The sequence below is a fragment of the Salmo salar genome, chromosome ssa09 (assembly GCF_905237065.1).
Source record: "Salmo salar chromosome ssa09, Ssal_v3.1, whole genome shotgun sequence".
NCBI lineage: Eukaryota > Metazoa > Chordata > Actinopteri > Salmoniformes > Salmonidae > Salmo > Salmo salar.
In genome coordinates, this window is record NC_059450.1 from 7874626 (window position 1) to 8018804 (window position 144179).

Below are 144179 nucleotides of genomic sequence, written 5' to 3' on the forward strand. Positions count from 1 at the left end.
TGGTAACTCCTCTGCAGCAGTGGCGACTCGGACTTCATTTCCTGTGGCGGTTCTCATGAGAGCCAGTCATCATAGTGCTTGGATTTTGCGACTGCACTTGAAGAAACTGTCTTGAAATTTTCCAGATTGACTGACCTTCATGACTGTCGTTTCTCTTGGCTTATTTGAGCGGTTCTTGCCATAATAGGGCTGTCTTCTGTAATACCACCCCTACCTTGTCACAACATAACGGATTGTCTCAAACGCATTAAGGAAAGAAATTGCAAAGTAACTTAAGGCACACCTATTAATTTAAATGAATTCCAGGTGTCTACCTCAGGATGCTGTCAAGGAAAAGGGTGGCTACTTTGGAGAACATAAAATATTGATTTGTTTTAACACTTTTTTGGTTACTACATGATTCCATGTGTTATTTCGTAGTTGATGTCTTCACCATTATTCTACAACGTAGAAATTAGTATAAAAACCCTGGCATGAGTAGCTGTGTCCAAACTTGACGGGTGCTGTGTAGACAGTGTATACATATCTCCATCGCCGATGTAGGGTGATCATTTACAGACCACATGGGTAGTGAATCAGATGAGCTACTCCTCGACAAGGCATAGCACTGTATAATGAGCTGCCTATTAGGTTTGAGTTGTACCTTTGTGTTGGACTAGTGTTTCACCTGCAGCCCTACCCTTCCAGTTACACCTACAAAAAGCAGCTCCCTGGTTCCCCAAGACTAAGCGAAACCACAACAAGAGTCGCGATAAACAGAAAGGACGGACGAGACATAGCAGCAGTGTTGGAATTGTGCGCATGAAGAGTATAGCAGGTGCACAGGCTCCAGTTAGACAGTGTTTTTGTATGAGTATTCTCCTTGTGTATGTGCGTGCAAATATGAATGCTGCTGTGTACAAATGCGCATGTGTGAATGTGTTGTGGCCAGACACCAGTTTTAATTGTGTTAGTCCGTGAACCAGACCAAGGTAGTACATTCATAAAACTGGTTAAAAACACAAGACAAAAAAATATCAGCAAGTTAGTAAAATTCTTACTAAGAATGTTTTATTAAAATAAATGCCAAGGGGTTAATAAGAAAAATAACAGCATACACCATCAAAACTAAATGCAAGCATGTAAAAATACTTATGACAAGAAAAACTAATAAAGTCACTAATGAGTTAAACAAGCTAGGATTTGGCAAGAAAACCAAATTTAACTCTAGTAAAGTCAACACTCCCCACTAGAGACAGATTTCAAGATTTTTTTTGGGGGGGGGGTTAAAAAACAAGTTGCAGTGGGCACCAAAAAAAAAGAGTCAAAAAAAAGATTGTATAATATACATATAAAATGAGATTAGAAAAATACATTATAAACCTGTAACAATGGCTGTAAATTACATTATCATACATGTAGTAGGCAGGCCAGAGTGAATACGGTACAGTTCACCATACACATGGACTAAACCAACCTTACACGATGACATAGCGTAACATTGCAGAGGGAATATTTCTTAATACTGTCAAAATGCTGAATTGTCATCTCTTGCTCCACTTTAATATTGCATTTTTTTAATAGAAGAATTCATAAACACTGAAAAATGCATTACCATGTTCTGTGTGACAGCATGTATGAGAAAAATAAAGTGTCAGACTGCCAGGGAAGGTGAACTATTTAATAATCCATAATGTCTCAATTGATTTTATATACTTTATTTGTAATTAGATATAGTCCTTTTTGTTTCAGTAACGGAAAACTGCTTAGTTGTGAAGTCAAATGTGTTAGCCATAAAGAGGTAAGGCCCCTTTTCTAGTCGGTATACTGCATGTTGATCACTTCCAGAATTGGCACTGACGCACATTGTGGCAGGAACATTTGCCTAAGACATAGTAATCAATAAACTTCATCCAGCTCAAGCATCATCATGTGCCTCCCCTTCCAATATAAAACAGCTCTGGACTACTATCTGGAAAATTCATCTTGGGGCTTGAAGTCATTACCAAACTGTAGTGGGAAAGCATTGACATTTTTTTTTTAAACAAATTGGTATACACGCAAATGTCTCTTCTCCTGTTACTCATTTATTTTATATGTCATTCATTTATTCGCATGAATAAGATGTCCTGGCAGACTGCGTCGCTATTGGCAGTTTGTTCTTGGTAGAATAATCACAGTAACCAGAAATCAATACAACAATAGCGATAATCTAATTCAAAACGCAGAGAAATAAGAAATACAACTTGTTCAGAGGGTAAAAAAGAATCGTAAAACAAAAACCTTAACTTATACTTGGGAAGACAAACCATGGCACATATTTTAGCTGGTCATACGACTGCTATTCTTTTTGCATAGAATAACTTCAGTAGCTCAGCAATAACGACGGAGCTCCCCTGCTCAACTCCTAAGAGCTTATCACAGAAGCCGTTCCTCTCTGCGCATTTCTCGTTGGTGCTGGATATTATCGAACAGAATGTTAACACACGGAAAAAGAAACGACCGTCGATAAGGCACTTTTTCTATCTTCTCTGAAAGTCTCTCCCTCGCTTCGTAACCCTTACATCCTTGCAACGTTTGTAGGTATGACTATTTTGGTCTTTATTTTCCTAGCCAATAATATCCAAAGTAACAGCATCTTCATCACCACCTTTTTTCCTCTACACAATTTTTTTGTTGCATTTTTTCTTTATATTTTGTAACTGCAAGTGAAGTATAAAAAGCTAAAATCGCCAAAAATATATTTCTCTTCTCCAGCACCCTGTAAAAGTATCCAATTGTGTTCTCTTTTTAATATGCAATGACGGGTATCTACATATATAACAGGTATGTAAATAAAGCAATCTGAACAGGCAGGCATGGCTTTCACATCCTATTTTTTTCTTTTTTTCTTGAGAAAGATTTAGAAACTGTCATGGGCTAAGGATCTGGACTATAACTTTATGGAGACACATTGTGGATGTGCTAATTGGGGGACTTCAAAATGGTATGGCGAGAGCTACAAATAAACCCCCCCCCCCCAAAAAAAAATCAAATAGATTCTTATTTGCATGAGAGCAAGTATCATGACCCCATAATGACTTGATTGGTATCAAATTTGAAAGAGATTAAAGAAAACTACAAAATATTCTAGCAAAGAGAATTGGCCAAATGCTGATACACAATATGAAAATTGATTTTAGGCAGGGGTGTAAAATACAACCAAAAATAAGAGGCAAAATCAAACAAAAGAAAAAATGAATAATGTATATTTACAAAACTTCACTATAAGGATCCCCCCCACCAGAAGCCCTCTTTAGTGTCAATCAGCTTTGTTTCTTCATGGGAAACTAGAGCTTTGTGTGATAAACAACCTTCATCTTTTTGATTGGCTGTCAACTCACACTTAAACATGCACGAAATCACATCCTTTCAAGCTCTAAAATTACAGCACGCCCTCTGCAGTTAGATAGATATTGATATAATTCAACTGGAAACCCTTTGGCTAATTCCACACACACTTAATACTTTTTTTGTCTTAGATCACAGCTCGTATAATTCGTTGGGATTCTCCAAATCATCAGGCACTGTACATACACTTGGAAGTGTAGAGGAGCATAGTTAAGGTCAGTAGCTAGTTAACTAGATATCCATTGCTCCACTGTGCCCTAACCCTCAACACATCCTACTTTCATTATAGTAATAAAAAGACCTCATCACAATTCTTCCCCAGCACCCCTCCTAGCTTCCGCTAACTGCCCATGATAGGCCTGCCACCGCAAAAGCTGCATTTTGAGTTCTTACAACCTACTTCACCTGGCTAGTTCTTCAGAGCTAATAAGTGTATTAACGAGAAAACAAAATCAAGTAAAAACCAAAGAAACAAGTCAAATGATAATAAGCTCAATTTGCAATCAATTTAGCCATGCTTTTAACAGACAGCTGTTCAGGGCACACCCAGAATGTGTCAGCATATCATTAAGTCTCAGAGTTTCAAAATACAGGACTACATTAACAAGTTGGAGTGTAGCTTCTCTTCTCTTTCCTTTCATTTCTTTCATTGCCAGCAAGTAGGTGTGGATTGGGTGGGTGGGGTTAAGGGAATGAGGGACTTGGCATTGCATGTTGGATGGAGAATGAGGCCATGTTTGGGAGAGACAGTATGGGTTCAGTTCCCATTTAGCGTTGTTTAGTGAATACTAGTGAGGTCACCGAATCAGAGCAGGTCTGGGTGGGGTTGTGGACAGGGAGGGTGGGATCTTTATTGCTATATAAATTCAGTGCAGATTCATTAGTAACAATACATACACATCCACCCAGTTTGTGATTCATGAAGAAAAAGAATGGGAATTCAACTCAATGAACAGAAAGAAATAAAAAGCAACTGTTGGGTTTGTATGATAGATTGTTAAAAACCAAATTGTTTTATCAAAAACATGTTAGGGTAACTGTACGGACAGGCGCCCCTCTCACTGCATCCGAGAAGCTAGCAAAAGGCAATTACCAGTTAACTGATCAGCAGGCAGGCTTGGGGCGGCTCGTCATTGGGTGAAGAGTTCAGAGGTCAGAAGGTCATGTGTTAGTTGCCGGTGGCGGCTAGGTGGTTAGAAACAAAAAAACAAACAAAGGAAAAAAAGATAGAAAGGATATTAGTGTCAGCAAGAAGAGACAGACATCATTTTAACAATAAAATGAATGCAATCTTTTATTCCTCCTAATTTCCCGCCAAGAAACAAACCCAGCTAATCTTGTTAGTCATGACGTTGTTACATCATGATCACAACTACCAAGCCCCCAACCTAAATCAAAACGCAACATTGCTCCCAGTACCCACAAACAGAAGCAAAGAAAACATACACGTACAAAGTAAACAAATAAAATAAGTGTTTTAGTTTTTCGTGGTTGGAATGCAAGTTAAAGTGTGATTAGTGGTAAGAAGACTTAAACTAGTGTTATGCAAGGAATAACAGTAACTAGTGTTATGTAATGAATCGATGAATCACTTTTTTTCCCCCGATTCCTTCTCTTTATTTATCAGTATACTTATATACAGTAGCCATAAATACATTTGTTATAAAAAACAGGAATATAAAAATTACAGTACCTCGTGTACAACTGAAATGGTATTTTTTTTAATTGTATTTCCAATACTTAAAATACACCGGAGAAAGAATGTAACCTAGCTTAGATTAAGTATGTCAGTTTTACATAAACAAAACAAATCGAGACAATCGAAGACAAAAAAACAAAAAGGTGCATGGTAGCAACGAGGCTACTGTAGTGTTGTCTACTTTTTCCAGTTAGCGTTTAGTCGCTTTCCACTGTTCCTCACAAGTAGAACATTTATTATGTATGGAACAAGTCTGACCTATTTTAGGATTTAATCTCAGAGGAATGTTAAGAAAATGTAGCTTGAACACTGCGTGTACTACCTGTTCTGTCACCAAGGGTCACAGTTCATGTAAACCAAAGCAATCAAGATCGCTTTTGCCTGAGCATTGAAATAGTTATATGGAGTACTGTGAGAACTATGTAAACAATGTGCATACCACAGTCAACCATTTAGGTGGTGTGTGTACGTGTGTAGAAAGGAAGGTGGTGAATAAAATAACTCAAATATAAGGCAATGCAATCAAGTCAAAGTTAAGCATCTTAGAGACTAAACTAACCTCTGTCTGCGGTCACAATCCTTTGGTAAGGACGGACCCGCGAGTCATGCCGTCTCACTTTAGTAGCCATTGCACCTAGATTGCAACAGGTCCACAAGGTTAGAAACCATTCACTTCAGGAAGGGAAAACAAGTCTTACAGTAATACACATATACATTATATATAAAACATTCAGACATGTATAGAAAATGCATAGGAAAAAAACACATTTGCTTTAACTTGATATCTATAAAAGTATAACTTAGGTAATAAAATTCCATAGTACACAGTGTTAGAGGATTTTTTGAAACCGGCAGGCAGGGGGACAGGGGACTAAGGCTGTCTAGAAGAAAAACATGTTCCAGGAGATGGATTGAGAACAATGAGTGATTTTGTAGGGTGTGAAAATCCAAAGCAGCTCAGATCCTAACTGGATAGTGCGAGACACTACCTGGCTCTCTCACATCTCTGTCAATCTACTCACTGGCAGTCAGTCCACTGAATATTTGTCACAAATGAAGACAGATATTTCAATTATCCTAGTGCATGGTTGGTCTGGATAGCACACGGAAATATAGTAAAATACTGTGTCTCAGTAAGGTTGTTGTATGGTTGCATAGGAACTGTGACCGTGCATAGAGATAAGGATTTACCTTTCACACACACAAAATGAAGTTGGTCTAAAAGCCTAGCTAGAGCGAGGTGCAGTCAGCAAAACAATTTCAGGACTCAGGGGTCGTATCGCTTGGGCTTTTTTATCCGACTGTCAATATTTCTGATTTAGTTGGAGCCGGGGAAGGATGGCCTCCCAGATTTCGGGGCGAGAGAGAAACAGTGTGATGCTGGGGTGGCCATATTTCTCTGCTCTTCATTACCCAGAGAGCGTTTAAAGAGATTTGTGACAGAGGCCTTCATTGGCTAAATGGTGGCCGTCCCCACAGAATGGGTCACCATGACAACCATCTGGGCATCCAGTCAAATCGCATACTGCTCTTAGCTGCAGTCATCAAGTGAACACTTTAAAGGAGACTTAACTCAGAATGTTATCTCTAGGATCAGAAGGCTTGGGGAGGTTTCTATGATGGAATGGGCCAGCGATGGTTACATCACATTTGAAAACAGCCAAACAGCCCTGGCAGGTAGGAAAACTGCAATGGTTCACAGGGATGCTTGATGGCTACGCCAGCCCGCCCACATTCCAATCTGTAGCACCAGGTGTTCTGAGGTTTCCTAACGCTAAGGCCTGAGCAGCGCTAGTAGAGCCAATTGGTGGTGTTCCAATGGGTCTCCTTTGAAGGCACCGATCAATACGGCAAGTAAATAAAACACACTAAGCTGCTGTGCCCTCCAAGTTAAAGAGAGAAAAGCCAGTAGGCTCTGTACTACACAACAGCTCCCAGAGCCATCCCTCACACACGCACCGACACAGGTCAGCTAACATGTCAGGATCAACACCTCATTTACCTCCTAAAGTCGAATTTAAGGTGCATTAAAAATTCCCCGCCAAAAAGTCAGTTGAAGCTAAATTGATTTTGTTCAGCATTAAATATGTCGCACTTCCGCATCAGCCAGTGTCACACTTCTGCATCTGTGGTGAAAGGTGGCAGAGCTGGAAAAGGTGCGTGTCAGACCATGAGACATCCCGAAAATAAGTCTTCTTACAAACGTCTGTAGCTTCCGAATGGTTTGACTATTATGATCACTATGGAAAGGGGAGATTCTCCATTTTGCTTTACGACCTCCACAATTGTCACAGGACTCGTCTGAAGGTAACCAGTACCAGTTTTTTTATTTATGGAAGTATGAAGCTAGTTTCGTTATTTTCTTTTAACACATCTTGTAGATTTAGGGCAGACACTTTATTACACATTTTTGAACTGTCCTTTCTGCCATTTTTGAATGTGTTATTCAATGCATTTCTATGGACTTTAGTAGTTAAGGCCAAAATCAATATTTTATCAAATAATTCAATTTGATACCTAAAGGGGGTCCTGAAATCAAAAAGCTAAATAATCCATGTCCATCTTAAAATAATTCCATATGTCAGTTTAGCACCTCCCACCGACGTCAGATTAATGAAGGCAGTGGCACAAACAGGGAAGTCATCTGTCGAAACTCAATGAAGTATGCTGTGGCACACTCATTATTTGGTCGAATTAAGAGTGCAACAGCCTCCATAAAATATGACTTCAGGAAACTAGGCGTATGTCGCACGTCACTACTTCACAGGAGAGGCATTTTAACGTCAACTAGAATACATTTTTGGGGCAGAAATGCATTCTGGAGCATGTGAACTTTCATGGGCCTTAATAAAAAAACTAATACAAATTAAAATTGTTAAAATTACAAGCCCAGTTGGTTTAGCCACGGAAAAAGGCAAGAACCTTCCCGCTAGAGATGGGCTGGACATGCCGGGAGATGAGTTTGGATTGGTCTGCCATGTAGCATGCTTGTTTAACATGAGCAGCTCAGTATGTGTTGATAGTACTTTCTGCCACGCCACTTGAAATATATAACGTTAGCCACCGATAACTACAAAAGTTGCAACTTATCAACATTGATGCCCTGAATTTAGCAGGCACTATCAACAGATTAGTTGGAAAAGTGATTAGCTACTTCCTGCACACGCCACGGTCAGTGTGAACCGGAGTGACTGGACAACGCTGGCCAAACAGCAGCTAGAAACAAAACTGAGTTAAATGGTTCGTCTGCCGTGAAGCATTCATCCACGTACACGGGTAAGAGTCTAGCTAGATTTTCTGATAAGTTTAATTTTGTCTGAAAGTCATTTATTGAAAAATGTACTGTTAGCTAGCGTTGTGTGCATGATCTGTGTAGTAATATTATTCTAATCAGAAATCCATGTGCATTCTTAGTTATAGCCTAATGTTAGCTAGCTAACATCAAACCTGGTTAGATACCTGTAGATTCATACTACAGCTATGATAATGTTTGTATTGGTTGGTAGTATGAGTTGGGATTATAGCGGTTCATTGTTTAGCTAGCTAGATATACATATAAACTCCACACGTCGCCAGATGATTACATGACCATCAAGTTAGCCAGGTGTGTCTGGGGGTGATTACGGCCACACAAGGTGTCTCATTAGAAAAGTAGTCTTGTTGGCACGTGAATGAGGTGCACGCTCTTCATTAGTTATCGTCCCTATTGAACATACTATTCTCCGTCTTAAATATTGTTTATTTAGATAGAGTACCTGAGGATTAATTCGAAACATCGTTTGGATGAACTTTACCGGTAACTTTTTGTATTCGTGTTGTATGCATGTTGAACGAGTGGATTACTGAGATCATTGGCGCCAACTAAACTGACCTTTTTGGATATAAAGGACTTTATCGAACAAAACAACCATTCATTGTGTAGCTGGGACCCTTGGGATTGCAAACAGAGGAAGATCTTCAAAAGGTAAGTGATTTATTTATTCGCCATTTGTGATTGTGACACCTGTGCTGGTTGAAAAAGTATTTTGATGTGGGGAGCTGTCCTCAGATAATCGCACGGTATGCTTTCGCCGTAAAGCCTTTTTGAAATCTGACAACGCGGTTGGATTAACAAGTTAAGCTTTTAAATTATGTATGACACTTGTATTTTCATGAATGTATAATATTACGATTTTTGTATTTTGAATTTCGCACTCTGCAATTTCACCGGATGTTGTCGTAGGTGTCCCGCTAACAGGTTAATCAACTTTCAAAGCAGAATTACTTTCTCATTGGATAAAAGTAGACTCAGAGCTAGAAAATTGTATATAAGTTGAAGAACAATGTAAAAAAATAAAAATGTTTAAAACAATTGCTGCGTAAGACCGAATCAAGGTGGTCGGTTACAAATGTTAGTCATTATCGTCTATTTTGTTGAAAATGTTTCTTTGGCAGCATATTGCATACACTGGCACCTACAGAATGTAATTCCCACAACTGATGTAATGACTGGGGAATGTCTGTGGCTTGTACTAAGTTGAAGTTCAAGAAGGTGAAAACTGAGACAAATGGAAAAATGAGGACAGTAAATTTAATGAACTTCCCTGCCGGGACAAAAGGGACTTTCTCCTGGCATCAAGGCCAGAGCTGCAGAGCTAGCTGGGGAAAAACTGAATTATTTCAAAAGCTGCTGAAATCCAGGGGGAGCCACCGCCAGACTGAATCTGCCTCTTACGAGTGCATAAAAAGGTGAGAGCGCGGGTGTGTGCAATCATGCATGTCCGTGTCAGAGTGTGTGTGTGTATTCTCAGACAAGGCAACAAAACTTGAGCCAGGAGAAGGATTTGGTGGGGAGATACACAAAAATGTCTAACTGGAAGAAAATAAATCCCTGTCCCCCTTGCCCTTTATTAGCCATTAGGTCATAAGGTCAACACCAATAACAACCCTATTTTCTTTCAGCTGGATACGACATATTTACCTTTTAAGTCCTGACTGTGGCTCATCGAAGCCGCGTCCAAAAACCCCGGGTAAAACAAGCTGCCCTCCTGTCCAGGGCTAAAGGGGCCGCCGCCCAGGCCCCAGGGTCGCTTACCTAGAACCCCACTGTGGTCGATAGGGTACTCCAGCAGGGAGGTGGGTGCCAGGGCGTACGGGTAGTCGTACGGGGAGGCGTAGATGATGCCGCCTTCCGGTGAGGGAGGCACCAGGGTTGGGGTGCCGTTGTGCAACATGCCCTGCATTTGGGGTTGTCGGATGATGTTCATGATGGGGGTGCCTCCCGGTGTGGGGGGCCTCATTTGCTGATGGGGGGCCATCATATGCCCCTGGGGGGCCTGTATTAGGCGGGGGCCCTGAGCAGCGGCTGCCGCCGCTGCAAGAGAGAACGCAAGGGGGTCTGCCATAAGCAAAAAGAGTGAAAGACAGAAAGATGGAGAGAGATACAAGACAAGGGGGTAAAGATGTGGTGTGGGTGACCAAAATCACAGGTTGAGAAGCAGGTGGGAAAATACAAAAAGCAGGAAAAGGGGGTAGGGGGAAAGGGAGGGGGAGGCAAAAAAGGAAAATTAGTCCATGCAATGATCAAGGTGAACCAGCAAACCAAAAATAGATAAGTGGCTAAAAATGATGCCATTACCCCAATGCACAGAGCATATTAAGCATACCAATCACCATGACAACCCCAAATTAATGTACTGCGGACGGCACAAGTGATCAAAACAAATACACAAGGCAACAGAAATTAAGCCACTGGCCACAGAGGAGACTAGGAGTGCCAGTTTCTGATATGGACCAATAGGATTAGGTCAATCCCCAGAAAAGACAATTGAGTCTATTGGACGACTCTGGGCCTATGAGGCCTTGAGTCGGACCGACTAGTTGATATTGGCCAATACTGGATATATAAGTACAGTTCAGATTCACACCAGTCCTCTACATGACACTGATACCATTTTGGTTGGCTGACAAAAGCAATAAAAGATTGTCCAAATGGCTTTGCATATGTTCCAACGTCGTACCACACAACAGTTACATTCACTGACGGCCGGGACGACTGAATCAATGTTTTACATGTAGCTTTTTGGCCCATGATTCAATGGCTGTCTAGGCTAATTCACACTAAGTATCACTAGTCTGGCAACACAATGGAGATAACACCAATGTCTGGACCAGTGGCTGGTTACAAACCAACGTCAAATAAATAAAACATTTCTAAAAACTTCAAGCCTTTTGGACTGACCAAATGTGCAAAACAAATAAATGTATCGCCATTACTAATATCATTCAGTAAGAAATGATAATGTAAACAGTAAATGGTCAATCGAAAGCAGTCGCCCCAAAAAATTAAAATAAAATACATTGCAATGAATTTATTTAAAATCACAGGCATGAAAGTGCAGAAACTGCAAGAGCACTGGGTGAGATGAACTCTACAGAAAGTAACACCGGTGATTGGAAATCAAAACTGTAACAGATGCGTGAACTACATCATGCAGAGATGACAGTGATTTCTGCGATGCGCTGAAGGCATATAGAAACCACCCCGAGATTGCAACAAATTGTGATTGCATCCATATGGGAGGGAGGGAAAGGGGCACAGAGGGGGGAGCGGCGAGAGGGAGGGATGGAGGGGAAACTGCTCTACTTTGATGCAGGTGGTTTGTGAGGTAGGTAGACACTGGTTGGACAACACTTCAGCGAAAAGTGCAGTCTACAAAAGAAATTGGTCAAGACACATATGAACCTAGTAGTGGCACACAGTATATCATGAGCATGTTACATTTCTTCTTCACTGTGGTCATTAAGAGATTCTTACCCGTCAATATAATAAGATGGATTATGATAAGCTTTGAATGTCACGTTAGTCAATGTGGATCGAAACAGGACCTTCGTGTATGTGGTTGTAAAGCTTACGTGTCTTGATGTTGGTGTCACGGTATGTCCCATTGAGAATGGCCAGCTCCATTAGCTGCATCTTCTTCAGATTATCCTCTCCTTCCGCCTGGAACAAACAATCGAGTCATTTCAACTGACAAGTCATTTCACTGTGCCACTATTGCAAGAGGGACATGGGGACAGAAAAACCAGAGGTGTAATCATTAGTGCACACTGTAGCAATATGTAAACGGAACACCCTTTGCAACGAGAGTTATTGGACAAACTCAGGCAGGTCCCTTCCTGTTTCGTTTGCTTACTAGTGAATACACCCCAGTTCGCTCTCCATAAGCACAAGTTGCATGGGGGTGGAAGGCACTGAGATGAGCTACAACACCATTGTCATGTTGCTGCATCTCACGTTTTGCTAAAATCGCTGACAGACATTAGGCAGGGAAAACTTACGCATAAACCACCACCCTATCAGCAAGATACTGTATTTTTGGGGTTCTCATGCGCACTCAAATGCGCAATAACAGCCCAGTTAATGTCAGTCCTGTCAATTAATGTTTGGATAAATAAACACAAAAGCGCTGCCTCTCATTATCACCCAAATTAGTCAAGTGAAATTCTTCATGTAGAGCAATTAAGTTAGCGCCCCCTCCTTCCTGAGCCTGCCATTTCCCCCCTGAAGTGACTAAACCCTCCATAACCATGACAATGCAGTGATTTTCCAGGTAGTGGAGCGTAATAAAGTCAGACCAGTGTGATTTCAGCAGACAGAGAAGATATTTAAGGCTGCAGACAGACACAGGAAAGGACCCCCCCCCCCCAGACTTCACACCTGCACCTGTACCGGAATACTCGAGGCCCGATCTCAGACCCAAGCTGGTCCGGATCCAGAACTAAATGTCGCGGGTCTGGGTCGGATCTGATATGATTGTCATGGGTATGTGTAATTAACGGACTTGTCCGAAAGGAACATTTCAGATCGGAACGTGACTGCTGCAGTAGAAACATTTTATAAGTTATGCTGCTGCTCTTGCTTTCACAAGAGTGGGGTGTGTAGCTTGTTGGCCAATCATAAGTCAAAGTGGCAATAGGCTACAGTCAGAGCCTCCATGTGTGGCCAAAGTTAAGATATCAAATCAATGGAAGATGGAGTTAAAATGAAAAAGGAGGATAGGTTACAATGACCAAGAGACAACAGGTAGGCTGCTACTTACAATTTGAATGGAGTCGTTTGGCGGCAGGTAGCCTAGTGGTTAGAGCGTTGGCCTAGGAACAGTGGGTTACTGGCCCGTCATTGTAAATAAGAATTTGTTCTTAACCGACTTGACTAGTTAAATAAGGGGGGGGTAGGACGAGAAGGCACATGCCTTGAGTAGCTTAGCTAGCTTCTCCCAGTTTGACGCAGTCAAGACCGGTACTACGTAATCATATTGGATGATAAACTAGCTATTAACCTCTTGGCGTTCCCCTAGGATAGGGGGCGCAACAGCGATTTTAGAAAAACTCCGTGCCCATTTTAAAACGGCCTCCTACTCAAACTCAGAAGCTAGGATATGCATATAATTAATACTTGTGGATAGAAAACACCCTAAAGTTTCTAAAACTGTTTGAATGGTGTCTGTGAGTATAACAGAACTCATATGGCAGTCAAAACCCCGAGACCGATCGTAACAGGATGTGGAATTCTGAATTGCGGACTCAACTTCATCACTTTGCCTATTAATCACACCGTGAGCAATGGTTCATTGAGCACTTCCTATTGCTTCCACTGGATGTCCCCAGTCTTTACAAAGTGGTTTGAGTCTCCTACTGTGAAAACTGACTGAATGAGACGCTGTGGAAAGTGGTCACATGAGGAGGGCCATCACCATTATGACGCCGGCGCCCCTGGCTACCCTCCCCTTTCGAAACGTTTTGAAAGACAATGCAATCGTCCCCCTTGAATCTTATTGGAGCTCTGGTTGAAAAAGGCCCTAAAGATTTATGTTATACAACGTTTGACATGTTTGAACGAACCTAAATAAATACAAAAATGCATTTTATTGAAAGAGGAGTCCCGCGGCCGACGGAAGTTTTGGAGCAGCCTTCAGAACGCGCTAACAAGAACAAGCTATTGGGACGTAAAGGATTAACTTTTTCGAACGAAAATACATTTGTTGTGGACCTGGGATTCCTGGAAGTGCTTTCTGATGAAGATAATCAAAGGTAAGGGATTATTGACAATAGTATACAAGAGTAGATTTGATATGCGATTGTTCCAAGATGGCGCTGACCGGTAACGGTAGCCTATTTTTCTGAGTATCGCATCCCCTTTTATCGCAGTGTGATTACCCAGTAAAGTTTTTTAAATCTGGCATCGCAGGTGCTTTCAAGAGATGCTAATCTATAAATCTTAGAATGACAATATTACATTTTAAAAATGTTTTCGAATAGTAATTTAGTAAATTGTAGCGCTGTTTCACCGGACGCATTTGAGGGAAAATAGTTAGTCAACGTCACGCGCCGATGTAAAATGCTGTTTTTATATATAAATATGAACTTTATCGAACAAAAGAATGCATGTATTGTGTAACATGATGTCCTCGGAGTGTCATCTGATGAAGATTGTCAAAGGTTAGTGCTGCATTTAGCTGTTTTTTGGTTATTTGTGATGCATGTGGTGTGTCGGAAAATGGCTGTGGCTACTTTTACGATATACTCTAACATAATCTAATGTTTTGCTTTTGCTGTAAAGCCTTTTTGAAATCGGACAACGTGGTTCGATTCAGGAGAGGTGTATCTATAAAACGATATAACAGACCTATATTTGAAAAAAAATATTACATTTTGTTATGCTAATGGCGATAAAATTTTTCGCTGGATGTCAGGGGTTAATCTACTATAGCGTGAGCCGGCTTGGTTGGTTGCGGTCTCTTCACCATGTCACTTGCTCACACTAGCCCACAGACAGCCCCTGTTAGAGCGTCACTTCTCTACCTCCCCTTCCACAAGATTCCTCGGCTCCGGTTAATAAAGTAGCTTAAAAATGTATTGCTGCTGCTTCCCCTCACTCGGATCGGGTCTGGATACAACCAGGTCTATACGGAACGGGTCTAGTTGTCCTCGGGTCCATTTGGAACGGGTCTATTTAAAAACAATTACATATATTTATGCATATTGGGTCCGGGTGGGATATCCCCGTGTCCCTTTTGGAACAGGTCCATCTTTGACCCATGAAGGCCTCTACTTCTCGAAAAGCAGACTCGAGAGCTCCATTGTCATGACAGGATTATGTTTTGGCCAGGTTGTTCAGACTCGATAAAAAGGAGGACAAGGCTGTTAACGGCGGAGCAATAAAGACGGGGGCCAGATTGACATGCAGGCGCACCATTTAATATCACACGCGTTTCTTTGGAGTAAACAGCTGGTTTAAAAAAAAAGTTTCCTGCTCTATTCAATCAGGCTAAGGTGGGGAGAGAAAAAAATGCAGCAGAGAGCAAAGCTCAAAGTAAAGACCTCCCCAGAGACACCTTTCAAGGGGAACAGGGAGAGACAGTGGCTGGTCTCAACTGAAGGCTGTGGTTTCAGACTACACACTAGGTTGTGCGCAATGGTCCGCAATAGTCATTGGCTGGAAAGCCATAGTGCTGATGTCAGATTTAACTGCTGTACATAAATAGAATTTGTATGATATCTGATTATACTATTACACGTCAGGAAGGGTACTGGAGTTCATAATTGAGAAAATGTGACTCAACAGCTTTTCGCCAACATTGAAAAGGCACATTTTCATGGAAGGTGGTCAAAATAACATGACGAGTACCATGTATAAGGGCGGCAGGTAGCCTAGTGGTTGGAGTGTTGGGCCAGTAACCGAAAGGTTGCTACAGCAAATCCCTGAGCTGACAAGGTAAAAATCTGTCGTTCTGCCCCTGAAGGCGGCAGCTAACCCACTGTTCCTAGGCCGTCATTGTAAATAAGAATGTTCTTAACCGACTTCCCCAATTAAATAAATAAAAATTGGTGAATAGGCATACAGTGCATTCGGAAAGTACTCAGACCTCTTCACTTTGCACGTTTTGTTACGTTACAGCCTTATTCTAAAATGGATTAAAAATATCCTCAATCTATACATAATGACAAAGTGAAAAACAGGTTAAGAATTTCATTACAAATACAAAACTGAAATGCCGTATTTACATAAGTATTCAGACACTGCTATGAAACTCGAAATTGAGCACCAGTGCATTCGGTTTCCAGAGATGTTTCTACAACTTGATTGGAGTCCAGCTGTGGTAAATTCAATTGCTTGGACATGATTTGGAAAGGCACACCTGACTATATAAGGTCCAACAGTTGACAGTGCATGTCAGAGCAAAAAGCAAGCCATGATTATGTCGAGGCACAGATTTGGGGAAGGGTACCAATAACGGTCTGCAGCATTCAAGGTCCCAAAGAACACAGTGACCTCCATTCTTAAATGGAAGAAATTTGGAAACACCAAGACTACTCCCATATCTGGCCGCACAGCCAAACTAGGCAGTCAGGGGAGAAGGGCCTGGTCAGGGAGGTGACCAAGAACCCGATGGTGACTGACAGAGCCCCAGAATCCCTCTGTGGAGATAGGAGAGCCTTCCAGAAGGACAACTCTCTCTGCAGCACACCACCAATCAGGCCTTTATGGTAGAGTGGCCAGACGGAAGCCACTCAGTAAGTCACGACAGCCCAATTGGAGGAGTTTGCCAGAAGTCACCTAAAGGACTCAAACCATAAGAAACAAGATTCTCTGGTCTGATGAAACCAAGATTCAACTCTTTGGCCTGAATGCCAAGCGTCACGTCTGGAGGAAACCTGGCACCATCATGCTGTGGGGATGTATTTCAGCAGCAGGGAGAGGGAGACTAGTCAGGATTGCAGGAAATACGAACGGAGCAAAGTACAGAGAGATCCTTGATGAAAACCTGCTCCAGAGCACTCAGGATGTTCACCTTCCTGAGGTGGGGCAAAGGTTCACCTTCCAACACGACAGCGACCCTAAGCACACTGTGCTTGAGTGGCCCAGCCAGAGTCCGGACTTGAGCCCGATCGAACATCTTTGGAGAAACCCGACAGCTTGAGAGGATCGGCAGAGGAGGATGGGGAAAAACTCCTAATACAGGTGTGCCAAGCTTGTAGCGTCATACCCAAGCCGACGAGAGGCTGTAGTCGCTGCCAAAATGTGCTTCAACAAAAGTACTGAGTAAAGGGTCAGAATACTTACGTAAAATGTGATAATTGTTTTATTTGCCCCCCCCCCAAAAAATCTAAAAACCTGTTTTTGCTTCACCATTATGGGGTAGTGGGTTTAGATTGATGAGGGGGTGAAAAAAAACGATTTAATCCATTTTAGAATAAGGCTGTAACAATGTTGAAAAGTGAAGGGGCTCCAAATACTTCCCGAACACACTGTATATCATTCCCACACATGCCCAGTCAGAGCGCCCAGTTAGCCCATTTTTAGTTGCCAATCAGAGGTGGTTGCGGTAGCGTGAACGTCTTCATCTACCCATTCTGTTAAGATTCTCCGTCGTCTGCCTTTCCCTTTTTACCGTCGCAAATTAAATCAAATTGTGACCCCGCTGACCTTCTACACTGCTTCTCCAGTCTGGAAGAATTTTCATAAATGAGTCCCAGGAACGAGACAGCTTGTTTTCTTTCTCTGCTCCTTTTTTGGCCCCAAACTGTCAGTCTGTTTGGATCTGAGCCAATGGTGATGTTAAGACAAAACTAATGAGCCCTCCCCAAAAAACTGAGAAGCAGTCACGGCGAGGTTGAGTGTGTTCGGTTGCACATGTGGTTTTCGGTTACAAAAACGTGGCACGAATCAAGATGGGCTCTTCTGATGCTCTTGAGAAAAAGTTCAAAAGCCTTTACACGGAGCCAGACTGGCGGAGTAGAATCTGACCCTGGTTAGAGAACTGAGTAAGTGTTGAGACCCACAAAAGTCTTCGCCTCAGGCGTCTGCAAGGTCACTCAGTCTTTACTCTACCCTCTGTCCCAAACAAAGGCCTACTGTGAGTTGCCGGTACCACATTTAGAACACGGCTACAATGTTCTGTTTAATGTGCAAACTGGAGAGCGGACAGATGTTGGAGCGTGAGATTGAATAACTATTGGGTGGTTTCCCCTCGCAGCACACCTGAATGCTCGTTGACGCGGTTAACCTTTTAAAATGCAGGGCGAATAATGAGCGTTAGAAAGTCGTTTTCCCTTTCAGAAGGGGCCTGGCTGGTTTTAGGCGTGTGTAGTTGGGAGGGGGGTGTGAGAGAGTTGCAGGCAGACAGGGACAGGAAAGAGCCAAAGGATGATTGATCTGAAGGTTGGGAGGGTTAAAAAGGCTCCCGGGACAGGGGTGTCACCATCCTCATCTATCCAGCTCTGCATAGCATTGCAGGTGGAGGCGCTGTTTTGAGGGACGCAAAGGAAAAATAGAGGGCAGCAGAGGCAAGGGTATACAGATCCTACTTGGGAGGGGGTGTGTGCATGTGTGGCAGAGAGGAAAACGAAGTATGCCTAGTGTGTGTGTGCGTGCCCCGAGAGCGGAGGCAAACAGAATGTAAAACTCTGGGCGGGCAGGCACACCTCAGGAATCCTGCTGGCGCAGCTTTCGTCATACCACTAAAAATGTTCTAATGGCCACAAGGAAGCAAATGCATGTACGCCACTGCATTAGTCAACATAACAAGGCTATTATAAATATGACTTACTACTATAACACTGATTGTACGGAGTGATTTGAGAGTTGGAACTTGGTCACACTAAAGCTACAGAAAGTGGGTGTCTACTGGCTTACTTCTATCTAGCAGTGGGTCAACTATGAAAGCACTCAGTCTCCTGAATTAAATGTTTCATGTGCCAGGCTGAAGGGACTACATGTTTGATGTCCTTGTGACCGTAGTGCCATCACAATACACGCTCGAGTGGGAACTCACACTCCCCGGTCTCCTCAAACATTCAGGACGGGAGATGCAGAGTGTGGGAGAAATCTCAAAGGCAATGGGCTGCCCAATTCCTGGGAGAAATGTGGCCTGGATGACAAGCGCCGATGGACAAGGAGTGAAGGTTTCCCCCTTTACCGTCACACACAGTCTATCAGCAAAAGCCACTCAATAAAACTGCTCTATCCACAGGAATCAGATTCAATCAATAAGACCTATTTGTGAAATCAGTGGAGCAATAAAAGCTATTAGAGGGGAAGGGTGGTGGTGGGGGAAGCAAAGAGGTTATCCCTCTGCCTACCTGACAGCCCTACGGATGAGGTCACACGAGGCATCAGGAATCAAACGCGTGCTCTCACACAGTCTGACACAAACCAAGAGAGTGACAGATGTATCATAATGTTTGGAGGGCCACACCCTTGCCCTCTCCCTCAGATAAACAGAGCAAGCTGTCCTGACTTTGGCGGGTGCGCTAGCTCAAGTCTGCCGTGCCGACGCAAAAATGTTTGCTCAAGTCTGGCAGGGGCCCCTGCTTTCGTGAGATAGAGAGGAGAGGGGGAGCGAGAGAGGGGGAAGAGAGACAGGGAATGTAGGGAGAACAATCCCCAGTGGCCTGACACGCTGTTACCTCTGTTTTTCTTCACTGGTCTAAGCTGCCAGTCATAACAAGGGGAGAGGATGGGCGCAGGTCAGGTTGCTTTCTAAACGACTATTACCACACAGAGTGGTGGGCACGGCCATGAGGCAGAGAACGTAAGGGGTGACGAATGAAAGGGAAAATAAAGTAGAGGAACAGTAAAGGGTGTGGTAAAAGACTGATGACTTCACGTTGAGCAACAAGGGGGTGGGGTGCCTGAATACAGGCAGCTGTTTTTTCTCATCATACTCTCCTCCCTTACTTTTCCTCCTAAACTAACATCTGGAGAAAAGTGATTACCCGCCACCGTGCCAAGACTGATCAAGAACTCACCAGGGAGAGGGTGAGGGAGGATGAGAAAATTAAACACCCAAAAAGTAACTACAGTGAATAAAAATAAACATGCAACAAATTTCAAAGATTTTACTGAGTTACAGTTCATAAGGAAATCAGTCAATTAACTTAAACTAGGCATTTCACATGACTGGGAACACAGACATGCATCTGTTAGTCACAGGGCCTGGATCAGAAAACCATTCAGTATCTGGTGTGCAGTACAACTAGGGCTGTGGCGGTCATTACATTGTCAGCCGGTGACCGGCAGTTAATTGAATGTGTCTCACGGTAATTGATCGTTAATTAACAAACACGTTTAGCATCTCTGTGGGCTACACTAGTTCAATTAGCAGGCAAGCTTTGCAAATAAATACCATGAAATGTGTATGTTATAGTAAGAACAATACAATTTAACAGCTGTTTTTGACAAATGTGAGTGGCCACATGTGGCTTAACAAAGAAACAGGTCCTCTATATGCTAATGTACAGTTACTTATGCAACTTTAGAATATTAGAAATCAAAATATATACACTAGAGGTCGACTTCAAGTTTTCATAACCAGAAATCGTTATTTTTGGTCAATGTTTTTTTTTTTTTTAACTACGCAACTCAGTTAAGAACACATTTTTATTTTCAATGACGGCCTAGGAACGGTGGGTTAACTGACTTGTTCAGGGGCAGAACGACACATTTTTACCTCGTCAGCTCGGGGATTCAATCTTGCAACCTTAGGGTTAACTAGTCCAACGCTCTAACCACCTGCTTTACATTGCACTCCACGAGGAGCCTGCCTGTTATGCGAATGCAGTAAGAAGCCAAGATAAGTTGCGAGCTAGCATTAAACTAATTATAAAAAACAATTAATCATAATCACTAGTTAAACTAGTAATATCAACCACCATGTGTAGTTATCTAGCCTGTCCTGCGTTGCATATAATCGCTTAGGTACGCGTTGCTCCAACCATAAACATCAATGCCTTTCTTAAAAACAATACACAAGTATATATTTTTAAACCTGCATATTTAGTTAACCTGTTAGGGCTAGGGGGCAGTATTGACACGGCTGGATAAAAAAAACATACCCGATTTAATCTGGTTACCACTCCTACCCAGTAACTAGAATATGCATATACTTATTACATATGGATAGAAAACACCCTAAATTTTCTAAAACTGTTTGGTGTCTGAGTATAACAGAACTCAAATGGCAGGTCAAAACCTGAGAGATTCCTTTACAGGAAGTGGCCTGTCTGACCATTTCTTGAACTTCTTTTCCATCTCTATCATTTACTAAGGATCTCTGCTCTAACGTGACACTTCCCACGTCGTCCATAGGCGCTCAGAGCCCGGGAAAAAACAGAATGTCGTCATTCCAGCCCCAGGCTGAAACACATTATCGCCTTTCTCAAGTGGCCCATCAAGGGACACTGGGCTTAGGCGCGTGACCCGACCGCCCCCGCCTTTGGGATTTTTTCCTCTGTTTGCCGAAAAGGAGATTCCCTGTCGGAATATTATCGCTTTTCTACGAGAAAAATGTCGTAAAAATTGATTTTAAACAGCGGTTGACATGCTTCGAAGTACTGTAATGGAATATTTAGAATTTTATTGTCACGAATTGCGCCATGCGCGCGACACTTCTTTACTATTTCGGATAGTGTCTGGAACGCACGAACAAAACGCCGCCGCTATTCAGATATAACGATGGATTATTTTGGACCAAACCAACATTTGTTATTGAAGTAGCAGTCCTGGGTGTGCATTCTGACGAAGACAACAAAAGGTAATCAAACTTTTATAATAGTAAATATGATTATGGTGAGTGCTAAACTTGCCGGGTGTCTAAATAGCGAGCCCGTGATGCCTGGGCTATGTACTTAGAATATTGCAAAATGTGCTTTCACCAAAAAGCTATTTTAAAATCGGACATATCGAGTGCATAGAGGAGGTCTGTATCTATAATTCTTAAAATAATTGTTATGCTTTTTGTGAGCGTTTATCGTGAGTAATTTAGTAAAATGTTAGCGAATTCCCCGGAAGTTTGCGGGGGGTATGCTAGTTTTGAACGTCACATGCTAATGTAAAAAGCTGGTTTTTGATATAAATATGAACTTGATTGAACAAAACATGCATGTATTGTATAACATAATGTCCTAGGGTTGTCATCTGATGAAGATCAAAGGTGAGTGCTGCATTTAGCTGTCTTATGGGTTTTGGTGACATTATATGCTGGCTTGAAAAATGGGTGTCTGATTATTTCTGGCTTGGTACTCTGCTGACATAATCTAATGTTTTGCTTTCGTTGTAAAGCCTTTTTGAAATCGGACAGTGTGGTTAGATTAACGAGAGTCTTGTCTTTAAATAGCTGTAAAATAGTCATATGTTTGAGAAATTGAAGTAATAGGATTTTTAAGGTTTTGAAAATCGCGCCACAGGCTGGCAGTGGCTGTTACGTAGGTGGGACGCAAGCGTCCCACCTAGCCCATAGAGGTTAATATTGCCTGCTAACATGAATTTCTTTTAACTAGGGAAAATGTGTCACTTCTCTTGCAACAGAGTCAGGGTATATGCAGCAGTTTGGGCCGCCTGGCTCGTTGAACTAATTTGCCAGAATTTTACGTAATTATGACATAACATTGAAGGTTGTGCAAAGTAACAGGAATATTTAGACTTATGGATGCCACCCGTTAGATAAAATACGTAACGGTTCCATATTTCACTGAAAGAAAAAACGTTTTGTTTGAGATGATAGTTTCCGGATTCGACCATATTAATGACCCAAGGCTCGTATTTCTGTGTGTTAATATGTTATAATTAAGTCTATGATTTGATAGAGCAGTCTGACTGAGCAGCGGTAGGCAGCAGCAGGCTCGTAAGCATTCATTCAAACAGCACTTTCTTTTTGCCAGCAGCTCTCCTCGCTGTGCTTCAAGCATTGCGCTGTTTATGACTTCAAGCCTATCAACTCCCAAGATTAGGCATGGTGTAACCGATGTGAAATGGCTAGCTAGTTAGCCGGGTGCGCGCTAATAGCGTTTCAAACGTCACTCGCTCTGAGACTTGGAGTAGTTGTTCCCCTTGCTCTGCATGGGGAACGCTGCTTCGAGGGTGGCTGTTGTCAATGTGTTCCTGGTTCGAGCCCAGGTAGGAGCGAGGAGAGGGACGGAAGCTATACTGTTACACTGGCAATACTAAAGTGCCTATAAGAACATCCAATAGTCAAAGGTATATGAAATACAAATCGTAGAGAGAGAAATAGTCCTATAATTCCTATAATAACTACAACCTAAAACTTCTTACCTGGGAATATTGAAGACTCATGTTAAAAAGGAACCACCAGCTTTCATATGTTCTCATGTTCTGAGCAAGGAACTTAAACTTTAGCTTTCTTACATGGCACATATTGCACTTTTACTTCTCCAACACTTTGTTTTTGCATTATTTAAACCAAATTGAACATGTTTCATTATTTATTTGAGGCTAAATTGATTTTATTGATGTATTATATTAAGTTAAAATAAGTGTTTATTCAGTATTGTTGTGATTGTCATTATTACAATTATTATATATATTTTTTAAAGACTGATTAATGGGTATCAGCTTTTTTGGTCCTCCAATAATCGGTATCAGCGTTGAAAAATCATAATCAGTCGACCTCTAATATATAGCCCAAGGCTGATGCAACGAATAATGACTTGGAAAAAAGTTGCGTGAAAAGGGAAGCGCTCTGCTCAGTTTCTTGCACAGGCTGCACACACTTCAGTCTCATTCACAATTTGACAAGCACTTGATAATAACGCAGCATTCCCAATTTAATCTGGTCTTTACATATACCCTGCTAACATGTTAATTTTTTAAAATTTAGAATGGCCCACAATTTTTGGTTTATATAATCCCATAGCCTGCACTGGAATAGCGAATGGAGGTTCAGTGCAGTTACTTTTTTTTATTTTTATGCCAGGTAGGCTACACAATTTGTAAAGCGGATGTGCTTCATTTTTAAGAATTGAACAATAAATATAGCAGCATGAGAAAGCTGGGATCCTCTTTTAAATAGTGGCAAGTAAAACACTTTTCTCACACGCGATTGTGCAATGACTGGGCTTATAAGAACACGTTTCACCAGGCTTTGTAGGCCAATTGAGTTATTTGGCCACTTTAAGTTGTGATGCAAAACATATCAGCATATCATTTGAAAAAGTTGCAAAGAAAAATGCATCATTCACAAGTGATAATGTTCTCACCATTCAGACATTTTTCTATTTAATCTAGTCTTTACCAGTGCTTAATTTGAGCCAGATCCTGCCGGAACAGGACCTGGCACCGCTCCAGTTTCAGACCCTATTTGGCCGGATCCGGTACCTCATGGCATGAAAAATATTCACTTTTTACAATATAGAATTCAGAATAAAAGCGATTACATTTCCTTTGACTTGCCTCTTTGTTAACTTCCTACTAGGGCACACCGCCTCAGTGCTAACAATATAACACTGGTTCATAAGCACACGATTACTGCATACAATAGCTGTATGATCAACAGAGGCATTCAGGGAAGTTAGGGGGACATAAATTAAGTTACTTACATTGTGCCTGCCAACGCCCTGGGATAATGTACATTTGCTGCAGCATTATGACAACTCAGCAACACAATGGTAAGGATTAACTGAGCAGGTCTTGGTGATTAAATATTTAGCAAACTCCATGACCGTAGCTAAAGAAAGAGGCTATATTAGCCTACAAATGCACGCTGGGCCGGGCATGCCGAGCTTGTGAAGTGAGCGCTACTGGAGCAGTACTGGAGCGGGCGAGAAGGCTAACGCTCCAGCCTTTGGGAAACTCGCTAGGCGCCCCAGTCAAATTGGACTCACTCCGCTCACATACTCTGGTTTGAAAAAAAACTCACGAGACCCAAATCTGTCACAACCATGAAGTTCATCCCCCTTTAAAACTTCCAATCAACCAACTACTTACAAACATGAATTTCTTTGAAAGAATAATAGAGAGCAAGTGCAGTAGTCATTTCAAGTCTCGCCGCACTTTTCGAAGGCAACCTTCTTTTGTTTTCACCGTCTGGAGTATCAGCAGCAGCCTCCACCAAGCACTGTTCATCTCCCAGTAGACTTAAAAACGCAATCTCCTGCAACACTACACAAGCCTGTCTAAACTAAACCCTCCCTTCACTCCCAGAAAGCCCCCTCACTTAAGACATGTCAGTTAACTAGCCTAGCGCTATCCTCATTAGCCATGCTAAACCCCCTCACAGACATTAGCGTCGACCCAAACCAGCCACAGTCAGATTAGGAACTCAAACCAGAGGTGTTCCGCCCCTCCGCTGACAATGCAGACTCCAGAGTACAGTCACATATTTTTGTCATAGGTTACAGTGGCGAGTAACTTTGTAGGGAAAGTTGTGGTGGAGTCGCATTAGCGTAGCAGGCCCTGACACTGTGCTGGCTGGATGTATGGGGCTTATTAGGAGCTTTTATTGGGCCCGAGTGGGCAGCCTTGGTGCTCAGCAGTAGCCCTATCAATATTCTGCCGTGCTCAGGGCTGCCAGAAAGACAGCGGGTCATTACTGAGGAAGAATTTGAGGCGAGAAAATGTGTTTTTCCCTTTACTGTCCTTCCTAAACACACGAGACAGCATTTCTCACATGGTCTCTGCCACTAGCAACACTCCCAATGTGAGTACCATTAAAGTACACACTGGATAGGAAACTAGTTTGGCTACATCCGAGTATACAGCATGCGTTAACTAAAAGGGAACGTATAAACAAAACAAAAAATTAGGAAAACAGATTTAATAAGGGGCAATTGAATGTATACATTGTGTATTTGCCTGTGCTAGCCTTGAGAAACAAGATTACTGTCTAACAGCAGGATGTATTGAAAAAACAAGAACAGAGCGAACATTAAAGCGATCTACAGTTTTCACTGGCAAAACATGCTGTAAACCCCCTTGAGACAGCTGGCCGAGTATGATTCTCTCGCTCTTCCCATTAACAGACGTTGTATTGTTCTGTCCCTGTGATCCTTTAATGCTGTCCAATCGAGCCCGGACTATCTTGAAGGGATTTGGCCAAGGCTGATTTGGGGAGGTTTAAATAATGTCGGATTTGCATCAGATTCCGAGATTGAGTCAAAGCCGATCAGAGCCCTCAACAGGCTTCTGCCCTCTGGACTGGGGGAAGATGCGATGCTTCAGTGGGGGAGCAGTTTGATGGTGGATCAGGGTGAACAGTGGTCACATGACAAGGGTGGAAAAGACATCAGCAACTGTTTGATCTGTTGAGCTGAGCCTCGACCATGAGCCGAAGGGGATCAGCTGGTAGCACACGGTTCAGCAGGGAGGCTGGTTGCCAGGCAAAATCCCCCCATCAAAGGAATGACCCAGGAACGAACCTCGAGGCAGGGATCCCTCAGCAGTCAAGGACAAGGGGGAAGGCTGCGAGTCAATGTATTGAACATTACCTCAGTCACTGTTTCAATGGCTGATGCTAATGTTTACACTGGATTCTCCTCCTGAAATGCTAAGATTCACTCAGACAAAAATAGATTGTGTAAAACAAGCTTATAAGACAACGGGAAGCGGAACACTTGGTTTATTACCCCCGAGGAGCGGCATTTGCAGAATTTATTACGCAGTCGCAATACCAAGCCAAAATTTCAAATGGGCAGCGCAACGGGATGCATTACCAGGCATCGCTGTGAAAGAGGGGGAGAGAGAGCGAGACTGAAGGGGAGGATGAGAGGGACTGAGCTGGGAAGCTACATGGGGTTGAAGTGGTTGTGAAGCGTCAGCTGGCAAAGTGAGGCGTCACGTATGGTGGCTGAATTTAAAAAAAGGTGGCTCGGGGGCCTCCAAACGCTGAGCTAGACACATTCCCATTTTCCCTACTTAAACACTGGGACAGAGATGAAAGAAGTTCGATCTCCCCCTTTCTCTGTTGAGCCAGGTCTGATGGCATCCCCCAGCTGCCTGAGCCTGGCCCTAGCAGTCCCCAGGCCGGGCCAGAGCCGTGTGAACGGATAATTACCACTCACACCCCAGTGTGTGTCTGTGTGAAGGGGGGGGGAGAGAAATACTGTAGCCGGCAGCAGCAGCACAAACAGCAGCTTCACACGCCATCCTCTCCTACTTCTCCAACTAAAAGGATTAGGGGGACCTTCAAACAGAGGGTGATTGGCCAGAAGACCGCAGGGGCCACATTCTGGAGAACCACGATGGATGAATGCCTCTAGGAGACGGGGGAACACGCCAAACTCTGCAACCTACCAAAAGACGTGGTATGCAATCAGATTGATTATGAAAGCCTTATTTTTTTAGGTCAATGCGGTTCGTGTGGGACCAAACTTCTCACTTGACCTAAATGCAAAGGCTACGGTTGGTGACCTGTAGACAAATTGGGCGGGTGCACGCTAACTTTTCAAAGTTGCAGTTTGATTTTTACACCGTTTCCATCAGACTAGGGAGTGAGCCTGACTGGGGACTGAGCCTTTCAGTCCCTTTCAAGCCTTTCCAGTTGGCTCGGCGGCAGCACCGCCTCACGCCTAATTGACTACCGAGCTGCCTTTTCACTGCACTCCCCATCCCTCAGTTTTAGCAGGTTGGTGGAACACTCACATGAAAGACACTGCAAAGCCACATTATTGCGATATGAATCTTTCCCCAACGTTGCATTCTTTTCCTCCCTCCCTTTCACTCTCGCAGAGTTCGTGACCAGAATCCCAACAATGCGGGAACAGCGGGGAGGGTGGAAATGAAGGCTGCTCTGTCTCTTCCATTGCATAAATGTCTCAGATTCCCGGCTCAATCATGTAAATACCAGCGGCTCCTCAAACACCTTCTGTCTGCAGTTTAGAAAATCTCCAGTAAGAGAAGGAACCATCCCAACACTGATACGGGTAGAAAAACGGGTTATGCTCAGAACTGACGCATCAGATCTATTTTCAAAAAATCAGAATTAATCTGGACTGCGTCAAACAATGCAGTGTACATTTCCAATTTAGCTATGATCGGAATAACTGAAGAAAAAAATTAAGACAACACTACTCTATCAAAAAAAAAATAGACTTAGCTGCTGACTAGAACAAGCCCTCTCCGGATACCTCGGGGAAAATGTGGCTGTCAGCCCCAGAACTGTCACCACATGCCTTCAGTGCCTGAGACACTGGGAACAGGGGGGTGCAGCCTGGGGAAGTGGGGAGCCTGGCCAAGGCAGAGCTGTTGCCCCACAGGAAGGCCTCTCATGGTCAAGGTCACCCGTTTGCCCCCTGTGAGAGCTAATCAGGACAGCTGCACTTATGGGACCAGTGCAGGCAGAGTCAGTAGGGTATGGAACTGAGGCGATGAACCCTATGACCTCACCATATGCAAATGTCTGGGTCAAGACACATGACCAAAAGTATGTAAAATCCTGCTTGTTGATCTCATTCCAAAATCATGGGCATTAATATGGAGTTGGTCCCACCTTTGCTGCTATAACAGCCTCTACTCATCTGGGAAGGCTTTCCATTAGATGTTGGAACATTGCTGCGAGGACTTGCTTACATTCAGCCACAAGAGAATTAGCGAGGTCGGGCAATGATGTTGGGCAATGATGTTGGGCGATTAGGCCTGGCCCACAGTCGGTGTTCCAATTCATCCCAAAGGTGTTCGATGGGGTTGAGGTCAGGGCTCTGTAGATGCCAGTCAAGTTCTTCCACACCGATCTCAAACCATTTCTGTATGGACCTCGCTTTGTGCACGAGGGCATTGTCATGCATAAACTGGTCTTCCCCAAACTGTTGCCAAAGTTGGAAGCACAGAATCTAGAATGTAATTTTATGCTGTGGCGTTAAGATTTCCCTTCACTGGTACTAAAGGGGACTAGAACGAACCATATATATCAGCCCCTGAACATTATTCCCTCCTCCAGCAAACTGTACAGGCTGGGGCAGGTAGTGTTCTGGCATCCTCCAAACCCAGATTAGTCTGTCGGACTGCCAGATGGTGAAGCGCAATTTATCACTCCAGAGAACGCATTTCCACTGCTCCAGTCCAATGGGGAGAGCTTTAAACACTCCAGCTGACGCTTGGCATAGCGCATGGTGATCTAAGGCTTTTGTGTGGCTGCTCAGCCATGGAATCCCACTTCATGAAGTTGCCGACAAACAGTTTTTGTGCTGACGTTGCTCTCAGAGGCAGTTTGAACTCGGTAGCAACCGAGGACAGACGATTTTTATGAGCTACGTGCTTCAATACTTGGCGATGACGTTCTGAGCTTCTGTGGCCTATCACGTCGCGGTTGAGCCGTTGTTGCTTCTAGAGATTTACGCTCCACAATAATAGCACTTACAGTTGACCGGGGCCGATCGAGCAGGGCAGAAATGTTACAAAAACTGACTTGGAAAGGTGGCCTCTTCTCACAGATTGAAAGTTGCAGCTCTTCACTCAGGCCATTCTGTCAATGTTTGTCTATGGAGATGGCATGGCTGTGTGAATCCAAATATGTTTCTTGCGATATGAAACAAGTTGCATAGCGTTAGTAATGTTATCCATGCTCCAATAAGGTTAGAGAAAGGTTAGGCTAAGTTCCATATGGAAATCAAATTTAACCCTAACCGATAAAAGGGCTCATACAAATCGTCTATGGCCTCGTGTGATAAAGGTGTGATGAACTGAAAGCTGAAGTGTCTGGGCCACAGAGACAAGGTACTTTAATGGGGGATACAGTGGTGAAAGGCAGGCTTTTTAAACCCAAGAGAGTGATGGAACATTGAGTGAACGAGCAGGCATGTTCGCCAGCCAAGATGAGTGCCATTAAAACCAAAGCACAGTAAACAAACAAAGAGAAGTCTGTCATTATAAATTATGCATCGACATTGTAAAAATGTTATCCTGGCACCCTAGCTAACGTGATAAAACGGAGCGGCACGGGAATATATATTTTCCTCTATGATCCACTTGGAGGCAATCCTAATTAAGGTTGTAAAATAAAAAAATACATGTGCAAATTTTAGAGAAAGGAGAGAAATGAGCGCACCATATGCTACTCCACTATTTTGGTTTAGACCAACTGTCTCGTGCTGTTGGTGCTAGGTGCACCAGATTCAGCTGCCCTGCGCGCCGGGTAGGCGAAGTGTTCCCATTTTGAACCATTTCATGTGTGTGAAGGTACAAACTGACTTCCCGGTGGGCCCGGAGAGCAAATCAAGTGCACTATAGGCCTACCACTGGCCAATCGGATGGCATAGATTACCGTATCTGCAGTAACATATCAGGGGTAAAAAGCAAGCTACAGCAAAATTGATACTGAGATATCAACTTTTAAAACAATGACTAGAGACTTAAAATACAGCAGAGAGCTGCTGTTTTTATGAGTTCATGTTTTATTCAACACTTAAGCCATAAAATGCACGTTCTTCCACTCACGCTACAACCAGCACTGCACCTGTAATAAATAAGAAAGAAAGTGTATTGATAGGCTGGTGTTAAGATTTAGCAGCTTGGGTCATTTTTAATAGAGGAATATTTCACTGAATTTGTGCACGAGGCAGAAATAATGGGGTGCGACTAGAGTTACGAAATCAGCTGGAAGACTGTCCCTTTTTGGTCAGTGTCAGCGGAGGAAAGGGAGAGCGGCGGGATGTTGAGGCAGATTCACAGTCTGCCACTCAATCCGCTGACCATTAGATGCAGGCACCATCAACCCAGTAAAATAAAATGATTTAAATGTTTGCTCACTTAACTGTGCCTCAAGTAATATAACTGATGTAATATCAGTGTGATCATATGGTCTAGTTTAAATCTAAAAACTTTGCTTGAAATTGGCAGGGCAATTCAAACAAAGCCAATATGCAGTAGTAATGTATTGGGACTATAGCCTACTGCACAAAACTCATTGCTACAGTTTTGTTTTTATCAGGTTAAAGTTGCATAGGCTGAGCAGTACTGATCTTGAATTTTTTTTAAAGGTTGGTGACCACTGATTTAGACCTACAGAAGGGAGGTTGTGTCTATTCTGTTGTGATAAATGATGCACATTCGTGCTAAGCAAAGAGATTATCAACACCGTTTGTCCCTCTTCCCTGCCATCTACCAATCCCAGTGCATGGAAGCAGAGGGCCAGGTAAAGTGCGAACAGAATCCCTGGCTAATCGGGGAATGCATTTTTCACTCTGCTCTCTCGCTCTCTGCTGGTGTGAAGAGACGCCAAACAGGGGCCTTGAGCCGGCGTCCATCATGCGTTTGAAGTCTCTGCCAGCAAGCAACGGATTAGCATCTAGTCCAGAGAAATAGGCCCTTTCAATTGTTATTTCCTTTTTAGTTTGCTTTAGGGCTGCAGTGCCAGAAATCTCTGTAATAAGGATGGGCACAGAGTGAGAGTTGAACAGCTGCTGGGGAGAAATGGCAGAGCCCACTGGGGAAATGAGAGATTTAAAGGGTAACAACTCTCACCTGATGTGATTGACCACTGTTTACCATTAATCCTGCACGTTACTCAAGAAACTATCAGATCCACAGTCATTGATATTGGCAGACTTGTCAAAAGGGGCCAGCGGTTTCCTCTGGTAAAATGGAAAACAATCCATTCCCATTACCCTGGCGGCTAGAGTTAATTAATGAGGATGTTTCATACTTCAAACAGCCACTTATTGGAATGAGCTTAATCTCAAGATGCCAAGTGTGGCACGGTGAGTCTCAAATTGCTAACTAGGACTAGTGAGCAGGGTGCAAGAAACTGCTGGAACCAGCAGGACAGTGGAAGAAAGGGCAGGCCCTTCCCCAGGGCAGCTCTGTCCAGTCACAGCCCGTTTGAAGCCGCCACATTCAAACTCACTTAAACACACTGCCAAGAGACAACCAAGAGCAGCGGAGCCTTTGCGTTCTAAAGCAGAGGTCAACGGGTGGAGCGGGTGGAAGGGAAGAGGGCGACTGGAATTGGAGGTCTAACCAACCAGGTTTTAACTGGTTTCTGAGTAACCTCCCAGGACTCAAGGTTCATTCTATCCAAACCAAACACGTAATTACCTTGATAATGATATTAAGAGCCAGGGTGGAAGGTATGAAAATCTACTCAGCGATAGAGCGTTAAGCCCCAATTGAGACAGCTACACTGTGTCCCTAGATACAAGATGTTGCCATGGGCAGACCTGGAGGAAACGCATTTTGCTGCTTCCTTCAGTCAGGCGAATATCGTGTCATCAACCACTGAGTGGAGGGTGGGGGGCTTACAGGCTAGGGAACTAGAACGCTCTCGTTTCCCATGATCCTCTTTCTCCAAGCCCTGAGGCAGTGGTTTGAGTCTGAGTTGGAGTGACACGCCGCTCTAAAACTGAGGTGGTTTTGACCTGTGCTCCAGCCAGTTACCAGGAGAGGCCAGGCAGGTACATTACTGGGCCTTCTCGAACCATTATAGTTCCAAACACACACAAATAAACACCACAAGACTGTGCGTACCGCATGAATGCCAGCCGCCATGTCCTTGAGGGCTACATCCCATACAAGGCAGGGAATTATTTTTATTTTACCCAAAAGACAGTCTTATATGCAAGTAAACATTAATAGGAGTGGTACCGTAGGTTGGAAACAGCCAGATGGCATTTGATACTCATTTGTCATACAATGGCTAATGGGGAGGTGCGAACAATTATGCACTAGTAGGAAGAAAAGGTGTTTATTCGAACACGGAGAACGGGGCTGGCCGTGAACAGGCTCCACTAGGCCCGACCTGTGCCGCGTGTTCCTGGCCGAGCTGCTGGAGGCGAGAACTTGGCGGACGTGGCACACGACAACCCGCTGACCACAACGCCTGGCGTACATTACGGACCATCTGTCACCCAAGCAACATGTCCCCGATTTTTTCCTCAGTGGAAAGACTGAAGGCAGACTAAGCGAGAGGGAGGTCTCAAATCTGGCACTGCAGTCTGGAGCTAGTGCGAGTGTGCAATTCTGAGTCTCCTACTGTGAGAGAAACGGCAGAAGCGTGCCATCATTCAAGACAACATGGTGTCTGAAGATAGCAGTTAACAATAAAATAAGAATCTGACAAATATATCTGTTACAAATCTCAGGCTGAAATAATGTACAAGGCCAAAAGACCAACAAAGAGGGGGACAGAGAGAAAAAGAAAAAAAAAACAGCGAAAAGACAGTCACTGCCATGAAGCAAATGTAGAATAAGGTTGGGGCTGCTCTGTTCAAGTTGCTAATACAGTCACTTTGTTCAGGGAGCGACGCCGCAAGCTTTGTGGGGGCGCAGTGCATTGTCTCCCTCTCCTCCACCCCTCCTTTCCTGGCGTTTCATGGTTTTCCAGAGGATCCAGGAGGACAGGGGAGAGAGTGCAGCCGGCTGACTCTTAAAACTTGTGCCTCCAAGCAGCGGCAGAATTGAAACAAAACAACGAGGCTCTAACAATGATGGCAGCTAACCGCGCCTACGCAATGGATTGAACTTCCCTGAGCTCCCAAGTCACAACTTCAATGAAAAAGCACGAGAGGGTTAGGAGTTCTCAAATGCCCGAGGACAAGGGTCCTCACAACAAACAGACAAATAAACTAAAATGCAAATGCAGATGCAAATGACTATCCCAGACGCTCCTTCAAGCTCAAAGACACTAAACAATGCAGTGCAATGTGCTAACAAGTGTAGCACATTTCTCTCTTAATACCATACAAGTAGGTAGGGCAGCGAGGGTTGCCTACAGTAGCACCGGCTTTGAGGTATATAATAAATGACATACTAGCAAATGCATTCCTTTCTGGGAAAATTATCTGTAGTGTGCTAAGCGCATCTAAGAGAAGCCCTTCAAATAGACGCCAGCGGTTCGGGGAGCCAATGAGGATTAATTAGACCCATAACAATGTCCAGCGGACAGCTCTGTCAATCACTCAACCAGCCGCCTGTGCCACAGTGTCACCTTGGCTTCCATCTGCCACCCCTTCCTTCCCAGTAAAAGAGGATCTACAATAGATCTAAATGAGCTGCCTGTCAACCAACACAGTAAACACCACCACTGCTATTTGCGAGTGGCTAAGGGGAAGGGGTGTTGGTTTGTACTGTATTATGGGGTTGATGGCACAGAGGACAGAAGACTCCTGCAAGGTATCAGGTTAACAGATATGAAAAGCTAATTACTGTGCTGGAACAAATCTGAGAAGCTACCTATTCTCTCCCTCCATCTTGGTCTCTGGAATATTCAAACCAACATGGGCTCCTGGATTCAATTAGCAAGAAGTCGTTTAGACTCGGCTCCCACAGCCATCGTTACTACCGGAGATTAACCAAGCGGGTTGTCAGTTGCACCAAAGTAATCGACACAGGGTTTTGGCCGTAGTCGCAGCTTAGACTCAAGCAATATTCAAAAAGCCCGGGGACCATCTTCAGGTGGGCGATCGCCACACTGACAGTCGTGGCCAATTCTGAACACACAAAAACAGGAAAATGACACTGCCGCCCCTACCTGGGCTGTATTAAACTACATGAAGGCCGTGCTTAAAGAAAGATCAGAAACTGTGGGGATAACTAAAATAGACCATTGTAGTCTAAAAATCGCCAGTCTAGAAATACACGCTCAGCTTTAGCCGAAAAATGTGTAAGCCTACGAATCCTTGCCGTCCCTGAGAGGTAAGAAAATAACCTCTGCCAATATCCATACTGTGGAGATGATTTTCCATGGGACATTATGTGCGTGGGTCTTACAGTGGGAGGCAGATGGCCAGAGTGATGGGGGGCCGGGAGAGACATTAATTGATCGTCACGGTCGGGCATCTGAGCAGACGATTTGAGGGCGAAGCCTCTCGTCTTTTACAGCGAGGGCACAGCGAGGAGAGGGTCGTTAGGGGGCTGAGCGCCATCCATCAATTAAGCAAACAAATATAACAGTCAAGTAAAGCAAACTGATAAAATTAGGCCATTACATGGCAGTAGCTTAATGTGAATGTTAACGCATGCATTCTCCTGTACTGCCCTCCAATTCAAACCACAGGTTTTCAAATGGGGTCCAAGTCCAGACACAGATTGCCATTGCAAAATGCTGATTTTGCAGTCAATTAACCATTTCTTTGTGGATTTTGATGGGCTCTCGGTTATTTTGTTGCTGGAAAATCCACATGCAGCCAACTGTCAGCCTCCTGGGCTGGCACAAGTCTAGCACATCCGCTCTATGAGTGTAGAGGCATCTGCAGTCCTGCCCTCGATCGCACTCTGAACCCTCAGCAGATACAACCTCAGACATCTTGCTATAAATCTTTAACCTGAACATGAGTTGGCAGCCAGCGGGCGACAATATTTAAAGACCACTCCGCGAGAAAACGCCACGGCCAATAAATTATGCACAATGCATTCGTTTAAAACCAAAACTTGTGTAAGTGCAACCCAATTAGAATGCATTGAATTGTGGGCCCTGTGTCAATCCGACATCTGCATTGGCCGTGCAGCATTACGGTAATACCTCTGCAGAAATCAGCTGTTGTCAAGGGAGGAAGTTTATACAGGACCTCCCACCCTCAACCATGGTTACAAAATTGGAGGCGCGCACGGCGAGGTGGAACAGAGCATGATTCGGCCTCTGCAATCACACCCTCCATACAAAGCCCCCGACCACATTTTCAGATCAAGCAAAAATTGGGTTTTGGTGTTCTCTCGGCAAATGGAGAATCTGTTTCTGATCTCTTTTGGGCAACACTGTTTTGATCATCCCCTGCCCGCTGTTAGGTACTGATGCCAACCTTCATCCAGAGTGCCAATTAATCTATTCCTCGGTCACTGGGGCAGGAGGATCACAGTGATTCTAACCAGGTAGCCTTCGACTAGGGCGGCAAACGGGACTAGTGCTGATGCTCTGCAGGGTTAGCAAGTGCAGCAGGGCTATGCTGGAGGCAGTGTTTAGGGCCTTACTACCCAGTAGTCATGACATGAGGGCAAGGCTCTGTGGCACTTCAGCATCAATATGGGGTGGAGGGGAGAGGGGGGGCTGGATCAGTGGTATAAATCCACACTTGAAAGAGCAGCTCAATGAAGCGCCACCTCCCATCGTTTGTAGTCTCATCTCAGAGTTTGCGGGACGTTGAAAAGTTTCCAGAACCAGGGAGCTGACGCAAGGCAGAATCACTGAACCTTTGCCACTTCCCATCAGCACCCTCTCCTTGCCATTAGGCAAGGTATCTGGCGCGTGGGGTGGTCTAGGGACAAGGGGCGGGACATGAGACATACACCCGTAACACCTTTTCAATATCAGCCAACAAAATCAACTAGAAGTGGGGTTTGGATACCATTTAAAATGTAAAACTGCCATAAAAAAAACCTAGCATACATTTCAGCACAATGGTGCCACTGTCACAAGACAAGGCTAAAATAGCTATTGGCTCAAGGTCAAACTGACAACTATGGTCTGCGTCTCATCCTTCTGTCAGGACAAGGACCCCAGCCCGGCCTGATGTGGAGCAAAAAAGCTTTTCCTTGAAAGAGGAAGTCGAAAAGATAGTGACCCCATTTGTCTCCCAAGCGATTTAATTACGACGATTTCACACTGTCAAATGTGGAGAGGTTGACGTTCATTAAAAAGTGAGTCGCAGGATTGAGATTGCCATAGCTTTAATCCAATTACGTTTAGCACGATAAAGGGCATTTACTGCCAGCCAAGGCTGCCCACCCACCCACAGTGACAATGACAACACTAGAGAGGAGAAAGCGAGCCCCTGGGGGACTTCGTGGGGAGATAAACCCCAATGAGCCTGGGAAACCCCAATGAGCCTGGGAAGCCAGAAAGGGCTATAAAACCTGCTACTAGAACTTTCCTCGCTTACGCATGAGCATAACGTAGGATACATTAATGTAAAAATCACATTTCTGGTGACACCCAGCTAGACTATAAGCGTAGCTCTTTGCGGCCGGTGACTTCAGAGGGGACGTGAGGGGTGAGCAGCGCATACAGGTGTTTAATCTGCCTCAAACTCTGGCTGACAGTGATTTATGCTGCATCACCCATATCAGTCAGTGCCGTCACACGCAGCAATGTCCTCTGGTGGCGTACGCCGGGGAGAGAGGTTTAAAAGCCCCTTCGAAACAGAAAGTGACAAATGGAGGATAAAGGATTAATCTCAAAACAAGGGAGAAAGTTATTGAGCCGAGGCTTTATTCGCCGTTGCCATTTTGGAATGAAGCGATTCAAGTGATGCCAGGGCTCTGTTAGAGAGTGCAATCAAACTGCACCAGAGGGCCCCTGCGTGGTGGCGTGTCCATCCTCTGAAATAAACCTGATTACGATTGAGCAGGCCAGGCCTGCTCAGTCTTGGCCCTGTTTCAGGGGGTCAGAGCCCCAGCCACCGCGCCTCCTGACCGGGGGAAATCGGGAGGTGCAGCTGTCCGGCCGGTCTGTTCACCACAGGCAACCAGGCACTGTGGCCACGCAGTCTCCACCCCCCTGATGGTCATCTCCGGACACATGGGAGGAAGTGAACAGGGAAATATGGTGCGCACACTCACAGGTCACTTACTGCTGTCTGTTTTTAACACTGGTTTGAGATTAAGTGACACGACTTGTTCTTGTCATATCCAGGCAAACCGGCTATAAAGACACTCAGTTTGTTCTAAGTTAATGTTTGCAGCTACCCCATTGTAATACAGACCATATATACACAATGAACACAAATATAAAAAAGCAACATGTGAAGGTTGTCCCATGAGTGAAAAATAAATCCAAAGCAGCTTATTTTGCACACAAAATTGTTTACATCCCCACTAGTGAGCATTTCTTTGCCAAGCTCATCCATCCACCTGACTCGTGTGGCATATCAAGAAGCTGATTAAAAAGCATGATCATTACAGGTGAACCTTGTGCTGGGGAAGATAAAAGGCCACTAAAATGTGCAATTGTGTCAACTATGCCACAGACGTCTCAAGTTGAGGGAGTGTGCAATTGTTAACCGCAAGAACATCCACCAGAGCTGTTGCCTTAGAATTTAATGTTAATCTCTCTACCATAAACCACTTTAGAGGATTTGGTAGTGTGTCCAAACGACTTCAACCGCAGAGCACGTATAACCACTGCAGCACAAGACCTCCACATCCAGCTTCTTCACCTGCAGAATCGTCCGAGACCAGCCAGGCGGATAGCGGATGAAACTGTGGGTTTGCACAATGGAAGAATTTCTGCACAAACTGTCAGAAACCGTTTCGAGGGAAGCGCATCTGCATGCTCACCAGAGTCTTAACCGGGCTGCAGTTCGACATTTGCTCTGCCAAATTGGTTGTTAATCATTGCTAGACAACCATTTTCAGGTCTTGCCATAGATAAGTCAAAAGTGTAACTCGGCCACTCAGGAACATTAACGGTCTTCTTGGTAAGCAACTCCAGTGTAGATTTGGCCTTGTGTTTTAGGTTATTGTCTTGCTGAAAAAGTGAATTCAACTCCTCCCAGTGTCTGGTGGAAAGCAGACAACTGTTTTCCTCCCAGATTTTGCCTGTGCTTAGCTTCATCCTATTTATTTTTTAGCCTGAAACTCCCTAGTCCTTAAAGATTACAAGCCACCACCACGTTTGAAATGGATAGCGGTGGTATTCAGTAATGTATTGCATTTTCTCCAAACATAACACTGTGTTGAGGACAAAAAGTGAATTCCTCTGCCACATTTTTTGCAGTATTACTTTAGTGCCTTGTTGCAAACAGGATGCATGTCTTCTAACTGTCAATTAGGTTACCGTTAGTTACAATGTAGTTACCATCCTCAGGTCCATCACAGCCAATAAATTCTATAACGTTTTAAAGTCATCATTGGCCTCATGGTGAAATCCCTGAGCGGTTTCCGCTCCGGCGACTGAGTTAGGAAGGATGCCTGTATCTTTGTAGTGACTGGGCATATTGATACACCATCCAAAGTGTAATTAATAACTTCACCATGCTCAAAGGGACACTCAATGTCTGCTTTCAAATTTCTATCTACCAACCAATAGGTACCCTTCTTTGAGGCAATTGGAAAATCTCCTTCGTCTTTGAATCAGTGTTTTAAATTCACTACGCGACCTTACTGATAAGTGTAGAGTACAGATATCAGGCAGTAATTCAAAAATCATGTTAAACACTGATTGCTCACCGAGTGAGTCCATGAAACTTAAGCACATTACTCCTGAACGTATTTATGCTTGCATTAACAAAGCGGTTGAACACTTGTCAAGACATTTCAGCTTTTAATTAAAAACTGTCAAAAAAAAAAAAATCCAGTTTGACATTATGGGGTATTGTTTGTAGGCCAGTGGAGATTTAAAAAAAAAAATGTAATCCATAAAGTCAGGCTGTAACAAAATGTAGAATAAGGGGTGCGAATACTTTCCAAAGGCACTGTATACACATATGAAAATATATTGCATCCTTTCCCCTTTTGGAGAAAGCGAGGCCTATTCAAATCATGTACACACTGACTGTGGGCGGAGGTCAGTCGACTGATTAACCCACGCGGCAGTACTACTCACCGCGGGCACCAGAAGCTTCTTGACCTCCTCCAAGGCTCTCTTCATCTTGATCTCGGAGCGCGTCTGTGTGTCCTCCACCGTGATCAGGACGTGAAGCTCCTCGTTTAGATGCTCCCAGTTGGGCTTGCCTCTGTTCTGCTCCTCCTGTGAAACAAAGAGAAGTGGGAGAGAAGAGACATGAGTGGATGTGACAAGCTCGGTTAGAGCGCTGCCGTTTTACATGACATAACAAATTTTGCATGCATTGAAGAAACAGACAAGGCGGGACACTAAAGGCAGCAGGGACATGCCCTTTTTTCCAGAAATGTAGCTTTAACTGTGAAAGGACAACGCCCTTTATTTAATGCCGACATCAAAAAAGGGTGACAGCAATCCCTGTAGAAATTAATAACCGATGATTATGTACAGTTGAAGTCAGAAGTTTACATACACCTTAGCCAAAAACATTTAAACTCATTTTCACAATTCCTGACATTTAATCCCAGTAAATATTCCCTGTCTTAGATCAATTAGGATCACCACTTTATTTTAAGGAACGTGAAATGTCAGAATAATAGTAGAGAACTATTTCAGCTTTTATTTTCCATCACATTCCCAGTGGGCCAGAAGCTTACATGTACTAAGTATTTGGTAGCATTGACTTTAAATTGTTTAGCTTGTTAAACATGTTGGGTAGCCTTCCACAAGCTTCCCACAATAAACTGGGTGAATTTTGGCCCAATCCTCCTGACAGAGCTGGTGTAACTAGGTCAGGTTTGTAGGCCTCCTTGCTCACACGCTTTTTCAGTTCTGCCCACAAATGTTCTATAGGATTGAGGACAGGGCTTTCATGGCCACTCCAATACCTTGACTTGGTTGTCCTTAAGCCATTTTGCCACAACTTTGGAAGCATGCTTGGGCTTGTCCATTTGGAAGACCCATTTGCTACCAAGCCTTTAACTTCCTGACTGATGTCTTGAGAAGTTGCTTCAATATATCCACAATTTTCATCCCTCATGATGCCATTTATTTTGTGATGTGCTTTGCTGCAGGAGGGACTGGTGCACCCCCACAACTTTGATGCTGCCAACCCCATGCTTCACAGTTGGGATGGTGTTCTTTGGCTTGCAAGCCTCCCTCTTCTTCCTCCAAACATAACGATGGTCATTATGGCAAAACAGTTTGGTCTGATTAAACAAGAGGACATTTCTCCAAAAAGTACAACATTTGTCCCCATGTGCAGTTGCAAACCGTAGTCTGGATTTATGGCGGTATTGGAGCAGTGGCTTCTTCCTTGCTGAGCGGCCTTTCAGGTTATGTCGATATAGGACTCGTTTTACTGTGGATATAGATACTTCTGTACCCGTTTCCTCCAGCATCTTCACAAGGTCCGTTGCTGTTGTTCTGGGATTGATTTGCATTTTTCGCACCAAAGTATGTTCATCTCTAGGAGACAGAACGCGTCTCCTTCCTGAGCGGTATGACGGCTGCGTGGTCCCATGGTGTTTATACTTGCATACTATTGATTGTACAGATGAATGTGGTACCGTCACGCATTTGGAAATTGCTCCCAAGGATGAACCAAACTTGTATACCAAGGTTTACCTTTTTTTTTTCTTCCTGAGGTCTTGCCTAATTTTTGATTTTCCCATGATGTCAAGCAAAGAGGCACCGAGTTTTGTTCGTGTGTTCAAGACACTATCGGAAGTGTAAATAAGGGTCACGCGCACGACGCATTTCGTGACAAAAAAATTCTAAATATTCCATTACCGTACTTCGAAGCATGTCAACCGCTGTTTAAAATCAATTTTTATGCCATTTCTCGTAAAAAAGCGATAATATTCAGACCGGGAAAGCGTGTTTACGTACAAAGAGAGAAAATAAAAGCATGGGATCCCCTCGTGCACGAGCCCGAGTCTCATAGTACTGTGACCGGCCACTATCCAAACGCGCTAATGTTTTTCAGCCAGGGGCTGCCTCGATATCATTCAGCTTTTTCCCGGGTTCTGAGAGCCTATGGGAGCCGTAGGAAGTGTCACGTTACAGCAAAGATCCTCAGTCTTCAATAAAAAGAGCCAAGATGAACAACAACTTCTCAGACAGGCCACTTCCTGCTTGAAATCTTCTCAGGTTTTGGCCTGCCATATGAGTTCTGTTATACTCAGACACCATTCAAACAGTTTTAGAAACTTTAGGGTGTTTTCTATCCAAAGCCAATAATTATATGCATATTCTAGTTACTGGGCAGGAGTAGTAACCAGATTAAATCGGGTACGTTTTTTATCCGGCCGTGTCAATACTGCCCCCTAGCCCTAACAGGTCAACTTTATCGAACAAATGTATTGTGTAACATTGAGTCCTAGGAGTGTCATTGATGAAGATCGTCAAAGGTTAGTTTTTAATTTTAGCTGTATTTCTGTGACGCCTCTCCTGCTTGGAAAATGGCTGTGGTTTTTCTTGTTTTGGCTCTGTCCTAACATAATCTAACTTTATGCTTTCGCTGTAAAGACTTTGAAAAATGGGACAATGTGGTTGGATTAAGGAGACGTGTATCTTTAAAATGGTGTAAAATAGTTGTATGTTTGAGAAATTTGAATTATGAGATTGTTTTGAATTTGCCGCCCTGATATTTCACTGGCTGTTGATGGTGTGTACCGCGGATGGGACGCTAGCGTCCCACGTAGCCCAGAGAAGTTAACCTCTAGGGGGTGTGGGACGCTACCGTCCCACCTGGCCAACATCCAGTGAAACTGCAGAGCGCCAAATTCAAAAACAGAAATAGTCATAAAAATTCATACAAGTGTTATACATCGGTTTAACTTCTTGTTAATCCAACCACGGTGTCAGATTTCAAAAAGGCTTTACGCCGAAAGCATACCATGCGATTGTCTGAGAACAGCGCCCAGCAGACAAAATCATTACAAACAGTTACCAGCCAAGTAGAAGAGTTACACAAGTCAGAAAGTGATAAAATTAATCAGTTACCTTTGATGATCTTCATATGGTTGCACTCACAAGACTCCCAGTTACTCATTAAATGTTAGTTTTGTTCGATAAAGTCCCCCTTTATATCCAAAAACCTCAGTTTCGTTTGCGCGTTTTGTTCAGTAATCCACAGGCTCAAAGGGAGTCACAACAAACAGACGAAAAATCCAAAAAGTATCAGTAAAGTTCGTAGAAACATGTCAAACAATGTTTATAGTCAATCCTCAGGTTGTTTTTAAGTCATAATAATCAATAACATTTCAACCGGACAATAGCTTCGTCAATATAAAAGGAAAACAAGGCGTGCTTTCGGTCACGCGCATGAAAAACCTCTGGGACATGGGACACTGCAGTGTCCACTCATTCAAAGTGGTCTTATTCCCTAATTTGTCAGAATACAAGCCTGAAACAATTTCTAAAGACTGTTGACATAGGAAGTGCAATTTGAGTCTTAAGTCAATGGATAGTGTAATGGCATTCAATAAAAAACTACAAACAAAAAAATCCCACTTCCTGGACGGATTTTTCTCAGGTTTGTCTGCCATATCAGTTCTGTTATACTCAGTTTTGGAAACTTTTGTGTTTTCTATCCAAATCTACCAATTATATGCATATCCTAGCTTCTGGGCCTGAGTAGCAGGCAGTTTACTTTGGGCACGCTTTTCATCCGGAGGTGAAAATAGCCATGACATCATTTTCTGGAATTTTCCAAGCTATTTAAAGGCACAGTCAACTTACAGTATGTAAACTTCTGACCGACTGGAATTGTGATACAGTGAATTATAAGTGAAATAATCTGTCTGTAAACAATTGTTGGAAAAATTACTTGTGTCAGGCACAAAGGAGATGTCCTAACAGACTTTCCAAAACTATAGTTTGTTAACCTGTTAGGGCTAGGGGGCAGCATTTGCACGTCTTGATAAAAAAATGTATCCGATTTAATCTGGTTACTAATCCTACCCAGTAACTAGAATATGCATATACTTATTATATATGGATAGAAAACACTAAAGTTTCTAAAACTGTTTGAATGGTGTCTGTGAGTATAACAGAACTCATTTGGCAGGCAAAACCCTGAGACATTTTCTGACAGGAAGTGGATACCTGATGTGTTGTATTACCTTTAAACCTATCCCATTGAAAAACACAGGGGTTTAGGAATATTTTGGCACTTCCTATTGCTTCCACTAGATGTCACCAGCCTTTACAAAGTGTTTTGAGTCTTCTGGAGGGAGATCTGACCGAACAAGAGCCATGGAACGATGATGTCCCATTAGACACCTGGCGCGCGAGTTCATGTTGGGTACCCTCGTTCCAATACGTTATAAAAGAGTATGCATTCGTCCACCTTGAATATTATTCATGTTCTGGTTAAAAAAGGCCCTAATGATTTATGCTATACAACGTTTGACATGTTTGAACGAACGTAAATATATTTTTTCCCCTCGTTCATGACGAGAAGTCCGGCTGGCTTAGATCATGTGCTAACAAGACGGAGATTTTTGGACATAAATGATGAGCTTTTTTTCTGAACAAAACTACATTCGTTATGGACCTGTGATACCTGGAAGTGACATCTGATGAAGAGAATCAAAGGTAATGGATTATTTACATAGTATTTTCGATTTTAGATCTCCCCAACATGACGTCTAGTCTGTATCGCAACGCGTATTTTTCTGGGCGCAGTGCTCAGATTATTTTAAAGTGTGATTTCCCAGTAAGGTTATTTTTAAATCTGGCAAGTTGATTGCGTTCAAGAGATGTAAATCTATAATTCTTTAAATGACAATATAATATTTTACCAATGTTTTCTAATTTTAATTATTTAATTTGTGACGCTGACTTGACTGCCGGTTATTGGAGGGAAACGATTTCCTCAACATCAATGCCATAGTAAAACGCTGTTTTTGGATATAAATATGAACTTGATAGAACTAAAAATGCATGCATTGTCTAACATAATGTCCTAGGAGTGTCATCTGATGGAGATTGTAAAAGGTTAGTGCATCATTTTAGCTGGTTTTATGGTTTTGGTGACCCTGTCTTTGAATTGACAAAACATTACACACAACTCTTGTAAATGTACTGTCCTAACATACTCTAAATTTATGCTTTCGCCGTAAAACCTTTTTGAAATCGTAAAACGTGGTTAGATTAAGGAGATGTTTATCTTTCAAAGGGTGTAAAATAGTTGTATGTTTGCAAAATTTGAATTTTGACATTTATTTGGATTCAAATTTGCCGCTCTTGAAATGCACCTGCTGTTGATGGAGTGCACCACGGGTGGCACGCTAGCGTCCCACCTAGCCCCAAGAGGTTAACAAGAAATTTGTGGAGTGGTTGAAGAGAGTTAATGACTCCAACCTAAGTGTATGTAAACTTCCGACTTCAACTGTCTGTACGTACGTTGCGGGCGTTAATCTGACCAACCTATCCAAAAGAAGACCTACAGTGCTGTCGAACAAAGAAAACATGTGGGTGTGTTAACAAAGGGTCCGAGAGAGCCATTTACCCCTCTCCGAAAGGGGGCCACCAAGCACTTTGAGGTGCTAAATTGAGACGCTGGTGCGCTTCGAAATATCAGAATGGGCTTTATTCAAAAACCGACGATCAAGTCGTGGAGAGGCCTTCAACACGGCTAAATAGAGGGCCATTTCAAAGTGCGCACAATTGGCCCCAGTATTAGACTGGCGAGGCTGAGTGGGGAAATGGAATAGGTCAATTCAAAATGTAAGTCTTCAGCCCTCGCACAAAACCCCCGCACGCCTACCTTTTTGAGAGAAGGGAGAGTGGAATATGTCAGAGTAAAATGCAAGGCTCTCCATTCTGACACGCTCTCCCCATTACCTGGCTTCTTTTGAGACGTTTTCCGACAGCACTGCGCAGCATGGAGGGCTCTTAAAAGCTTTGGGTCACACCACCATGGCAGCTTACTGTCGTGTGTGCTTACATGTAGACAGATCTGAGCTCACCATTTCCTCTGTGGCTATGAATTGAGGTTCACAATTCGATTCAAACAAAGACTAGGCTAACCTCAAACCTCACAAAGCAGACGCAATACAGCCTCAGTAGGAATATGAAACACTATAGCTTCAAATCATGTTATGACAAAAGCAGCAGCAGTCTTTAAGCTCTCAGAGAACCATCTCTCCGAGCTCTATCATGACAACACATTTCAGAATCAAAACACCACCGCCAAATCTCCAAGGCATTTAGGTCATGGTACAAGGAAGAGGGAAAAATCTAGCTTCCAGCTTTGCTTCCCTGACTAAAAAGCTTAAATTAGGCAGTGTGTGTTAATGCTGTGTCATCAGTTCCCCCCCAACACACGTGTTACGTGTTCCCTGGTGCTCCTCCGATCACTGCTCATTTGTGAACTAGGCATGGTAATTGAGGTGTCTAATTGCTACCCATGCATTGTGAGGCGCGGCGGGAGGTCCACCTGACACTTACTAATATGCGGCTCGGCGCGTGCCGTGCCAAGCCAGAGTCGAGTGGCATGCCGCCGCTTGCCCGCCTCCTCTGCCGAGAGAGACGTTGCCATGACTTTACCACACAATCATTTCTCTCTCAAACAAACACAGCGGGAAAATTAAGTTCAATATTCCTCTCGTGCTCTTCAATTCCACGAGAAGGAGGGCATACTTTAAACAGGCAGAAGATTGAGAAAATTATTTCACAATGGGCTGTTTTTACTTGTGGCCTATTTTGCAGGCAGCGTGGAGGTGAGGAGTTTGTGGAGAAAGACAGGAGCCGTCTGTTGAACCGCCACAACCTCCTCCGAACACCCTGTGGAACTGCACCTGCCACTTTCTGAGCACTGGTCATTTTGAGGAGCGTGTGTGTGACTGCGGCAAAGAGGAGATGGTGAGTAAGTGAAGACTACAGAGAGACAGCCAGAGAGAGCTCCAGTACCGTAGGGATTCACAGTCACACCCCAGGAAGGGCGGAAGCGAGGAAGGCTGGGAGCAGTGCGGAGTGCCACTCTCCCACTGTGGCTTGCTGTGAACAAGGTCACAGTGTCCTCAAGAGGAAAAAGTGACAGCATGACAAACGGGGGAAGAAGAGTGGTGGGACAGAGGGGGCAGGGCATGTTGGGAAGGCCATTAGAAGAGCGGCGAAATTCTGTTTACTGACATCTTAAACGGCTGAGAGGGAACTGCCAAGTAATCGAGTTGGCCAAAATATTAATGTTAACGGGGACGAAAAACAATTACTTGCTTGTGTGGCGCCCAGAACCTCAAGCTTAGCGGGGCTAAGCTTGAACTCAATAAATCCTCGACCAAGGTTATACTCCAACACTGAAAACGCCACATGGAAAAAAGGCAACAGAAATAGCTGACCATATGTCCAGTGTAATTTGACCTGCCCCTTCTTGTTTGTTGTATTGGAAGAGGAAAGTTCCACAGCCCTCGACAGGGGTAGCTCACGTGGTCAGCTGGTGCTAGATTTAATCTGGGCAAGTCTACAATTACTATTTATATCAACACGGTGCCAGAATGCACATTTCACAGCTAAGCGACTGTCTCAAACCAGCTGTCCCTCTCTCGCCCAGTCCCCAAGGGCTCCTCGATGGCACCTCTTAGCCATGGGGTGATGCACTTCAGTCGCAAATGCCACCGGGACAAAAGGGACTTGGAAACAGAGGGCAAGACAGAACAAAGTAAGGCTAGCTATGGCTGGAACAAAGGAGTTGGGTTGTTCCACGAAATGGGATATTACATTTTAAGTACAAATTGTGCACCAATATTGAATTTTAAAAGCCTGTTAAATAAAATGAAGTGACATTTAATATAGACCACATGGAGAATTCTATAAACCTGTTATTTTATATGAATAAAGGCTTAGTATGTTCCAATATTCTGCATTGATGTCCCTCTCACTTCTGGGAAGATTTTCCCCCATTTAATTCCAACATTTCTTCAAGTTTCACCATCATTTAGTGTTGTGCTGTATACTGAAACATCTTTACTTATTCCGATACTCGAGCATGAAAAACTGCTCGGTACTAGAATGTGTGTCTCAAGGATCAAGTCTCAGCCTAGCCGATGTCTCCCTTTATAGCACGAGTGCTCCGTGCTGGCTTCACTTAGCCTGCACAGGGAGCCTGGGTCTGGGCTGCATCATGTTGACTCCCCATTCATGCTGAACGTGTTAAAACACTAATAATGCGACATGGCATGTAGAATCTGCACGCCAAACAAAATATCCATACAGGCTAGAACACTTTACAATGCAAGAAGATACCAGTAGCTTCCAGATTTGTACGCCATCTTTCCTTGCTCGCTTACAGCTGAAGCTTGATTCAATTCACTACCCTAGAACTGTGTTAGAAACACAAAATTTGCCCATTTGTCAACAAAACAGTATTCGTTTAAAAATCAGTCTCACGTCTCTCCCAAATATCTCTTGCCTCAGCGAACTTTGCTCGTGAACTACATCCTTACTGGTTAAAGAGACAGCGCGCACTTATACAATACAAGCACGAACCTGTACTGATCAATGTTGATCAGTTCAATAAAATACGTCCCACATGGAAGGGGAAACCTAGCCCCATGAAATCTGCCAAAACAAGCTCAGTAACTCAATGCACTCGTATTGAATATGCATTCAACTGTATAGTGAATAGGCCTAGGCTGTCTTGATTTGCCCAGTTTATCAGAGATTTACCCTTCAAATTCACGATTACCATTATGTTATACAGTTCGATTGCTTACACCAAAGTCACATTATAAAATCAATCGATGCAGTCGTGCATGGCAGTCTCTGAAAAATGTTGACTTATTGAATTACATTGAACTCAAGACGCCCTACGATTCAACAGAGCAGTAGCGGAGTTGGTCTGGATCAAGTGTCATTGTGTTTTATACACGTCCTCACTATGATGTTGTAATAATACTGTGAAAATGATAATGCCCTTTTAGTGTAAGCTGTTTGAAAAGGCCACCTGAAATTTCTGCCTGTTTTGGTGCGATGGAGTTCCGGCCTGCCTGCAGACAAATTAGTTAGACGAATAAGAAAGCGGTCCAAATCTGCCAGTAACAGCTAGTTTTCCGCTCAGTCCACTCCCAGACAGTACAAGCAAAATTCTTGCTTGAGAAATTGCTCTTTGCTAAGAAGCCATTTTTGTTAAAATAAATAAATAAAAATATTAAGGTACTTAAATTGTTACCAAAAAACGATTTGATTAAGATAACAGCTGCATTGGACCTTTAACAATAAATAAATTGTGAAGCTCGCACACAAGCTTCAATTCCCTTGTCACAAGGGGATTTATGGCTGACTTAAGAAATCGTCAATCCTGTTAGTTACACGTGTTACTTTATTTGGCACCTTAACCTGTTAGGGCTAGGGGGCAGTATTGACACGGCCGGATAAAAAACGTACCCGATTTAATATGGTTACTACTCCTGCCCAGTAACTAGAATATGCATATAATTATTGGCTTTGGATAGAAAACACCCTAAAGTTTCTAAAACTGTTTGAATGGTGTCTGAGTATAACAGAACTCATATGGCAGGCCAAAACCTGAGAAGATTTCAAGCAGGAAGTGGCCTGTCTGACAAGTTGTTGTTCATCTTGGCTCTTTTTATTGAAGACTGAGGATCTTTGCTATAACGTGACACTTCCTACGGCTCCCATAGGCTCTCAGAGCCCGGGAAAAAGCTGAATGATATCGAGGCAGGCTCTGGCTGAAACACATTATCGCGTTTGGCAAGTGGCCGATCAGAGTACTATGGGCTTAGGCGCGTGCCCGAGTCGACCCCATGCTTTATTTTCTTTCGTCTGTTTACATAAACGCAGATTCCCGGTCGGAATATTATCGCTTTTTTATGAGAAAAATGGCATAAAAATTGATTTTAAACAGCGGTTGACATGCTTCGAAGTACGGTAATGGAATATTTCGAATTTTTTTGTCACGAATTGTCCCATGCTCGTCACCCTTATTTACCCTTTCGGATTGTGTCTTGAACGCACGAACAAAACGCCGCTATTTGGATATAACAATGGATTATTTGGGACCAAACCAACATTTGTTATTGAAGTAGAAGTCCTAGGAGTGCATTCTGACGAAGAACACCAAAGGTAATAACATTTTTCTTATAGTAAATCTGACTTAAGTGAGTGCTAAACTTGCTGGGTGTCTAAATAGCTAGCCCTGTGATGCCGGGCTATCTACTGAGAATATTGCAAAATGTGCTTTCACCGAAAAGCTATTTTAAAAATCGGACATAGAGTGCATAGAGGAGTTCTGTATCTATAATTCTTAAAATAATTGTTATGCTTTTTGTGAACGTTTATCGTGAGTAATTTAGTTAATTGTTAGCAAATTCCCCAGAAGTTTGCGGGGGGGTATGCTAGTTCTGAACGTCACATGCTAATGTAAAAAGCTGTTTTTTGATATAAATATGAACAAAACAAGCATGTATTGTATAACATAATGTCCTAGGTGTGTCATCTGATGAAGATCAAAGGTTAGTGCTGCATTTAGCTGTCTTCTAGGTTTTTGTGACATTATATGCTAGCTTGAAAAATGAGTGTCTGATTATTTCTGGCTGGGTACTCTGCTGACATAATCTAATGTTTTGCTTTCGCTGTAAAGCCTTTTTGAAATCGGACAGTGTGGTTAGATAAAGGAGAGTCTTGTCTTTAAAATGCTGTGAAATAGTCCTATGTTTGAAATATAAGTTTTGTATTTGAGGAATTTGTCATTCGCGCCACGCCCATCATTGGATATTGGAGCAAGTGTTCCGCTAGCGGAACGTCTAGATGTAAGAGGTTAAATGAATGCCTATCGAATATCCAGTGTCTATGGGGTCAGATTGCACTTCCTAAGGCTTCCACTACATGTCAACAGTCTTTAGAAGTTGTTTCAGGCTTCTATTGTGAAAGGGGAGCGAATAAGAGCACTCTAAGTAGATGGCCCAGGTGAAAGCCTTTGGTTTAGTCACGCGTGGCCGTGAGCACAAGCTCCGTTCCCTTTCCTTTCTAATGAAAACAGTATTGTCCGGTTGAAACATTGAATATGATAAAAACTTCCTAAGGATTGATTAGAAGCATTGTTTGACATGTTTCTACGAACCCAAATGGAACTTTGACTGTGCCCGCGCTTTGTGCATTTGGATTACTGGACTAAACACGATCAAAAAGGAGGTATTTGGACAAAGATGAACTTTATCGAACATTTGTCTAACATGGAGACCTGGGAGTGCCATCAGATGAAGATCAAAGGTAAGTGATTAATTTTAATGCTATTTCTGACTTTTGTGACACCTCTCCTTGGTTGGAAAATGGCTGTATGGTTTTTGTGGCTAGGCGCTGACCTAACGTAATCGCATGGTGTGCTTTCACCGTAAAGCCTTTTTGAAAATCAGACACAGCGGCTGGATTAACAAGAACTGTATCTTTAATCGTATGTATTACACTTGTATCTTATATCAATGTTTATGAGGAGTATTTCTGTAATTTGATGTGGCTCTGCATTGTCACCAGATGTTTAAGACAATGCATTTCTGAACATAACGCCAATTTCAAATGAGGTTTTTGGACATAAAGATTAACTTTATCGAACAAAACAAACATTTATTGTCTAACATGGAGTCCTGGGAGTGCCATCCGGTGAAGATCAAAGGTTAGTGATTAAATGTAATGCTATTTCTGCATTTGTGACACCTCTCCTTCTTTGGAAAATGGCTGTATGGTTTTTTTTGTGGCTAGGCGCTGACCTAACATAATCGCATGGTGTGCTTTCTCTGTAAAGCCTTTTTGAAATCGGACACTGTGGTTGGATTAACGAGAAGCATCTTTAAAATGGTGTATAATACTTGTATGTTTGAGGAATTTAAATTATGAGAATTCTGTTTGAATTTGGCGCCCTGCAATTTCACTGGCTGTAGGCCAGGTGTTCCACTAGCGGAACCCCCTTCGCAGAAAGGTTAAGGAGCCCTCTTAAATACCTGTCAAAAGGGGAACTAAGTTGAAGCGCTTATAAATTATATCACAGTCCCAACTGCTTTTGCCATGTCCAAGCGCTTCTGAATTCCACCTCCATCTTTTCCAAGACGACATTTCTCTACAGTTCCTAAAGCACTAGAAGGAACTGTAGTCTAAAAGCTCTCATACAAGCTTCATAAAGCATGAGCAAGCGTTGGTCAAGCTGTATCTGGGAAGAGTCACCTCAGTCTGAAAAATCCAAGTGTGCTTGCAGTGCCAAATCATATCAATTGCCAATCCAGGCGTTGAAATTCTGGGCATTGCACTGACGATTTTCCCAACTTGGAACCCAACTTGGAATTGCAACACCTCCTACAGAAAGACCATTGCAGTGAGCCGCATCTGAAGGCATGGTTAGAGGCAACTACAAACTAGGCCCTGATTTTTTTATTTTAAAAACGACAAAGTTTTCAGAACCACCTTCAAAAAAGGCACAGTACTTCAGGAGTTGGGTTGTGATCATAGTAGCGTAAACACATTGTCTCCAGTACGTAAGATCTTTTTCCCCTGTGTTTGCAGAGGTCCCCCGTGATTTAGGCCTTGTTTGATCAGAGGACAGAGCGTCACCTGAGGGACAAGTTATTATCCTCTGCCTCCCTTGTCTGCACTGCCACATCAAGGCTCAGAGACATGGTGAGGTGGGGGGGGCAGGGTGGTGACTTAAGACGGCTGACAGACGTGCGTCATTATTGTGAGTGGGCGATAAACGTTGCATTGCCTTTTTAAAAGATTTGGGCTGTCAAGTGCACAATTACCCAATCTGTACAATTTCTAACATCAGAGGCCTGTGGGGGTGGACAGAACAGAGCGGAAGTCAATATGCATGGAGCTCAGAATTTTGGCTAATTGGTGCACACGTCTAAGTGACTTCAGTGGTATTTATGTGGTCTTGTAGTAGTTGTCATTTGAACAACTTTAAATAGGATGTTGACCTACGTGCATATGCATCCACCAGAACCGGAGTTTCTTGAATAAGCCCCAGCGAAAACCTGCCACCTCAAATAGCCCAGCCCCAGTGGCATCCCTGGGGCTCTCGTCCCCTGCAGCCATGGCTCAATTTCTCTCACATTAACTCACACACCACCCCCCCGGCTCTGACACATACTGCCCCCCCCCCGGCTCTGACACATACTGCCCCCCCCCTGCCTCCTCCCCATTGCTCCAGCCACTGGCGGGCTGGGCCTGCCCCTGGAGGGAGCTGCAAACTGAATTATTGAGAGCTGAAAAACGGCAGAGGTAATGGCTCCTGAATAAACAGACTGCATTATCCCCTGCTGCCTCTGTTTCCAGGGAAGTTTGGGAGAACACAGGGCCGTTCAGGGAGTGGAAACTATAGCTGGCTGACAGAGGGAAGGCATCCTTGGTTATGAGGGAGGAATGCTCTCCCGTGTGGCACTGATAGTGGAAGTGCTAGGGGTGACAAGAGGTGGAGAGGGTTTAATTAATTAATGTGAACACTTATTTTCAGGTAAGCTGATTGAAAATACATTCTTATAGTTACACCCATGCCTCCCATACCTACTATCCCATTCTCACCCGTGTGAGCTCCAGTCAAATTTTTCCCTCAGAAATTGTCCATTTCTGGAACAGAAATAAAAATCAAACTTACGAGGCATAATCTATATTAATATTTTGTTACTCCTTCATTTTATATTACACTCTTAAAAGCATCACCCTTGTCTTTTCCAGAAACATATTTATTAGAGGCAGTTAAAACTGCTGGTCCGTTTATCGGCCTGTAATTGCAGCGAGCATCAGACAGGTCTCAGGGCCATAGAAAGACAAATGAAGGGAGATAAGCTACCATGGGTCATCAAACCTTTACTTTTATAATCTTATCAGATGTGCTGCGAGGAGCAGTCATCTAAATGAGGTGTGCGTTGGCATTTGTGTGTAAAACCTCTAATGCACAAATCGAATTCTGAAAAAAGATCAGAATTAGCACAGAAAAAAAACTAACCAGCGCTGTGATAATGAACAGACGCCAAGGGAGATTAAAATAAATGGAAAACAAGCCAAGAATGAGGGTGGTGTTAAAGAAAGATACAAGTTATCCACCCCTAGAGCTGTAAACTGGAGCTTCTAGGAGTGAGGCTCCGGTGGGAATCCTTGTGCATTCTCCCATTGTTGCTTTCTGCTGCTGCCCCTCTTCTAGCGAAGCAGCAGAGCCTCCAGGCAGGCGGGGGTCCATCGTGGAGGGGATAAAGTACACTTCTCCCGCCTTACTTATGCAAATGCATGTAATGTAGCACTGCTGCCTAACAAATTAACTACACTGAGGCGGCAGATGGAGAGGGGGGGGAAGGAACCGAACCAGCCAAAAGAACACATCTGGCTACAAAATACAAAAATCTAGCTACAAAAGAATTGTCAATGTTTTGAAAGGTGTCGTAGAAATGGTTGACATTTGCTTTCAAAATATCTCGGAAATGTCTCGGACTATATCTATAAGGAGTCAGCAAAGTCAAGAATTCCACATAAAACTAAGTAGTAACAGTGATAGATCAGTCTAACGTTGTGTTTGACCCTTCCTTTAGTTGGGTTGTCGCCATATATCCAGGATTTATGGCAGATCAACTATATTCAGCCAAGGGCCAAATTCTCAAGTGGATGATCAGGGGGCAGAAACAATTACAAATAATTTGTAGAATACAAATTGACAGCAAGAAACGCAAAACAGATTTGACAAAAATAATTTTAAACCTTGCTTACATTTGTTTACGATCACCTCTTATGCGCGGGAATACTTTGGAACAGACTTCCACAATGGAGCCGATTTGCTGGTGTTTTTACAGTCTTATGTCCAACAAATTAAAAAGTATGATTTTGTTTGTCAGAAAACTTGTGGCAGGTGGGTAAATAAAATCAGTTGGGTAACCCTGGTTTTTGAGAAGAGGACACGTGACGTTGGTGCCCTTTCAGAAATCCAAACAGCTCCGAACCACACCGTGGCCAAGCCCAGAATAGACCCAGCACTTTGCCCGGGCCTACCCATGTCACTTTAGAGGGCACTTTCCATTGAGAAGCCTTTCCATAACCTAGAGTCAAGTATCTTTCACGCTTTATGTAGGCTGTATCGTTAGCTTGTGGGCTATAGCCCAAAATTACTGGGGGGCGCATGGCTAACCACCTCATGCGTTGAGTAACTAATCAAAATGGCTGTTTTACAACAAGCCGGTTAGAAGTGAGTCTTAAATCCAAGTCTCTGTTTTTGCAAAAAGTTAAAGTTAAGTAGGGAAAAGGAGGGTGGGGGGAGCAAATAAACCAATGAGCTCACCTTCTTTCTGTCTCTCATGGAGCTCTTTCCTCGCACCATGATTTTGCATCCAGTTTCTGCTTCCAGCTGCTTGGCGGTGAGTCCGCGAGGCCCCAGGATTCTGCCCACAAAGTTATACTGCAGAGAGGGGGAAGAAAAACGTTACAGGTACAAAGAGTATTTCGCATTTAGACTGCAGTGTAGATAATCACTTGCGCACTATGAATCATTTGTCATGTGACAGCCTACTAATCTGAAGTCATGTGATTACTTAGGACTCACAGGCTGCAGATCAAAAATGTTTTACCCCCTCAGCCCTTGCTCTATCCCCTTTCCCTTGGTGGAATCCCTGTCGAAAACAGATGCAGTTTTATTGCCCTCTTAAGTGGAGGTCCAATTCACCAACGTTGCCCCCTCAGCCCTCAATTTAGCTCAAGGGAGCTAGTGAACAACTTGTCACTTGCGGGGCAGATATGACCCACAATTCAATGCAAACTGTAGTGACATGTCAAACTCGCAATCATGAAGTGTCAAATGTAATCAACAAGGCTGCATTTTCAGCATGTCAGAAAAGTATGAAGCTAGCTTCCTAAACAAACAAAATCTACAGATTTTAGCATCGGCAAATTGGCTTGGTCTCGTAGTGAGGAGCCTATACAACATTGCAATTCTGAAATGTATTGGAATAAATTACCAAACTATCTAGCTACCTGACAGGAGTTTTAGCTAGATATTTTAGCTTACTAGGTACATTAATAGCTTTTGGTTGGTTGTTTTTAAGCTCAGATTCAAGATTTCCACCAAGGACGTCGCCTCTCCGATCATCACTCTCCCTCACTTGGGCAAGGATATGACGATGTAAAATGTCATTCAAGGGCTGAGGGTTTAGGGCCAAGGGTTGTCTACTTTGAGTTTGAAATGCAGACATAGAATTGTTCAAACCCTCATTTAATAAGCTTCAGTCAACCTCTATTGCTCTGCTCTTCCATAGCGCTCAACATGTGATATCGGTTCATTGCTACCACGACAGCAGATTACAGACAACAAGTAACCAGTGTGACCTTTAAGGGCCTCTTCTTTTTCCTGGCCTAATATAAAAACAGAATAAATTCAAGAGCACAGGTACAAGTCGCACGTTCCCGACGGTGCACCCTGCTGCCTTGCAAATATTACGGAACCACACTGGGCTCACCAGAAAGCAGGCTGAAAATGAATTATTTGAGGGGAAAATAGAAATGAAACTACTTTCAGGGAATTATGGTGGGGGGGGGGTGTGAGGAGGTGAAGGCTCTGCTCGACAATTTTCTTATCGAGGCCCTTTCACTCGTGAGTGGCTTTGCGGCTTTGTACCAAAGGGAACGTATTTACAGACGTAATCCTCTCCACTTGAAACTGGTTTCCACTAGGATAAAGGAACAATGTCCAAAATAATCCACAACAATTTTTTGCCTAAATAAAAACAGAAGAATGGGTAGAGAAGGGAAGACAGTTGAAAAGGTAAACAAACTGGGCATGTTTACCACATGCAGTGCTAAGCTGAGAACGTGACGGGAATGAGATCCATAACTATTCAGAGAGGCATTTATGCACTCATACAAAATTCCTAGACCTGCTCAATGTTCATATGGCACAGCACTAAGTTATGGTTGGCACAATTTTATTAGGTATGAAATCCATGCTTACTGATTCCTCAACAAAATTGAAATGAAGTCTACAAGGCCAGCATTGTGTACATCTGAGACAACATATCATTCTAGGAGTTGCCTACTAACAAAGGCCTAACCTTTCCAGACCCTTTGCTTCCCTGTGGATTACGTTACTGTGGAGCTGGCGTAGACAAGCAGGCAGGCTAGGCCAACGTCTGTTTGGCAAACTCTAGTCACTAGACTGGTGTGGGGGTGGTGATGGCAGGGCGCACCTGTCCTCCTGCCCCCTCTAGTCACCCAGTAGAGAATATAGCGATAAACTCTGGCTGTGTTCCGATCACCCTGCCACCTTAGGCAGCGGAGGAGCGAACTGTCGGTCTGCATCACACGGGAAGCAGAAGGCGACAAGAGGACTGGCTCCCAGGCACAGCCTCTACCCACGGTCGGCCACCAATGGCCTTCCGCCATCAGTCTAGCATCAGAAGCACATGCTCATAGACTGAGGCGACAGGAGCAAGGTCCCTGGGTGAAGCATAACCTTTAAAGCTAGCTAGTGCGCCCAAGCTTACTCTGTCATAAGATAAGAAAATAGCTAGAGCTAATGTCTTTGACAGTGCACACTGCATGATAATTCACACCGTCTGTCAGCATGGCTATGGATATTTAAGGTCAGACAAGCTCAATGTTTCTCAAACCCCAGCCAGTGACAAATAATGCTTGCGTGGTATACTATAAATTACTGGCCAATTACTGTGCTCTGTTTATTTGAAGACATAGCCAGAGAAACCCACACTAGCAGCTCTAATCCCCATCTGAGGCGAGTCGGTTATGAAAGGAGTTCCTATACTGATAGAGAAATATCCTTTCACCATGGATCTCTCTGCAACTGCTCTCAAGATAGAAGTGAATTCTCCCTTGCTATGAATATGTTGATGCTGATTGTACATGACAGAGCAGGGGCTTGCTGGAAAGTTGGGGAATTGCTCACTTTGAATACTGGGACAAGACAGGAATTACCACCACAAGGGGCAGGGCAGGTCCCACTGTCCCTCCCAAAGTTGAGCCAGTTTTTCTAATGGCTTTAAAGACACCCCTTTGACATGCATGATATGGGTGGTGATAAATGGTTCAAGGACATAGGGTTGTGGAGGAGGTTGGGTGGGACAGATCTATTCTTAAGAGGGATGGGGGGGGGGGTGAGTCTTCAGTATCCCCCTGGTAATGGAGACTGACGCGTGGGCAGCAGCCATGTTTGGTGATGGCGACCGTTGTGACCGAGAAAAGAGGGAGCAGGCGTCTGGCCGAGCTGTTAACGCGCCCTCCACTCCAGGAAAATGCAGCGCTGCTCATAAATGTCAGCTAACGCAGGGCCACAAACGTCTAGGACAGAAATACGATACTCATCACATAATTCAACAGCATAGAGGAAGAAGCAATGCTTCAACAAACAGGGGACTTGATATCAGAAGTCCACATGTGCAAGAACTGTCCCCAACCCTCTTTTTAAAATCACCCCTTATTGCTCATCGTGGAACAGTCTATGCTGCAGCAAAGATTCTACATTTTTCCTCAGGTGGTAACATTTGCTAAATGACGACATTTTTAGACTTATCCAGAGCGACTTACAATAATGAATGCATACATCTTTATATTGGTCCCCCGTGGGAATCGAACCCACTACCCTGGCATTGCAAGTGCCATGCGCTACCAACTGAGGTAGCCACCCTCATAAGCCATTGGAATGTATAAAATACAAAAAGCTAAATGTCTGACCTATCAGAGAGGTGGTTGTAGTTCCAAGAACTGCCAGGAAGTCAATACCCTCCCGTCCTTTCTAAAATAAAGCGGTTGTGTTCTAAAATGAGTCAGAGGCTGTGCCAGGAAATCCGACCATTCTAAACCAAAGACACGTGTGTGGGGGGGTCACGTTGGCCAAAGGTCACGCTACCAGTTTCATCCCACTGAATTGCCAGAAAGGGGCACTTAACATTTACATTTAAGTCATTTAGCAGACGCTCTTATCCAGAGCGACTTACAAATTCTGAAGGTTTGGTGGCATGCAAGGAACGTTTGGCTAAACAAGTCAGTATGTGCGCAGGTGTCACATCCCTTTCAACAGTCAAACATGGCTGACAACTGGTAGCTATGGCCACAGGGCGGTACTATAACAAGACAACGTCCATCTAGTTAAAACGCATGGTAAATATGAGCAGCGCCAACTGCCGGGCTGACTAACCAACCATATAATCAGCATCCATCAATTCTGTCAATCACTGGAGAGAAACTGATTTGATTTCCAGCAGTGACTGTACAAATTGCAAATTCAGGCTATGAACCTCCATCCCGCCACCTCCTCATCTCTTTTTTTTTGTATCTGTTGAATGAAATGCATGCATAAGCGATCTATTTATTTTGCAAACTCAACAAGAACTCCGCTGGCTCTCTGCGGAGGCCGTTCTCAGAGCAGCCAATTCCCTTTCCTAATTTAAGGCATTAGGAGATTAGACACTGGGACCTTCCGCCACCAGTTTCTCTCCCTGACTTTCATCTCAGTTTCCTCTAGCCCCTGCGAATCAACACTCACACAGCCGCCGCCCTCCCCCTGCCTGGGCCCCCACTTCCGAGGGCCTCCCAGGACGGGGGCTTAGAGTGACATTAAAAAGGCGCTTTGTTTACCCCCCTTATCAGCACTCGGCAGGCGGAGGGGGTTGACCGGGGGCACGGAGAGAAACTCCTTGCCTACGCCCCGCTCTTCGCTCTGAAGTTGACTGGCTCCCCTGGGTCCCGAAGCAGGGAGCAGGCGGGTTACCAGTTTAAGGACGTATACAAGGTAAAAATATTTGCTTGCCTCAACCGCAGCTCTGGATAAGGAAGTGTATTATTTTTATACTTGTTAGTGGCGATGTGCCTCACTGAGTGTATTTGGGGGGGGGGCAGCAGGGATGAGAACAAATAATTACCTTAGGCCAATTGTGTAAATGAGCGACCCTTTTCATACAGTGAGATGAGTGCAACTAGAATGTCTACCTAATGCACTGCACAGAGTTGCGACATGTTTCCCACCAAGAACTCAGACACCCTGGGTTATTGTGCCACATATCCATATTGCCCGGTTCCTTTTACCAGGGGAGATGAGTATTGTCTGTTGGAACACATTTACATTGCAGAACATGATTACAACCTCTCCCCATGCACTGTAGACATGTCTATCAGCAGCATGACTGGCTGCCTGGCAAACTCAGCGCAGAAGTGACCTTCAAACCACAGAGGATATTCCCCCCCCCTCTTGCTGCTCTCCTAATAACACTCCTTGTACATAGGAGCCCTACCAAGCAGAGGTCTTGCAGGTACACAAAACACTATTTGCTGCACATATATGGCAGCACACCACAGACAGGGCTGTATACTTTCACCTCTACTCAACCAACAAAGTCCACTCCCACCTGCATTTCTGTCAGCTGCAGTCTGCAACTCAGACCTTTCTTCCCTGTGCTGCATCACATCCAGGCCTCCCTTTGCATTTCTGTCTCTCTCCCCCCAAAGAATAAATCAATACTCCTCTTACAGTACATGCCGTCTCCCAGGTGACATTTGGGGTTTATCATTAATTCATCGGTGGCTCAACCATTAATACTAGCCGGCGTATCATTCAATTAATCCGTTTTTCACCTTTGCTATGCTCCATGCCCACGTGCCCCCCCCCCCCTCCCCCAATCAGACAAGAGAGGGGGAGAACAAGTGATTGGAGCACGGCGCTGCCCCTGCCCATTACTAATTAACCTCCGTCAAGTAACAGTGCCTGGGCACATCTGGAGGGTTCTCGTTCTCCAACCCAGACCCTGGCTCACACAGGACTGGTGCCACCAGGGCTAACAAATTAACACCCTCTGCTCTACCTGGGTCATGTTCTGTAGGGCACAAAAATGGAAAACGTTCCAAAAGCAGTGAGGTACTATCTGAACTTGTCCAATAACTTTTGTTGTAGAATGTTTTGCTACCATGTGCTTTAATGAACACAACCCTGGGCAAGGGGGACTAGGATGGGTAATTGTACCGCGATAGTTGCAGTGGTCCGAGATTAATTCCCAGAATAAGATTGTACCCTGAGTCTTGAGGGAGGGAGGATAGTTGGAGAAGCAAGCGTGAAAATGTGACCCGATACTCGACTTGAGAAATTTTCGCATCAAAGCACACATTTAGCACCTAATCAGCTTGCCTTTGATACATTTGTTTGGGGGGTTTATTTGGGGTTGCAGCAGAGGAAACAGGCTGAGTTGCAAAGGGGTGGGGGGGGGGGGGGAAGAAAATGGAGGATTGGCACAGAAGGAAAAGTTCATGGCCTAATATGCAAAGAGGCCGAAAAATCTCAATAACTGTTCATCAGAGCGTCGAGTTCATCAGCACAAGTCAATCACAAACCCTCAGACGAGGCTGAGCGCGTTGAGTCAGAGCAGAGCATATACTGTGCAGACGATACAGCCCAATCTCCATCAGCAAGTGAGATATTCAAATAAGTATAGTCAGTTCCTTTAATTGGGGTTATACTAAATTCACACTGTGCTTGCAGAGCTAAACAGGATCAGAACAAATCTGGGATGCCCCTGAACAGATTTCAAACTCTTTCCAGAAGACAAAAACACTGACAGTCAATGCAACATTACACTGGTATGATTTCTGTATGTAGATTGTTACAGACAGGCTGGGTGTGAATGGAGCATGTAAGAAGGCCAAGTGGGTAGGGAGTGTGTGTGTGTGTGTTTGCGCACGAGTATGTGTGTAGGCCAAAGGTAAGTGAATGAGTGTGCTTGCTGATTGCCTTCCGACAGCAGTCGCTGTGGTGGTTGGGATGCGGAGTGCCTCCTGCATCATGTTTAATCCACCCGCCACAGGTCAATTACTGATGTTTGATCCCTCATGAAGAACTTGCTTGTTTTACACTTCGTTCTCACTAGTCTACACCACAGGGAAAATGCATACACAGATCTGGATCCACATTCATCGCAACATCTTTTGACTCTTCCCCCTCTTTTCATCAGGCCTTCTCTGATCAACACACACTAATCCACTCCAACCAGACTTAAACCATGTTTGGGCTGTGACAGATCATAGGCTTTAGGTAGAGTACAGAAATCCTCAATCTCCATCCTCAGAAAAATTAAATAAAGTTACATTTATCATTTTTTTTAAAAACCATTCAAATGAGTTCCTACCAGCCCATCTCCAGTTCCATTAGTGTGGAGCGTGGCCATGTCTAATGACACATTTCCCACGGGGGCCCGCTTAATTACTTTCTCTGTGGAGGGACCCGGCCCAGGGTCAGTGCACTAGACCGCCTACAACACGCTCCCTTCAGTTCTTGCCCAACTTCTTTACCTCTGATTAAATTATTACCTTTTCACTCTGTGGCTCAAGTAAACTTCTAAGTGAAAAGGTCGCCTTCAAACCATATACTACATCTAATATACATGACACATTTTATGAACAAAAAATACCCAAGAGTCAAAAATGGGGGTGAGCGTAATGGTACAATCCCACTAGCCCCTGCTAGGTTGTGAAGACCTGCTGGTTGTAGAGAAGACAATGGAGCCGAAATGGCAGTGGGACCTTGACTGATCATTATGGCTGATGGGGAGAGTGGTACACCAGAAGGATACGTGTTGTTTCCTAACGCATTTCCTTTCTCCCTTGTCACTCGGTAAAAGGACGCCTACTTGTCGCAGCGCTCACCCAATGACACAGAGGGGTGGGTGTTGCTGCAGGCTTCTTGCCCACCTGCCAAAAGAATGTGTCCACAGTGGCCTCTAATGTCCCTAGCAGCGGCGATCGTTGAGGTAAAAAAAAAAAATCAGCTCTGCACACAGAAATTAACTAGATATGACACCGGCACTCTATTTTGCATTATTTCACTCAGGCTCACTCAGAGCCTTTCCCTCCAGCCCACAGAATGATTTATGCTGAACGGGAGCGGTTTTCTATTGAGGCAGATTAATTGTGACATGTTTATAAAAAATAAAAAAAACATGACTATTTTTCACGATGCGGTCGCTTAGTGTAAAGTCATTGTTGTTACAGGGAGGGTAGGTGTCATCTCCACAAATAGAAGAGGGTAGGAAAATCTAAACGGACCCTAACCATCGGCAACGCTATTTAAGTGTTTCATATGTAATCTTACATTTGGTGGCAGCAGTCTAAAATCTTCAATGACTTCCAAATGGGGGATAATAACAAATCCTACCAAAACTATACAAAAACTGACTAACACGAAAGTGACAAAATATTCTGAGCAAATAGGGAGTAAATAAAACACCTTCCACTTTCTAAACAGGTTAATAAGAGCCCACCACGATTGTTTTTTTAAAGCAACGATTTATCAACAAACACTGGGAAGTCATTTGAGATGCTCAATTGGAGCCATTTCAAAATCCCCCGTAATAACCTGCAAATTAAGACTGGGAGAGGGGGTTCAAACAGCTGTTACTGTGCCGACAGGTTCCGTTGCAGCCGCGGAGACCTAATACAATTATTTTTAAACCCACAGCAGCCGTGGTAGACTACAGTGAAGTTAGGGACGGTCACGCCAGACAGCACATTCTAGTGGGGGAGGGGAGGAGACTAGGCTTATTTGAATACAGAATAATAAAAACAGACCTCAAACATCCTAGAATTAAGTTGGCGGCACAGAAGAACATTATTGAACCTTAAGACAGCATAATGGACTAACAGTCTGTCAACTGATGTTGGATGGAATCTAGCCTAGTCATTCAATTTTGTGCACATCCAAAGCATGCTTAGGCAACACAGCCAGAGGACCGATAGGCGGCCAACGGCTCCAAAAAAGAACCCTTTCTAGTTTGACCCGTTTTCCAGACCAGTTGCTCAACAGCCTACGTCCAACAGGGTGTCCCATTTCATAAAAGTCAACAGGCAGCCTCAAGCAGGTTGGGGCTAGACTTACCTCAGCCTAGTAAGACTTCCACAATCCCTTACTCTACACAGAACCCATTGGGATCTTCAGGGGTGTGGAATGGAGACAAATGGGGGGAGTAAAGGAAGGGAGTGAAGTGACTCCATTTGGAGATTAGAGGAAGAAATGAGGGTGAGGGTTTCTGCAGCCCATACCAGGCTGCAAGGGGGCTAAATTGAATTTGATGGACCATCACTCCCCTCCTGTCACGACCTGCAGTCGCCTCCGTGAGTGACGGGATGCCAGGCTTCGAAGGTGCCGTGCTGATGACATCAGCAAACATCTGTGTGTGCAAACACACGTACTCTAGAGCTCACACCTCAGTGTGCACATTCCATGCAAAGGGAATTATAACACGGTCATCTTGGCAGGACAAGTTATTTCGGTGAAATTGACATGCTGCACTGCAGCAAGGGACCAAGACAATCTAATTACTTGGTATTGGGGATGGAGTGTTCGAGAGGAAGAAAACGGCTGAGCGAGAGAAAGATGTAACGAGACAGATGAAGGGAGAGCGTGCATGAGGGAAGAGGCAGAAAGAAGGGATGGAAAGGAAAGGGGAGGGGAGGGGAGGGGAAGGAGTGGCAGAGGACAAAAAGGGACAGAAGTGGAAACTGGGGAAGAGGATATGAAAATGGGGAAAGGGAAAATAAAAATGGAGGGGGGGGGGGGAAATAAGGAAAGAGAAGAGGTAAGGATTATAAAGGTAAATCTTCAGTGGCAGCTGTGTCATGCCAAGAGCTCAATATGTGGACTTGGAAAGCAGAACCATTGTCTTGTGAGCTCGGCGCACTCTACAAGTGCAAGCATGCGTCCCAAGTGGCACCCTATTCCCTCTACAGTGCACTACTTTTGACTAGAGCCTGATGGGCCCTGGTCCAAAGTAGGGCACTATAAAGGGAATGGGTTGCCATTTGAGACGCAGTAAGAATATGTATCCTCCTTGAGTCCTCGACGTGAGGAAGAAAATCCTCCTCAGCTAATAATCGTTACAGTAACCTCAGAACAGCGAAGACCTGTTTTTATTATTCTGTACCTCAGAACAGCTGGGATTTCTGAATGCAGAACAATTGTTTAGACAGGAGTGGGATAGCTTGTCTGACCTAGGAGAAAGTAGGCCCCCTTTTTCCAGGCCCTCGGGTCACAGAAGGCAACCCAGCTAGCCCCACTTCTGTTTAGCTGCTAAGCTAACAGCTAGACTAACATATTTCACCCTTTCTCTATGAAAAGATTAGCATTGGCAAAACAATGAATATCTGACTGGAAAACTGCAGTGGTAATCAAAAGAAATAATAGCTGGCTACACTCTTTAGGCTTCAGGATTTGAATATTTCTGCTATCGTTTGATGTCAGCAAGTGACTAAGGCCATGTGCTGTTCTGTTTACTACCATCGGTTTAGTTTTCCCCAGAAACACTCCGCACACAGAGACAGAGAAAGACAGGAGCAACAGAGAGATGAAGGGAACGGGAGCGAGTGGTCGAGCAGTGCTCCTCAGACCACATGGTGACTCATCCTATTCACAAGGGGGAACTCTAATTTAGCCCTGGCATTGCCGTAAGCACAAATATGTCCCATTCCTCCTGACAAAGCTGGTGTAACCGAGTCAGGTTTGCAGGCCTCCTTGCTTGCAGATGCTTTTTCCAGTTCTGCCCACACATGTTCTATAGGTTTGATGTCAGGGCTTTTTGATGGCCATTCCAATACCTTGACTTTGTTGTCCTTAAGCCATTTTGACACAACTTTGGAAGTATGCTTGAGGTCCTTGTCCATTTGGAAGACCCATTTGCAACCAAGCTTTAACTTCCTGACTGATGTCTTGAGAAGTTGCTTCAATATATCCTCAATTTTCCTCCCTCATGATGCCATCTATTTTGTGAAGTGCACCAGTCCCTCCTGCAGCAAAGCACCCCCACAACATGATGCTGCCAACCCCATGCTTCACAGTTGGGATGGTGTTCTTCGGCTTGCAAGCATCCCCCTTTTTCCTCCAAACATAACGATGGTCATTATGACTAAACAGTTCTGTTTTTGTTTCATCAGACCAGAGAACATTTCTCCAAAAGTAGAATCTTTGTCCCCATATGCAGTTGCAAACCGTAGTCTGGCTTTTTTATGGCGGTTTTGGAGCAGTGGCTTCTTCCTTGCTGAGTGGCCTTTCAGGTTATGTCAATATAGGACTTGTTTTACTGTGGATGTAGATACTTTTGTACCTGTTCCCTCCAGCATCGTCACAAGGTCCTTTGCTGTTATTCTGGGATTGATTTGCACTTTTCGCACCAACGTACGTTCATCTAAGAGATTCGAATGCGTCTCCTTCCTGAGCGGTATGACTGCTGCGTGGTCCCATGGTGTTTATACTTGCGTACTATTGTTTGTACAGATGAACGTGGTACCTTCAGGCGTTTGGAAATTGCTCCCAAGGATGAACCAGACTTGGAGGTCTACAATTTGATTTCCCCATGAAGTCAAGCAAAGGGGTACAGAGTTTGAAGGTAGGCCTTGAAATACATCCACAGGTACACCTCCAATTGACTCAAATGATGTCAATTATCCCATCAGAAGCTTCTAAAGCCATGCCATTTTCCAAGCCGTTTAAAGGCACAGTCAATTTAGTGTATGTAAACTTCTGACACACTGGAATTGTGATATAATTTACTGTAAGTGAAATAATCTGTCTGAAGAATTGTTGGAAAAATTACTTGTGTCATGCAAAGTAGATGTCCTAACCGACTTGCCAAAACTAGTTTGTTAAGACATTTGTGGACTGGTTGAAAAACTAGCTTTAATGACTCCAACCTAAGTGTGTATGTAAACTTCAACTCTATATCGGTTGAAAGTCTGGATAATGGCGAGACATTAGTATGTCACGGCGCCAGTTTTTCCTAGAAGAAGCTGTTCGATTTAGGAGGATCGACTGATGGCTTTTGGAATCGTATTTAGGGCTGTTGTAGGGCCTGGATATTAGGCTAAGCCAGAGGTATGTAGGGCCTGGTGGGACTAGCAGGAAGACTATGTTGGAACAGGTTGGGGTGCAGGAAGAGTGGGTCCCTTTATCAGCGCTGTCAGGGGGAAAATGCATTTCACGCCTGGCTGGGCCTCTCCCTCCCAATCCGAGCGACTGGGGGGGGGGGGGGGGATGAGAGAAATGTTGCTCTTAGAGACGTGACACCGGCATCCTTCTGTGACACCCAGTACGATTAGTACCGGGCACAGGTGGATGGTGGCTGACCGGGGAAAGGTACGCACACGCCCATCCACACCTCATGACCCCACTTGTCAAACTCCTCAGTCAGTGTACACACACACACACACACACACACACATCTCCGACATTGTCACCATGGCCCTCAACCCCCACCACTGTCCCAAAGCCATGACGTCTGCAGCTAGTGTAACAGTGCCAGTCTGCTCCTATCCAGACCGGTCTTTGCAGTGCCCTCTATCCAGCCATAACCATCCTCTCCACCCCGTCCGGTCTCAATGCTGGACGCTGCCAGGGGCTATTCAGGGCTCGAGTGGTAAGCCGGCAATTTTCAACTTCCTGTGTATTTTTAGAAAGGTAGTCTAACACCACCCCCCCTCCTGACCCACTCCTCTCCTTTCTCTCTGCCCATTTGGGTAACTAACTCGTAAACAGCTGGGAGTGTGGTTTTCCTTTTGGAGGCAGCTCATTTAGCCTTGCAGCTGCAGAGTAGAATTTCCCTTTAATGATACCGCAACATCAAACAGGCTACTTGTGGAGCGAAAATGTGGCATTTGAGTAGTTCAACACTATGAGGCAAAGTAGCATTCAATGGTATTCTGTGTAACAACGAAGGATAGTAGGGAGTTACAGTTGGGAGAAAATAGAGAGAAGAATCCTTTGACCTTCAGTGACTTAACTGCCATTTAAACTGATGGGGCTAAATCCAAAATTGCACATGTGTACAAGTAGCCTGTGTGCTCATGTAGTGTTTAAGTGTGCATGCAGATAGTGTGTCATCACTTACGTCAGGGTAGTCTTTTACAGGCACAAAGAGCTTCTCCTGCAGGTGAATGATGGGTCCCATGGCCTCAGGTAAATCCAGAGGGTGTTTCTCTACCAGGCCATTCGCAGTGTCATTGTACATTTCTTTCCTCACTCTGTTGATCTCTGAAAAACAAAAACAACACGCAGTTTGAGGATTGTACGCAGAACAAAACTAAAGCTATGGAAAAAAAATAGTCGTCAAGACAAAACTAAACGAGTCGGCCCAAAGCGGAAACAGGAAAGGTACCGTCAGAAATCGTTTTCATTTTCCACTGCACAACGTTTGGAAATGTTTCACTACAGTGTACACTATTGAGTACGACCCATTGCTGTTTGTTCGATCAAACCATTGAGGATTTGTTAGATGAGGTCTAGGGAGTTGTGGCGTGAGGGGTTAAAGCTAGCTTAGACAGCATGTCTGGTGGTATGTCTAGTGAAATAGTGCGTTTGAGGGGGCAGCAGCAGAGAAGAACAGGGAATAGGAGCGAGCCAATCATTCAAGGGGAGATGTGCCTTCAGTTTAGATCAGCCTGTCCGGTAAAACAAATGGACCAAAGGCAGGGTCCAATCCACAGCGAGACAATTCCAGGTCTCGCACACACACACACACACACTATTACTGCCTACAGTGCAAATACAGCCTCAGAAATACTAGACCCCGATATACACAGCTGAGACATGCAGTCAGTGTCTCCCCAGGGGGGTGTCGAGACATGGGATTCATTTATGATGTTCAGTTGGGCCAGTTGAAGGACAGGGCTGCACACTGTTCTATAGCTTAACACACCAACTACAGGATGGACAACCATTGGTCACGCTGCATCCCACATCCCTGACCACACACACGGCCCATTAAACAATGAATGTATTCCGCAACCACCAGTTGACGTTCACAAACCATCCCTCAACCAAAGTGCCTGTTATGTTCGAGCCTGGTCCTGACAAATTAGCTAGGCCCATGTCCTCTTTCAGATTTATGCGCCCCCTCCCCCCACATTGTGGACCACACTGCATTTCAGTAAATGTTTAGCTTTCACGGCATTCCTAATTCAATTGAGGTAAAATCCCAAAGCGCACCTTTGTAGGAGGTTTAGCCAAACTGTGGATCGGAGAGAGTTCATTTTAGACTAATGGAGGTGGGGAGAGACGTGACTCCAATGGGAGATCCCAACAACTACCGAGGCGGAGGAAACAGAGGCCATCTGAGGGAGAGCGGTAGAAGGAAACATGGGGTGGGCCTCAAAAGGCAACCCTTCGATTAAAAACGTCCGCATCATAGACATCAATACCAGATCCTGAATGGCAGGGGAGGGAAATCACCAAAGTCAACCAGAATGCTAAAACCAAATGCCACAGTCCCTCAAGTGCTGTAGCGCCACCCAGAGCAGCGGGGCTTGTGAAGAGAGGGCGTTATAAAAAACACGCGTAGAGACCAAAAAACAAGTGCCTGTTGAAAGGGATTTCCTGACCATAGAAAAAGGCACATCTGGCAAGCAGCTCAGGAGAATCTCACAGATCTGTTTGATCCATACCTTCAAGGGTTACAGAGCAGACCACTGAGATGACACAAGTCCTCCCCATTAGAGTGACATGACAAATCTATTTAGCTGTCGATCTATGAATTAATAGTGGGATGGGGAGTGCGGACAATACGTCTAAGTAGCTAGGTCCTTCCCTGGATAAAGGACTGAAAGCTTCTTAGGCCAGACCAAATCAATTAGTTAAAAACGTTGACATTTTTTGGGCCAGGACTTAGCAATTCTCAAAGATCTGTCTGAGTAGAGAAGGGTGTAGTATGTGGTTTAGTGAAAAGTATTAGGCTCCAATAGATCAGAACATCTTGGCACCAAATGGAAGAAAACTGACCGAATCAGGGAGGGACAGCAATTTGTCCAATAAGAAAAGGTGAACTTTTGTTTTCCGTTGTGAAACGTTTGGCCCGGCTGGGACCATGGGGGATGACCTTGGTTGGCTATTGCAACCGTATGGGCACAGGACTCAGTGGTGATGAAATGCTAAAAGGTAAGCTGTGGAGTGGCGGTTCATACTGCCTAGAACATAGGGTGTGTGTGTGTGTGTGTGTGTGTGTGTGTGTGTGTGTGTGTGTGTGTGTGTGTGTTCAAACCTCCCAGGGAGGGATTTGTAGGAGGGCCAGGCACCAGGGTTTATCAGGTTTGAAAGGCTTAGAAATTGGCAACCCGGCCAACAACTTGTAACGTTCCTCCCTCTACACTGACAAGCACGTTCTCTTTTCAAAAGGCTCCCCCCGGCCCAATTCTATTTCCTCCTGCTAAAATGTCACATTAACATAAAGGCCGGGCAATCAGCCTGAGACAAGCAATACTTGACAACATCTAATATCACCGGCATCAAAATCATCACACCAAGTCTTTTCCCAACCACTGGGCTGACCCCCTGCCTGGGCTCTTAGGATGAAATAATTTGTGTTTGTCCACCCTGGCGACGTGTGGCTAGTCAAAGACGTAGAGACTAAGGATCATTCAATCCAAAACGGAGAAAAAAAACAGCTGGATAACTTGGGCAGTAACAGTAGAACTGACAGCAATTCAGCTGATGCAATTTTATACAGTGCTATTTGAAGCACACACACACAGCCATCTGAAACTACTTTGATGTTAGCGTAGAAGTTCTAGGAGACTAAGGAGGAGTGGAGAAGAAAAGGTATGGCAGTCCATGTATCGTGTGTAAGGTTAAATGAGGTAGTAATAGATCCCCCTGGCCTCCCATTACCCACCACACTTAGTTTTTAGTGTTTCAAAGTGCCAGAGTCAGCAGTCGGTCTGCTGCACACACCTAATCGCCAGGTCTGCCTATTGCATAACACACAGAATTTAACTCTGCTCTTGACTCCTGATATGACAAAAAATATATATAAAAACACTTGACCTTGAGTGGCAGGACAGTCAAAGTGAGAGTGAGATGAGAGAGATCACCTGCACTGTGCTGAAAGACAGAACAGACACAGCATGACTTGTGACACTTCACCACTTCCAAAACACCCTTGGCTCAGAACAGTCTCATTTCTTTCCTACCTTCTAGTTCCTGCACATATGTTTTTATTTTATGTAACTAGGCAAGTCAGTTAAGAAATTCTTATTTACAATGACCGTCTACCCCGGCCAACACTGGGCCAATTGTGCACCGCCCTATGGGACTCCAAATCACAGCTGGATGTGATGCAACCTGGAGTCGAACCAGGGACTGCAGTGACGCACGCCTCTTGCATTGAGATGCAGTGCCTTTGACCGCTGCGCCATTCCGGAGCCCATTCGGTGCCAAGAAAATGTCAGTCCCGAGTCTTAGCACAGGCAGCCATCCATGAACTACAAAACATTAACCTGTTAGGACTAGGGGGCAGTATTTACACGGCCGGATAAAAAAAACGTTCCCGATTTAATCTGGTTATTACTACTGCCCAGAAACTAGAATATGCATATAATTATTGGCAATGGATAGAAAACACCCTAAAGTTTCTAAAACTGTTTGAATGGTGTCTGTGAGTATAACAGAACTCATATGGCAGGCAAAAACCTGAGAAGATTCTGTACAGGAAGTGCCCTCTCTGACCATTCCTTGGGCTTCTTGACTCTTTTTATTGAAAACTTAGGATCTTTGCTGTAACGTGACACTTCCTACGGCTCCCATAGGCTCTCAGAACCCGGGAAAAAGCTGAATGTCGAGGCAGCCCCTGGCTGAAAAACATTAGCACCTTTGGTAAGTGGTCTATCAGAGGACAATGAGAGTGAGGCGCGTGCACGAGGCGACCCCATGTTTTTATTTTCTCTCTTTGTACTAAAACAGATTCCCGGTCGGAATATTATCGCTTTTTTTACAAGAAAAATTGCATAAAAATTGATTTTAAACAGCGGTTGACATGCTTCGAAGTACGGTAATGGAATATTTAGAATTTTTTTGTCACGAAACGCGTCGGGCGCGTCACCCTTCTTTACCCATTCGGATAGTGTTTTGAACGCACAAACAAAACGCCGCTATTTGGATATAACTATGGATTATTTTGAACCAAACCAACATTTGTTATTGAAGTAGAAGTCCTGGGAGTGCATTCTGACGAAGAACAGCAAATGTAATAACATTTTTCTTATAGTAAATTGACTTTGGTGAGGGCTAAACTTGGTGGGTGTCTAAATAGCGAGCCCTGTGATGCCGGGCTATCTACTGAGAATATTGCAAAATGTGCTTTCACCGAAAAGCTATTTTAAAATCGGACATATCGAGTGCATAGAGGAGTTCTGTATCTATAATTCTTAATAATTGTTATGTTTTTTGTTAACGTTTATCGTGAGTAATTTAGTAAAATGTTAGCGAATTCCCCGGAAGTTTGCGGGGGGTATGCTAGTTCTGAACGTCACATGCTAATGTAAAAAGCTGGTTTTTGATATAAATATGAACAAAACATGCATGTATTGTATAACATAATGTCCTAAGATTGATCTTCATCAGATGACAAAGGTTAGTGCTGCATTTATCTGTGGTTTGGGTTTATGTGACATTATATGCTAGCTTGAAAAATGGGTGTCTGATTATTTCTGGCTGGGTACTCTGCTGACATAATCTAATGTTTTGCTTTCGTTGTAAAGCCTTTTTGAAATCGGACAGTGTGGTTAGATTAACGAGAGTCTTGTCTTTAAAATGGTGTAAAATAGTCATATGTTTGAGAAATTGAAGTAATAGCATTTCTAAGGTATTTGAATAACGCGCCACGGGATTCCACTGGCTGTTACGTAGGTGGGACGATTTCGTCCCACCTTCCCTAGAGAGGTTAAAAAAAGTAACATTTCTGTTATAGGGGAGGAAAACAGTTTGAGAACTAGGCCTAAACGCAGTGACAAAGCAGTTCAACAGCATTAGGATAGGGCTATTTAGAATGAGAGCATACAGACAACTAGGCTTGGGCGGTATCCAGATTGTCATAATGACTTTGGGCTATTTGGTAATACCAACACTGAACACAAGGGGCACTGTTTCAAAACCCCACTGATGCTCTGTAATCCAAAAGGTTTGCAATGCTAACGAGCGCATTGTGAACATTTTGTACAGTTGGATCTAAACTATAGAAGAAAGAAGAAAAAAACCCTACTAACAGTTTGCTGCATGCACAAAACAAATAATCAGCAAGGCTCTTGAGCCAGGAGGGGATTCTGTGGTTTCCAACCAAATGCATGATTTTGGAAGACACTAACCACATAGCTAACTAGCTACTAAATTAGCAAACCAAATGCCCAACTACAGAGCATTTAGCACATTTTAGACAATTAACTTAGATTTGTTGTAACTGGCAAACATTTAGTTGTGAATTTCATACTGTAAATTACCACCTGGAGCATGCTGCACAACAGTGAGTGACTCACAAGTAAACCACATGACTGGGGACGACCATAAGCTACACAATAATGTGAGCTGAAATGAACGCAATGTTCTTTATCTAAGACAAACAAGTTGACTACAGGTATTTACTTAAGTAGCTACAAATATTTAAACTTCAAAGAAATATTTAAGGATATTGAAAACCCATCCCATGACTTTTTCCAAATACCCTGGTATACCGCTCAAGCCTACTAACATCACTGACGGTCAAGCATCGCTCAGCTGATGCTTAACCGTCAACACTGACGCTTAACCGTCAACACTGACATCAATAACTAGGCCTATATATCCCAACCCTGTTTTCAAGCACATTCACACAGTAGGCCAACACAGAACTGGTCAAGCAAAGGCAAAACAATTCTGGCTGACTAGAAATAGGCTTAAATCAGGTCCTTGGTCTGGATGCCTTCCTTTCAACTTCCTCTTCTGTAATATTGAGGCATAGAAATAGCCAACGTAACAGAGTAAGTACTGTATCCATCTCTATGAATGGTCTCAGCTTGATCAGGTACTCCAAACTGGGGTACACAATGCTGTCAGGGGTACACCAAACAAAAATAATTCACATTTTGAAAGAGTCCATTTATATTTTCCAACGGGGCCATACATTTGGGTGAGCCCCCCCGTCTGACAAGCCTGGTTTCACTGCCAAAAATACAATTAAACCATTAGAGTTCAGCGAAATAATGTCAAATACAGGTAGCCTAGTCAAATAATTAACATCCAATCACAATAACCATTAAGCTCACGGGAATTCCACTAACGGTCCGTATGTAGCCGACCGTAGCTGCTGCTCATGTTGGCATCTGTACTGATGGCGCAAAAGCCATGACAGGGAGACATAGTTTAGTGGTAACGCGCGTGCAAGCAGTTACTCCCGACGCCACTTGGGTACACTGCAGCATCCACCGAGAGGCTCTTGCTGCCAAGGGAATGCCTCAGATTGAAAGACGTTTTGGACACTACAGTGAAAATGGTTAACGTCGTTAAAGCAAGGCCTCTGAACTCACGTGTATTTTCTGCACTATGCAATGATATGGGCAGCAACCATGTACTGCATTCACAAAGAAGTGTGCTGTTATCAAGGGGCAAAGTATTTCCTTTTTTTTATTGAGTTCTTTTTACTAACATTTTTACTTGTCTGACCGCTTGCATGATGAGTTTCACACAACTGGCCTATCTGGGTGATGCTTTTTCCTCACCTGAATCTAGGATTACAGGGACTCTGCAACTATATTCAATGTGCGGGACAAAATTGAGGCTGTGATTAAGAATTGAGCTCTTCTGTGTGCATTAACAAGGACAATACACAGGTCTTTCCATGTTTGTTTACAGACAATGTCAAATAGCGACGCACCTGAGTGAGTTGGGTGCGCAATTACGCTGGTACTTTCCCAAAATGGATGACAAACTGGATTAGTTATCCCTTTCATGCCATGCCTCCAGTCCACTTACCGATATCTGAACAAGAGAGCCTCGTCGAAATTGCAACAAGCAGTTCTGTGAAAATTGAATTTAAAACAGAAGCCACTGCCAGCTTTCTGAGTACCCTGGCTTGGCAAATCGCACTGTTAAGACACTGATACCCGTTGCAACCACATACCTATGTGAGAGTGGATTCTCTGCCCTCACTAGCATGAAAACTAAATACAGGCACAGACTGTGGAAAATAACTTAAGACTGAGACTCTCCAATACAAAATTGCAGAGTTATGTGCATCCTTTCAAGCACACCCTTCTCATTAACCTGTGGTAAATTATTCACAATTTTCAATGAACAAATAAAGGTTTTAAATGTAAGATGGTTAAATAAAGAGCAAAATTGATTTTCACTTGTGCCCTGGTCCTATAAGAGCTCTGTCACTTCCCACGAGCCGGGTTGACAAAAACTCATTCTTATGTTTAATAAACGTTTCGTATAGTGTGTGGGGCAGGCTTACAATGATGCCCCGGTGCTAGAGGGGGTATGCAGCTGGAGATTGAATGTTTGAAGGGGTACGGGACTATAAAGTTTGGGAACCACTGAGCTCGATAATTTCTGATGAGATGGAGGGGGCTGTGTAGAATGTGAGATGTTGGACTCCGTGCACTGTGACTTGGCATGTACCACAGCCTATAGGAGAGCCAAGTAATCTTTCTTCAATCTCATGTAAGGGTATGGGGGCTGCAGTGGTTCTATCCTGTGTACTATGGAGAGTGTGACAACACATGACCGGAACACACCTGAAGAGGAAAAAAATTAAATAAAAAGAACTATAGCTGGCATGCCACACACACACAACCTTATCTGGTCGACTAACACTCCTCAAATTCCCTTTTTCCTGTATCCCTCCCAGTGACTCAGAGCTGATGCTTTTCTCCCCATGCCGTCTTTGGATCCTAGCAGGCCAATTCCTCACGTCAACCCGAGCTAAATCAGCAGTAAGAGATCAAATTCTCACCTACATGGCTGTACACCCCTGGGGTGTAGATTCAGGAAAAGTAGGCTTTTACTAAAAGGGATCTGATGGCGCGAGAGCGTGCATTTCTGAGCACAGAGCAGACCGGTGTCAACAATCAAGTCGTAGTAGTCGTCATGTTCTAGGGTAGGCGAGACTCAGGGTTGAAGGAGGGGGGAGGAGTCAGGCATGGAAAGCTTAGGAAGGAGAACAAGAGTTGGAAGGAACATTTTATTTGCTAGAGATGCAAAGATGACATAGGGCTGAAGTCACACGATTTTAGTCACAACTGCGAAGAGTCATGGGTCTCCAATTGCCCTAGAAAGGAACCGTTGGAAACAGAGGGGAATAGTCTAATCAGGTTTAAGGGCAGAGAGCGGCGATCTAAACAAGATCCATGAGGTCTGGGACAATGGATCATTAGTAAGTCTAAAAATAAAGAGTTCCGTAGAGACATTAACTGCTTCGTCCTCGTCCTGCTGCAGCTCTCTTGAAGAGGCTGTCCTCTTGATAACCCCGAGCCCTTATGTTAGGGAATAAACTGTCTAGCACACCAAAACAGGAGAAAGGATAAGAAAGAACTGGGACAGGTGAACGCCAAGCCAAATCCAGGTAGAGATTCAATCCGCCATAATGCTGTTCTCCATCCCATGACGTCAGATAAGGGTAAGGATGGCCGCTTAAAAATAAAAATACACCCTCGCAGTGGTGGTGAAGAGCCTTCGCAAAGGTACAAGTTTATCCACTTTGTAGCGGCACACTTTAGCTATCAAAGCACAGGCGCGAACATATAATTTGGGCTTAAAGCATTTCCTTCCCTTTATTCAGTCCCAGACGATTTTATCCAAAGCGACACTCCACTTCAACAGTTAAGGCTTTGCGGCGGAAGGTATGAGAAAAGGGCTCTTAAAAAGGTGAACAAAAACCTAAATATGCGGGCAATTGAGCCATGAAAACATTCATTTCTGCTCTTATCGCGGACCCACAGCAGTCTCGTCAATTAAAACACTTGAGTTTCAGCGTTAGCGGCCAAGATGTGCATTGACCAGTGAGATGGATGATGACTATGGCAAATGCTAGGCAGGCCTCAATATTCTCAGGGGCCGATGTAATTGCTGGGCCAAAACAAAATGAAAGCACTAAACTGCCATTGAAAGGAACGACACTGCAGTTTCCCGGGCGAGCCAGTGAAAGATTTATGTTTGCAGGACTCTGCTAAGCAGTCGGAGTAAAAACCTCCGGCGCCAGTTCTTTGAGCAGATAGGCTACTCAATAAACGACTGGAGTAACAAGGCCTCTCAATCCGCCATCTCTCCACTGGGCCTGATGTGAGCCAAGACAGGAAATACAACAGCACAAATTTGGTTTGGTCGTTCGATGCTTCACAGTACTTCCCAAACACAGTTAGCTGCATAAATTGGGTAGGGACAAAGTGTAAGCCTGCATGAGTAGAGCACACATACATTTGTGAAAAGCAGCACGTTCTGCTCGATGACAGTCAATAATGAGCGGGTGCAGAGCTGCTTCTGTAATGGCAGGAAAAGGATATCGAAATGACCGTTACATGCACTGTGCAGGGCCTTTGTGGATCATTTTCACAACAAAATATTTTTAAAAAAGGGGTGAATCACCTCAGCGCAGAAACAGTACAAATATTAGACCCTTTACCAGTATCAAGCCAAACTTGACTATTTGAGATGCTTATAGCCTTCCGGTTGAGGGGATTTATTTTTTTTTTATCCCTTTTCCTCTGATCGCTACCAACTTCTTCCCTGCCTGCTAGTTGAAGCATTCCGGCAGTTAGCCAGGGATTGGATAGATTCAATGTGTTTGGTGTTCTGACGGAAGCCAACATTTGTCAGCGAAAGAGACAATAATAGGAGTGCTTCTGAGGTTGCCGGCGCTAGCAACCGAAAATCTGACAAACGTGGCTTAATGTGCCTCTTGGCAGCGGGTTGCGGCAGCATGACGACTCCAATAGGATGTGTCATAGCTGGTCAGCATGTCAATTAGACAATGAAAACAGACATGCACAGTAGGAATACAGTCATGCATTTGGGTCCCACAGCTTTGGCGAATCTCTGGGTCCGTGTAAAGTGCCACAGACCAAAGCAGGCTGCTGTAGTCATTATTTCCTATCCTGTTGGCAAGAAAAGAACAGGCAGCGAGATGGAAATTCGGCATGGCTGTGGAAGTCTGACTGGACAGCCAGTGAGTAGAAGGTTGGCGTATAGGCCTGACTCAACTGACCAAAGGAGAACTGAAGTGCTGATTTAGCAATATTGCTAGCCAACATCTCAGCCAATGGTTGTCGCAAGGGAGGAGCTTTTCCCCAGATTCCAAATTATTGAGCAAAAAAAAAAAAAAGGTCAAACCTGAACATTCCCAAAGACTAGCTCTCCTAGTACCAAAGCCTCCTAACCATTACCAGATCTGAAAAAGATGAGACCCCGGGATCTCTGCAGAGCTATTAAGCCCTGCTACTAAAATTAGAACAGGTGATCACATATGGAACTGCTTTATGGTCTGGGTGCGAACAGGGGTACGGTATCAGCTCAATGAGGCATGGGAGTGCTTGTTTGCTGCACAGGGAGAGGTCTGCTGTTGGAGGACAGCGCACTCACAAGGAGGGCCTGGCCAATGCAGAGCCATAATGGCTTCCCTCTTAATGGCCGCCGCAGGGCTCTCAGTACTCTCCGTGGAGGTACATTAGGAAGACACCCCCGGGGTGCTCACTAGCCATGTTGCCCTCAGCGCCACCGGGTAACGGAAAACACACACTCACGCTGCTCTTGACAACACCATGCCAACATTCATGTAGCATAACAGTAATGTAAGAGGAAAAAGGTAGAGCTTGATGCCAATTGTCCACTCAGCAAGTCCTGCAAATGATGCAATTCACCAACTAGTAATTCTAATGCACCCAAATGCAACCACCAGTTAAAAAAACGAAATAAAGATATGCATTGTTGCTGCTTTTCAACCATCACAAAAAGGGATAGGATATGTAGCGTTAAATTGGAAAGTGCTTTGAGGTGAGAGATGGCTTAAAATGTTTCCATTCATCTTTGGGGATACTTTCTGGAAAGAGGATTGGGGCCTGGGGGGGATAAAGAATCTCCCAAACTATGCCTAAATGTGGCTGCTGTGTTAAGAGGGAAACTCCACCCTTCAGCAGCATAACAAAAGAGCCAGCAGACCGCTCTGTAGAGACAAACTTGTAAGATCGCAGAGACGCAACAGACTTAAACTGGGGTATTAATCTCACACCCTTTTATTCTCCCTTTTCAAGGGCGCTCATTTGACTTCACATACCACGGAATTTGTGAGCAAATAAAATATATTAAAAAAAAAAAAAAAAAACACATGCTGTGTGCTCGACTCTCCAGACTCACTCCCCGTTTATGTTAACCCACTTCCTCATCGCATTGGCTGATCCAGCAGGAGAAGCAAGCACCAACCACCCACCTTCAGTCTGGCCCTTAGGCGCACACCCACACTGCTTTAGAGAATACAAGCCATCTGCTAAGCATTCTAGGATGCGAGTTAACAGGGGGAATAACAGGAAAGGACCAGGATGTTGGGCAGATTGTTCCCCTCAGACACAGACAGAGGCCATGGCCACATGTTTCCACTGGAAGGCCTGTAACGATCACCAGAGGAAGCATTTCCTTTCGGTGCTTGCCAGGGCAGAGTAGCAGGCTGAAAACAAACACACAGAACAAGGAAGACAGCATAACCCCCTCCGCCACACCACAATGACAGGAAATGTCCAGCTGTCGGAGGAGGAAGGAATGTGTTAAGAAAAGATAACCGCCCTGCTTCCTCCCTGAGCATGAACCACCCTCAACATCCTACGGGTGTGGGGGAGGGGGGTTTATGCCATCCTGTCACTCAGATGGCTAATTATTCCAGGACCCCTAAAAAAAAATATTACACAAGACCTCCCCGTAACCCATCCTTCATTTTACCCTAGATCGAAGGACGCTTGCACCTTGCAGTCTTACAAACCACCTTCAAAAAGGCAGCACCATGGGAAAAAAATGAAGTCACTCAAAAAGGTCAGAGCAGGGCAAGTATTGTCACTGTGTCGATAGGGCTTTCCCCCTGCCATAGAGCCGGGCAAAAGCAATCTGTGCCTTTCCAATTGGATGTCGTTGAGAGGTCATTAAGGCGGCCTTGTGACTTACTGTGATGGTGAAGGGGAAAGGAGCAGAGGGCTCTCTCCATCACAGCCATTGGCGGGAAGGGTAAGAGACAATGAAGCCCAAGAGCATCTTTGGCTTTAATTAGCAGGGATTGAGGTCACGCTATGACAGAGAGCGTTTACACCAGGGCCAGGGAGAAATGGACTAAATGCCGGTAGTGACATAATGACCGCAATGTGAAATGTGATGCCTTGGGGCATGGAACGCCCAGACAACTTCACATAGAATAACATGCTGCGTGCAAGGTGGTAACATCACTGTGCAGCTCTGGTTGAACCTGCCAAAACTTGTTGCGCAACAGTGGCTGTATATGAACAGGCTGTGATGACGGGGAATTGTGGGAAGGAAAACCAGCCTCAGATCTTTGCCTGGTCATCCCCTAGTAAGCATAACTACCCATGTGTTGACGGTGAAAAAAGGCGCTCCTCAGGTTTTGGAAGGGGGGGGGGCAGAAGTGGGTCAGGATATCATAGCAACAAGCAAACAATTCCACCCTGATCTGTCAGCAGTGAGTCAGGAAAGCCAGAGTCCCTGGGCCTGCTTAAGGGTTTAGGCATCGATTGTTTTCAGAGTGCTGGCTGTCTGATGAGAATGGGAGGGATGAGAGAGGAGCAGGGCAGTCTGGGTTGTCTAGAGAAACCCAGAGCAGGGGAGGCTGGTTTGAAGAATGGGTGACCCAGGGCTAATGCAAATAGACAGGCCCCGTAACAGGCCTTTAATGTCAGCACTGGTCTTCAGATAAGAGGAAATGTACCCCTCAGGCAGAATTACTGCCATGCAAGAGACAGGAGAAAACAGAGGGGGAGAGAGAGAGCACTAGGAGGAAATAGCAAGCAGCCATAGAATGTGCCAGACGTCGACAGAGCGGAGAAGGCAGGCTGGCAAGTTAGTGTTACGGACTTCTCCCCACGCCAATGAAAAATGGCTTAGGACAGAGTCAAGGACATGGAGTCATTCACAATTCCCATGGAAAACTAGACACCAGTCTGAGCATTCGTAAATGCTGATCACACCCCCCGCGCTGTGTGTATTTTGCAGCGCACACAAATGTTATTCAATAATTTCATCCAAACCTGTAGCGCACATCAACGAGCTTATCCTTGGCCAGGCGCCATCCTAGAAGTTGGTTCTATTTGACGCTCTAGAAGTCCCATCTCCTCATTGGTTTTTAGGAGTATATACACCCATGTGGGTGATTGCAAGATGAACTGAAGTCCACAGTCCTGTTAGTGACAGTAATGCACCTTAAAGTTAGTTGCTGGCCTCCAGGGTGGTCTGAGGCTCTGTCGCAGCCGGCCACGACCGGGAGGTCCATGGGGCGACGCACAATTGGCTCAGCGTTGTCCGGGTTAGGGAGGGTTTGGCCGTCGGGGGATATCCTTGTCTCACCGCGCACTAGCGACTCCTGTGGCGGGCCGGGCGCAATGCACGCTGACCAGGTCGCCAGGTGCACAGTGTTTCCTCAGACATTGGTGCGGCTGGCTTCCGGGTTGGATGTGCATTGTGTCAAGAAGCAGTGCGGCTTGGTTGGGTTGTGTTTCGGAGGACGCATGGCTCTCGACCTTCGCCTCTCCAGAGTCCATACGGGAGTTGCAGCGATGAGACAAGACAGTAACTACCAATTGGATACCACGAAATTGGGGAGAAAAAGGGGTAAAAACAACAAAAAAATAGCTAGTTGCCAACCGCCATATAAGGTCCACAGAAGAAGGCTGGAGGAGAGATTACTGGAAACTAACTAGGTTTCCTTTTATATGTGGATTAATTGTCAGTAAAGAACTATTGTGAGACTCAATTCTATAAAGATCTAGAAAAGAAAAAAAGACTACGCATTTCTGGTAAAATAACCCAATGTCTATATCCCAGAACACATTAGCTAACAGCAAGCTAGCTTGCTAAATGCCCATAAATGTTTGTTTTGACCCCCCCCCCCCCACACAAAAAAAAGTTGGTTCAGAGTTTGTTTTGACATTTCAACCTGCGTGTCATTATCACATCTGGTGTGGATGGACAAAAAGCAACATGCACGTGGCCAGTGTAGTCAGCATGTTAGTGGTTTGCACAAGAAGAAATCAGTGCATAATACATTCATGATATGCTTCTTTAGGGAGAGCAAAAAAATATATATACTGCAAAAAAAAAAAATAAAAAAATGGAACACTTAAACAACACAATGTAACTCCAAGTCAATCACACTTCTGTGAAATCAAACTGTCCACTTAGGAAGCAACACTGATTGACAAATGTCATATGCTGTTGTGCAAATGGAATAGACAACAAGTGGAAATTATAGGCAATAAGCAAGACACCCCCAATAAAGGAGTGGTTTTGTAGGTGGAGACCACTTCTCAGTTCCTATGCTTCCTGGCTGATGTTCTGGTCACTTTTGAATGCTGGCGGTGCTTTCACTCTAGTGGTAGCATGAGACGGAGTCTACAACCCACACAAGTGGCTCAGGTAGTGCAGCTCATCCAGGATGGCACATCAATGCGAGCTGTGGCAAGAAGGTTTGCTGTGTCTGTCAGCGTAGTGTCCAGAGCATGGAGGCGCTACCAGGAGACAGGCCAGTACATCAGGAGACGTGGAGGAGGCCGTAGGAGGGCAACAACCCAGCAGCAGGACCGCTACCTCCACCTTTGTGCAAGGAGGAGCACTGCCAGAGCCCTGCAAAATGACCTCCAGCAGGCCACAAATGTGCATGTGTCTGCTCAAACAGTCAGAAACAGACTCCATGAGGGTGGTATGAGGGCCCGACGTCCACAGGTGGAGGTTGTGCTTACAGCCCAACACCGTGCAGGACGTTTGGCATTTGCCAGAGAACACCAAGATTGGCAAATTCGCCACTGGCGCCCTGTGCTCTTCACAGATGAAAGCAGGTTCACACTGAGCACATGTGACAGACGTGACAGAGTCTGGAGACGCCGTGGAGAACGTTCTGCTGCCTGCAACATCCTCCAGCATGACCGGTTTGGCGGTGGGTCAGTCATGGTGTGGGGTGGCATTTCTTTGGGGGGGGGGGGGCCGCACAGCCCTCCATGTGCTCGCCAGAGGTAGCCTGACTGCCATTAGGTACCGAGATGAGATCCTCAGACCCCTTGTGAGACCATATGCTGGTCCGGTTGGCCCTGGGTTTCTCCTAATGCAAGACAATGCTAGACCTCATGTGGCTGGAGTGTGTCAGCAGTTCCTGCAAGAGGAAGGCATTGATGCTATGGACTGGCCCGCCCGTTCCCCAGACCTGAATCCAATTGAGCACATCTGGGACATCATGTCTTGCTCCATCCACCAACGCCACGTTGCATCAGACTGTCCAGGAGTAGATGGATGCTTTAGTCCAGGTCTGGGAGGAGATCCCTCAGGAGACCATCCGCCACATCAGGAGCATGCCCAGGCGTTGTAGGGAGGTCATACAGGCACGTGGAGGCCACACACACTACTGAGCCTCATTTTGACTTGTTTTAAGGACATTACATCAAAGTTGGATCAGCCTGTAGTGTGGTTTTCCACTTTAATTTTGAGTGTGACTCCAAATCCAGACCTCCATGGGTTGATAAATTGGATTTCCATAGATTATTTTTGTGTGATTTTGTTGTCAGCACATTCAACTATGTAAAGGAAAAAGTATTTAATAAGATTATTTCTTTCATTCAGATCTAGGATGTGCTGTTTAAGTGTTCCCTTTATTTTTTATATACATTGCTCAAAAAATAAAGGCATCATTTACCAGATCACAAATGAACAAAACAGATCACGGAAATAATATTCATTCCAGCAGAGGCATGTGGTGAGGGGGAGGAGGAAAAAGGAACCAGAGCCTCTCATCGAGTGTGTCAGATGCTCAATAAACATTTAAGGAAAAGGGTTGAGGACAAGCTCACGCCACCGACAGTTTGAACCAGTGTCAAGCGCAATCCGTGAACTTCCGAGAGGAGAAAATTAAGGTGGAAAAAGAACAGACTACCAGGCGAGCTGGAGAAACAGGGAGCAGTCCATCGCTGCTGATTAGGGCCCCGAGACAATACCTCACCTGAATGTGACAGAACAGCCAGCGCCTCTGCATCAATTCAGACACCCAGAGGATACGGACAGTGGCCTGCTGCACACAGCAAGAGCATCGTATACAGATATCCCATTATAATAATCTTATCTAACACATTTTATTTCTTCCCCCCCCCCTCCTCCCTAGTAATCTTTATGAAGGGCCACTGCTTTTATCGGCCCCTAATTAGAGTGGACGACGGTTGTAGTGGGTACTAGCACGGTAGTGCCATTGGTGACAGTGGGTTGTTGGCCCTAAAACACAAGGGATCATTGTGTGGAAGCGAGGAGGGGAGGGAGGGCAACTGACCTTCCCCTCAGCCTGGGAGAAGACCTCATTCAGAGCACATATGCATATTCTCTTTATCGCCCACACCCTCTCGGCCTTGCTCCCCTTTCCATTCAGTGCACACAATCAATCAATTCTCTGTGCCTAGAAAACACTAACCCTTTCATTAGGGCCACAATGATTTCCCATTATTTTCCCCCAGGGAATGTTGTTTATGCTTTCATTTTGTGTAATGGTGTTAAATAAGCTTTTGTTTCCCCAATTAAAACCTAAAAATCGCACAAAAACAGCCATTGTGTTTGCTTGTAATCTAGTCATAAATCTCAAACTGATAAATCAGGCTAATCCTTCAGCAAAACAAACTAGCAGCAAAATATCAGAACAAATACTTCTAGTAAAAGAGCCATCATTCAACTTGCCCATATGCAATTTAATAATTTCATACAGGCGCTCACGGCCCTGCTGTAGTTGTCAGTCGGCAACATTGAGAGCAGAGGAAGGCAAACTTGCCGAACACTTCTACCGTCAACCTCCTGGTGCTCTGCCGGTATCACCGGATGCTGTGATGCAACCACTGGTTTGGGGGGGGGGTAAGCCAATCAAGTTCTGGGTAGGGGACGGGACAAGGCTATACTAACTTGAGCAACTGCAGTGTGGAATACAGCAACTATCACCACACATTTCTTCAAGGTACCCCTGACCGTTTGCATTTGCCCTCAACCGCAAGTCTCGATTAACACTCAAACCTGTTCTATGGAATTGAAAAAACAAACACCTTTGTCAGCTGAGCAGAGGTCTGCACTCACTGCCAGGGTGAAACAACTAGGCTAAGGCTTACGGATTTAGAGGACTAAGCCACATTCGTACTCAACCACCAAGGTAAAGTCAGTCTTTACAAGACAGGCACACCCTTCCACAGACAATAGAAAGGAGAATGTTAACAGGTTGCTGTAGCTGTGTGGCAAGAGAAACAGATGAAGGAGCATCCTTTGCAGGGTGAAACTGGCAGAGCCTTGGGATCTGAATGGCACTACCCTCTACATATTTGATGGTGTAGTGCTAATGATGATCTCATACACCCAGAGGGGAGGTTAATGCTCAGCTACAGAAGCGTTAGAGAAACAACAAGTGAGAGACAGGTAAATGATTCATTGGTGATTTAAAAAAAAATAATAATAATAATAATAATAATATTGCTGCTTGTGCCTTGCAAGAAAGTCGAAGGTTGCAAACTGCCAGGAAAATTGATCTGTTATAGCATTTATGGAGGAGATGAGGGTGAGCTAGAAAGCTTTCAGGGTATTCCAGGACTAAATGTTCCAAAAATAAGTCCTGCATGATATGCACAAGGCAGATCGGGCTTGTCTCCAGTTAATGTAATATAGATCAAATGGGAGTTAAAATTCACTAACAGTAGGCATTTGAAAAAACGAAGTGTTAACGGTTAACCGCACTTCAAGCTATCCTAAATTCCTCAGCAAGCCACTAATGCTTGCCATTCCTATCACATGAGAGGGAAAGAACGCAAGCAGAGAGAACGAGAATCAGCTAATTTCTCCACCTTCCCGCTCGGTGTGTCAAAACTAAAAGATGAAGGGGGAAACGCTGACAAATAATACAGCTACTCCCATGGAGCCTAATTGTTTGGCCCCATCTGCAGCAACAGCCAGCCCTGAGACTCAGACTAGAGCAAAAACAAATGAGACAGAGAGAAGAGAATAAAAGAGGGAGTGGTGGAAGGAGTGGGATGGGAGCTATTTGAAGCAGTTGTGTGGACCCTTTCCTCATTCCTGAGGCCTTCGTGTACATGAGGGAGGAGTGAATGGAGCGGGAAGGAGAGAATTATTATTTTTTTTAAATAAATAAAAAGCAGTCTCAGATGGACTATTACAACTCACAGGAAACGGGAGACACAGAAGCACCTTACTGAGAAACAATACTGAACAAAAACGCAACATGTAAAGTGTTGGTTCCAAGTTCCATGAGCTGAAATAAAGATCTCATAAATGTTCCATATGCACAAAAAGCCTGTGAAATATTTGTTAAGAAATTTGTTTACGTCCCTATTAGTGTGCATTTCTCCTTCGCCAAGATAATCCATCCACCTGACAGGTTTGGCATATCGAGAAGCTGATTAACCCTTAGCCTACAATTTCCGCACCCACCCAGATAAACATAATACAAAAAAATAAAATAAAAAAAAAGAATAAAAATGTCTGTTTAAGCTAGAGTTTTTGCATGGGCTGCGTCTCAATCCACCGCATCTGCAGATGTCAACCATCCGCATCTGCAGTGAAAGGTGGCAGAGCTAGAGCAGTGTTTGTCAGACCATGAGACATCCCTAGGAAAAAATAAAAGTAATCACAAAAATGTCTAGTGTCTCAACGGTTTGGCCTAAAAAGTATTATGACCATTCTATTGAAAGATGACTCATGAACTCAATGCCGTTCTCGGTTCGTCTGAAGGTCCCTGGTAACAGTTTTTTATTTTATTAAAGTATGGAGATACTTCCCCTTTTAGGCACTAAACTAGGCAAGAAACTGTTTACTGATCTTTCTTATATCGCTCAGATATAGGACACATTAAGACAGATTTTGTTTTGGCCAACGGGTTGTTCCATGTAGTGAATCTGTTATTCAAAGCAGCCATTGGTTAATAGCAGAAATGGGTAATTTCTCTATATTTTGATGCCTCAGGGGGTCTTAAAATTGAAAATCAAATAGCTAAATGATTCTTGGTATGACCATCTTAAAACAATGCCATATCTTAGCTTAGAACCTCCCTCCCCCGGCACTAGAGGGTTAAACAGCATGATCATAACACAGGTACACCTTGTGCTGGGGACAAAAGGCCACTAAAATGTGTAGTTGTCAAAACACAATGCCTCAGATGTCTCAAGTTGAGGGAGCGTGCAATTGGCAGAGATGTTACTATAAGTCGCCTGCATCGTCGTTTTAAAGAATTTGGCAGTTACGTCCAACCGGCCTCAACCTCAGACCACATGTAGCCAGCCCAGGACTTCCACATCCGGTTTCTTCACCTGCGGGATCGTCTGCGGGTGCACGGGAGGATGTGCTGAGTATTTCTGTCTGTAATAAAGCCCTTGCAGGGGAAAAACTAATTCTGATTGGCAGGGCATGGCTCCCAAGTGGGTGGACCTATGCCCTCCTATGGCTGCGCCCCTAACCAATCATGTGAAATCCATTACACAGGAAAAGAGACAAAGGAGCAGGGCTTTGCCTTCAGCCATTTTATGAAGCGTCGAAACAGGCTGGTCATCTTTCCCAGAGACGAAACCAAACTTAAGCAACCCTTTCTGCCTGAAATGGGTGTTACTTTGGTTAGGCATGTTTCTCACATACACACTGGGGGAGGAAGGGATAGGTCAAAGTCTAGGGAGGATGAGTTGAAGCCAAAACATCCCAAAGATAAACAAAAGAACCAAGACAGCTGTTGTGACATAAGTATTACAACCAGCCGCATAGGCACGGATGGGCCCACTCAAATCAGATTGAACAACAAAAATAAAAACTTTTAAAAAAAAAATACACTCTACTTGTCAGTGTTCCAAACGGGACATTACTTGTCTTTACCTAAACATGCACACACCATCTGATTGAATTCATAGCTAGCCGTGCACTGGGTTAGTCAGTTGATGAAATAACAGAACAGAGTAACTGGAAAGACATTGACACTCACCTTATGGGTGGCCAAAAATAACTAAACGACACACCCCCAGTGCGCTGCTTGCTATGAATTCTGATGGTGTATTAGGGTCCTATCAAATCCGTTTGATTTATTTTGCCTGATTCAGTTCTGTTACATTTTATCAGGTGTCCATTCAAATTTTTTCCCCCAGGTTCTCACACTAAAAAGAAACACTTTCTACACAAAGTGAAGACCAGACATATGCGCACAGAGGCATTCCTGTTCCGTTTCTGGAAAGATGAATTATAAAACTAAATGTTAAAAAAAATAATCACCAATGCATTTTGTTAATGTCTTATGATTACGTTTGGCAAATTAAGTTCAAAACATTTAGTGGTTATCCTACTAAATTAAACGTAAAAATAGTTGCATTCTGTTTTAAATGTCTGGATTCCGTATGCACTTCCCACAACAGGGATTTTATTAGTGCCCTAGTGTATGCACGTCTTTGGAACAGTAAACTGAGTGTGTTATTCTGATCATTTGAAATATATTTTGCAGCGTGTTTCTTAAGACCATAGCCATGAATTTACATTCTAAGAAAAAAAAACATTTGGTCCTCAAAAATCAGGTTAATGGTTTGAGTACAATCAAGTAGCGCAGTGCAATAGTAAGGTAGCCTATGCATTTAATGATAAATCATTGAATGGTCCAATTTCAGCACACCCACCAACGAATTTGGCTACGTTACAGATTACAACGTCTCTAAACTGTCATGTCCTGTTCACGCCATGCATAATTTGTTATCCAGTGTTACAAATGCTGTGCCATTTCCCTTCAGACAGGAAGCACCATGACCTTGCTTGTGGAACTTGGAGTTGCTCAAATTCAGAGAACAGCTAAACTGAACTCAATTTTGAATTAAAAAAGGAGAATAAAATGTAAGATCCCACAAATGGCTGCTTGTAAGCAGCCAAAACGCAGAGTGGCTTGGGTGACAGGCAAAGCCAGACAACTGGGGCAGAGGCGGATGTGATAAGACAGCCCCAGCACTCACGGGATTGTGGCCCCGAGATAACAGGGCAGGCAGGGCCTGTTGGAGGATGACTTCATCAGCTGTAGCAGGGCCGGCCTGCACCGGGCCATGGGCCAGGCTGAGCTCACAGAGACAACAGCATGCGGGCATCAGATAGTCCCGGAAAGGGGGAGAAGGGGGGTGTGAGACACTATGGATCCTGAGAGCCTTACACTCACCCTCCTCTGGCTGCCCAATGTATTACCCACAGAGAGCACAAGGGAGCAATTGAGAAAAATCAGGCCTGCAACTCAGCTTTACAACTGGTCACTCAGTGAATGGGTCTTGTTAATTAAATTCTATCTTATAAGTGGTGCCTTGGGAGGGAATCAGGGAAGCAGGGGTGGGGAGGGTGACAGAGACCCATAAAAGGTTTCAGCCTGCACAACAACCATGCCCTGACCCCCCTCTCGCTCCCCCAGTTGAGAGCTCGTGTCTCTGAAAGCCCCGGGCACCGTCTTACTTTGCGAGTGGCACTCAATCTTGTTTGATGGCAAATTGATTGCGTGTCGAAGGTTAGTGCAGATCTAGCCCTGCCCTGTGCTTGCAAAGGGTCACCCTACGGCAGGAAATGAAGTGCCTCAGCAACGGGTAGGGACTGGGTATAGACCGACAGAACCGCATACTCTTCTGTAATCTTTATTAAAGGCCAACTCTAAACCCTGACTGTCCCAGGGGACTTCCAGTGCCTAAACAGATTCACTCCTCTAAAAAACATGACAAATCACAAGGAAGCATCTGATTAAACACCAGCAACAAACCGTAAACACGAAACCCTATCCATTGTGCGTCGGTTAGCGGGGAATTAGTCTGCTCTAACTCGCGACTTGAGCAACAAGTAAGGGTTAGATGGAGATTGTAGAGAGACGGCCTTTGAACAAAACAGATTGGGTTCGAGTAAAAAGTCATCGGGTTCGACATCCAAAAAGATGACTATACAGTCTGATTCTAGTCTATACTGATTTAGTGCTTACTCTTACCCACTCTAAACCAATTGCCTGTATTTCAGCTGCCTTACAAAATGTTATAGGATCTCCATGCCAACAGAAAATATTGCAATTTGATTAAACATGTTTGCGTGTTGGCAATGCAAAACTGATCATGTACAAATAAATGACGAAAACATGGCAGCTGTCACCACAGAAAGATGACCTGCTTTCAAAAACGCCTTTCAAGTCAATTGACCTTGACTGGCTCAATACACACCAGCAATATAAGGACCTAGGCAACACACGCATCTTGGTGCCGAGCTAAACCAGGAGTAGTTGTTACACAAGGGGGTCACAGGGGCTAATGCTCATGATGTTGGCTTTCCCTCACCATGGAAACAGCTGCGCACACACCCCAAGTTGAAGGCACAGGAATGTGTTGTATACGCGTGTGTCCGCAGAGCTCTGAAGGGGAGAACCTTAACTTCATACGTGTAGGGGGCAGTATTTTCACTTTCGGATGAAATATGTGCCCATATTAAACTGCCTCCTACTCAAACCCAGAAGCTAGGATATGCATATTATTAGTAGATTTGGATAGAAAACACTGAAGTTTCTAAAACTGTTTGAATGATGTCTGTGAGTATAACAGAACTCATATGGCAGGCAAAAACACTAGAAAAATCCAACCAGGAAGTGGAAATCTGATGCTTGGAATCTTTCCAAGTCATTGCCTATCTAACAGTGACTTAGGGTTCATTTTGCACTTCCTAAGGCTTCCACTAGAGCGAACAAGGGGAGGGGTGACCCAGAAAATGACATAAGTTCATTGGCGCGTATTCACGTGAGGTAGCTGTGTTCCATAACGTTTTTCAAGACATTGGAATCGTCCGGTTGGAATATTATTGAAGTTTTACGTTAAAAAGGCCCTAAAGATTGATGCTTTACAACATTTGACATGTTTCAACGAACGTAAATCTAAAAAATAATTGTTACTTTGTCGTGAAATTTTCTACGCGCTTCCTACATTTGGAGTAGCTTACTGAACGCGCAAACAAGGAGTTATTTGGACATAAATTATGGCGTTTATCGAACAAAACAACATTTGTGGACCTGGGATTCCTGGAAGTGCCTTCTGATGAAGATCAAAAGGTAAGTGAATATTTCTAATGCCATTTATGATTTTAGATGACTCCAAAATGGCGGGTATCTGGTGTATTTTTCTGAGCGCAGTACTCAGATTATTGCAAAGTGTGCTTTCCCCGTGAAGCTTTTTTTAAAATCTGTCACAGCGGTTGCATTAAGGAGATGTTCATCTATAATTCTTTGAACATCATGCGCCAATGTAAAAATGCTGTTTTTGGATATAAATATCAACTTGATCGAACAAAAAATGCATGTATTGTGTAACATGATGTCCTAGGAGTGTCATCTGATGAAGATCGTCAAAGGTTAGTGCATAATTTTAGCTGGTTTTCGTGACACATCTCCTTCCTTGGAAAATGGCTGTGTGGTTATTTTTGTATATGTGCTGTCCTAACATGATCTAATGTTCTGCTTTCGCTGTAAAGCCTTTTTTGAAATCAGACAACGTGGTTGGATTCAGGAGAAGTGCATCTTTAAAATGGTGTAAAATAGTCATATGGCTGAGAAATTGACATTTTTAGATTTGTGGTTTTGAATTTGGTGCTCTGATTTTTCACTGGCTATTGTCAAAATCGTAAGAAGTTAACTTCCTTCCCCTTCCAGTTGACTTTGCTTCAGCTGTTCGGTTTAGACAGAGGGCATCTTGTCATGTGGTCAAGGTGCATTTCTGTGTGAGATGACAGTGTTGAGTAGTGCCACGATACCAGAATGACTTCAATACTAGGTTTCGTATCAGGATAAAACAAAGCATATTAGCAAGTCACACAATGGCACTTAATACAGACAAAACTCAGCTACTGTGCTATTCAATCACTGGACATCTTTTAAGTTTAACATCACTACGTTCAAAAAGTGGTCGTCTAATTGATTCATGCATACATGGCTTTTACCAATCTAACACTACCATTATGTTAGAGATTTACCTTTCAAATAAATGCTTTTGATAGACTGGGTAAATCAAGATGTAGCCAAGGCCCATTGCATTGTAATGTTCTAGCCCATTCTTCCTCAGCTCCCTACTCTTGTTTCACATTAGGCTGCATTGTGTTAAACTAGACTCCCAGTGCAGGTTAATTGGAGCACACATGGTGCACTTGCGCTATAAAGAGTACATCAGCTGTGCTAATACAGACTTCATCAGCGAGACAAATGGCAGAAGTATCAAAATTCTACAACAGGACCATTTCACATGTTCTAGCATTCAAAAAGTACAGATGTTTCAGTTTACCATGCTACACTACCTGTGGGTTAATTATTATTCTCAATATGAGAACTTTCCGGTGTACTTTCCCATAAGAAGTCTTGACAAAGACAATGCTGCTGAAACATCAGGAGAGAATTTTTTTTTTAAGTCTGTTTTTCAAGGGTATTTCCTTCAGCCAACTCCTGTTGTCATTCAGTCACTCATCAGCAGGTACCCGGGTCACCTTGACTAAATGTACTAGACAGGTGTGATTCCTATAGTGCCACTTCCTATGCAACCAAAATAGAATCCCAGGCTGTAAACTACTTCCTGGAAAAATCTGCTGACACCTCATTGGAATCAAATTATTCACACAATAACCCAAGGTTAAATAAACAAAATCACTGCAGTCTGCAAGCTGTCCTCTCAGACAGAAATCATAATGAACTGCAATGTTTATCCTCGCCACCTACTGAAACCGTGGTTGGCATTTGCATAACCTGAATGGCACGCAAATGTACCCCACACGACTAGCTTCCCACTGTGATTAATAGCAGCAGTCTACTTTATAAACATCCTGCTATGGCATGGTAATGCTTTTCCCTACACGTAGGTGACGTTTGCACTCAATTTTACAGCAGTGCGCTATAAATGGGGATGGGCTCACGCCAGAAAGTGCAAGTCCAAAGAGGGCTGCACCTAGACAGCCTCCTACTCTGGGGTGATTTTCCTCACACACACACTCAACATTTGACAGAGGGGTAAAGTTTGGGTGGCTGCTGTGGTAAGCCCAGGAAACTGTAGAGCTGGAAAGAGCAGACGGCAGCACGTGAATTGTGAAACCTCATGTGCAGCCAGGGAAGGGGGGAGGGGCTCAGCCCCAGTGTCTTAAACCTCCCCCAATACTCTTGAGTAACAAGCCCAGGGTGGTGCGTTCACTGGCCAGACTTCCAGAGCTGGCTGGGTAAACCGATTCAGCAAGGGAGAAACACTGTGGTGCCTGGTCCCTTTTCCTCCTATCTTGAGGAGTTTGGGTACATTAAAGTGGGGGGGTAGGGAGGCAGGATGAAATTCAGGAGAAAAAAAAGCCCCCAGTTTCCTGTCTCCCTTGAAAAAACAGCAGGGAGGGAAGGAAAGGGTTGAGTGAGCAGGGGTTAAAGCAACAAAAAAAAACCATATATTTGTTGTTGTTGGTAGACCAGACATGTATTAGGTTGTATCATCTCCAACCACTCCCCCAGAGATTTTTTATTATCTCCAAAACAACCTCTCCAGAATTAATTTTAGCAATGCTTCGTGGAAGTTGTGAGTTGATCTAAACTGGCTTTATGGTAGACTGGAGAGGTAGAAGCCGGCTGGGCAGGTATTTCAGATGTCACAGTGCAAACAACTTGTTTTACAGGTGACAATACTCCCTTGATTTAAACTGGTTGGTAAAAATGTGTACCATGAGGTAAAACATAACACATTTTGGTTCTATCAGTCTTCAAAAGAGTACTTTACCAGACTAGATTTAACCGAATACTTTTCGCATTACCAACGCACTATAACGCCACTAATCTTTATTTCCAGAAAAGTGACTAGACGTCAGCTGTCCATATCAGATAGATAAGGACAGGACAGTGAGGGGGAAGTGGCGCTCTCTAGCGTCACCTACTCAATTACACAAACCACACACAAGACTCCCGTTATGAATAGTACATCGGAGTTTCCCAAACTCGGTCTTGCACATTTAGTTTTTTTGCTACACAGCTATGCATTTAGGGCAAAACTGCATTATTGTATGTAACAGAAATAGGCCGCAATAGCAGTATATAGTTATGTAAACTATGGATCTGAGTGGCAGACTAGAAAATATTACGCGACAACGTGGCTGAGACGATGGCACTGACAAAGGCATGTAACAAAACACGACTATAAAATGAACAAACTACACAATTCCTACCTAAGCAGTCGACATTTTTTTGTGGTTAAACATTTTTTAGTCTAAAGACCACCATTAGCTGCAAATCTAAAAGAACCTGGAAATATTTTCACGGCAAACAACCACTGCCGAGCCATTGTTTCAAAATCCGAACCGCAACAGCCGAGGAACATTCAGATGTGGCGCAATTCCATCAGGCAGCTGATAAACAAAGTGTATGCATGTTTATCCCAACAAAAACTGTGTGTTTGATAGGCAACTTCGTCGTAAGGTCGTCCACGAAGGCTGGCACGTTTTATCCTGAGAAGTTTGCAAAAAAATTTACCAACCCATTTCACACGAGTTCGATGAAACGTGGAGACTGGCTCTCTAAAAACAAACTCTTATTCACCCATATCAAACTTGACAGGATAGCCTACAATATAATATACCATTCTTATCCAGGTTCTTCCTACAACTGAGATACACTGGTAAGAAAATGTCGAGCTAGTTTATCGGTCCTGGCTAGCTAGTGGGCTAAAAACTTTTACTTCGTCGTCACATGTAAAGCCAAACGACATATTTAGTTACAAATAAATTGAGGTTTGGTTGGAGAGAGAAAAAAAAATATCCTTGTTGAATGGTGCACGAAACTAGTTTCACTTCCTCGAAGTTCTTAATTTGTAAAGTTAAAAGAAGAAGTTGTGTTCCGCTATGCGAAACTGTAACTCGCTAGCCTGCCATGTTAGCCGGGCTATGTAGCTAGCTACCATGCCTGCGCTCTTTGCAGCAAGAATGCCCACCGAGCTTGAGGAATACGCTTTCCCTCCCATCCTCCCCATTTCTCAAGGCGGCATTTACCTTCGTCGAGAAGCCTCTCAAGGTGTGTAAAGATGCCGCACAGATTTGGCAAACTGGTCATCAACTTCTTTTCGTTCAACAATTGCATCAAATAGTCGGGACTCGGCCTCGGCCTCTCCTTCACTTCGATCTCCCCGACCATCATCTTTGCGTCGAGAGTGCGAGCGAGCCTCCAACAGAATCCTTTCTTATGAAAATATATATATTTTTAAATGCTCAAGGAAGAAGAAAAAAAACTTGCAGTTCAAATCCTTTGGTCCCCCCCAAGTTTCGATCGCTGTAGTTTGACGACCCCTGTGTGCAATATCTGAATTAAGTTGTTGTTGTTCGAGCGGAGAGGGGGGAAAAATAACCACTATCTCCTCCCGAAAGAGTTTGTTCACCGTGTACTCTCCTCTACTCTGCGCGCCCAGGGACGTACCAATTTAACCACTGTCAGTGCGAGCGAGTATTAACCGAAAGCGTTCGTCCTCCTCTTCACCTATTGGCCAGAATCGCTTTCAAGGGACTGGTGATTTAACCAATAATGACAAGGTACTGCACCATGAAGGCGGTGACGTGCCAATAGGTATCACGAGCTACACAGAGATTAGAGCCAATACAGTGGACGTTTAATTACAGATTTCATACACAGGTTGAACCTTGTCGTTTCTCTGTAACGTTTCTCTGTAACTACCGATATATCCTATTCAGAGCCCTAAATAGGATATTTCGGTAGTTTACAGCGAAATCAAAAGCATAGGATACTTTGGAAACATTGCAAATTAAGCATTGTTACATCTCAACACTTAGATAATGATGAATGTTTTAATTTGATGGAGATAATTATATTCAATATTATGGTACACTCCCCCTCTCATCTTCAACTGTGATATGATACAAATCTAATTATTAATATTGGACAACCAACAGTTGTATTATTAGTTGTGTGACCAAAATAGACACGGGTCATGACGTCGAAAACAGCTCCCTAAAATACCTCTCAAGGTCCGCTTTGGATGAATTAATCAATGTGACAATAATCAGTACATGCCTAGGCTATTATAACAGGCCTGCCCCTTCCTTGGACAGACCTTTCCATATCCATTGAAGATGAACTCAATGCAGATGATCAATAGCCCACACAATGGAGCCACCTGGGTCGTTCCCTAATTGTATAATTCAAAGAAACCCTGTCATGTTCTAATTTTGGCAGCTGTCGACTGAGCGGAGCCCAACTAAATCTGCGAATTTGACCTTGGCCCCTATTCAATTGGTTCACTGTAGTCTATCTGCCTTTGTGGAAGTAGTCCCTCTGCTTTGGTGTATGAATACTAACCAGCTGCACTGTGACCTGCTTTAGCCGTCGTGTCAGCCCTCAGTGATACACTTCATTCCAGGGCCACGTTCAGTTGCTAAACGTTGTCAAACGTTGCAGATAGAAATCCAGTGAATTGCACCAACATAATTCCTTGTTCTACATGTTGGAGAGCATTGTTTGTTCTGCATTAAATATTTCTATATGAATGTTCCAAAACGTGTCCTGCTGAACGTGTCCCTGGATCTATCACTGCAGGAGGGGAGATGTGATATGTTTGCCCATAGAAAAAGAATGAGGCCTATTAATCATTGTAATTCTAAAACATTGTGTTGTTGTATTATCTGTCCCTCACACTAAGCTACTACAATTAGCCATCTCAAGCTGTGGTACATCGAACAAGACAAGAAAGTAGAAATATCATTAACACTGACATACCAGATCTTAAGACATTTATCCACATGATTGTGTTGCCATCCGTCAGAGGAAAAAAGCCTCCAACATGCAATTTACGCCTGGGGTAAGATATGTGTGCCCCCTCTCTTCCAATTACCAAAGAACTGCTGTGAATGTACGCAATACCGGCTGTGAAAACACATCACAAATATCTGGATTTTTATTTTGAAAGGATAGATATCTGGATCAGGTCCCTTTTACTTAAAGGAGAGATAACACACTGGGCAATACAGGGCGAAAAAACTAGAAGATAGAAAAATAAACCCTTATTTTCTGTGACTCAGAGATAGCCAAATTGTTCATGGTGTTTGCTTTATGTTTCCCTCCCTTCTTTGAACATAAGTGATCGAGAAAAGTCACAAAAAAATCTGGCATTTATTTCAAGCTTTGAAAATTGGTTTATTTTTTATCTCCATTGGCGAGCAGGGTAATTTGTACCTTGCGCCTGGCTTTGTTTCTAAGTTGGGTCACATGCTCGTGGTGTGGAAGTGTGTGTGTGTGTGTGTGTGTGTATGAGAGAGAGTGACTGTCTTGGCAGCGAGCTAGTGTAGAGCTGAGATATAGTGTTAATCACCCCCATTGCACCCCCAACCCCTGTGTGTTCGTATTTTATTTAATAACACGGGCTCCTTTTAACAATTAATCCAATTATTGAGGCTCCGGATTATTTTGTGAACATGCGTTCGTTTAGCTCCTTTTGAAGAGGGTGTTAAAGGGCCACTGAGGGGCCACAGTTCCTGGCATCAGAGGCCACTGCCACAAGCTAGTCAAGGAAATGATTCCAGCTAGGTTGAGATAACACTGTGATAAAGCTGTTGTAACATTCTCTATCACAGCAGTAGTGATGCTGAGGCCCAAAGGCCCTGTTAACAAGCATACACACAGCACAAAATGTGCGTAACAAAACCCATTTTCTTTCCGATTTGTGTTCTTGTGTTCTATAGCCTACTACTGGATACCTATAGGCAAATATGCTGCCTGAATCTGGGTCAATTACAGACAAATCCATGGGAGAGAGAGAGAGAGTGAAATAGAAAAGAGATGTAAGCACATTGTTTGAGAGGCTGGCGGTGGGTGAAACAAGGCATACTGTACATAACACACACAGACACACACAGACACACACACACACACACACACACACACACACACACACACACACACACACACACACACACACACACACACACACACACACACAACTGAACCCCAGGAGACCTCTGAGTACCTGAGATGATTATAAGTGTGTGCCTGTGTGGTTGTGTGTTTGGTGGGGAGGGGGTTAGATGCAGTGTGTGTGTTAGTGCGTGGGGGGTCAATAGTATTCCTCCATTCTCCACAGGTCGGGTGGGGGGGGGTCAGAGGAGGCTCAAATTGGAGTGGCTCCTTTCCTTTCTTTTTTACCCTCTTGTTTTTTTACCCATCCTCAGCAATCAGCAGCTCCGTCAGCCTGGGTGGTGGTGGATTAGGACTCTAATCCAGTCAGCAGCGTGGCGACAGATATCACATGATGGATGTGGTTCCCCCGGCACCAATGCAGCGCTCTAATCAAGCCCCCGGGCAAGGCACTGTCTGCCCGTAAATGCCACAGGCCACAGGTCACAGGCGCAGCTGGTCGCTGAGAGTGGAGGGGTAAAGCCAAGGACTGTTTATTTTGTTTTCTAAGGCAAGATTTGCCATAACCTCCTTGACACCTTCTCAATGATATATTTGAGTCTTTTCACCTTTTCACCCTAAAGCAGGGCTGATCCCGACATAGCATTGGATGAATGGATGGATGATGGCTTTGGTGAAGAGATGGCAAGCTCGGTTTGCAAGTGTAACAAGTGTTATTGTTCCAAAGTCCTCAGATGTTACATGGAATAGCGCTTCTGTTGAAGGTCACCTTGGCGCGGTGCCTTTTTCTATTAGTGGTTCGTCCACTCGGTGGAATGGCATGCATGGCTGTTGTCACAGGGGGAGGAGGGAGGGAGGTCGATGGAACTAGAACAGCTGCAGCCACCTCTGATGGACAGCATTGATAGGACAAATTTCCCCCCAACCTGCCTGCCATTCATCAGTCAGCAGGACAAAAGTCAGCCCAATGGCACTCCAATGACCAACAGCGTCCTAAACCATGGGTCACTCTGACAAACTGGGGACAAACTGCGAGAAACAATTACAACTTTTCATTGCACATCTGAAAAGTCTACGAGTAGGTAGAGCTCTGGTGGAAATCCTGCCAATGCTACAACTGTAACCATGATTGTAAACAGGGTGGGGGTACTCCTAGCCCCACAGCAGATAAGAAAGAGAGAGAGTGTGTGTGTGTGCATGTATGTTGTCCATGCATGTGTGTGTGTATGCGTGCGTGCGTGCGTGTGTGCATGCATGTGTGTGTGTGTTTGTATGAGGCAGAGGAGTATGGAGAATGTTTGTGAGTCAAATCAAAATGTATTGGTCGCGTACACATATTTTGCAGATGTTATCGCAGGTGCAGCAAAAAGCTTATGTTTCTAACTCCAACAGTGCAGTAATACCTAACAATACAAAATAATACAGACAAATCCCCCAAAACAAAAATAAATGAATATATATATATCTGACACACGCACGCACAAATTAATGGAATCGGCTATTTCAGCCACACTTATTGCTGACAGGTGTATAAAATTGAGCACACAGCCATTCCATCTTCATAGACAAACATTGGCATTAGAACGGCCTTACTGAAGAGCTCATTGACTTTCAACATGGCACCGTCATAGGATGCCACTTTTCCAACAAGTCAGTTGGTCAAATTTCTGCCCTGCTAGAGCTTCCCCGGTCAACTGTAAGTGCTGTTATTGTGAAGTGGAAACGTCTAGGAGCAACAACAGCTCAGCCGCAAAGTGGTAGAACACACAAGCACACAGAACGGGACCGCCGAGTGCCGAAGCGTGTAAAAATCGTCTGTCCTCAGTTGCAACACTCACCACTGAGTAATAAATTGCCTCTGGAAGCAACGTCACCACAAGAACTGTTCGTCGGGAGCTTCATGAAATGGGTTTTCCATGGCCGAGCAGCCGTACACAAGCCTAAGATCACCATGCGAAATGCCAAGCGTTGGCTGGAGTGGTGTAAAGCTCGCCGCCATTGGACTCTGGAGCAGTGGAAACACGTTCTCTGGAGTGATGAATCACGCTTCATCATCTGGCAGTCCGACGGATGAATCTGGGTTTGGCGGATGCCAGGAGAACGCTACCTGCCCCAATGCATAGTGCTAACTGTAAAATATGGTGGAGGAGGAATAAGGGTCTGGGGATGTTTTTCATGGTTCGGGGTAGGCCCCTTAGTTCCAGTGAAGGGAAATCTTAAAGATACAGCATACAATGACATTCTAGACGATTCTGTGCTTCCAACTTTGTGGCAACAGTTTGGAGAAGGCCTTTTCACCACAAAGCGAGGTCCATACAGAACAGTTTTTTCAATATCGGTGTGGAAAAACTTGACTGGCCTGCACAGAGCCCTGACGTCAACCCCATCGAACACCTTTGGTATGAATTGGAACGCCGACTGCGAGCCAGGCCGAATCACCCAACATCTGTGCCCGACCTCAATAATGCTCTTGTGGCTGAATGGAAGCAAGTCCCCACAGCAATGTTACAACATCTAGTGGAAAGCCATCCCAGAAGAGTGGAGGCTGTTATAGCAGCAAAGGGTGAACCAACTCCATATTAATGCCATGATTTTGGAATGAGATGTTCAACGAGCAGGTGTCCACATACTTTTGGTCATGTAGTATATACAGTACCAGTCAAAATGTTTAAATAACACATAGAGAATAATGTAGTAACCAAAAAAGTGTTAAACAAATCAAAATATATTTAATATTTAAGATTCTTCAAAGTAGCCACCCTTTTCATTGATGACAGCTTTGCACACTCTTGGAATTCTCTCAACCAACTTAACCTGGAATGCTTTTCCAAAAGTCTTGAAGGAGTTCCCACATATGCTGAGCACTTGTTGGCTGCTTTTCCTTCAATCTGCTGTCCAACTCATCCCAAACCATCTCAATTGGGTTGAGGATGGGTGATTGTGGATGTCAGGTCAACTGATGCAGCACTCCATCACTCTCCTTCTTGGTCAAATAGCCCTTACACAGCCTGGAGGCGTGTTTTGGGTCATTGTCCTGTTGAAAAACAAATGATAGTCCCACTAATTGCAAACCAGATGGGATGGCGTATTGCTGCAGAATGCTGTGGTAGCCATGCTGGTTAAGTGTGTCTTGAATTCTAAATATATTACAGACAGTGTCACCAGCAAAGCACCCCCACACCGTCACACCTCTTCCTCCATGCTTCGCGGTGGGAACCACACATGCAGAGATCTTCCGTTCACCTACTCTTCGTCTCACAAAGACACGGCGATTGGAAACCAAACATTTTTATTTGGACTCATCAGACCAAAAGACAGATTTCCACCAGTCTAATGTCCATTGATTGTCTTTCTTGGCCCAAGCAAGTCTCTTCTTATTATTGGTGTCCTTTAGTAGTGTTTACTTTGCAGCAATTCAATTATGAAGGCCTCAGGTCTCCTCTGAACAGTTGATGTTGAGATGTGTCTGTTACTTGAATTCTATGAAGCATTTATTTGGGCTGCAATTTCTGAGGCTGGTAACTCTAATGAACATATCATCTGCAGCAGAGGTAACTCTGGGTCTTCCTTTCCTGTGGCGGTCCTCATGAGATCCAGTTTCATCATAGCCCTTGATGGTTTTTGCGACTGCACTTGAAGAAATGTTCAAAGATCTTGACATTTTCCGGATTGACTGACCTTCATGTCTTAAAGTTATGATGGACTGCACTTTCTCTTTGCTTATTTGAGCTGTTCTTGCCATAATATGGACTTGGTATTTTACCAAATAGGGCTATCTTCTGTGTACCACCCCTACCTTGTCACAACACAACTGATTGGCACAAACGCATTAAGAAGGAAAGAAATTCCACAAATGAACTTTTAACAAGGCACACCTGTTAATTGAAATGCATTCCAGGTAACTACCTCATGAAGCTGGTTGAGAGAATGCCAAGAGTGTGCAAAGCTGTCATCAAGGCAAAGGGTGGCTACTTTGAAGAATCTCAAAAAGAAAAAATATATTTTGATGTGTTTAACACTTTTTGGGATACCTCATGATTCCATATGTTTCATTTCATAGTTTTGATGTCTTCACAATTATTCTACAATGTAGAAAATAGTAAAAGTAATTAAAACCCCTTGAATGAGTAGGTGTGTTCTAACTATTGACTGGTACTGTATGTACAGTTGAAGTCAGAAGTTTACATATACTTATGTTGGAGTCATTAAAACTCATTTTTCAAACACTCCACAAATTTCTTGTTAACAAACTATAGTTTTGGCAAGTCGGTTAGGACATCTTCTTTGTGCATGACACAGATTTTTTTTTGTAGACCTCCACAAAGATCGTACTTTTTGGAGAAATGTCCTCTGGTCTGATGAAATAAAAATAGAACTGGCCATAATGACCATCGTTAAGTTTGGAGAAAAAAAGTAGGAGGCTTGCAAGCCGAAGAACACAATCCCAACCGTGAAGCATGGGGGTGGCAGCATCATGTTGTGGGGGTGCTTTGCTGCAGGAGGGACTGGTGCACTTCACAAATTAGATGGCATCATGAGGAAGGAGAATTATGTGGATATATTGAAGCAACATCTCAAGACATCAGTCAGGAAGTTAAAGCTTGGTCGCAAATGGGTCTTCCAAATGGACAATGACCCCAAGCATACTTCCAAAGTTGTGGCAAAATGACTTAAGGACAACAAAGTCAAGGTATTGGAGTGGCCATCACAAAGCCCTGCCCTCAAAACTATAGAAAATTTGTGGGCAGAACTGAAAAAGCGTGTGTGAGCAAGGAGGCCTACAAACCTGACTCAGTTACACCAGCTCTGTCAGGAGGAATGGGCCAAAATTTACCCACGTTAAACAATTTAAAGGCAATGCTACCAAATACTAATTGAGTGGATGTAAACTTCTGACCCACTGGGAATGTGATGAAAGAAATAAAAGCTGAAATAAATCATTCTCTCTACTATGATTCTGACATTTCACATTCTTAAAATAAAGTGGTGATCCTAACTGACCTAAAACAGGGAATTTTTACTAGGATTAAATACCAGGAATTGTGAAAAACTGAGTTTAAATCTATTTGGCTGAGGTGTATGTAAACTTCTGACTTCAACTGTATGTGTGTGTATATAGTGGTGTGTATAAACATTATGGACAGTATATGAATAGAAAAGGTGTGTACATCTTGAAGACCAATCTAGCCTTAATGGCCTTAATCTCCACCCGGCACAGCCAGAAGAGGACTGGCAACTCCTCAGAGGCTAGTTCCTCTCAAGGTTTCTTCCTAGGCTACTGCCTTCCTAGGGAGTTTTTTTCTAGCCACTGTGCTTCTACATCTGCAGTGCTTGTTGTTTGGGGTTTTAGGCTGGGTTTCTGTATCAGCACTTTGTGACATCTGCTGATGTACATTTGATTTGATTTGTACAGCAGTAGTTATATAGGATGAGGCTTGACTAGAATACAGTATATACATATGAAGTGGTTAAAACAGTATGTAATCATTGTTGAAGTGACCAGTGTTCAATGACTATGTACATAGGGCATTAGTCTCTCAGGTGCAGGGTAGAATACCGGGTGGTAACAGTGGCTAAGTTCAGGGCAGGGTACTGGGTGTTGGCCAGCTAGTGGTGACTATTTAACAGTCTGATGATATGGAGATAGAAGCTGTTTTTCAGTCTCTTCGTCCCAGCTTTGATGCACCTATATTGTCTCCGCCTTCTAGATGGTAGCGGGGTGAACAGACTGTGGCTCGGGTGGCTGAGGTCCTTGATGATCTTGTTGGCCTTCCTGTGACACCAGGTGCTGATGTCCTGGATGGCAGGCAGTGTGCCCCCAGTGATGCGCTAGGCTGACCCCACCACCCTCTGGAGAGCCCTGTGGTTGCGGACAGAGCAATTGCCGTACCAAGCGGTGATACAGCCCGACAGGATGCTCTCAATGGTGCATCTGTAGAAGTTCATGAGAGTCTTAGGGGCCAAGGCGAATTTCTTCAGCCAAATTTAATAAGACCTGCGGGTGAGGGAGAGGGCACCTGGAGTGAGAGCCTCCTCACTGATCACGTCCTTCCAAGGAGAAGAAGGGTTGAACGTGTAGTGAAGTCTCCTGTGAGATTTGCATACAGACTGTTCACCGATAAGAAAAACACACTATATTGCTACACATGTAGGTCAAAAAATAAATAGGATGGAGAGATTGTATTGGTTATAGCGGCGTCTCTGTTTATTAACATTTAGGAGGCATTTCAGAAAGTACTAGGAGGCAAACGTAATACGAGCTTCCTTGAGAAAGTGTTCCCCCTTATCCTATTCTTGAATTGAATTAAACCTCAGATCTGACACCTGGTGCATTGGCACCGGAGATAAATAAATCTCCATTGTGCCCGCGCAAAAACGTCCACGTGCTCAGAGGCTCTGCTCGTAGCATGTGGCCTCTGCCAGACTTACTTGAACAAGATGAATTGTTCCCAGTGGGCCGTTTATTTCATTTGCGCCGCCCTCCCCTTCCTTCATTGTTACTTCTATCCGCCTTTTGAGACCAGCTTTCTGAGACACATTGCTGCACTGAACTGCGTTAAGGAGGTCAGTGGGTTTGGAGTGTGCTGTGGTGCAGGTATGCCACAACTGGCTAGGATCACCACAATGCCAGCCAGTAGTCACTGTAGGTAAACCTTTATAAGCACAACAAAACATTTTTTTATTTAACTAGGCAAGTCAGTTAACAACAAATTCTTATTTACAATGACAGCCTACTGTGGAACAGTGGGTTAACTGCCTTGTTCAGGGGCAGACAACATATTTTTACATTGTCAGCTCAGGGATTCAAGCCAGCAACCTTTCAGTTACTGGCCCAACGCTCTAACCACTAGGCTACCTGTCGCCTAGCGATGTGTGTAGGTGGATATTGCAAAAAAGTTTCTATAATATGGTGTAGAACAAACAATGAGATGAATAGGGAGAAAGATACAGATAGAAACAGGTTCAATCACACACAGTTTGTTTGTACAGAGAAGTGAGCCACAGTTGTGTCGTAAAGGTCCAGTTGTCAGCAATCCTCTAGCTTTGTTCTTTTTTTCCGGTCTGGTTGAGTGTGTGAGAGGAGCTAGCCGGGTGCAACCTGCGGTCCTATTCTGCAGCTGACTGACTAGACAGCTCACTCCCCACCAGGTGACACAACAGCCCCTGTCCCCCTCTTTCGGGATCCATTTCTCTCTTTCCAGGAGTCCTCCTCGCCACTGTCTCTATACCTCTGCCTTTCCCACACACACACACTGCCGCAATCTCTCTGTCTCTTGCTCTCTCTATGTCTCGCTCTCCCTTTCCCTCACGCTTTCTTTGTCTCTCTATCTGTTTCTCTCCCTCTCATTCTTTCTCTCTCTTCTTTCCATATCTTACGCTCTCTTTTTCCCCCTTTCTCTCTCTCAGACACTCCTATTCGTTCACAGCGCACAACTGGGCTATTTCCATTGCCTTTGTATCGCTCTGTTGGCTCACCGTTACAAAAGCCTTTGTTCGCCTGCCACCGCTATGATGCGGCAAGACGGAGACACACCAAGGACACACTTGAGCTCTGTGAAAGTGACCTTCTGCAGCAGAGCGGCCAGCGAGCTAATGGAACAAGAGCTAACAGCGTAGCATGGCATTAGCTCTAGCTGGGCCAGTTGTAGGGGGGGTTTATTGCCACTCAGCGGGCCGTGGAGGCAGCTGTCGAGGGCAAAGTTGGTAGCGCTGAGTGACTGCACCCACCAGGAATGCCCAGGGTCTGGGGTGACCCTCCAGGGGCTCACATTGCAGCACAGAGTAAGGATAAGGCCAGGTTGGGGATTAGGGAAAGCTATTTCCCTCTTCCAGGAACAACCCTGTCCCAAAGGTGGAAGAGGGCCAGAGAGCAGAAATGCCGGGGCACTCATTGGGCAATGGGCATGCCTATAGTGGGTTGTTGTAGGACTCGAGGGACGGTTACATTAGGACCCAATGGGAAGGCTTCACTCACATTGCATAGGTGTCAGATCCTTGCTTTGCTCTGAATTCTTTCCATGGATGTGCTGAATGTTTGTACACATAAATCATAAATATTGAAGTCTGTCAAACCAGATCAGTGCTTTCTTTACAGTACTGTAGTTTCTCTCCCACATTTTTCAGTGTTTCTTTTTCTTACACACACACACACACACACACACACACACACACACACACACACACACACACACACACACACACACACACACACACAGCTTTACAATGCTAACATTATAGGAAACCTTACACGGCACAAATACTATCAGCAACTTCATACCTTGGATTTGGGGCTTGGGCTATTTTAGCAAAGCCAGAGAATTTCCTTAATATTCTCAACGCACATACAGTGAGGGAAAAAAGTATTTGATCCCCTGCTGATTTTGTACATTTGCCCACTGACAAAGAAATGATCAGTCTGTAATTTTAATGGTAGGTTTATTTGAACAGTGAGAGACAGAATAACAACAACAAAAAATCCAGAAAAATGCATGTCAAAAATGTTATTAATTGATTTGGATTTTAATGAGGGAAATAAGTATTTGACTCCCTCTCAATCAGAAAGATTTCTGGCTCCCAGGTGTCTTTTATACAGGTAACGAGCTGAGATTAGGAGCACACTCTTAAAGGGAATGCTCCTAATCTCAGTTTGTTACCTGTATAAAAGACACCTGTCCACAGAAGCAATCAATCAATCAGATTCCAAACTCTCCACCATGGCCAAGACCAAAGAGCTCTCCAAGGATGTCAGGGACAAGATTGTAGACCTACACAAGGCTGGAATGGGCTACAAGACCATCGCCAAGCAGCTTGGTGAGAAGGTGACAACAGTCGGTGCGATTATTCGCAAATGGAAGAAACACAAAAGAACTGTCAATATCCCTCGGCCTTGGGCTCCATGCAAGATCTCACCTCGTGGAGTTGCAATGATCATAAGAACGGTGAAGCATCAGCCCAGAACTACACGGGAGGATCTTGTCAATGATCTCAAGGCAGCTGGGACCATAGTCACCAAGAAAACAATTGGTAACACACTACGCTGTGAAGGACTGAAATCCTGCAGCGCCCGCAAGGTCCCCCTGCTCAAGAAAGCACATATACATGCCTGTCTGAAGTTTGCCAAGGAACATCTGAATGATTCAGAGGACAACTGGGTGAAAGTGTTGTGGTCAGATGAGACCAAAATGGAGCTCTTTGGCATCAACTCAACTCGCTGTGTTTGGAGGAGGAATGCTGCCTATGACCCCAAGAACACCATCCCCACCGTCAAACATGGAGGTGGAAACATTATGCTTTGGCGGTGTTTTCTGCTAAGGGGACAGGACAACTTCACCGCATCAAAGGGACGATGGACGGGGCCATGTACCGTCAAATCTTGGGTGGGAACCTCCTTCCCTCAACCAGGGCATAGAAAATGGATCGTAGATGGGTATTCCAGCATGACAATGACCCAAAACACACGGCCAAGGCAACAAAGGAGTGGCTCAAGAAGAAGCACATTAAGGTCCTGGAGTGGCCTAGCCAGTCTCCAGACCTTAATCCCATAGAAAATCTGTGGAGGGAGCTGAAGGTTCGAGTTGCCAAATGTCAGCCTCGAAACCTTAATGACTTGGAGAAGATCTGCAAAGAGGAGTGGGACAAAATCCCTCCTGAGATGTGTGCTAACCTGGTGGCCAATTACAAGAAACGTCTGACCTCTGTGATTGCCAACAAGGGTTTTGCCACCAAGTACTAAGTCATGCTTTGCAGAGGGGTCAAATACTTATTTCCCTCATTAAAATGCAAATCAATTTATAACATTTTTGACATGCGTTTTTTGGGATTTCTTTGTTGTTATTCTGTCTCTCACTGTTCAAATAAACCTACCATTAAAATTATAGACTGATCATTTCTTTGTAAGTGGGAAAACATACAAAATCAGCAGGGGATCAAATACTTTTTTCCCCCACAGGAAAACCTGAACACCCAAATACAGAGATATTGCAAAACGTTTGAATAAAGTGTTGATCAATATTAAACTCCAAACAGGCCAAAATTTCACAATAGGCAGTGAGTGAATCAAACGAACCCTCTAAAATCATCTGGAATAAAAAACATTCAAATCCTTTTTCTATAAGTTGTAGAGGACAAAGTCTTGCAGCTTTAAACGATTTTCTCAGTTTTGGGAACAAAGCGCTTCTAGGTTTTTGGATTGGCACATAGGGTGACAAAGTGAAAAATAGCTCATTATACTTCAAGAGGGAAGTTAGACTATGATCAGCAGCAGTGGTCTCGGAAATGAATGTTGCTCTTTTAAGGTGACCCATTTCATTTCGAGAACACAAAAACAAAAATTCAACTCATTTCATTTCACGCTGGGCCTTCCACGCCAGTGACCCGGTCTGAGGCAAATCAGACGCAGTCTAGTGCAAAGCTTCAGATGAGGCCAAATAATGCCTTATTTGCTCTCTTTTCATGCTCGTTTCAGTTTGCACTCCCCTTGCATGAACAGCTCTTGCTCTGTTGCTTGGCTCTAACATTTGGATGTAGAAGGCCAATACACTGCCTAGATTTGATGCTAGTAGGGTTTATATGGGTGTTACTACTCTGATCTATTGGATGCCAGTGTGTGTGTGTGTACGTGTGTGTGTGTGCGTGTCTGCATTACTGATCAGCCCTGCTGGAGGCCAATGTCAATTTCCGCTTCTGCACTCTCACCTACCTAAATGAGCATTGGTCCAGATTGATCGACACACAATACAGACTCTATTTGACACAGATTAGTTCTTTTGATGTGACCTAATCGAGCTCAAAACAGACCCTTTGTGTGGAGAAGAGAAGTGGAGTCGGACTCAAATTATGAAGTTGTAGCACTGAGCTGCGAGGTACACAGTGAACTGATCCAGTCATGGAGTAGTGGAGAAACCCTACTGTTATGAGAAGGGATATTTTTAAACCATGAATGATAGACTTACTGTATTAAGCATCAACAACATATACACCTTTGGCAGAGACATACAAAGCACCCAAACGTATGAGCAATAACATGTTATGAAGTTGTCTCGTGCCAAACTTATTTTCTCCGTGCAGCTGTAAAGATGCTTTGTGGTAGACGTTAGTTACAATGAGAGCTGGGGCGAGTGCCTTTGTGAGCGTCTTTCTCCGGTGAGTCGGCGTGGTGCGATGTGAGCAGCAGTCGGACTAATTCTGCCATTGTTGTCGGGGAGAGGCTCTTATTGAGTGGGAATCTAATTAAGTACTGTACTCTAGGCTACAACAAGGCAAGCCTTTAGAGAGAGGACTGACGAGACACAATGGTGGTGCGACTGGGTTGGTGCGAGAGGCAATGCTGTAGAATAAACGGGCTTGTGTTGCTTCCCTACCAGGTCACAGTGGAGTGTGTTGGAGGTAAACAACATGCACACGTACGTGCACATGTACGCACAGGTATGAATACACACATGCATAAGTACGCATTCACACAGTCTCACACTCACACAAACGCACATGCTGTGTGTGTCTGGTATACGGTTCAAAGGCAAAAAAAGCAGGTTACTGTGTTCTGTGACAACGAGTGAGCAGCACCTAGGAATGCTGCTAGCCCTCATTCCACCAGGCATGTCCCAACATGTTTGGGCACGCTCCACCATGGGAAGGAGGGCGGAGATTTTCCAGCAGCAGTAGTAGTAGGGGTCCGACTTGCCTTCCGTTCTACACAATAACACTATTATTACAAGTATTACTATTATTATTATTATTACATTCATAACCCGTTGCTATGATATATGGCAGGGGTATTCAAATCTTACCGTACAACGTCCGGACTACCACTGGTTTTCTGTTCTACCTGATAATTAATTGCACCCACCTGGGGGACAAAAAGCAGTGGAACTGGTTTCAAGGTTCAGATTTGAATTTCAGGGATATACTGTAAGATTTTTTTTTGTAATAATTGGGTCCAGCTGCATATTGACTATTTCAGCAGTTGTTATGTGAAGGTATTTTTGAGTTGTGCCAAAAGGGTCAAATGTACATGTGCATAGATTTACTCTCATTCACAGGAACATAACAAAAAGTAGTAGCTAGAACTAGTAGAAAAGAGCAAGTCGTTTAGTATCTAGTCTACACCAAAGAGAAACCCATTAAAATACAGCAACACATAGGAAGATGGATCTGACAATATTGCTTTTAATGAGAATTCATTCGAGTGAGTGTTATTTTGTTCTGTTTTTGAACCCCGTTCACAAGTGAAGTGACAAAGAACTGACAAAGAAGTGTATGACAGTTGTAGAAATATACAGTGCACATTCCCAAATTACACAGACAGGGTGAAAAATAATAATGACTTGCGGTTAGTAATTTAATGGGTCACAAAGGTAGTGTAGAGAGAGGTTGGCTCAAGTTAGGTTGAGTTGGGGAGGGGAAGAAAGGGTTGGGGGTGAGATAGTGATGTTAGGTCTTTGCGGCGGTGTCCATCCAGCTAGTTGAGCATGCAGGACTCGTAGGTGGGCACCATGTATTTGATGTTGATGAAGGCGTCCTCACCCCCGTAGCGCTCAAACACCTCCAGGGTCTCCTGGATCAGGTCGCCGATGTTCTCCCTCTTCTGCTGGCTGTAGTCGATGCCGTCTCCCGAGTTGACTGTGGAGATAGAGAGAGAGAGAGGCGAGGTGTTAGATCATTGTCTGAGATCTATGCATGTACACACACAACACACACACACACAGATACAGTAGGTGTTATGGGCTGAGAGGGGAGAAACAGTGAGCATTGTTGTCACGGCAGCAGGACTGCCTCTAAGAGAGTGATACAGAAATACATTTCACCAGGCCACGCTAAATCTGATGCCGCAGCTAATGAGATGTTTCAAACACAATGCTGCCCACTGAATTCAATTTGCATTTCTTTAGCTCTCTTTCCATCTCTCTCTCTTTCCATCTCTCTCTCTTTCCATCTCTCTCTCTCTCTCTCTCTCTCTCTCTCTCTCTCTCTCTCCCTCTCCCTCTCCCTCTCCCTCTCCCTCTCTCTCTCACAAATGTAACATCATGACCAAAAGCATGATGAACCTGTAGCGTACAGCAATGTAAATCACATCCTTTGTTAAAGGTTATTCATCTATTGTGGTGTTGTTCCAAACTGGGCATGCTCAGTGACCTGAGGCATAGTGGTGTTCCCAAGGCAGCCGAGCGTGTGTGTGTGTGTGTGTGTGTGTGTGTGTGTATGAGTGAATATAAGGTGAGCCCGCATTACCTGTATGTCTGTTTATCTCTCTGTCTCTGTCAGATTCAACTGGGAGTCAGCAGAGGAGCGACAGCACTACCACAATCTCTCACCCTCCTAGTATTTATGTAAGGCCCATTGTGGTCCAGTGACAAGGAGGCCATAGAGCACAGCCATAAAACTGTCCCTGAGGAAGATGTGTGTGTGTGTGTTGTGTGGTCGCGGTAGACAGGGGATAGAGAATATGAAACACACACAGCCCACTGCCACAAAAAAACAGGGACTAGCTACAGTACAGTACACTGGAGCCTGACTGCTATTACTGCAAATGGTAGAGCCACACACACACACACACACACACACACACACACACACACACCTTGCTGTCTACTAGAAAAGAACGCAGGCCACAGCGCTGAGGAAACTTGTTATCAAAAAACCTTCCTGAAGTGTCCTTCCACCCCCTCCCTCCCCTCCCCCCAAAATAGTCTCTGATTGATACTGTAACTTTATCAGGCCACTGCAAACTGCCAATCTCCTGCTGCCGCACTTGAGACACTAGGCAGGGCTTTTCTAAGGGAGTTCAATCAGGAAGGAATGAAACCCACACAGACAGATACAATCAGCCTCTGGTAGTTGGTTGTAGGCAAATTATGTGGCACAAGGATTTACGAATGTTTTACCTGCCAAAAAGACATTTGGAGAGTTGTTCTTTAACACGCAAGTATGCACTCACACACGCAAACACACACACACAGTCTCACACACACACACACAGTCTCACACACACACACACAGTCTCACACACACACAGACACATCACACACACACACACACACACACACACACACACACACACACACACACACACACACACACACACAGCTTTACAATGCTAACATTATAGGAAACCTTACATGGCACAAATACTATCAGCAACTTCATACCTTGGATTTGGGGCTTGGGCTATTTTAGCAAAGCCAGAGAATTTCCTTAATATTCTCAACACACATATAGGGTATCAGGAAAACCTGAACACCCAAATACAGAGATATTGCAAAACGTTTGAATAAAGTGTTGATCAATATTAAACTCCAAAACACCCAACAGGCCAAAATTTCACAATAGGCAGTGAGTGAATCAAATGAACCCTCTAAAATCATCTGGAATAAAAAACATTCAAATCCTTTTTTCTATCAGTTGTAGAGGACAAAGTCTTGCAGCTTTAAACAATTTTCTCAGTTTTGGGAACAAAGCGCTTCTAGGTTTTTGGATTGGCACACAGGGTGACAAAGTGAAAAATAGCTCATTATACTCATTATACACACACTGTGCAGGTATCCCTCCCTTTGTCGTGGCAGAAGGGAGAGTTTCAGTATTTGCCGTAGCCAGGAGTGATTTGTGATTCAGAACATATAGAGATATCATGGGAACACATTGACCGCACACTAGACACTGAAAGTGATAGGCACTCCACCTGAGAGTGAGAGAGAGAACGAGAACAAGAAAGAGAGAGAGAGAAAGCCTACCTGCCTGTTCTTCCCATTTCAAGTGGGACCCCTCGCGCCCCTCGCTCACAAGCCCAATTAGGACTGAAGAGAAGCTCTGAAAAGCCTTCTCTCACTCCCTCTCTGTCCCTTTTTTTTCTCCTCAATCTTTCTGTTCTCACCTCTCTGCTAGCTGCTCGTTAAAACCAAAATAGGGCTAGTCACATAAAAAGAAGCCTGTTAAGCAATAACTGTTTGGCAAACTTAGAACTCCGTAGCCTGCTAGGCTGATAGGACTCTGTGTTCCGTGTGTTTCTCTAAAGGTTTGGGATTATTCCTCAGCTCTCTTTCTCTCCTCTTTTTATAAACTTTTAGTTTGATACATTTTTAATACATGTGCAGTAAGTAGGCTGCCTATAGTACAGGTTGTGGATAGTACCAAAGGGAGAATACAGTATAGTATAGCCTAAAACCTTTTTAAATAACCTTCAGAGGCTAGAATAGAGGTTTCCCAGTCTAGCTAGGAAAAATTGCTTCGCTGCTATTCTATCCAAGTCCACGCATTCAGCTTTGCAAAGAAGATGGAACAAAATTACTAAGGAGGAAACGTCTCCTGCCAAAGTCCGGAGACGCTTTTGCAACTGACTGGTGGCCAATAGTACTGGACGAGGTTATAGCCTACTAGAGGCAACAGATGTAAAGGCAGAATATGTGTCTGTGTGTGAGACTGTGCGAGACTGTGTGTGTGTGTGTCAGAGGCCTAACGGCCTAGCCGGTCTCTCGCACTTTATAAAGTAATTCTAAGGGCTCAAGCTGGGCCAGAGGACCATAAAAGCTTAATAGGATGCAAAACTGGATTTGAGGAAAATGGGAGCAAAGCACTGTAGTAAAATCTGTCCCCAAAGCCCATGAGACCGGTAAAGGAAGTGTATGGATGAACATCCGATAGAATGTGTGTGTCACAGGCGTCGTAGTGAACAGACCAAGGCGCAGCGGGTATAGTGCTCATCTTCTTTTATTAACGTAATAAAGGGAACACTTAAACAAAAATAACAAAACGACAATCGACAGTTCCGTAAGGTACACGGACTATACGAAAAAACAACCACCCACAACCCACAGGAAAAAAACCAGGCTGCCTAAGTATGGCTTCCAATCAGAGACAACGAAAGACACCTGCCTCTGATTGGAAACCATACTCGGCCACACATAGAAAATTAACATAGAAAATGAAAACTAGAACAAATCCCCATGAAACAAACTAACCCCAAAACACACAAAAACAACACCCCCTGCCACGCCCTGACCATACTACAATGACAAATGACCCCTTTTACTGGTCAGGACGTAACAGTGTGTGTGTGTGTGTGTGTGTGTGTGTGTGTATGTGCGTGTGCGTGCATCCGTGCATGCATGCAGGGTTGGAGAGTAACGGATTACATGTAAGGGATCACAACAACAAAAAACAGTAACTGTAGTCCGTTACGTTACCAGCAAAAATATTGTAATCAGATTACAGATACTTTTGAGAATTAGTTTTAAAACAATCTTTGACACTTCTCTGTTTTCTCAATGACATTAAAATCAGCACTGAAAAAAGGCACAAGTTAATGTTCCATCTGAGGGAGTTTGACCACAAGTCAGAGACCACAATGATGACACACCAAATGTGTTTGATGGATCGCGGGAAAAGGGCAGGAATAGGCTTTTTTGTAGGCTACAGTCCAAGCTATGTCTTCCAATGGTGTGATTGCTGTCGGCATCCAAAGATTATCCAACTTGAATAAACGCTTGGAGGTAAGGATGACAGCAGTGGTGTAGTCTACGGCGATATGGATATCACTTATTATTGGTATCTACATAGTGCATTGATGTGAATCACACTACTGCTCTCATTGAGCTATTTGCACCTTACGGATTGTGGTTGTTGTGGATGGCTGTTCACAAATCTAAATGTGTATTTGAACCCAATAATGGTTGAATTCAAGGAATTTAAACTGCCTATCAATCATTGTCTTTGAAACCAGTGGACAGCCAGTGAAAAATGCACTCTTGCAACAGCTGCAAAGTGCGGATCCCAGCCTATGGAATAAAAGTGGGCCTTCTATTGCTAAATCTAATTCATGCTGGTAAAAAATACAAATCCATAGACCAAATGGACACATGCTCAAACGAGCACACTTTTGATAGACTTAAAGAGAAAATCTGTAGTTGCTACATCCATTTTTGGACTTATAACTTATATAGTACCAGTCAAAAGTTTGGACACACCTACTCATTCAACGGTTTTTCTAAAACAATATATATTTTCTACATTGCAGAATAATTGTGAAGACATCAAAACTATGCAATAAAACATTTGGAATCATGTAGTAACCAAAAAAGTGTTAAACAAATCAAAATACATTTTATATTTCAGATTCTTCAAAGTAGCCACCCTTTGCCTTGATGACTGCTTTGCACACTCTTGGCATTCACTCAACCAGCTTCATGAGGTAGTCACCTGGAATGCATTTCAATTAACAGGATTTCCTTGTTAAAGTTAATATGTGGAATTGTTTTCCTTCATATTGCGTTTGTGCCAATCAGTTGTGTTGTGACAAGGTAGGGTTGGTACACAGAAGATGGTAAAAGACCAAGTCCATATTATGGCAAGAACAGCTCAAATAAGCAAAGAGAAGTGACAGTCCATCATTACTTTAAGACATGAAGGTCAGTCAATCTGGAAAATGTCAAGAACTTTGAAAGCTTCTTCAAATGAAGTTGCAAAAACCATCAAGCTCTATGATGAAACTGGCTCTCATGAGGACCGCCACAGGAAAGGAAGACCCAGAGTAACCTCTGCTGCAGAGGATAAGTTCATTAGAGTTACCAGCCTCCGAAATCGGCAATTAACTGCACAACAGATGGCAGCCCAAATAAATCCTTCACAGAGTTCAAGTAACAGACATATCTCAAAATCAACTGTTCAGAGGAGACTGCGTGAATCAGGCATTCATGGTCGAATTGCTGCAAAGAAACCACTACTAAAGGACACCACTAATAAGAAGAGACTTGCTTGGAGCAATTAGACCAGTGGAAATCTGTCTTTTGGTCTGATGAGTCCAAATTTTAAATGTTTGGTTTCAACCGCTGTGGCTTTGTGAGACGCAGAGTAGGGGAACGGATGATCTCCACATGTGTGGTTCCGCGAAGCATGGAGGAGGAGGTGTGATGGTGTGGGGGTGCTTTTCTGGTGACACTGTCAGTGATTTATTTAGAATTCAAGGCACACTTAACCAACATGGATACCACTGCATTCTGCAGCGAACCGCCATCCCATCTGGTTTGCACTTAGTGGGACTATCATTTGTTTTTCAAAAGGACAATGACCCAAAACACACCTCCAGGCTGTGTATGGGCTATTTGACCAAGAAGGAAAGTGATGGAGTGCTGCATCAGATGACCTGGCTTCCATAATCACCCGACCTCAACCTAATTGAGATGGTTTGGGATGAGTTGGACCACAAAGTGAAGGAAAAGCAGCCAACAAGTGCTCAGCATATGTGGGAACTCCTTCAAGACTGTTGGAAAAGCATTCCAGGTGAAGTTGGTTAAGAGAATGCCAAGAGTGTGCAAAGCTGTCATCAAGGCAAAGGGTGGCTACTTTGAAGAATCTTAAATATAAAAATATATATTTTTATATGTTTTCCCTGTGTCACATCCTGACCAGCAGAGGGAGCAATTGGATTAGTTTTGGTCAGGATGTGGCAGGGTTTTTGTGTGTGTAAATGGTTGTGTTGGTGATTAGGATTCCCAATTGAAGCCAGGTGTGTTGAGTTGCCTTTGATTGGGAGTCCTATATAGGAGTGTGTGTTTTTCTTTGGGGTTGTGGGTAGTTGTTTTTGCACTGCGTTTGATAGCCTGCAAAACTGTTGCTGTCTTGTTTATTGTTTTTTCCTGTGGATGCCTTACTCTTTTGAATTAAAATATGAGTATCCACATTCCCGCTGCGCCTTGGTCCATTCTTGAAGACAACTGTGACAGAATTACCCACCAAACCAGGACCAAGCAGCAGAGGAACGAGGAGGAAGGATGGACGTGGGCAGAGCTAAGGAGGAGCGTTTCCAGGGCGATGGAAGAGTTTAGTAAACCCGGGAGGCAGCCCCAATAATTTTTTAGGGGGGGGCACAAAGGCTATTTGGTGGGGCGAGATTGGAGCCCCAGGCCAGCTCCCCGTACCCTTGTAGGGCAGACTGGACAGGTCCTGTGCTTTGGGGTTGGGGCTGTGGTGAGGCCTGGGATTTTCAGGCCGGTAGGCACAGTACCAGCGCCCCGCATGTGCCAGGGCGAAGTAGGCATCGAGCCTGAAGGGGTGATGCCAACCCTGCGCTCAAGACCGCCGGTGCGCCTCTATGGTCCGGTGTTTCCCGCTGTGCGCACTAGCGTGGAGGTGTGTGTCTCCAGGCTGGCACATCCAGTACCAGCCCCACGCATCAGGCGTCTAGTGCGTCAGCCCAGCCGCGCCAGTCAAGAGTCGCCAGAGCTGCCCGCCAGTCAAGAGACGCCAGAGCTGCCCGCCAGTCAAGAGTCGCCAGAGCTGCCCGCCAGTCAAGAGTCGCCAGAGCTGCCCGCCAGTCAGGAGCTGCCAGAGCCGCCCGCTAGTCAGGAGCTGCCAGAGTGGCCCGACTGCCCGGGTCTGCCAGAGTGGCCCGACTGCCCGGGTCTGCCAGAGTGGCCCGACTGCCCGGGTCTGCCAGAATGGCCCGACTGCCCTCCGGCCCAGCCCGAGTGGCCCGACTGCCCTCCGGCCCAGCCCGAGTGGCCCGCCTGCTTGTAGTGTTCCAGTGATCGTTTTGAATTAAAATTATGAACACTAACTCTGCTGCACCTTGGTCCACTTCTCTCCATGACGACAGCTGTGACACCCTGTAACACTTTTTTGCTTACTACATGATTCCATATGTGTTATTTCATAGTTTTGATGTCTTCACTATTATTCTACAATGTAGAAAATAGTAAAATAAAAAATAAAAAATTGAATGAGTAGGTGTGTCCAAACTTTTGACAGGTAACGTATATACACTACCGTTCAAAAGTTTGGGGTCACTTAGAAATGTCCTTGTTTGAAAGAAAAGCCCATTTTTTGTCCATTAAAATAACATCAATTTGATCAGAAATACAGTGTAGACATTGGTAATGTTGCAAATGACTATTGTAGCTGGAAACAGCAGATTTTTTTATGGAATCTCTACATAGGCATACAGAGACCCATTATCAGCAAACATCAATCCTGTGTTCCAATGGCATGTTGTGTTACCTAATTGTAACGGTCTTCGTCGTCCTTGGATGAAGGGGAAGAGAAATCAGACCAAAATGCAGCGTGGTGAGTGTTCGTCATTTTAATGATAAAACTGAACACTAATGTGACAAGCAAAACAAAAGAACAACCAAACAGTTCCGTCAGGTGCAAAACACTAAACAGAAAATATCTACCCACAAAACCCAAAGGAAAAACAGGCTGCCTAAGTATGACTCCCAATCAGCAACAACGATATACAGCTGTTCCTGATTGAGAGCCATACCGGGCCGAAACAAAGAAATCCCAAACATAGAAACACGGACATAGAATGCCCACACAAATCACACCCTGACCAAACCTAAATAGAGACATAAAAAGGCTCTCTCAGGTCAGGGCGTGACACTAATCCAAGTTTAGCATTTTAAAAGGCTAATTGATCATTAGAAAACCCTTTTGCAATTATGTTAGAACAGCTGAAAATTGTTGTTCTGATTAAAGAAGCAATAAAACTGGCCTTCTTTAGACTAGTTGAGTATCTGGAGCATCACCATTTGTGGGTTCGATTACAGGCTCAAAATGGCCAGAAACAAAGAACTTTCTTCTGAAACACATCAGTCTATTCTTGTTCTGAGAAATGAAGGCTATTCCATGCGAGAAATTGCCAAGAAACGGAAGATCTCGTACAACGCTGTGTAATTCTCCCTTCACTGAACAGCGCAAACTGTCTCTAACCAGAATAGAAAGAGGAGTGGGAGGCCCCGGTGCACAACTGAGCAAGAGGACAAGTACATTAGAGTGTCTAGTTTGAGAAACAGATGCCTCACAAGTCCTCAACTGGCAGCTTCAATAAATAGTACCCGTAAAACACCAGTCTCACCATCAACAGTGAAGAGGCAACTCCGGGATGCTGGCCTTCTAGGCAGAGTTGGAAAGAAAAAGCCATATCTCAGACTGGCTAATAAAAATAAAAGATTAAGATGGGCAAAAGAACACAGACACTTGACAGAGGAACTCTGCCAAGAAGGCCAGCATCCAGGAGTTGCCTCTTCACTGTTGACGTTGACACTGGTGTTTTGCAAGGACATTTCTAAGTGACCCCAAACTTTTGAACGGTAGTATGTATATCCATTGATTCTTGAAGAATATAACTTATAAATGCCTCATGAGCTTAGTTCAACTGTCACACTCCATGAGAAACCAAAATATAAGCATTGTAAATGTAAACAAACACTGTATATTTATATATTTTATTTTTATTTTACCTTTATTTAACTAGGCAAGTCAGTTAAGAACAAATTCTTATTTACAATGACGGCCTACCAAAAGGCATAAGGCCTCTGTCGGGGACGGGGGCCTGGGATTAAAAAAAAAGACTATATAAATATAGGACAAAACACACATCACAACACACATCACAGCAGCTGGGGTGAAAGAGGAGCGATTATGATAGAGTAAACCAAGTATAGATTTAACTTTAGCCTGCAGCTTTGATATGTGCTAAGAGAAGGACAGCGCACCATCTAGCCATACTCCCAAGTACTTGTATGAGGTGACTACCTCAAGCTCTAAACCCTCAGAGGTAGTAATAACACCTGTGGGAAGAGGGGCATTCTTCTTACCAAATCACATGACCTTTGTTTTGGAGGTGTTCAGAACAAGGTTAAGGGTAGAGAAAGCTTGTTGGACACTAAGAAAGCTTTGTTGTGGAGCATTTAGCACAACATCCGGGGAGGGGCCAGCTGAGTATAAGACTGTATCATCTGCATATAAATGGATGAGAGAGCTCCCTACTGCCTGAGCTATGTTGTTGATGTAAACTAAGAAGAGCGTGGGGCCTAGGATCGAGCCTTGGGGTACTCCCTTGGTGACAGGCAGTGGCTGAGACAGCAGATTTTCTGACTTTATACACTGCACTCTTTGAGAGAGGTAGTTAGCAAACCAGGTCAAAGACCACTCAGAGACACCAATACTCCTTAGCCGGCCCACAAGAAGAGGAGCTGCTGCTTTGGCAGCAGCTAATGGGGATCCATAATAAATATAAATACAAATACAAATACAAGAATGGAATGGTCTACTGTATCAAAAGCTTTAGCTAAGTCAATAAAAATAGCAGCACAATATTGCTTAGAATCAAGGGCAATGGTGTCATCACTGAGGACCTTTAAGGGTGCAGTGACACATCCATAACCTGAGCGTAAACCAGATTGCATACCCGAGAGAATACTATAGACATCAAGAAAGCCAGTCAGTTGATTATTGACAACTTTTTTTTTTAACACTTTTGATAAACAGGGGAAAATAGAAATAGGCCTGTAACCTCTTACATCTAGACGTTCCGCTAGCGGAACACCTGCTCCAATATCCAATGATGGGCGTGGCGCGAAATACAAACTCCTCTAAAATCCGAAAACTTCCATTTTTCAAACATATGACTATTTTACAGCATTTTAAAGACAAGACTCTCGTTAATCTAACCACACTGTCCGATTTCAAAAAGGCTTTACAGTGAAAGCAAAACATTAGATTATGTCAGCAGAGTACCCAGCCAGAAATAATCAGACACCCATTTTTCAAGCTAGCATATAATGTCACAAAAAACAAAACCACAGCTAAAGGCAGCACTAACCTTTGATGATCTTCATCAGATGACAACCCTAGGACATTATGTTATACAATGCATGCATGTTTTGTTCAATCAAGTTCATATTTATATCAAAAACCTGTTTTTTTACATTAGCATGTGACGTTCAGAACTAGCATACCCCCCGCAAACATCCGGTGAATTTACTAAATTACTCACGATAAACGTTCACAAAAAACACAACAATTATTTTAAGAATTATAGATACAGAACTCCTCTATGCACTCAATATGTCCGATTTTAAAATAGCTTTTCGGTGAAAGCTCATTTTGCAATATTCTCAGTACATAGCCCAGCCATCACGGCTAGCCATTTAGACACCGACCAAGTTTAGCCCTGACCAAACTCCGATTTACTATTACAAAAGTTTGATTACCTTTGTTGTCTTCGTCAGAATGCACTCCCAGGACTGCTACTTCAATAACAAATGTTGGTTTGGTCCAAAATAATCCATCGTTATATCCAAATAGCGGCGTTTTGTTCGTGCGTTCAAGACACTATCCGAAGTGTAAATAAGGGTCACGAGCATGGCGCAATTCGTGACAAAAGATTTCTAAATATTCCATTACCGTACTTCGAAGCATGTCAACCGCTGTTTAAAATCCATTTTTATGCCATTTTTCTCGTAAAAAAGCGATAATATTCCGACCGGGAATCTGCGTTTAGGTAAACAGACGAAAGAAAACAAAGCATTCTGTCGACGCGGGCACGAGCCTGAGTCTCACAGTACTGTAACCAGCCACTACCCAAACGCGCTACTTTTTTTCAACCAGAGCCTGCAAAGCCACGATTCAGCTTTTTGCCGCCTTCTGAGAGCCCATGGGAGCCGTAGGAAGTGTCACGTAACAGCAGAGATCCTCTGTAATGGATAGAGATAATCAAGAAGGGCAAGAAATTGTCAGACAGGCCACTTCCTGCATGGAATCTTCTCAGGTTTTGGCCTGCCAAATGAGTTCTGTTATACTCACAGACACCATTCAAACAGTTTTAGAAACTTTGGAGTGTTTTCTATCCAAAGCTAATAATTATATGCATATTCTAGTTTCTGGGCAGGAGTAATAATCAGATTAAATCGGGTACGTTTTTTGTCCGGCTGTGAAAATACTGCCCCCTAGCCATAACAGGATAACAGTTAGGATCAGCTTGATCTCCCCCATTAAATAAAGGACGAACTGTGGCTGCCTTCCAAGCAATGGGAACCTCCCCAGAAACGAGAGACAGGTTAAAAAGGTTGGAGATAGGCTTGGCGATGATAGGGGCAGCAACCTTAAAGAAGAAAGGGTCTAAACCATCTGACCCAGATGTTTTTTTGGGGTCAAGTTTAAGGAGATCTTTCAGCACCTCGGACTCTCAGTGACTGCCTGCAGGGAGAAACTTTGTAGCGGGGCAGGGGAAAAGAGGGAGAAGCATCAGGATAGTCACATTAGAAGGGGTGGGAGATGTTGGACGGGCAAGGAGGAATGGCTAAGTCAAATCGGAATCCTGACTTAATGAAGTGGTGATTAAAGAGCTCAGCCATGTGCTTCTTGTCAGTAACAACCACATCATCAACATTAAGGGACATGGGCAGCTGTGAGGAGGAGGGTTTATTCTCCATGTCTTTAACTGTTTTCCAGAACTTCTCAGGGTTAGACCCACAGAGAGAGAACTGCTCCTTTCATGTAACTAACTTTGGCCTCCCGGATAGCCTGAGTGCACTTATTTCTTATTTGCCTGAACGATAACCAGTCAGCTTGAGTATGCGTGTGGTGAGCCTTTCGCCAAACGCAATTCTTGAGGTGGAGTAACTCTGCAAGATCACGGTCAAACCAGGGGCTGAACCTGTTTTTAATTCTAATTTTCTCTATGGGGGCGTTAACAATACCACTGAAAATATAAAAAAAGAAGGTCCAGGCGTCTTCGACAGAGGGGATCAAGCTGATTCTATACCATTTTACAGTGGCCAGTTCATGAAGGAAGGCTTGCACATTAAAGTTTTTTAGCAAGCATATATGACAAATCAGGACAGGTCGTTTCACTGATCAGCCATTACGAACACAGGCGGTAAAACAGTGATCACTAAGGTCATTACAGAAAACACGAGACTGATACCTATCAGGATTATTTGCGAGGATAACATCGAGGAGAGTAGTCTTTTCTGGGTATTTGGAGTCATACCTTGTCGGACTGGTAATAATCTGAGAAAGATTTAGGGAGTCCCATTGCTTTAGGACTTGGTCAGGTGGTTTAAGCATGTCCCAGTTTAGGTCACCTAGCAGGACAAATTCAGACTTAGTGTAAGGGGCCAGGAGAGAGCTTAGGGCAGGTAGGGTACAGGCCGGTACTGATGGAGGACGATAGCACCTAGCAACAGTCAACAAAGAGCTATTTGAAAGTTTAATGCTTAAAACCAGCAAATCAAATTGTTTGGGGACAGACTTGGTGGAGACAACCGAGCACTGAAGGTGAACATTGGTAAAGATTGCCATTCCCCCACCTTTGAAAGATCTGTCTTGTCGAAAAAGGTTAGAACCAGTATTCAAAATACTCTTTCTTAACCACGTCTCAGTAATGACCAACACATCTGGATTGGAACTGTGAACCCATACTTTCAATTGATCCATTTTAGGTAATAAGCTTCTAGTGTTAACGTGCAGAAAACCCAGGCTTTTACGAGAGCAGAAATCAGTATAGCCTCATAACATGGTTAAAATAATAATTTTTATATAATGGATGGTCAGTCCTTGCATCCATAGCTCTGTCTATTAATCTGAGAGTGGTTACATTTCTCCAGGCCCATCCCTCTGCTTTTTACCAAAACAAAGGCAGGGCGGCTGTTTTGTTATTGTTTCATCTGTGGATTTGCTCTTTAAACAGATACATATTATCAAGATATCAAAGTGTCACCAACAAAAAGGTAAACAATAGGGCAATAGCAAATGCAGCATATGTCATTCATTTTTCACATGTACAGTGGCTTGCGAAAGTATTCACCCCCATTGGAATTTTTCCTATTTTGTTGCCTTAGAACCTGAAATTAAAATAGATTTTTGGGGGTTTGTATCATTTGATTTACACAACATGCCTACCACTTTGAAGATGCAAAATATTTTCTATTGTGAAACAAACAAGAAATATGACAAAAAAACTGAAAACTTGAGCGTGCATAACTATTCACCCCCCCAAAGTCAATACTTCGTAGAGCCACCTTTTGCAGCAATTACAGCTGCAAGTCTCTTGGGGTACGTCTCTATACACTTGGCCCATCTAGCCACTGGGATTTGTGCCCATTCTTCAAGGCAAAATTGCTCCAGCTCCTTCAAGTTGGATGGGTTCCGCTGGTGTACAGCAATCTTTAAGTCATATCACAGATTCTCAATTGGATTGAGGTCTGGGCTTTGACTAGGCCATTCCAAGACATTTAAATGTTTCCACTTAAACCACCCGAGCATTGCTTTAGCAGTATGCCTAGGGTGATTGTCCTACTGGAAGGTGAACCTCCGTCCCAGTCTCAAATCACTGAAACAGGTTTCCCTCAAGAATTTCCCTGTATTCAGTGCCATCCATCATTCCTTCAATTCTGACCAGTTTCCCAGTCCCTGCCGATGAAAAACATCCCTACAGCATGATGTTGCCAGTGGGTCAGTAGTTTAAGTACACTAAGTTGACTGTGCCTTTAAACAGCTTGGAAAATTGCAGAAAATTATGTCATGGCTTTAGAAGCTTCTGATCATCATTTGAGTCAATTGGAGGTGTACCTGTGTATTTATTTCAAGGCTTGCCTTCAAACGCGGTGCCTCTTTGCTTGACATCATGGGAAAATCAAAAGAAATTAGCTAAGACCTCAGAAAAAGAATTGTAGACCTCCACAAGTCTGTTTCATCCTTGGGAGCAATTTCCAAACGCCTGAAGGTACCACGTACAAACAATAGTATGAAAGTATAAACACCAAGGGACCACGCAACCGCTCAGGAAGGAGACACATTCTGTCTCCTAGAGATGAACATACTTTGGTGCGAAAAGTGAAAATCAATCCCAGAACAACAGCAATGGATCTTGTGAAGATGCTGGAGGAAACAGGTACAAAAGTATCTATATCCACAGTAAAACGAGTCCTATGTCGACATAAACTGAAAGGCCGCTCAGCAAGGAAGAAGCCACTGGTCCAAAACCGCCATAAAAAGGCCAGACTACAACTTGCAACTGCAAATTATGTGGATATATTGAAGCAACATCTCAAGACATCAGTCAGGAAGTTAAAGCTTGGTCGCAAATGAGTCTTCCAAATGGACAATGACCCCAAGCATACTTCCAAAGTGTCAAAATTGCTTAAGGACAACAAAGTCAACGTACTGGAGTAGCCGTCACAAAGCCCTGACCTCAATCCTATAGAAAATGTGTGGGCAGAACTGAAAAGCATGTGCGAGCAAGGAGGCCTACAAACCTGACTCAGTTACCTCAGCTCTGTCAGGAGGAATGGGCCAAAAATCACCCAACGTATTGTGGGAAGCTTTTGGAAGGCTACCCAAAACGTTTGGCCCAAATTAAACAATTTAAAGGCAATGCTACCAAATACTAATTGAGTGTATGCAAACTTCTGACCCACTGGGAATGTGATGAAAGAAATAAAAGCTGAAATAAATCATTCTCTTTAATATTATTTTGACAATTCACATTCTTAAAATAAAGTGGTGATCCTAACTGACCTAACACAGGGAATTTTTACTATGATTAAATGTCAGGAATTGTGAAAAACTGAGTTTAAATGTATTTGGCTAAGGTGTATGTAGACTTCCGTCTTCAACTGTATATACTGAGATCATGTGACAGAACATGTGACACTTAGATTGCACACAGGTGGAATTTATTTAACATAATTACGTGACTTCTGAAGGTAATTGGTTGCACCAGATCTTATTTAGGGGCTTCATAGCAAAGGGATGAATACAGTCATAGCCAAAGGTTTTGAGAATGACACAAATATACATTTTCACAAAGTTTGCTGCTTCAGTGTCTTTAGATATTTTTGTCATATGTTACTATGGAATACTGAAGTATAATTACAAGCATTTCACAAGTGTCAAGGCTTTTATTGACAATTACATGAAGTTGATACAAAGAGTCAATATTAGCAGTGTTCACCCTTCTTTTTCAAGACCTCTGCAATCCACCCTGGCATGCTGTCAATTAACTTCTGGGCTACATCCTGACTGATGCAACCCATTCTTGCATAATCAATGCTTGGAGTTTGTCAGAATTTGTGGGTTTTTGTTTGTCCACCCGCCTCTTAAGGATTGACCACACGTTCTCAATGGGATAAGGTCTGGGGAGTTTCCTGACCATGGACCCAAAATATCAATGTTTTGTTCCCCGAGCCACTTAGTTATCACTTTTGCCTTATGGCAAGATGCTCCATCATGCTGGAAAAGGCAATGTTCATCACCGAACTGTTCCTGGATGGTTGGGAGAAGTTGCTCTCGGAGGATGTGTTGGTACTATTCTTTATTCACGGCTGTGTTCTTAGGCAAAATTGTGAGTGAGCCCACTCCCTTGGCTGAGAACCAACCCCACACATGAATGGTCTCAGGATGCTTTACTGTTGGCATGACACAGGACTGATGGTAGCGCTCACCTTGTCTTCTCCGGACAAGCTTTTTTCCGGATGCCCCAAACAATCGGAAAGGGGATTCATCAGAGAAAATGACTTTACCTCAGTCCTCAGCAGTCCAATCCCTGTACCTTTTGCAGAAAATCAGTCTGTCCCTGATGTTTTTCCTGGAAAGAAGTGGCTTCTTTGCTGCCCTTCTTGACACCAGGCCATCCTCCAAAAGTCTTCGCCTCACTGTGCGTGCAGATGCACTCACACCTGCCTGCTGCCATTCCTGAGCAAGCTCTGTACTGGTGGTGCCCCGATCCCGCAGCTGAATCAACTTTAGGAGATGGTCCTGGCGCTTTCTGGACTTTCTTGGGCGCCCTGAAGCCTTCTTCACAACAATTGAACCGCTCTCCTTGAAGTTCTTGATGATCCGATAAATGGTTGATTTAGGTGCAATCTTACTGGCAGCAATATCCTTGCCTGTGAAGCCCTTTTCGCGTAAAGCAATGATGACGGCACGTGTTTCCTTGCAGGTAATCATGATTGACAGAGGAAGAACAATGATTCCAAGCACCACCCTCCTTTTGAAGCTTCCAGTCTGTTATTCGAATTCAATCAGCATGACAGAGTGATCTCCAGCCTTGTCCTCGTCAACACTCACACCTGTGTTAATGAGAGAATCACTGACATGATGTCAGCTGGTCCTTTTGTGGCAGGGCTGAAATGCAGTGGAAATGTTTTTTTGAGATTCAGTTAATTTGCATGGCAAAGAGGGACTTTGCAATTAATTGCAATTCATCTGATCACTCTTCATAACATTCTGGAGTATATGCAAATTGCCATCATACAAACTGAGGCAGCAGACTTTTTTAATATTAATATTTGTGTCATTCTCAAAACTTTTGGCCACGACTGTACAGCACATATGCACGCACTACTTTTCCGTTTTTAATTTTTTGAAACAAGTTATTATTTTAATTTCACTTCACCAATTTGGACTATTTTGTGTATGTCCATTACATGAAATCCAAATAAAAATCGACTTAAATTACAGGTTGTAATGAAACAAAATAGGAAAAACACCAAAGGGGTGAATACTTTTGCAAGGCACCGTAAATAGCACTTTTCAGTAGTGCTCGGTGACTGCAATTCCATGAGCGCAGCATTTATTTTTCAACTCAAATCAATGAGCCCAATCAGTCGTCCATGACAACAAAATCATAAACAACAGAGTAGGGCTGGCTAATAAGTCCTTAGTTTTGGGGTTATGCTCAGGTAAAACAATTTGGCTGATCTATACTTCCATATTTCCAAGTCCTATTCTTGAAGATCAAGGGGTATAACATTTATTGGAATGACTGGAATTCTGATAGACTTTGGTTTTAAATGTAAAGATATAATTTAATCGGATTATTATATGTAGTAGAAAGTGATGGGTTAGAAGAAGCCTACATAAATAACCAACCCATAAAGTAAAATTTTACATCAATATATGGCCAGCTATGTAAACTTTAACATTGATTTAGCCTTTAATTGATGTCGTTCAATTGGTAACATACATTTTGTCTTCTTCTAATGCCTCTTAAGGGTAAAGTAATCTAAAAGTAACTGAATGTAATCAGACTACATTACTGAGTTTGGATAATCCAAAAGTTACGTTACTGATTACAATTTTGGACAGGTAACTAGTAACTGTAAAGGATTACATTTAGAAAGTAACCTACCAAACCCTGCATGCATGTGTGTGCATGTGTTAGCAAGAGCATTTCTGACACTGATCAGAGCCAGACCGCTCTGCAAATTACAAAGAGGGAAAGTCCAATGCCTTGGCCCATGTTAGCAACAATTTACATATTCTCCAACAACCATATGCACTCAGCAACACACTCCGAGAAAATGTTCTATATTCATGTTGTAGGCCTATATCTCTGACTCTTGAACTCATAATTGTATTTTCTTTAACGCCGCCCACCATACAGGCTCTCCCCACCTACCAGTTAACCCAAATCTTTTATAGCAGCATAAAAACAGAAAAAGAAACACACAGGCATTTGAGCAATAAAATGACATAAAAAGCAACACTTATCCCTGTAAAAGAGAAAGGCCAAAGAGAACAACAATCAGTGTGATCTACTCAAGTGGGGCCTGTGCTGTGTGAATATAGTGTTCAGCACTAAAGCAGAGGAGGGTGAGGAGAGAGTGCTATGTTGTTGTGGCGTAGTTTGCGAGGTGGACTCTCTCTCTCACAGTCTCTCTCTCACACAGTCTCTTTCTCTCTCTCTCTCTCTCTCTCTCTCTCTCTCTCTCTCTCTCTCTCTCTCTCTCTCTCTCTCTCTCTCTTTCTCTCTCTCCGCAGCTGTGGCATGTGTGTGGAGGCTAGTAGGGGGCCGAAGGGCCAGGCCCAGAGAGGGACTCCCTATTAGTGGAGACATTTTCCAGCTGACATGGAGGAGGGGGTGGTGGCAGCCTGAGTGACACAATGGGGAGCGGGGGAGGCTGTCCCCTGGCACAGACACAAGGGATCCTGGGTAATAAGACAAGGCTACGGCGCAACAACTGAGGTTCATGTATATTTCAGCCATGGCCCACTTATATGTTACATCCCAAATGGCACCCTATTCCCTTTATGGTGCAGTATATTTCACCAGGCCCCATAGGGCTCTGGTCGAAAGAAGTGCACAACAGTGCACTATAAATGGAATAGGGTACCATTTGGGACGCAGAACCAGTAACAAAGGTGTTTGGAGGCATGCAGCATCAAAGGAGGGCGAAGGAGGAATTTGAAATGATTCTCAATATTTAAAGAGGTAAAAAGAGTGTGTTTAGCAACGGGCGGGAGGGGTGGGGTGTTAAAGCTCTTTGTGCAAATGTCCTTCAGGAAAACTTTTACTTTCTCCCCCTCTCTAGGCAGACAAAAAATCTTTAAAAACAATACCTATATATAAGAAAAGAAAGGAAGAAAAGAGAAAGCGGGAGTTGGCTTGGCAGTGCTTTGAGGGAGAAGGGCGGTCGATATGGAGTGCCATGGCAACTCCCACACAGCTTGCGTCCCGATTGGCACCCTTTTCCTTTTATAGTGCACTACTTATTACCAGGGCCCACAGACAGGGCTCTGGTCATAAGTAGTGCACTATAGAAGGAATGGGGTGCCATTTGGTATGCATCCACAATCTGGGGGGGATTTCAAGGGGAGTGTCATTTGACAAATCAGCCCGATGGTAAAAAGAGGTGGAAAGAAAATGTGTCCTTCTGTTTCTGTCTTTCATATCAAATCCCTGGGATTGGGCTCACAGGAGTTTGGTGGCACCTTAATTGGGGAGGACGGGCTCGTGGTAATGACTGGAGCGTAATGTATCAAATACATCAAACACATGGTTTCCAGGTATTTGATGCCATTCCATTTGCACCGTTCCAGCCATTACTATGAGCCGTTCTCCCCTCAGCAGCCTCCTGTGATTGAGTGGTTCTTAGCAGACAGGGACTAGGTGAGGAGGTGAAGAGGTGGGAAGATGTGGTGGCTGTGAGGCTAGCTCTCTCCACCTCTCTCCCCTCTCTTCCCAGCCAGATCGCTCAAGATTGACTTCGAAATTGTCCTGGAAATTCCTTCAAAATCAGCCACTAGGGGCAACGGGGAAAGCTATTACCATCAGGTAGGCTTGGGTTTTGCTGTGGCATTATGGACAGGAGTGGCAGATAAGTGTAATCCCATGACAAAATGTTTTATTTTAACCCTATCCGATACCTTAACCCTTAACTTAATCATTCAGAATGAATGCCTAAACTTAATGTTGTAACCATATCCAAAAACTTGAATCCTTCATTTTCGGAATGTAATCCCATGACTCTGGATCCAAAAGTCGCATGTTCAATCCCAATAGTATTCACTCGATGATTTTTTAATATTTATTTTTACCAGAGGTTGGAACCTAAATTATTTTCCAATTGTTTTGTTCTGAACAGAACCACATTTTTTTTTTTTTTTTCTGGTCCACTTTTTCGAGCAGCAAAATATAATTCTGAACCAGTTCGAACAAAATAAAAAGTACTGGTTAATATAATCCTCCTTTCTGTTGCTTTTTTAACCTGTGAAATCAACACTTTTTCACATTTAGCTCATTAAATAACTTCACCAATCAGTGTGGATAGAGCAAGCAAGCTAGTTGTTTACATGCCTGATGGACAGACCATGATAGCCTATGGTGCAAGATGCGACTGAAATATTGTTGTGAGCAGAGCAAGAGAGGGTTGAGGAGACTTGAAGCATTGGGAATCTTGTTATGACATGCATTATCTGAATTAGGTCCACAGAATTATACCTAGGAGAAGCGGCTGCTATGGAGGAACATTGAATGTCCTTTGAGCTAACTAGCAAAGAAGCTTGAGCTAGCTAGCTAACAAGCCTGTGTGTGCAGAGCGGCACCAGAATTAAAAACACACAAGTTAATCCATTCTTCTTGAGCAAATAAAAAAATCTCTCCCTATCTTCTGAATCACGCTTTTAACATTAGCACAGGAGCCTACGCTTCTGGAGGGGGAGGGGCAGGTAGCCTAAACACACACAGGCAAAGATTTTCAGCTTGCAGGCAGACACTGGAATACATTTCTGAGTGACAGGGTTTAGCATAGGTGCTTTGTTGCGTTTTTTTGTGGGACTAGAAAAAAAGGACTGGAACATAAAATAATGTTATTAACCAGTTCCATGCTTTTAAAATAACGGTTCTGTTCCGATACAGTATGGATCACTTTCGACCCCGGTTCTGTTCCTTGAAAAATGTTGTTCTTTTCCGTTTTTTGGTTCTGTTCCAACCCCTGGTTTTAACCTTATCCCAAGTCTTAACTTAACCATTCGGAAACGTAATGTTTTAACCCAAAAACTTTAACCCTGAACTTAAAGGCCCAGTACAGTCAAAATTCAGTTTTCCAGTTTTTTTATATCATATTGTACAACAGCTGAGTAAACTAACACTGTAAAAGTGTGAAAACATTTGATCAGTTTATATCCTGAGAGTTGCTGGTTGAAAATACAATATACACAGGACCTTCTAAACAGCAGGTTTGCAGTGGTAGACACAATTTATTTACCCTAGCCAAAACCTTAAAGGAGAAGTTTACCCAAAATACAGAAACTCCCAAGTAATTCCATAAATTGAAACTAGTCCAGCGGAGTTTGCCCTCTCTCCCTCTCTCTCCCTGCAGTGCTGTACTGAAACAGCTGCAAAAACGGGTCACGTGACTCGTGACGTTTGCTGGATGCATGCCTCGCTCTGCTCCACTACCAGTGAATTCATGATTAAGAAATCCGTGAAATGTGGGCAAATTCATTGTTTTATTGAAAGCGTACAACCGAATAAACCATTTTGGTCAAAAGTACTATTGGTTTTGAGTCAGGAAATGTTTCCAATAAACAGTTGCGATTATTTTATATCATTATTTTATGTAGCCAACTGCAAAAGCGGAGATGGGATACAACTGTGCATGTGCACTCTCACGATATGCCCTTATATGGATCTTGATGTCACAGATTCCCCCACAAAATTGGGTGGGGGAAGGAGCTGGTGCTAAAGTTGATAGAGTTAGGCATATCGCAGATAAAGTTAGTTACGCAAAGTGGATAAAGAGAGCAAGCTGATGTTCGGTCACTGGCTGCACTTTATACAGGATATCAAGGGAAGAAGGCACTAAATTTCAGTTTTCCGATAAAATATACGGAGATGCAGAAGATGGTTAGTAGCAATCCAAAATAATAAATATGATGTAAATACTCCTGAGGCCAACCTTGCATCGTTGCGTGTGTGTAGCAAGCATATGAACTAGATAAGCAATCTGAAATTATAGGGAAAGAAAACCGAAGGATGCTAAAAAAGATACAGCTGTTCCTATTGTATTTCCATGGACTGGATCTGGAGCAGTGCCAAAGTTCAGAGGTGCATTTGCGAAGAGAAAGTGAAAGTGCGGAGGTACAGTGGGGAAAAAAGTATTTAGTCAGCCACCAATTGTGCAAGTTCTCCCACTTAAAAAGATGAGAGGCCTGCAATTTTCATCATAGGTACACTTCAACAATGACAGACAAAATGAGAAAAAAAATCCAGAAAATCACATTGTAGGATTTTTAATGAATTTATTTGCAAATTATGGTGGAAAATAAGTATTTGGTCAATAACAAAAGTCTATCTCAATACTTTGTTATATACCCTTTGTTGGCAATGACACAGGTCAAATGTTTTCTGTAAGTCTTCACAAGGTTTTCACACACTGTTGCTGGTATTTTGGCCCATTCCGCCATGCAGATCTCCTCTAGAGCAATGATGTTTTGGGGCTGTCGCTGGGCAACACTGACTTTCAACTCCCTCCAAAGATTTTCTATGGGGTTGAGATCTGGAGACTGGCTAGGCCACTCCAGGACCTTGAAATGCTTCTTACGAAGCCACTCCTTTGTTGCCCGGGTGGTGTGTTTGGGATCATTGTCATGCTGAAAGACCCAGCCATGTTTCATCTTCAATGCCCTTGCTGATGGTAGGAGGTTTTCACTCAAAATCTCACGATACATGGCCCCATTCATTCTTTCCTTTACACGGATCAGTCGTCCTGGTCCCTTTGCAGAAAAACAGCCACAAAGCATGATGTTTCCACCCCCATGCTTCACAGTAGGTATGGTGTTCTTTGGATGCAACTCAGCATTCTTTGTCCTCCAAACACGACGAGTTGAGATTTTACCAAAAAGTTCTATTTTGGTTTCATCTGACCATATGACATTCTCCCAATCCTCTTCTGGATCATCCAAATGCTCTCTAGCAAACTTCAGACGGGCCTGGACATGTACTGGCTTAAGCAGGGGGACACGTCTGGCACTGCAGGATTTGAGTCCCTGGCGGCGTAGTGTGTTACTGATGGTAGGCTTTGTTACTTTGGTCCCAGCTCTCTGCAGGTCATTCACTAGGTCCCCCGTGTGGTTCTGGGATTTTTGCTCACCGTTCTTGTGATAATTTTGACCCCACGGGGTGAGATCTTGCGTGGAGCCCCAGATCGAGGGAGATTATCAGTGGTCTTGTATGTCTTCCATTTCCTAATAATTGCTCCTACAATTGATTTCTTCAAACCAAGCTGCTTACCTATTGCAGATTCAGTCTTCCCAGCCTGGTGCAGGTCTACAATTTTGTTTCTGGTGTCCTTTGACAGCTCTTTGGTCTTGGCCATAGTGGAGTTTGGAGTGTGACTGTTTGAGGTTGTGGACAGGTGTCTTTTATACTGATAACAAGTTCAAACAGGTGCCATTAATACAGGTAACGAGTGGAGGACAGAGGAGCCTCTTAAAGAAGAAGTTACAGGTCTGTGAGAGCCAGAAATCTTGCTTGTTTGTAGGTGACCAAATACTTATTTTCCACCATAATTTGCTAATAAATTAATTAAAAATCCTACAATGTGATTGTCTGGATTTATTTTTCTCATTTTGTCTGTCATAGCTGACATGTACCTATGATGAAAATTACAGGCCTCTCTCATCTTTTTAAGTGGGAGAACTTGCACAATTGGTGGCTGACTAAATACTTTTTTCCCCCACTGTAGCAGGGTCTTGTAGATGACCTGGAGCCAGTGGGTTTGGCGACGAGTATGAAGCGAGGGCCAGCCAACGAGAGCGTACAGGTCGCAGTGGTGGGTAGTATATGGGGCTTTGGTGACAAAAAGGATGGCACTGTGATAGACTGCATCCAGTTTATTGAGTAAGGTATTGGAGGCTATTTTGTAAATGACATCGCCGAAGTCGAGGGTTGGTAGGATGGTCAGTTTTACGAGGGTATGTTTGGCAGCATGAGTGAAGGATGCTTTGTTGCGAAATAGGAAGCCAATTCTAGATTGAACTTTGGATTGGAGATGTTTGATGTGAGTCTGGAAGGAGAGTTTACAATCTAACCAGACACCTAGGTATTTGTATTTGTCCACATATTCTAAGTCAGAACCGTCCAGAGTAGTGATGCTGGACGGGCGGGCAGGTGCAGGCAGCGATCGGTTGAAGAGCATGCATTTAGTTTTACTTGTATTTAAGTGCAGTTAGAGGCCACGGAAGGAGAGTTGTATGGCATTGAAGCTCATCTGGAGGGTTGTTAACACAGTGTCCAAAGAAGGGCCAGAAGTATACAGAATGGTGTCATCTGCGTAGAGGTGGATCAGAGACTCACCAGCAGCAAGAGCGACATCATTGATGTATACAGAGAAAAGAGTTGGCCCAAGAATTGAACACTGTGGCACCCCCATAGAGACTACCAGAGGCCCGGACAACAGGCCATCCGATTTGACACATTGAACTCTATCAGAGAAGTAGTTGGTGAACCAGGCGAGGCAATCATTTGAGAAACCAAGGCTATTGAGTCTGCCGATGAGGATGTGGTGATTGACAGAGTCGAAAGCCTTGGCCAGGTCAATGAATACATTTACATTACATTTAAGTCATTTAGCAGACGCTCTTATCCAAATTGGTGCATTCACCTTATGATATCCAGTGGAACAACCACTTTACAATAGTGCATCTAAATCTTTTAAGGGGGGGGGGGGGGTTAGAAGGATTACTTTATCCTATCCTAGGTATTCCTTAAAGAGGTGGGGTTTCAGGTGTCTCCGGAAGGTGGTGATTGACTCCGCTGTCCTGGCGTCGTGAGGGAGCTTGTTCCACCATTGGGGTGCCAGAGCAGCGAACAGTTTTGACTGGGCTGAGCGGGAACTGTGCTTCCTCAGAGGTAGGGGGGCCAGCAGGCCAGAGGTGGATGAACGCAGTGCCCTTGTTTGGGTGTAGGGCCTGATCAGAGCCTGAAGGTATGGAGGTGCCGTTCCCTTCACAGCTCCGTAGGCAATCACCATGGTCTCGTAGAGGATGCGAGCTTCAACTGGAAGCCAGTGGAGAGAGCGGAGGAGCGGGGTGACGTGAGAGAACTTGGGAAGGTTGAACACCAGACGGGCTGCGGCGTTTTGGATGAGTTGTAGGGGTTTAATGGCACAGGCAGGGAGCCCAGCCAACAGCGAGTTGCAGTAATCCAGACGGGAGATGACAAGTGCCTGGATTAGGACCTGCGCCGCTTCCTGTGTGAGGCAGGGTCGTACTCTGCGAATGTTGTAGAGCATGAACCTACAGGATCGGGTCACCGCCTTGATGTTAGTGGAGAACGACAAGGTGTTGTCCAGGATCACGCCAAGGTTCTTACGGCAATACAGTATTGTTTCTTATCGATGGCGGTTACGATATCGTTTAGGACCTTGAGCGAGGCTGAGGTGCACCCATGACCAGCTCTGAAACCAGATTGCATAGCGGAGAAGGTGCGGTGGGATTCGATAATTTGTTTGTTGACTTGGCTTTCGAAGACCTTAGAAAGGCAGGGTAGGATAGATATGTCTGTAGCAGTTTGGGTCAAGAGTGTCCCATCCTTTGAAGAGGGGGATGACAGCAGCTGCTTTCCAATCTTTGGGAATCTCAGACGACACGAAAGAGAGGTTGAACAGGCTAGTAATAGGGGTTGCAACAATTTCGGCAGATCATTTTAGAAAGAAAGGGTCCAGATTGTCTAGCCCGGCTGATTTGTAGGGGTCCAGATTTTGCAGCTCTTTCAGAACATCAGCTGACTGGATTTGGGAAAAGGAGAAATGGGGAAGGCTTGGGCGAGTAGCTGTGGGGGGTGCAGTGCTGTTGACCGCGGTAGGGGTAGCCAGGTGGAAAGCATGGCCACCCGTAGAAAAATGCTCATTGAAATTCTCAATTATAGTGGATTTATCGGAGGTGACAGAGTTTCCTATCCTCAGTGCAGTGGGCAGCTGGGAGGAGGTGTTCTTATTCTCTATGGACTTTACAGTGTCCCAGAACTTTTTTGAGTTTGTGTTGCAGGAAGCAAATTTCTGCTTGAAAAGTTCTAACTGCCTGTGTATATAGGTTTCTAACTTCCCTGAAAAGTTGCATATCATGGGGGCTGTTCCATGCTAATGCAGAATGCGACAGGATGTTTTTGTGTTGGTTAACAAAGGGCTATATCTATTTTGACGTCCGGATGAAAAGCGTGCCTGTAGTAAACTGCCTGCTACTCAGGCCCAGAAGCTAAGATATGCATATTATTAGTAGATTTTGATAGAAAACACTCTGAAGTTTATAAAACTGTTTGAATGATGTCTGTGAGTATAACAGAACTCATATGGCAGGCATAAACCTGAGATAAAATCCTACCAGGAAGTGTGGAAATCTGAGGTTTGTAGTTTTTCAAGTGATTGCCTATCTAATACACAGTGTCTGTGGGGTAATTTTGCACTTCCTACGGCTTTCACTAGATGTCAACAGTCTTTAGAACGTTGTTTCATGCTTCTACTGTGAATGGGGAGAGAATAAGAGCATATGGAGTCAGATGACTGAGAAAATGACATGAGTTCAATTGTGCGCGCTCCTGTGAGAGTTAGGTCTGTTCCTTTTCATTTCTGAAGACAAAGGAATCGTCCGGTTGGAATATTATGGAAGATTTATGATAAAAACATCCTAAAGATTGATTCTATACATCGTTTGACATGTTTCTACGAACTGTAATATAACTTTTTTGACTTTTTGTCTGAACTTACTGCGCGAGCACAGTGCATTTGGATTACTCGACTGAACGCGCGAACAAAAAGGAGGTATTTCGACATACATATGGACTTTATCGAAACAAAACAAACATTTATTGTGGAACTGGGATTCCTGGGAGTGCATTCCGATGAAGATCATCAAAGGTAAGTGAATATTTATAATGTTATTTGTGACTTCTGTTGACTCCACAATGGCGGGTATCTGTATGGCTTGTTTTGATGTCTGAGCGCTGTACTCAGATTATTGCAAAGCTTGCTTTTGCTGTAAAGCTTTTTTGAAATCTGACACAGCGGTTGCATTAATAAGTTTTGCAAATCATGTGAAAAAAATTGACACCATTTCTCAATTATCTTACTGCCAAAGAATGGGTTCTCAACTTGAGATGCAAATCAATCAATCATGAATTTATTTATTTCTTCATTCATACAGCTACATGAATGACAGGACCAATAAAGTAATTGAAGCTGATGTGATCCAGGTAGGTGTACTGTAGGCCATCAATATAAAGTGACTTGCCTAGTTAAACAAAGTTAAAAAAAATTCTAATAATTTCACTTACTACTTTCAGTATGACCAAATGTGATCACAATAGAAATGGTAATCGAAATATATTTTTCTATACGTCATTTTTTTGTATTTTCTAAAACAGGTCACTAATGCCACCAGTTCAGTGGCGATTGAGTCAGTTGGCTTTCAGAGAGGGTTGAATAGCATACTGACAGAGGGTCTACCTGTATCAACTACTGATCGTTCGCCATCAATCAGAAAAATCATGCGAGAAGAATACCCTACTATCCAACATGAGCTGGATTGCTGGCATGTTTCAAAGGGTAAATCTGTAACTATTCCACCAACAATAGAGTTGTCATTCAGTGTCATATGTTTCCTTTTTTTAATGTTTAGGTAAAATGTTGATCTTTCCTCTAGTAGGCTTGATAAAGAAACTTCTGGCACAGTCAAAAAATAAGGGCAATGACGTTTTAAGGCTGTGAATGAAAATGTTGCAAATCACCTTTGGCACTCCTGTTGTAAATCTAGGAGAGACATACAGGTACATGGGCTTGAAAATGATTGCCAAGACAATTATGGCCCATAAGAAAGAACAAACCTAACACAAAGGATTTTGATAAGTAACTATGCTAAAATAATGTATTGAGATGAAATGGCTAAATCAGTTTATTCAGGACGGTTGTTATTACTACACATACACCAAAACCTATTAAATGAAGTGGCAACTAAGTGTGTAATCAGGAACAATATCTTTCAAAGGAATAAAACTCATATGGAAGTCTCTTCTACCTACCACATCTGCGGCACTGTAACGTGGGTCGTATAAAGGCGACCAAGGCGCAGCGTGTAGACTCACTGGGAATGTGGTGAAAGAAATAAAAGCTGAAATAAATTATTCTCTCTACTATTATTCTGACATTTCACATTCTTAAAATAAAGTGGTTATCCTAACTGACCTAAGACAGGGAATTCTTACTAGGATTAAATGTCAGGAATTGTGTCAGGAATTGTGTAACAGTGTTTAAATGTATTTGGCTGAGGTGTATGTATACTTCCGACTTCAACTGTATGTCTAGCATACTATAAAATACCATCTATCCTGTTACAACATAAGCTAACTGTATTTTGTCAAACACAAAAATGATCATTTTGAATTTGTGTGTGTGTGTACCATGTAAACATATCTAACTGCACTTGGCATTCATTGTGTAGGTGAGAAATGCTTCAAGACTGTGTTTCTGAAACAGTCCAAGCAGTGGGTTGCCAAAACAATCTATGAACCAAAACAGTTCCAGTTTAGGGAGAGTCTGGTTGAGCAGGTGCTGGAGCGGCGCCAGGATTCAACGGTGGTTGACAGGGATCCTTCATCCCAACTGCCCAAGCCTAATCTTCCAGCCAACATTGCCACAGAGGGAGAGACCTGAGTTGTTCTTGTTATTTCAACTTCAATGTGTATCTTTACCTATTAAAATAAAATATTAGAAAAAACATTGCGATAAATAAACGCAGGCTATTTAGTGTTTGGGCTTATGTGGAAACATAAACCCACTAACGGTCCCGCTTATAGAGGTTTATGATACGAGATAATTCAATAAAGTAAAGTTTAGCTACTTACTCGTTAGATATTTGACCCAGCTGGAACAGGGTTGCGTCTTCAATTCCTTTTTGGAATATTGAAAAATGTTTCAAGGACACCAGAGATATGTGGGCAGCGAAATCCCTGTGGCCTCAAAAGCAAACTAACTGCTTCTCATCATTACGTTCCTCCATTTCTGGAGCGCAATTGCCACAACTGCACCACCAGTCTGTGTTGATCCTTGTGATGGGTTGGGGCTGTGGTTCAACTGCTTCTGCGGGTTCGGTGGCTAGAGTGGAGGAAGCCATCTTAAGCTCAATTTGCCCTCAATTCTTCATCAGAATATTCAGGCTCAAATAAATACGGTTCTGTCACGGATCCCTCCGGAACTTTCATCACGCACACCTGTCCAAAAGAAAAAGGCATGCTGTCGCAAAATGTTAGTGCCTACATTTTGCGACCGAAAAGGGGTTTCCGGGTACTCCCGTAAAGTCCAGCTCATTGGCTATCTAGCTAGCTTTGTTTGACCCCAATTGGTGCTTATTTGACAAAGATACAGTCGTCCAAGAGATGGCCGCCGCGTCATCGGCGTGCCATGAAGGTGTCGCTCTCTGACCAAATATGGTGTCCTATAGGATATACTACACCCCTAATGAAATAGCGAAGTCTTGTTACCTTCTAGGATCTCTGAGGTGTAGATACGAACGTGATTTGACTTGTTCAAACAACGTTTAGGGTGAGATTTTCACAGATTCCTTTGTTTACAAATTGAACAAGTGGAAATACAAAATCGATCATGTATGGACCTTTTTAGGATATGAAAAAGGATTTTATCTAACAAAACGACACTTCATGTTATCTCTGGGACCCTTTGGATGATAAATCAGAGCAAGATTTCAGAATGTAAGTACACATTTCACCTTTAGAGGTGAATTTCATCAAACCTATTGCTGTGAAAAATCTGTTTTGTTGTTAGGAGCTCTCCTCCAACAATAGCACAACATTTTTTCGCAGTAATATTTACTGTAAATTGGACAGTGCAGTTATATTAACAAAAATGTAAGCTTTCAGCCGATTATGAGATACTTATATGTACCGACATCTCTTGTTTCTCTAAAATCTGCGATCTTGATATAACGGGCTGCATGATTTACAACTGTCCCGTTGACGGAACGCCGATCCTTAAGAAGTTTTTAATAAAAAACCCTATTAAGCATTCCTGCTCCTGTCTCCAAAATCATTTATACCAGCGTGACAGGTTCGAAGACACCATCGGTGCCCCTCCAGTCGTTTTCTTCATCATTTGCAAGTATTTTGTTGTCGTACATGTTTGCAGGTTGTTGTTTACTTTGTATACCTAATATGTAATGCTGTCTTCACCGAAAAAAACATGCATCTGTGAATAAGGGTATGACGTGCATTTTCTACATTTCTACAATACAACTTTCATAACAGTTACATACCAACAAAACCTTTTTTTTTTTTTAAAGACTAGCCTGCTGGCCTTACTGAATCGATAGGAACATTAACCCAAGCTATTTAAGAGGGATATCACACCTGGCACAAATGATTGTCTAATTCTGTTTTTCCTGCTGAGGGGTGCCCTATACTTGCGCCCAGAGGGGAGTAGTTCAACGTCTGGGTACAGGGGGTGGCTTGGGACTAAAATGATTTTGAGCCTTGCGGAGGGCCCTGATCCTTAAAGATCTCATCCAGGCCTGTCTGTTTGACTCCAAGTCATTACCAAGATACTGTACATGGGCCAAAAACTATTACATAAAGTGGCAACTAATTTAATAATCTCAAATGTTTTCAATAAACAACAAATTTGTCCACTGGCAACGGACTAGAGCGAGGCCTGCATCCAGCAACGTCACGAGTCACGTGGCCTGTTTGAAGCTGTTTCAGTACAGCACTACAGGGAGAGAGAGGGGGAGAGGGCAAACTCCCCTGAACTAGTGTCACATCTGCTCCTGCTACGCCCTCTGGTATTCATCCGGTGTCTTCTTGACCTGCAGTTACTCCCCCTGTACACTCTCTCTCTCCCTCTCTGTGTGGTTGGAGACAGGTGTGCTGGAGTCAGAGCAGATCCCTACCAGCTGCAACTCATTCCATAATCAAGACCTCTACAAATACTCAGTCCTGCCACTTCCATTCTGCCAGATTTTAATCTCTGCTCAGTCAGTTCATGATTCTAGCCATTTATGATTATTCAAGATCCTGTTACTCTGCTGTGCCTGTTTCCCTGCCTGACACCGTTTATCCTCTCATTGCAATTACCGCTCTGTCTCTGTCTCCTGTTCCACATCTCACCACCCAACTATTTTGCGCTGGATTTTACTCACCACCACTACCTTGGATTCCCCTCAGGACCTGTTTACCCTGTTCTACTCAGCTAACTCCAACCTCAGTCTCCACATCTGGTTTTTCTGCAACTCATCCGAGCTTCCCCGGATCTGCACTCCATATCTCTCTGTGTAACAATACATATTTTGGTTCATTCATCCCTGTTTCCTCATCTGAGTCTGCTCTTGGGTTCCCCTGTGTCACTCCACGTAACAACTAGATTCAATGTATAGAATCACTTTGTAGTTTCTGTATTTTGGGTAAGCTTCACCTTTTACCCTTTAAGATAATATTTTGAAATGAATGCCTAAATGTAATGTTTTAACCCTATCCAAAAACTTGAACCCTTAATTTAACCATTCGGAACGATGCAGAGCAGGAGGAGCAACCCGGTATGTCAAAAACACTTTGAAATTTGACATTTGGAGAAACGTGGATAAACATCAGAATCTGAAGTAAAACTGTGACATATTTTTGCTCTCCCCTCTGGTATGAGGAGATTTGGGGGCGGCTGCCTGGTAAGCAGCTGAGGTTTGTATTCAGTCTACCCCTCCTGTCCATGTGCCTCTTTCTTTCTCTATTTCCTGTTCTCTCTCCTCTCTCTACCTCTCTCTGGAGCTGCAGGGCAGACAGAGCTTCCAGAGCCCCACCGGTCTGACTGTGAGCTTCCATCCCCCTCTGTGATTTCAGTGCTCAGCAGCTGCGTCCATTTTCTCTCTCACTCTGCCATATGGTTCGATGCGATACAATTCTATGCACTAACATTTGTTGCATAAACATTCATTATCCATTGTAAGTTCAAATCAGCTGTTGATGGCACTCAAGAGCTGGGCCCTTCTGAGCTGGATGTGTCTGAGCTGACCACACTGTGCACACACTGGTTGAATCAACATTGTCTTAATTTCAATGAAATTACGTTGAACCAACGTGGAATAGTCTGATCTGTGCCCATTGGGACTTCTGTGTGATTGATGAATATGTCTATGGTGTATGTAATCACCTGAGCTGAGCCATAAAGGAGACTAGTGGGAATCTACAACCCCACTATCCTATTAGGGCACAGGAGGTTGGTGGCACCTTAATTGGGGAGGATGGGCTTGTGGTAATGGCTGGAGCAGAATAAGTGGAATTGTATTAAATATATCAAACACATAGTTTCCATGTGTTTGATGCCATTCCATATGCTCCGTTCCAGCCATTATTACAGTATGAGCCGTCCTCCCCTTAGCAGGCTCCTGTGTATTGGGGCGGGGGACAATGTATGCTTTTTTTCTCCCCACACTTTTGATCTGAAATCACGATCACCCACTTGCCATTTTTCCAGATTAAAAGTGTTTGAACTAAGTGTTTGATCTAGTAATGTATGAATATTTATCGTAAAAAATTATAGCCAATGAATATATAGCACAATTTTGGATATCTCCCCGTCTCAAAATGGAATGTTTTTGACCATTTTGAAGTTTTTATGGAGCGAGTGTAACTCGTGCATACTGGCGGCAGAGAAGTCAGGCGCAGGAGAGCAAAGACTGTGTTACAACAGTGCAGTTTAATCATAAAAATCACAGTGAACAAAAACAAGAAATAAAAACAATGGGACGAAACCCTTCCCACGCCAGACATAACGTGCACAAACTCTTACAATCAACAATACCGGACAAGGACATATGGGGAACAGAGGGTTAAATACACAACATGTAATTGATGGGATTGAAACCAGGTGTGTGGGAAGACAAGACAAAACAAATGGAAAATGGAAAGTGGATCGGCGATGGCTAGAAGACTGGTGACGTCGACCGCCGAAAGTCGCCCAAACAAGGAGAGGGACCGACTTCGGAGGAAGTCGTGACAGTACCCCCCCCTTGACGTGCGGCTCCAGCTGCGCGCCGATACCGGCCTCGGGGACGACCCGGAGGGCGAGGCGCAGGGCGATCCGAACGAAGACGGTGGAACTCCTGCAGCATTGAAGGGTCCAACATGTCCTCGACCGGAACCCAGCACCTCTCCTCCGGACCGTACCCCTCCCACTCCAACGAGATAGTGAAGGCCACTTGCCTGCGCCTCGAATCCAGTATGGAGCGAACGGAGTACGCCAGGGCCCCCCCGATGTCCAGAGGGGGCGGAGGAACCTCCCGCACCTCAGACTCATGGAGCGGACCAGCCACCACCGGAGAGACATATGGAATGAGGGGTTAATACGGTAATCGGGTGGAAGTTGTAACCTATAACAAACCTTGTTCACTCTCCTCAGGACTTTAAATGGCCCCACAAACCGCGGATCCAGCTTCTGGCAGGGCAGGCGGAGGGGCAGGTTTCGGGTCGAGAGCCAGACCCGGTCTCCCGGTAAAAACACCGGGGCCTCACTGCGGTGGCGATCTGCGTTCTCCTTTTGGCGCGTCATGGCCTGCTGAAGGTGAACACGTACATCCTCCCATGTCCCCTGTGCGCCTCTGAACCAGTCGTTCACAGCAGGAACCTCGGTCTGACTCTGATGCCAACAGAACCAGCTGGAACCCCAGTACGCACTGGAAGGGAGAGAGGTTAGTGGAGGAGTGGTGAAGCGAGTTCTGTGCCATCTAAGCCCAGGGCACGAATGCCGCCCACTCCCCCGGCCGATCCTGGCAATAGGACCGCAGAAACCTGCCCACATCCTGGTTTACTCTCTCCACCTGCCCATTACTCTCGAGGTGAAACCCTGAAGTAAGGCTGATCGAGACCCCCAGACGTTCCATGAACGCCTTCCAGACCCTAGACGTGAACTGGGGACCTCGATCAAACACTATATCCTCAGGCACCCCGTAGTGCCGGAAGACATGCGTAAACAACGGATACTCACCAGGTTGTAAGTGCTTCTGAGATCTAGTTTGGTGAAGAAGCGTGCCCCGTGCATTGACTCAATCGCTGTGGCTATGAGTGGTAGCGGGTAACTATACCTCACAGTGATCTGGTTCAGACCCCGATAGTCAATACACGGGCGCAGACCTACCTCCTTCTCCTTCACAAAAAATAAACTTGAGGAGGCGGGTGAAGTGGAGGACCGAATGTACCCCTGACGCAGGGATTCGGAGACATATGTTTCCATAGCCTCCGTCTCCGCCTGTGAGAGGGGATACACGTGACTCCTGGGAAGTGCAGCGTCTACCAGGAGATTTATTGCACAATCGCCCCGTCGATGGGGTGGTAATTGAGAGCCAAATCGGCATATTCAGGGGGAATGCGCACAGTGGAGACCTGGTCTGGACTCTCCACCGTAGTAGCACCAACGGAAACCCCTAAACACCTCCCCGAGCACTCTCGTGACCACCCCGTGAGAGCCCTCTGTGGCCAAGAAACAGTGGGGTTATGACAAGCTAACCAGGGTAGGCCTAGCACCACGGGAAACGCAGGAGAGTCAATAAGGAAGAGACTAATTCTCTCCTTGTGACCCCCCGGTGTCACCATGCCCAGAGGAGTGGTGACCTCCCTAATCAACCCTGACTGTAATGGTCAACTATCTAATGCGTGAACGGGGAAGGGCACAGCCACAGGAACAATGGGGATCCCTAAACTATGGGCGAACACTCTATCAATAAAATTCCCATCCGCGCCTGAATCAACGAGCGCCTTATGCTGGGAATGCGGGGAAAACTCAGGGAAAGTGACATACACACACATATGTGCAACAGAGGGCTCTGGGTGAGAATGGTGCCGGCTCACCTGGGGTGACGCCAGAGTGCCCTGCCTGCTGCGTCGATACCTAGAGGAACCAACCCGGCACCGACCGGCAGTGTGACCTCTGCGGCCACAGATGGTGCACGAGCTGGAACCCCCTCTGGTCTCCCTGCGCACCGCCCCTCCCAGCT

General features: G+C 44.0%; 2 protein-coding genes across 6 annotated transcripts in view; both read right to left on the reverse strand.

The window, feature by feature from the left end:
* Positions 1-1028: 1028 nt before the first annotated feature.
* LOC106610670 (protein quaking-A) lies at positions 1029-94712 on the reverse strand. 5 transcript variants are annotated; one of them, XM_014210118.2, is made up of 8 exons: positions 94271-94712; positions 67128-67270; positions 54548-54664; positions 39313-39456; positions 11963-12050; positions 10143-10421; positions 5628-5702; positions 1029-4554 (listed from the first exon to the last, which is right to left on the reverse strand). In XM_014210118.2, exons 1-8 carry the CDS (start codon positions 94413-94415, stop codon positions 4538-4540), a joined length of 1008 nt encoding a protein of 335 aa, XP_014065593.1. In that variant the 5' UTR covers positions 94416-94712; the 3' UTR covers positions 1029-4537. The 5 variants fall into 5 exon arrangements, with proteins under 5 accessions (XP_014065593.1, XP_014065590.1, XP_014065591.1 ...); XM_014210115.2 differs by having other exon boundaries at positions 10029-10421; XM_014210116.2 differs by having other exon boundaries at positions 10143-10445; positions 94271-94711.
* A 14573-nt stretch (positions 94713-109285) lies between these two features.
* Positions 109286-144179, reverse strand: part of pacrg (parkin coregulated) — a 277008-nt gene continuing 242114 nt past the window's right edge. The window contains 1 exon segment of the mRNA NM_001141061.1: positions 109286-109757. Coding sequence (NP_001134533.1) covers positions 109597-109757 — 161 coding nt within the window. The 3' untranslated portion in view covers positions 109286-109596.

Coding starts and splice junctions, on each gene's coding strand:
- LOC106610670 (XM_014210113.2), bottom strand. CDS start 94,415: ATGATGGTCGGGGAGATCGAAGTGAAGGAGAGGCCGAGGCCGAGTCCC. Junction 67,271..94,270: donor TGAGAGGCTTCTCGACGAAG/GTAAATGCCGCC, acceptor TTTGTTTTTCAG/AGATCAACAGAGTGAGGAAA. Junction 39,457..54,547: donor CCATGAGAGACAGAAAGAAG/GTGAGCTCATTG, acceptor TTTGTTTCACAG/GAGGAGCAGAACAGAGGCAA.